General features: G+C 40.2%; 6 protein-coding genes and 1 long non-coding RNA gene across 11 annotated transcripts; 3 read left to right on the top strand and 4 right to left on the bottom strand.

Moving 5' to 3' along the window:
- The first annotated feature begins 11,684 nt into the window (after nt 1-11,684).
- LOC113744223 (uncharacterized) lies at nt 11,685-13,096 on the top strand. The gene is made up of 3 exons (XR_003461370.1): nt 11,685-11,923; nt 12,324-12,476; nt 13,006-13,096. It is a non-coding gene; the product is annotated as an uncharacterized LOC113744223 (long non-coding RNA).
- A 38,320-nt stretch (nt 13,097-51,416) lies between these two features.
- LOC104918681 (lutropin-choriogonadotropic hormone receptor) lies at nt 51,417-63,030 on the top strand. The gene is made up of 12 exons (XM_010730512.3): nt 51,417-51,515; nt 51,606-51,795; nt 52,028-52,099; nt 54,620-54,694; nt 54,952-55,026; nt 56,075-56,149; nt 56,440-56,517; nt 56,709-56,777; nt 57,196-57,270; nt 59,252-59,440; nt 59,614-59,667; nt 60,439-63,030. The coding sequence occupies exons 2-12, from the start codon at nt 51,626-51,628 to the stop codon at nt 61,592-61,594; spliced, it is 2,088 nt and encodes a 695-aa protein (XP_010728814.3). The 5' UTR covers nt 51,417-51,515; nt 51,606-51,625; the 3' UTR covers nt 61,595-63,030.
- On the bottom strand, nt 62,730-77,350 carry ston1 (stonin 1). The gene is made up of 11 exons (XM_019270232.2): nt 77,066-77,350; nt 70,930-72,868; nt 70,579-70,781; nt 66,520-66,621; nt 66,237-66,360; nt 66,017-66,069; nt 65,154-65,247; nt 64,479-65,032; nt 63,655-63,882; nt 63,385-63,474; nt 62,730-63,294 (listed from the first exon to the last, which is right to left on the bottom strand). Exons 2-11 carry the CDS (start codon nt 72,782-72,784, stop codon nt 63,187-63,189), a joined length of 3,411 nt encoding a protein of 1,136 aa, XP_019125777.2. The 5' UTR covers nt 72,785-72,868; nt 77,066-77,350; the 3' UTR covers nt 62,730-63,186.
- Nucleotides 77,351-78,503: 1,153 nt separating this feature from the next.
- Nucleotides 78,504-91,023, bottom strand: ppp1r21 (protein phosphatase 1, regulatory subunit 21). 2 transcript variants are annotated; one of them, XM_027277914.1, is made up of 22 exons: nt 90,342-91,023; nt 89,238-89,306; nt 88,623-88,739; nt 88,279-88,380; nt 88,023-88,187; nt 87,869-87,927; nt 87,118-87,212; nt 86,811-86,863; nt 86,207-86,356; nt 85,992-86,093; nt 85,803-85,891; nt 85,579-85,715; nt 85,315-85,407; nt 84,674-84,801; nt 83,970-84,119; nt 83,467-83,559; nt 82,266-82,520; nt 81,851-81,886; nt 81,625-81,741; nt 80,867-80,965; nt 80,654-80,782; nt 78,504-80,037 (listed from the first exon to the last, which is right to left on the bottom strand). In XM_027277914.1, exons 1-22 carry the CDS (start codon nt 90,399-90,401, stop codon nt 80,008-80,010), a joined length of 2,328 nt encoding a protein of 775 aa, XP_027133715.1. In that variant the 5' UTR covers nt 90,402-91,023; the 3' UTR covers nt 78,504-80,007. The 2 variants fall into 2 exon arrangements, with proteins under 2 accessions (XP_027133715.1, XP_010728794.2); XM_010730492.3 differs by having other exon boundaries at nt 88,593-88,739; nt 90,342-91,022.
- A 3,002-nt stretch (nt 91,024-94,025) lies between these two features.
- On the bottom strand, nt 94,026-104,332 carry foxn2a (forkhead box N2a). The gene is given in 8 exon segments (XM_027277502.1): nt 94,026-97,611; nt 97,614-97,675; nt 97,755-97,838; nt 99,148-99,216; nt 99,884-99,933; nt 100,187-100,311; nt 102,588-103,165; nt 104,182-104,332. Coding segments are annotated over 7 exon segments (1,152 nt in total). The 5' UTR covers nt 103,152-103,165; nt 104,182-104,332; the 3' UTR covers nt 94,026-97,413.
- A 20,397-nt stretch (nt 104,333-124,729) lies between these two features.
- On the top strand, nt 124,730-135,430 carry fbxo11a (F-box protein 11a). Of its 3 annotated transcripts, none has more exons than XR_002042655.2 (22): nt 124,730-125,109; nt 127,012-127,136; nt 127,231-127,312; nt 128,317-128,461; nt 129,229-129,358; nt 129,970-130,053; nt 130,143-130,275; nt 130,365-130,471; nt 130,615-130,726; nt 130,977-131,083; nt 131,337-131,474; nt 131,706-131,923; nt 132,006-132,186; nt 132,324-132,446; nt 132,695-132,780; nt 132,934-133,010; nt 133,214-133,357; nt 133,482-133,592; nt 133,743-133,850; nt 133,957-134,007; nt 134,156-134,254; nt 134,408-135,430. XR_002042655.2 is itself a non-coding variant. In XM_010730470.3 (22 exons), exons 1-22 carry the CDS (start codon nt 125,016-125,018, stop codon nt 134,535-134,537), a joined length of 2,640 nt encoding a protein of 879 aa, XP_010728772.1. In that variant the 5' UTR covers nt 124,734-125,015; the 3' UTR covers nt 134,538-135,430. The 3 variants fall into 3 exon arrangements, 2 of the variants coding, with proteins under 2 accessions (XP_010728772.1, XP_010728763.1); XM_010730470.3 differs by having other exon boundaries at nt 124,734-125,109; nt 128,320-128,461; nt 133,957-134,065; XM_010730461.3 differs by having other exon boundaries at nt 124,734-125,109; nt 133,957-134,065.
- A 786-nt stretch (nt 135,431-136,216) lies between these two features.
- msh6 (mutS homolog 6 (E. coli)) lies at nt 136,217-143,348 on the bottom strand. 2 transcript variants are annotated; one of them, XM_019270212.2, is made up of 10 exons: nt 142,892-143,348; nt 141,885-142,087; nt 141,594-141,772; nt 138,875-141,449; nt 138,142-138,425; nt 137,850-137,967; nt 137,670-137,759; nt 137,419-137,573; nt 136,509-136,708; nt 136,217-136,394 (listed from the first exon to the last, which is right to left on the bottom strand). In XM_019270212.2, the coding sequence occupies exons 1-10, from the start codon at nt 143,164-143,166 to the stop codon at nt 136,313-136,315; spliced, it is 4,161 nt and encodes a 1,386-aa protein (XP_019125757.2). In that variant the 5' UTR covers nt 143,167-143,348; the 3' UTR covers nt 136,217-136,312. The 2 variants fall into 2 exon arrangements, with proteins under 2 accessions (XP_019125757.2, XP_010728752.3); XM_010730450.3 differs by having other exon boundaries at nt 141,885-142,090; nt 142,892-143,347.
- Between the last annotated feature and the right edge of the window lie 831 nt (nt 143,349-144,179).

Genomic DNA, 144,179 nt, shown 5'->3' with positions numbered 1-144,179 from the left:
ATATTTAGTCAAGAAATACTTGGATAAATCCTAAATCACTGACCATGACCTTATGACCTAAAAATAAGGCAGTATCTACTTGTGATGGTGATCATTACTGATCTTAATGTATTTATAAGATGTGAGCTGTTCATCCAAAAAGTCAGATTGTTTCATTTTAAGTAAGTAAGTATTATTTAAGAAACAAGACAACATCCATGTTAACTGATAAATCAAAACCGAAATGTCAAACACTAGAGTAGTACACTTGTAGTTTTATCTTCTGGGGACAACGAAGATCTGGACAAAGTTCTGTGGTAATGAATTCAGCAGCTGTTGAGACATTTTAATCTGGACCAAAGTGATGGACTGACTAACTACCTGACTGACACCACCATAAAGTCAGTGGCAAAGTGAGATTAATAATTTTGCGTCATTTTGTTAAACAGATGTTTTTGTCTTATGATCCCCTCAAATTTGTCTTGACCCACAAGTTTCGTCAACTAGACACAATCTCACAGTTTAACATGTACACTATTAGGCTTTGACTCTGAAAGAAACCAAGCATGTGAGTAATGCAGATTTAAAATGTATGCGTCTATGTGACACCTCTTGTAGCCAACAACTACTGTATCAGTTTTAAGAAAGTGTTGAGCTTAAGTAATGAATTCCTATCCCATAGACAGCTAAATCTATCCATCACAGAAACAAAGTTGCTGCAGAGGCCCAGAGGAGATATTATCCAGTGAAAGCAGGAACATCTGCATCTCCTCTATACATCTTATGTGCTGATGCAAACATTTTGCTAATCTGCTTACATTATAGAAAAACAACTCTGATTGTGGAGACTCACTAGATATTTACAAGAGAGCATCTCTTTGTAGCTTGTAGGTTGACACAATATTAGACAGTTAAGTCTGCACTCTGTCTTCAGAGGACAGCATTCATTTAACACCAATCCTCATGAGTTACTAGTCATGAAAAAGTTTGATTATCACAAACGTTTGGCCCTGGGTGGCACCATGAATGCATTCACCTGATACTGAACTAGTAGAGAAAGGAGAGCAGAATAGCTGGATGTCGCTTTGCCTTGGATGGATAGTGGGTTTTAATCTGAAAGGACTTCAGCAGCTTCTCAATCTTTTCAGGCAAACTGAAATCCTGTACCACATGCACATATGTGATGAGTCAGCTGCTGTCTGTCTGAAACCTCAGCTTGTATCTGCAACTACATTTAGGATCTCATGCGAAGTCCTTTGGGGCCTCACTCAGTACACTGTGAATTTTGTGTCTTGGTCCAGCATGACATCTTGTCCTTTTTCTTTCTGTAAAATGGCTTCAGTCCTCCATTGTCCTGTCGACTGTGTTTTGCTGTCTATCTGTCAAGGAGACAACTTCCTCCCTGAGACTCTGTCATTGGTAATTATGGCCTGAGATAAACTCTGCTGGAACAGCTGGAGCCAGCCTCCAACATACAGCACCAAGGTCAACCTCTGAAGGGCGTGCAACAGAAATGGGCCACTTGAGGAAAACAGCCATAACAATAAAGTTGAGTGTTCATGTGCCAGGTTTTTTTTTTTTTTTTGTCCGCCAAATTAGGCTTTTAATTTCACTTCTTTAAAATACGTCTTTGTCTTTATAAGGTAACCTTTGACAAACATTACTTTTTATTGTCAAATTTCCTGCTCAGTTGTCCCTCAACATCTCTGTTAGCTGTGTTGTAACAGTTTTATGAAGCTTCAGGTGAAAAACTGTAATCAGTTTTATGCCGGCGTCTGTGATGGAAGATATTTGGCTCAGAACTGAATCAAAGACTGTGCTTCACACTGCAGGGCTGGGTAGCACTTAGAGTTGGGAGCTGTAACTCTGCCTCCGGTTGACAGATAAAGTGGGCAGGTAGTAAATAATAAGAAGCAGTAGAAGACCTTGGAGGTGGCCCCTGAACTAATTTAATGTCCCTTCTTCTGAATTTGAATTAGACTGTAATCCAGAGCTGCTTTTTCAAATCACAAAAATATGTTCTCAGTGCTCCAGGGATGAAACACAATGTGTAGGCCGGTGGTCACTGCTTTGCTGCCCACTTTGCACAATAGGAAACAAAGCGAGAAATAAGATCCTCCATCACAGATTTTGATTCATCGGAAGGACACTCGGTAGTATTAAATATTTATGGGATGAGGCTTTCTTTCAATAACTACAAAAACGACTCTGTCATCAATCTTTGTCATTTATCAGACGAGTGCTCACTTTCACTTTGGAGAAATGAGGAACTTGGGCATATAGATTTCTATCTGAAATCAGTAGGAGAGAAGTAGAAATCAATAACAGGGTTTGTTTCCGGCAACATTTAGAATAAAGAGTGAGTGGCACCAGCCAGACGTTCAGCTGGAAGAGAGACAGAGATAAAGCACGGAAATAATCTGTCGCCTTCCACTTATGTGCTTTTGTCCCTTTCACTTCAACATGCTTACCAAACAAAACATTTTATTCTGTTTCTCCTGGAAAGGAAAGAGCAGTAGCTATTCATTTCATTTTCTGGACATATGATACAACCTGCACACCAGCAGAAACTGTGTCCTCTTTTACATGCAGGTGTGTTTCTTACAAACTATTAATCAAATCCACATGTAATATTTAACATATTTTTATGAGCACGCATTTATCTTTTCTTAATCAGCTAATTATTAGAATGCCCAAAAGTTAATTGTAACATTTGTGATAACAAACAAAAATGGAAAACACAACTGAGTGTACTCCATCCACTGAGAAACACCATGCACTGCAGTCGAAAGCAACAGAAAAATTAAGTGAGTGGCCCTTTAGTTGGTAATATTATTGAGTGTGCCTGACAGAGCATACTATATACTATTCACTGTGCTTATTATTATTATTATTATTATTATTATATTATTATTATTATTATATTATTATTATTATTATTTTATTATTATTATTATTATGCCCTTTTTTTGGCTCACTACTCCTCCCGCAGTTTTTGTCGCACATACACAAAAAAGGTATCAAAACGGGAATTGGCTGCTATGACTTTTCTAAGCATTTCGCCAAACGGTTTCCCGATAAATCACCAAAAACCACACCAAAACAATGAATGGGTGTGTATTGGAAGAATGTTCGAGATCTAGAGTGCGTGTCTTGTGACATCATCGCTAACGTGGAGAGGGAGAGAAAAATTTGTTGAAAAATACATTTGTAAACTGTGATAAGGCCACAAAAGTCACTTTACAGACTCTACAGACACTGGGTCCTACATTTCACACAGTGGACCAAGGGTCAAAGTTTCATGATATTTTGACCTCCGTTGCTTCAATGTTGACCTTTTTTTTTTTTTTTATCTGTCTCTTGTGTGTCCCCTAATATTAAATTGTTGTAGTTGTTATATGATTTGAAACATCTTCTTTATTGCTGCACACCATTTTGCCCAGTGACAGTGTCTGTAATATGTACATCCCCTGCTTTGTACCTAATAATGAAAATATGTAAGCTTTAATGGCTTTAACTGGATTCATCTTGTATCTGGACAGCATGAAGAGATTTTGCATTCATCTTTGGTCTGAATTCAGGAATATTATACCCTCATTGTAGAAATATAAAGGAAATTAGGCAATGTATTGTCACCATAACATGTATCCTAAACAAAATAACTAGTAGACACCAAATATTTGCAGGATTTGTTCTTGTACTTCATTTTGTTTCTTAAAGGCTGTGATCATGGAAAAACTGGAAAAAAGACTGATGTTTTTTTTTTTTCTTTAGCCTTGAGATGTATGAGTTGGAAACGCGGGCTGCTGTCATGAGAAGCACTGGCCTTTGATGCCTGATGATACAAAAGACATTGGCTTGTAATGGGGTTGCAGCAGTGCTATTATGCAAAACAGGTAGGTCAAAGTAGGGTGAGAGTAGCAGAGAAAGCGTTTTTGAGCGTTCAGATGGCCCATGGGGGGACAGCGAAAGGACAGTTGATGTTAGTATCCCAAGCCACCTGCTGCCCGCTGTGCACCGAGGAGTCCAGCGAATCCCTCCACTAATGAAATCTGACATAGTGGAGATGACAGGTGCCATGACAGCACTCTGCCGGGATACAGTGGAAGGAGGGGGGTGGGGGACGTGAATTCTTATAAGTTACCACACCTGTGCACCCCTGCTCCGCTGTTCCAAGGTGAGTGTGTGATGGAAGTGCTGGTGATTTCTAAGTCGACAGGTGATACATCATTCAGCAGCAGGCCCGCAGAGGTATACTCTCAGCAGAATAATGACAGGTGTGATGACAGTCGCACATCTGAATAATTGTGTGGCATTAATGTATGAACGTTGAATGGACCTTGACCTGATGTAGTTTATACCTTGTAGATTGAAGTTAAAATTGTCCTCTGTACAGAGTGGGAGTGGATTGACTAGCTGAGCTTGTGCACCGGTGTGTGTGCTCACAGTGAAGTGAAGTGTATGAAGTGTGTGTCTAATTTGAAGGATGTTTCTGTTTTTACGTGTTTTCAGTTGTGTTGTCAAGTCTCCCCTAATTAATTCGCAGTTGGAGTCTGTCTCAGTGAATCATTTATCGCTGTTCTCATTTCACTCCCAGATGCGTACCTCAGTCGCTGTTTTGAAATTGTCACTGTGTGCAACTCGTGGGCATGACAGGTTTGACATTTCATTTGATTTTGTTGTCTGTCTTTCTAATATTGTTGCAGTTGGCCTGTTAATTATCATCAGCTCTATATAAATAATTTCCAAAGCAAAAGTTATTTTAGCAACTGATTCAGGCTTCACGCTTTAAAATGTCTATAATGTATATAAGCTTAACTGTGCAAGTTGCTTTCTGTGTATGCCTCACAAATGTATAGACTTATTAATAATTTGCTAGACTCCATGGATTAGTGTAACTAGTTTATTCATTCAATTAGGGGTTTGTGGTCAGGGCTCATAACTGGTGTGAAAGATGGCTGTTTAGCCACCTAAACAGGCCACCAGCTGTTGAAGAAACATATTGTGACCGCACTTGTGTGTTGCTGGACATAGCTAGGACTGCAGCTCACATGACAACCTCTGAAAAATGTTTTCATATTACTAACGAAAAATATCACATTGAAAAAGAGAATTATCATAATTAAAGCCATGGGGTTAAAGCCTGCAATCATAATGCCCTGATATTATTATATATTATACCAGATATACCCAGTAAGGCTAGAGAGCAGAGACACTGATGTACATGTCCTGTGGGCCAACAAAACAGAGGCAGGAAAAACTTTTTCATCATTTGCAGTGAGCAACCTTAATTGTAATGAATGGGAAAGTGTCTCAGTATACTATATCTGGTTCTCATATTATATCCATGAGCTGTGCAGCTGCTCAGTATTCACTGTAGCAGCAGCGTATGAGCTCTGGGATCTCAACAATGGAAATTACAGTTTCCACATGCCTTTATTAAAACTGTACTCAAGCTATAATTCATGCATTCGCAGTATAGGCCGAGTACAAGTGACAGCACTAAATGACGTGCAGACAACTGAGAAGTGAGACCATGCATCTGGGTCAACACTGCCATATAATCTAGTTGTAATATGTCAGATCACATAACAGCCGGATGCCAGTTTTCACCCGCTTTAAAGACTTATGGGGGACAGTATCTGAAGCCAGAAATACAAAAGACAAGCTTTTCTTTTTTCATTCAACAAGGAACAGTATGTTTCAAAACAACATTGCTGGTGAAAAGCCTATTTTGTTAGCTTTTGTAAGCAAAACTATAGAAATTCAAGGAAACATTTTCTTTTTCTTCACCCATGCAAGCTCAAGAAACATGCTGTTGTATTTTTGTATCCTGCTTATTTGATTCTACTTGAAAGACCTGCTGCAGGCTGCTATGTGCTTGTAGGGCGGACAACTGCTGTACTGTGGTGTGTTCATGTGCCAGGATAATGCCTTGAGAGTCACATGATGGAAATCAGCCATTACTGGAAGAAGAACATTCACACCATGTCTCTGTTTGAAAGATGTTCAGCAGCTGACTCTCAACTTTCCTGCTGTAGGAGCACTGTAACAACACAAAACAACACACAGACACAGAGCAGTTCAAGCTAGTTTTGTGATTTATCAAAAGTGTGGAGGGGTGACTTTGTGCACAGAAACATTTTTCACATGTCTTACTCTCAATTGGTGGAAAGCAACACCCTCGCTGTACTGCATATCAGCTTTTTTACTGATGCCAGCCTGTATAGCTGGTTTGTCTCTATAGGTAATATGAATTATTATCCCATTAAATAAACCCATAGAGAGCCGAACCATCACTGAATGACGCTGGTTATATATATATATATATATATATCTTCAGGACAAGGTGTTGATGACTAGAACTGTGCATTTAATGCATTGTGTGCATGCCTTGAGAATATATCATGTACAGTATTTCCATGCAAAGTCTGCTATGAACATAATAAAGTGAACCACAGTTCCCTCTGTGTAGAATATTACATTAATTATGTTTAATAATACAAAAAATAGCTCAATAATCATCAATTACACTAACATTCTAATGAATTTATCACAATTAACAACAAGCTCATAGCAAATACCCAAGTTATTCTCCCATGATGTGATTAGTGACATACAATATTGGGCAGTTCATTTGTGAATCTGGCAGCCGCAGAAGATCAATTGCACCTATCTCAATGACTGTCCCTTGTTTCGTATTCCACCGCAGAGACGTTGAAAAATAAAACCATTCTTTCCCATTTTAAAACTGTTTTCACTCCAGCTGCAGAAATTGCTTCATACATAATACATCAACTTTTAGTTATTTATTCATTACAACTGTTAGCATCGTTACAGATACACACTTTTTATGCAGTCTTCAGTCCCTGCTTCCTTTTTCTGTGCCAATGCTCTATGTCACCGGCTCACTTGAACTTTCCTTTTTAGTTGGTGATCTATTTCAATTTAGACATCAAGCTTTCCTTTCTGATGAATGATGCATAGCGCTTTTTTCTCACTGTCTTAAGAACTTCTCAAATATGGGGACCAAATGAGGAAACAATAGGAGGCATTCAGTCCAACAGTGCATACAAAATAATAGATTTTAGATCCAGCCGATTACTAAAAGGGTTAGTGATGTCAATCTGTCAGTTGGTCAGTCCACCAGTTTGAGATATCTCTACAACTTCTGAATGGACATTAATGACATTAAATTTGGTACAAACCCAGGATGAATTGTAATCACTTTGATGATACCTTCAGTTTTATTTCATCAGCTCAGAAGTAGCAACTCTGGTGTATGACCAAATAACGGCAACTAATGACATTCCCATCAGCCTCAGCTGTACTTAGCAAATGTTAGTATGCTAACACGCTAAACAAAGATGGTGAACTTGCCAAACATCGCCATGTTAGCATTATAAATATAAGCAAATAAATGTAAGCATTTAGCAGCCTTACAGAGCCATAAGCATGGCTGCACACTAGTTGTTTTTTAGGGGGCACCAAGAGTAGATGTTACACATTTAGACCAATTTTAGAAGTCTCATTTGTTCAAATATTATAATCACATAGGGCAGAAACTCATATTGGGCCCTTGCATGTATTTGTATTTGCTTTGTGCTTGCATCTCAACTCCAAGTTTAATGTTAACTGACCAGAAACCTAAAAAATGATCAATATCATGTTTAAAAATGTATTTAATTTAGTTTGTTACTTGTTTGGCTTTCCACGTTTAACTTTAAATATATATCTGTTAGACAAAAAGAATTCAGTCTACGTTAAAAACAAGAAGAACAGCAGAAGGCCAAATGTGTTCGCTTGATGTTAGTGCTAAAGATAGATTTGATACTAACACTGAATAAGCCTTTCTCTATACGCTCCTCATTTAGACATATTTCACCTCATTTCTGGCATGGAACTTGTTGAGAGCACCAATGCGTCACTTCTGCACACACTTTCTGAAAATTTTACAAATGTGACCTCTCAAGGAGCTGCCAACAAAGTCACACTTTTAATGAGTAAACAAATTTCAGTGATGAAACCGAAATAATCCAAACATCCTTAAGTTTTGCACCTTATAAAATGTGTCGGATCACACTGCTCTCCTGCGATGACTCTGCCCTCCTCCTTGTTCTTTAATCATCTCCTACCTGGATATATTCTACTGGCTCCTAACCAGCTTCCTCCTGCAGCCCTTATGTCTTCAACCTTTCCATATTGTTCATCTCAACCCACCTGCACTTCCTCCACAAATTCAAAACAATGCTGTCACACAAATCTGCTAATGGTCTCCTTTGCAGGTATGGTCAAGTATCTGTTTTCTTTCCACCATCATGACTATTTCCTCTGTTCAGACAGATCTCTCCCTGCTGGCTCCTCCAGCAGAGGAGGGGATGGTCTGACTCTGCCTTGTGCTGCAGAGTCACTCCACATCATCAGTCACAGACTGCACTAAATCATACCCCCCTCCCTCACAAATCTCCTTTACTGCTCTAATATGCATCTATCAAAACAACAACAAAAGATATATACACCCTCCTTTTGACTGTTTTTCTTTTTTAAGACCTTTCCTCACCAGGATATTGTCAGGGCACAAGGCATGCGTGTAATGTTGTTTATCAAATTGAGGCTGATTCAAAAAAGGTGATAATGTGAATGTCATGCACACATTTCAAGCGTTATTTTGCAGTTTTCTAGCGAGTCAGAAGTAAAAATCCCTGACGTTATTGATCATTATTGGTGCAGCTCATATTTGAAGGTGACTCCTCATGGAGCTAAAACTCGGGTATGCCTCTTTCAAGACTGTCAGCTCTCTTCCAAAGAGGAAACACTGCTCTGAGTGCAAAGCTATGTGTTCATATTTACCCCTTCAACTGCCAGGCAGAGTAGATATTTTATTTTGACAATTTTCTAATTCTCCTCTCCACAATAGCAAGCTGTTATTGCAGCGAAATTTTGCTGCTACAAGCAATTATGGCTAAAGGGTTCCACAAGCTGGGCTTAGTGAACTATTGTTAGCATCAATTCCTTCAAGAATATGAGATTTAATGCATGAGAGGTGAGACTTTTCATTCCACTCTACAGCAATGAAGCTTTGTCCAGTGTATTTGTTTGGGGCTAAGTTATTGTGTTTGCTGCCATGACAATTTATTCATGGCCAACCTCATTTAAATTGTCCCGAAGATAACATGCTTAACCACACAATGTCGTATTGCATTTTGCCATACATTTGCAGCGATATTTTTTTCCAGAAATATGTGCATTTCACAGAAACAATGGCTGAATTGCAGTCTATATTTATTTTATATTTAGATATTGTTGTGTTGGCAAAAGTTCTGAATTTCTGGAAACAAGGAAAGTGCCAAAAAAAAAAAAAAAACATCCAGAAAGGTTTGGAAGGTCTTCTGTGTTTCCTCTGCAGGATAAAAACTGCTATGTGTACTGCAGATCCGACTTTGTTAATGTCATTACTTTGACCATTTAATATATTTTAGCACTCCAATCTATTAAGAAATTCTTTAGGCATTTATGACTATATATAATACCATATTTAAAATGATTGTGTTATAGGCAGAGGAAATTCCTAACATCTCCTGGGAACCCACTGAAACACATCAGCACTGAGTCTTGGTGGGCCCTTTTAGTTTTAGTTGAAAAATGCCCTCTTCAAGTGGCAATTCAACACTTTTCTTTAACATGTTGCCTGTATCTATCATCTGACCAAGGTGGCCCTGAATGATAGTAATTTACCCCAAAAGAGCACACAGAAGACACTCGTGACTAATATGCTGTTTGTGACCCTCGGGCCCTGTACTGGCCATAAGTATACAGAATATCTATGGCTATGGCCCTTGCTGTCTGGCACTGTATGCCATGGGTATGTTTGGGTTAAGTGTGCATTTTCTGTTTTCAACCCTGCTGCTGAGAAACTGCCTACAGGTACAGTATGAAGGCCACTGCTTCCTTTAGTTGAGGTACAGTAGGGGCATGTCAAATATTCTGGTGTTTTCCAGTATAACTTATTTTGAGTTGACAAGTGTTGATTGGAAGCACGGTGGTATGATGGAGCGACTGTACATAATTAGAGTGTTACATTAATTGTGTATAAACACCAGCACAGTGTTGATCTTAACACTCAGAATTAATTAATACTGATGTTGTGTAGAAGGACTAAAAGGCAAGGTATAGTTCTTTTTTTATTGCTTTTACTGTGAAGTTTACCTTGACAGTACCAGTGCATGGTGGATACTGTATACCTATATATATTTAATGGTATTCCATTAATTTATTTATACATTCACATATTATTTTAGTTATTTATTTTCACACTCACAGAGTTTGGAAGTTTATATCCCAGCATGCTCTGAGAGACCACAAAGCACCCTGAAGCTGTTCCTTGTCCAGCTTTTTTTTATTTTATTATAATATGTGTATGCACTGGGACTTGTAGTATGCAAGTAAAACTAGCTAGAGTGACATGAAGCTGATAAAAGGTTTGTTAAAATGTATGATATAAGTAAGAAAAGAAAAAAATAAGCACTTGGATCAAATGTTTTAGAAGGTCTCAATAACATATATGCAAATATATTCCATGTACCAATGCTTTCTGCACGAACAAGGTAACTACAATGGCCTTTTGATTGAAACCGTTATATTTTTCTGCTGCAAGAGGTATCACAACCTTTTAGAACGTCTTCCTTGATGTGACAGTTGATGAGTTTTTCTATTTATAAATTTTACTTTGGTGTATTTCTTACTGGGAATAGCTCTGTGTCCTCCCACAAGACCCAAGATCCAGAGGTACGATCTGTCAAGGATGTTGACATTTCAATACAAACAACAGTCGCTTAATGACTTGCGTTTTGCAGATTATTTGTATTCATGTGACTCTGTTTGTTCCAGCGTGAGTAGATAAATTAGTTTCTGTCTCTTTATATGTACATTATGAATGCATGTATGTGCATGCACATGCATATTTCAAAGGCACTCATTATAAAAATATATGAACTCTATACTGTAATTGACTGTTTTGACACAGAGTAATAAAGTCCCATTCAACAATGAGTCCTTTGTAGTAAGCTGTTCATTGAGGAGCTTCTTGCATGTGAACAAATCTCTTATACCGATATAAGAAAATATAATATTTTCTCACAACATTCTCATATATATTCCAATCAGAGCAACTTTCATAGTCAAATTAAACCCAACAAAGCTACAGAGAGCATGAAAGGATGATTTCCATTCCTTAATCTGCAGTGTTTGCGACAATTTAAGGTCATGCATATTTATAAAAATGAAAGCCCCCAAAGTAATGAGAATGCCTTACATTTATCTTGTTACTGCCATTTTACAATGAATGCCAATCTGCTCATAAAGAAGCAATTGCACAACCTTCCATGTTCAATTTACTTACGTGCATTTCAATTGCTTTTCTACAATAATGGAGAATAGATATACAAGGAAATTCTGATACAACAAACAACATTTTAGGCAGAGTCAGAAATGTAATTTAATGCTAGAGTATCCATAATTTCAATAGATTAGATTGAGAAAAACCTAGATTTTTAATAGGAAAATATAGAAGATGTGAGCAACCAATAAAAAGAAAAGAAAGAAAATTTCAAATTCAAGTTTGTTCCATTTTTGAATATAGTTCTAAATTCTAACAAAATTTAAAGCATATTAAACGATAGAGCACGTAGATTTTAAACGAGGTGCTGTTCTCATATCATTGTTTACCTTCTAGATTGTCAAGGGGCCAGTTTTCTCCTCCTCTTCAAGTGATTGATCAAGAATCGTCTTTGACAGTTTGATGGGTGCTTGAGTGATGGGCATCCCTGACTGTATCCCACCTGTCAGATTGGAATGAATTGTCCATCCCATCAAAGATCACCTTTGATCTTGCCAGTGGAGATAGTGGAAAGGCACAAGGCAGAGGACGCAGGTGAAAAAGCATCAAGTAAGACTGTGACTCTTACACCTTGTTTCCAGTCAATATCATTCTGTAGAATTGCCCACTCTTCCGAGTCATTTCACATGTGGAGTTTATGTGATACAGTTTAAAGGTCTTTTATTAGAACCTCGCATGATATGTTGAACACCTTGACAAGATGCCCACGTGACTGACTCAAGCTATAATCAAACCGCTTTGCTATCACAAGTAAACAAGGTTTCATGCAGACATGTCAAATTTTAAGTCAAGCAAGAGCGAGCATGACCTCTTTAACCTTCAGGTGCTTGTGCATAAATATGGAAGCAAACAGATTTACTGTAATCTGTCATGGGGTTTTGTAGTGTTTAAGTTGCCGGGCAGACTTAAACATGATTATCCTAAAAACAAATGTTTCTTCTCATTGCAGAACCCCTATAACCCTCACTGCTTGCCAACAACAAACATAGGGATGCGTGCCTGAATTACCACGTACACAGACTGGTGTTTGGAAGGCTTGATAGATAAGAGATTCATGGCGCTGCTTGAAAGAGCAACAGTGAAGCATCTAGGTGGTACAGAGGTAAAACACTCAACCACCTCTGCAGGGACCTGGGTTCAATTCCTGGCAGCTGTGCCTTCGCTCTAAAACAATAGGCATAGTGAGAGGCCAGCTAGGGATCTGATCCTGGTTGCTGCTAGCATCTCAAACTGGCTGGACTCTCAGTCCCACTGGGTAGTTACATTCTCCCAGTGAGAATTTCTGTCATGGCAGTGAAGGCCAGTGAACATTGTGAATGCATTGAGAACATACTGAGCCAAAGTGGTGTCTTGGAGGAAAAGGAGAGCACTATTACAACCTCATAGCTGACTGCCGACTCCTTGTTGTCAATGCTGCAATAATCTGTTAGAGTAAATCCACACTGCAAGAATCAGTGAATCAGTGAAGCTTTGAATAACTTTGTTGAGCTTGTTGGACTGAGACAGCCTATATCTGTTTGATAATGTCCAGTGATGAACAGCTGGTCTTTCTCGTACATTGAAGAAGCCACAGACCTGGTGACCACAGTTGTTTTTTGTGTTGTTTTAGTAGTTTTTCCTTGTCTTCACAGAGAGCTTGGGCAGGCTGGCTGTAAAGCCTTTTGAGACTGAATATGATTCATGGGCAATACAAATAAACTTGACTTACTTTGCTATTATCAGGGAATAAAGCTGTGCATCCCTCTGCTCCTTGGCTTGCTCTCAGCCTTCACAGCCATCTTAATATCATATGAGAATACACTTATGCGTGTTACACAGTTATGCAGAGACCAAATGTGACATATGCCTTGAAAACCATTTGTCACTGTCATTACATATCACAATCAAAATATGACCTACCAAGACCGTTTTGTGCCAAATTCAAGTATTGTGATCATTTCTGACTGTTTTTTCATTATAGGTAATCTATAGTCATTATGGTTAACCACAGCTATCATTTGTCATAATCTTCTCATCGCCATTCCTGGATCCATTTCATGGTTAGAGATCAGGCAGTAACAGGCGTATATATAACATTAGATGCGACTTGATCTTACACGGTGTCTCCTAGCTTATATTTGATCTATTTGGCGGTTAAAATGCTCATAACTGGTGTAACAAATAACCCTGATATCCTGCAGACATGATATTACAGTAAAATGCTTTGACGCAATTAAAATCTAATATTAATATCACCTTTGCATTCAGACTGCAGTGTTCAGCAAATTTACCTTTGCTTTGTACATTAGTGGGTTTTATGTGTTTCCCAGAATACCTTTCAGACTTAACAGTACACTCAATTCACCTGGACCTGCTGCATCCAGCTGTGTTTTATATGTACGTGGGAGGAGAGAGCAATATTTATGATTGATGACTTCAGGCAAGAAAAAAGCTAAAGCTGAAAAACCATACATGTCTTGTGGGTACACTGCATTATAGACTGCTGCTGATGAAAAACACCAGAACAGTATCTCGTTTTCCTCTTCAATGGATTGTTTTATATATGACTGCAGGATTGCCGAGCGTCAGTGGAAAATGGTGATTGTAAATATAAGCTTTTGCTGATTGAGATTTGAGCTCATTTTTTTTCTTATTTTTTCTTCAAACATGTAGTTTCCGTTTTCATATATCCATGTGATGAAATACCATCTAATGTTGGAAACCTTATAAGAGAAACATTATGACACATCGAACTCAGAGATACGTGGATAATTAGAAAAAGTTGCACTTTAGAGTAATTTACCTTTTTTTTTTCTACAGTCTTTTATATTTGCAACCATCTAGAGCTACATATTGCAATTATCCATGCAACGGCTGGTTGCTCATAGACCTATGTCTGGAACATCTGTCACAGTCAGCCAATGTGTTTACCAAGAACACAGCTCTGTCTCTACCAACTCCCCAGTGCAATGAGGCCACAGAGAGGGCTCGACCTCCATCATCCCTTCTCAGCTTCCAGCCTGTCCTTTCTTTAGTCTGCTGGTTCTGACCAGCAAGAAGGTGACTTGTGCTAATGAATTAACTGTCCAATTATAGATACGGCAGTTTCTCAGACATCCCCTTTCACTTACGCTCACTGGACTACCTGGATTCCTCTGGTTACCTCATTCAGTGTCTACAGATAACATAAGAGCACATTGCAGCAATCTGGCTGTTATTAAGGAAAACAACGCAGAAATAAAGGTACTTTCAGATGTAAATGACTGATTTTCTCAGGTGTACACAATGTGAATAGATACTGTCCCACGTATAGTCAAATTCTTTATTGAAAGACAATAAAATGTTGATGCCTTTTTATTTTTACCTACAGCTGTTGTGTCTGTATCTATGGAAGCTGCTGAATTTTCTTTTCTTTTTTTATTCTCTGCTCTGACAGTTAAAAAGGCATCTTGGCTTTTTTTTCATACCATAGCAGTACGTGCCTCATATTTGTCTCAATAACTCCTTTTAAGTACCTGCTGCTATGTGTTGTTTTCCCCTCATTATAGGAAAATTACTATTCTCCCTTTGTTTAGTAAGATATGGTGAACCTAATGTAGAGTAAAGAGTAAAGAGCCCCTTCCCTCGTGAGCCCTGTCTTTCTGTCAATCACATATAATTGGATCAACAACAGAAAGATATGGACAATTTATGAATCATTTCAGGGGAAAATGCTAAATAAAATGGACACAGACGCACGCACGCAGAGAGGAATGCAGGCATACACACACACAAATAACCATGTGCACAACAAAAGATGAGGAATGTGTACTGCTTTTTGAATATAATATACAGTATGTGAGAAGGGAAATACATAACTGTACTTCAAACCTGTAAAGAAATGACATCCTTATTCATGGTACTCCAAGCATAATAAAAGTTAAAATGTAGAACCTTCCACTCCGAGAGCATATAAACTTCTCAAGCTGCTCGTCAAACCCAGGCAAAATATATTTAATAACCGCACAGGTATTTTATGCACCAACACTTTTAGTGACTTTAAATTTGGTCCACTTGTAATGCTTCTTTATTAAAGGCTGCATTATTTTTGCCAAACATATGGAGTAAATGCTGAGTAGAGACTTGTGCATAATCTTGATGTGTAAACACAACCAGGGCAGCTTTTGTGTGCGGCTGGTGGTGAATCAGCACACTGAAACAAATGCAAAGCTATAAAGTGAAAACGACTCTGGCAATTTCAAAACACATTACAGGGCCACTTAGAAGATATGTATACATTTACTGCAAGATACACTGACAGGGGAAAGTGACAATTGTAAAGGAATATGTCACATGAAACACCTTTTTTTTAATTTCATTTTTCTAGTTAATTAAAGGTGGGAAGTTATATGACTGCACAACACAAACCAGATGTTAAGTCTTTCCAGTAGTGGCACCTAAACAAAGGAGAATTACACCCTGCTGGTACCTCGTCAGGCATCTTCACAGTATGTAAAAGCTGGAAGTGAAGCAGTGTCTGTAATAGGTGTCAAAACGCTATTCTGTAGAAACTTCATTCAGCGCAGAATATGATAAACACACCTTGTTCTGGCACTTTGTTACTGTCATCTACTGTAAAAACACCAAAATGTGTCAAATGGAATATGCACTTATTCATCATGCAGCTGTAACGAGTCCATCAGCTGCATCCTACAAAATAAATTCAGTTTTATAACAGAATGTTGCATCAGCAAATACAGGCTGTGTTGCTTTTCTAGCTTTCAAAACACAATTGTGGCATTGCAAGACATTATAATGCTTTAAGGATGCTGTAAAACAGAGCCAGATGCTAACCTGTTTTTAGGCAGACCCGGAACCATATATCTTTCTGAACCACATCAAGGAGGCATATTCTACCCGTAGCTTTCATTCCTCTAGGTCTATTTTTAAGTGAAGAGTTTCCATGGTAACCCGAGGTGCAGGTATTGCTTGTTGAAAGTGGTTTTTGAGGTCTAGCCACAGAGTTGGAATAGAATAAAGTCAGTAAGAACCAGAAACAACAACCCTACCTTCATTTTTTCTTTTTAGCTGCATAGGCGATGAGGACATGAAAGAGAAATGTTTGAACTAGTGATCTGTAGGAGACAGGTGGTAAGGGGGGGTGAGGAGACCTGTTGCTGGATAGATGCAAGCTAAGATCTGGCAGCCTTTGTGAGTTGGAAAGTTAGTCTCAGTTCCACTGTTTACCTTCAGGGCATTTGTCAGAGCTGGTCCAAATGTTCATTATGGTGTACACAGACGAAATCCACAATCTTAATTTGAAGTGCATCACAAACTGCTCCAGACATGTGGCAAAAAAATCACCTTCATGTTTTGTTTAAGGCAAAAGCAGAAAAAAAGAGATTGGTATTCAACCACTGAAGTGAAGGGGTGCATTGCAATGTCGTTCTCCTCCAAAGCCTCCATTTAAAAAAATGATGATTTTTCTGTCAGACAGCATTTCTTTACTGCTGTGATCGTGCTAAAAACTGGTCAAGGGAACAGGCTGCATTGATTATATTGACTGCCAGCAGCAACAATAGCAGAACCAAATTAATAGTTTTGGGAGTTATTCAATAATCAAAAGAAAGACCACTTCATCTTAACTCTATCACATAAATAGACTGCAAGTATCCCTCACAGATAGTTTGCATAATACACCTTCACACCACAGACAGAAACATTTTTTGTTCATGCTCTGGCCACTGAGATTTTGCCTTGTTGTATTCTTCTTGTATTCATGTATTCTTTGTCAACTGAAAATGCCCACAATACTCATTTAGGTGTTTAATTTACTGGCACGTTTGACATCTGTAGATTTCTCCTAAACTAATCAAAAGTAGGTGTTAGTAGATAATACCTCATTTGCATATTTACACATTGCAGAAAACTCCATGGGCAAAAAATAATGTCTTAATGTAACTTATCATCTGCGGAAGGTTCATGGTGGTTACAATTTTTACCCTATTCAGTGAAAGGATGTTTTCTCAAAATGAGTTTTTTGTCATGCTCAAGAATTTCCACATTTCCATTTACACTTACACACAGCAAACATTCCAGTTTTATTGTGTTCTGAAGGTTTTTTTTACAGCTGGGTTTGTTCATATATCACTCATAACCTATTCATAGAACATTGTATCCATAACATATATCACTCATAACCTATTCATAGAACATTGTATCCATAAAAACATGTTGACCGATAAAAGTAGATATCTATGGCATTATATTTGTGTCAAAAGTCGCACAAACGATCATTTCTGTACGCGCATTTTGTGTCACGCGGCACAAACGATCATTTCTGTACGCGCATTTTGTGTCACGCGTGCAGATTTCAACTGCCGTGCGCACTTATTTGATCGCGCGCACATATTCAGCAACAGAGTGAAGCCAGAGGCATGTGACAGCGAATAAAAGACAGCTGTGCAACTCATGAAACTGATTATACAATTTTTAAAGAGAAATTTCTCTGCGCACGTATAGATGACACAAATATAACGCCATAGATATCCAGAATAAAAATTCCCTCTGTAAAAACATCCAGTTACCATATCTCAACAAAATGTGAACTACAGATTTCTTTGTGGAAATGTATGCAAATTAGTACATAATAAATTAGATAACAAATAATTAGTGTATTTAAACAAAAAAGTTTTACCCTATTTACCTGTATTATTGAATGGAAATAGTCCACCTACATACAGTATGTTCACACTGCTTTATATCAAACGTATATACATTTTACAGTATGCAGGTTACATTGTAAAACAACTCAAATGGTGTAACCCTAATACACTGACATTTGCCAGTCAGCATTTTCCCTTTTTTAATGGCACTTGCTGTTAACCTCAAGTGTGACCTGAGAAATTGATCACTTATTGCCCAAATTTCCACATGTGCTTGACTGTAAGGGTCTGCAGGTATCCTTCTTAAGGCTTCTACTTAAATTTGAAATGTCAAACTTCTGTTGAAATGATGTTGAAATACTCAGTGTGTCATATTATTTATTTTGTATATTATTATGATATGGGTATCTATGGGAAAAGGAAAATCACACCAAACACCAGTATGAACAGCAGAGTTGTTTTAGGGCATCTGAAATGAGATGGAACACTGAAATGGCTTTTACACAAACGCTGTATCGAGGTGATATATAGTTGTGGGATTGGAAGTGACCTGTTAACATTGTTTGTAGAGCATCAACACAACCGGGAAGAAAAAGCTTCGCTCAGCTAAACAACAAGGAGAAGAAAGGCTGGATGTGACACCGACAATGGCATTTACAAATCATGAATAGCTTTTTATAACCTAGAGTCAGACTGTCAAGGAAAAGCAGTTACTTTTTGTAGTGCAAAGCCTGTCTGGCTTCAATATGTCTGATTACTCAAAGGAAATGTATCTCTGCCTGTCTGCCTTATTATTACTAATATTATTTGTAATTCCAGAAATGTCAGGGATTTATATAAAATGGGACATGACATAATAAACGATTCATTGTGTAAATTAAAAATGGCAGCTCAAAATAGCAGCACCAAACAATTGAACCTGTTACATAATCACTTTGTACTCTGGCTACAGCACTTAATGTAAAAGTTAAGGTAAGTTAAGTTAGCTGCTGCTTCGTTAGCCGGGCTGTTAATGTTTATACCGCCTGCATTTTGGAAGAGGAAGTTTTCAGGCACGGGACACAGGTGAATGCTGACGGGCAAGTGGGCAATGTAACCAGGATCAGCAGCCTTTATGGACATAATGGCATAGGCGATGAGACAGATGATGACGGAGGAAGTTAATAAGAGGAAAGGAGAGAGTGACCGAGCAAGAGGCTGCCAGACAAGAATAAATCTGGAGAGAACTTATTGAAATAAAAGGCTGCAAGACAGATGCCGAGCTGGGCTTCTTGCTGTTGGATTAGTACGTAATATTAGCTGGCTGCTTTGTCTTATGTTATTGCACTTAATTGATGTTTGGCTGTTAGCAAAGTTGTCGACTTACTAGCTTTTTTATCATAAATTATAAAGTCATAACAAATACACATAAACACAACTGTCCATATTTACAACAGCGGTGTTGCACTCTCAACCTGGGGGCACTAAATCACAAAACGGTCTACGCAGTGTTCCTTTATCAATATGGTCAATAATGAGGATTGATTCAAGACAGATCATGTATATTTGTTTCTGTTATATTTCATATGTTCATCTCAGCTATAGTTGTAGACACTAATATGAGGAAATACAGAGAAAAATCCAATTAAAAAAGGGTATGTTAAAAAAGCACCAGTGTTCTGTGTAGTTACTTGACAGTAATACAAGCAGACACAGAGTAGACATAAGCAGTTCCTCTCTTCAACAGTGCATTCATGTTGGAGGCTGTAATGGTCCAGAAATAGAAAAAAAAAATCAGTGTAGTTGTAGCTTTTACCATATAAAAGCCTGTCAGCATCTGGTCAGGATAATGCGTACAGTAAGTCACCTTACATGGCTGTCGCACAGACATTTAGGTTGGTTTCTTTACATACTTGCATTATTCAACATGAGAAATATTCATTTCATGTCAGCTGCACACATTGCAGCTTTAAAATGCTGTTTTTCTATGTAGAGCATCTTCACCCAGGCTGCAGATGCTTTGTGAAAGGATACTGTATATACTGTAGATCAGTTTCTCCAGAAATCTAGTGTACCTTGGCTTTTCCCTACGTTATATTTAGTCAAAGAGTATTATGAGTCATGCCCATTGTTTCGCTTTGCTGTACCTCTTGTGTTGCTAATCTGGCCAGTTGCTAAATCTCCGTTATTGTCCTGCTGCAGTGAGTCAGTCAGTTTCCAGGTATAGATTCATAATGTTTTGTTCGCCTCATGGTAATCTTATCTGTTCTTCTTTTCTTTTTTCTTTTTTTTGCCTTCCCCGCTTGTCTCCTCCACTCCCCACCAACCCCACAAAGGAAGGGAGTATTAATCAAAAGAACTGTGTCTCCCCATTCCCTCCTAATAAGTAGAGAGTGAATGCATGGCTGCTTCCATCACAAATAGCAATGAGACCTTAGACTCCATTACCACGGGTTTGTTAATTCATGAAGTGGGTTTCTTCATGCCCCCTCCTCTCAGAGGTCTCTGCTTTCACAAGCCCTCTTTTCTTACTCTGCTTGATTCCTGATATATTTCATACCCTCACACTTTCACTCCCCCAGTCTCATTGTCATATTTAAGGCAGAAGAACATTGTTTCATTTGGGAGTGCACCCAGTCCAAACCATGCCACACTTCATAATTCAGCAGTGTACACGGTACAAGTTATTTCTGGAAAGGCAGGAATAATGGAGAAGCAATTATGACACTTTGAGAGCCTTCTACCTGTTAATGGACTTAACTGACAGAAGGAGCAAGACATTCAACAACATTTAGCCTTAAAAACATATTTTCCATACACTTTTATCTGAAGACACTTGGCTTGCCTAAAAGGTTAGGGTTGCATTCGTGTTCTGTAGTTGGCACACTGTTCCTGAACTCTATCTAAGTAGTTAATCTGTTTCCAAAAAAGAAAATATTTCCTGGTATTGAATTTCTGTTTGTAACTGTGCAGGTTTTGTTCTCTGAAAGGTGTATACTGATAAGTAAAGTTAAGCAAATGTTCTGGCTCTGTTGATGTTTTATGCATGATTATATCATTTGTAATGCAGTAGCATTTCTTGAACTCCCTTTTATAATTGTAAACAATTAAAAGAGTAGTTTGACTTTCTGGCAAATATGCTTATTTAGTTTCTTGGCAAGCATTAGATGAAAAAATGATACTACTCTCCTGTCTGGGTGTTAAGCCAGTTAGCTTAGTACAAAGACTGGAAACACGAAAATTGTTAGTCTGGTTGGGTCCAAATGTAACAAAATCCCTTTTACCAGCACATTAATTAACACAGTCTAACTATTTTGTTTAATTTGTACTGGGACATATGCGCAACATTATTGCCTGGCGAGGTGTAATGACATCCTAGACTTTGTTTTAGATGTACTAGTGCTACTGGTTTTTGTTACTAGGTTTACCGCTATCTGTTGTTAAGTTAAAACATCAGACCATAGACATGTTTGTTCTGTCAAAATGTCTCTACTCTGCGTCCTCTGTCCTTGTGCTGCTCGGACGTGGTAGTCCCCTCTTCACTGTTGCTTCAGGTTTAAAAGTCCACCATAGGTGTCAGAAAATATTCTGTTAATACTCATTCCCACAGACTGGACTGATCCACCAGTGGTCCGGCTGCCATTCAGATCTGTATTTTGGCAGCCTCTTCCTTTTTACAGTTGGCCTTGAGCTGGAGGCTATTGGCCGACATTTTAATCCATAACCAGGGCAACAATGACGTTGAGTGACAGACAACTTGCCTGTCATTCTAGGTCATTCTGATTTACTTCTCCACTATGTTTCATGAAACTCTTTTGGCTCTATTACTTCTCCTGTCAAGCACATGAAAACGTAGTATATGTAATGTGTGCATGAAAATACAGGACAAATCATGTCCCATATTGATTCAGTAAGGGACAGTATATTTTGTTGTCCAATTCAGGATGATGCAGTCAGGTTAGCTATTTCCCCCCTGTTTTCATTCTTTGTGCTAAGCTATGCCCACTGGCTGTTGGGAGCTTCATATAGAGAGTAGTATCAATCTTCTTATCTCACTTTTAAGTCATTTAATTGCCAAAATGTCACGCTGCACCATTAAAAGACAGAAAAGAATCAAAAGTTTGAACCCATCCTGGACCCTGAAGTACCTTTGTAGGCTATATTGGAGGACTTTATTCAAACAATAAAAGTATTTGTTTCATAATATTATTTTTATAATTAAACTAAACCATATTAATTTAGCTATGTCAGTGATCCAGCAGTAGACAGTGCAGGTAAAAGGCTGTTAAATTTTTTTCTTGGATTGTTCAACTGGCTGCTCTTAACACAATAATATCTGCTACCTGCATGGCCTGTGGCTATTGCGCCTCAGCCTTCCTGCTGTCACTGACACAGATTGAGGGCCCCAGTAATATTTGCAGAGCTCATTTGCACTCTGTATGGCACATGAAATTGCCATTGACTGCAATCTTGCAAGCTCTCAATGGCCTCACATCGACAGTGCTTGTTAAAACCACACCATGAATAAGTCCTAGGATAGGGACACATGCCTCAGGGGAGTCGGAGATGGCTAACAAGCACATTAGGTATGGCAACTATGTTGTGCACATTGTTTACACCCACACTCAAGGCACACATGCACATGGACACACACGTACACGCAGGCACACTGGCTTTAAACCGAAATGTTGATGGGAAGCAGAGAGAGGGAGCATGCCCAAGTGAGTAAAATTAGCTTATTAAATGAAACACTTAACACGAGATCACACACAGGACAAGTGCCAACAAAAGATCAGGTAGTCAGGATATTGACTGTAAAGTAGTTTTGAGGTAGCAATTAGCTGTCATCCATCACTATAAGAGATGTTTGCCTTGTCTGATAGTCTATAACAAAGGAAACTCTTGTTCATCCTCTCTCCACCTCTATTCCTCTGCGCTCCTCCTCTGCACTCTGGTGCATTGCCAGAAAATCAGATTTTTCACATGGGCAACTTTTCTCCTACTGAGAGATTATTTCAATAAGAAATAAACAGTCTTCCCCCGCAAGGCATGATCCACTCAGAGAACGTGGCTTTAAGAATGAATAATGCATATGTTCACTGTTAAATTGTATCTAGCTTACAAGAAAAGGAAAAGAATATCTGTCTTGGTGCCAATCTGAAATGTGTTAAACCATCAAGAAATTTAATAATGCATGTTATATCTACTGCGCTGGGAAAAATAAAAAAGAAGAAAAGAAAAAAAATGGTACAGCGCAGAACATAAAAGCAACATGACACAATATTTTTTAAAAACGTATTTTCTAAACTAAGACCTGCTGGTTTTGTGGTTCAGGCCCACTGCGCTTGCCCTCTGTGTAGGCTCTTTAGTTTTATTTTAAAAAATCATTAAATACAGTGAATGTCTAACTGCAGCGAAAATGAGCATATGCTTTCATAATTCTCTTTTTCTATGCAGTATCACCAACACCAGCCTTCTGCCAGTAAAGGACAATAGATGTATTAAATATAATAAACATAATCCAAAACATATCTCAAAGCGTGCCCTCTAAGAAGCTTTTAATGGACACAGATGAACTACAAAGCAGCTAGAAATACATGAGAAGATCGTTCTTTATCCCTGATGTTTTTAATTGGTGTGCATGTGCTCTAAGATATTGTACTTGGAACAGGAGTCCTCCCTGTAGGTATTTTATTCATCAACATCTGCCCTGACTCCAGCATTAATTAAACAAACTCTTAAATTATCAACAAGCCAATTATAGTATCTTAAAATCAAACCCCAGGTGATGGTTTAGTTTTGTTCTCAAATTCCTTGCAGACTTAAAGGATTCTTTTAAACATGAAGCTTTTTCTAATAAGCCCAGAAAGTGAATGTAGGTTAAACCACATTAACTGTTAATATTTTTTATTAACCACATTCTTGTCCTCTTGTAACATTTGCAGGTTGCTTTTAAAAATATTGCCTCGGGTAATGAAACTCTTTGGGTACCAGCCCAGTGAGTCTATTTGGCTGGCACCCTGCACTATTTCCATTAATCCCGATTGAAATTTTGGCAGGTGAGGATAATTTGGCATAGTCACAGTCTGAATGGTAACAAGAAGGAGAAAGCATGAGAGGAAATTATTGTCACAAGCCATCACGAGGACACGAGACTGGCATCACAACACTTGAGTGACGTGTGATAAGTCGAATATTTTGCTGTGAATTCAGTCTAGTTATTATTCTTGTCATCTAATCTGGTTCAACTTCATCTCTTCAGAAGTGTTTCACCCATAGACTCCAAGTATAAAGAGACTAACAGGGCAGTAACAAATGAAAGCAATGTGACTACTGTTGTTTAGTGAAATATGGTAATATTCTACAGTTTAAGAGAGTATTTTTATATTTATTAATTTATATATATAATTTTTTCCTATTTTTGGACATAAATAAACTACATGATTAAATGATTAATCAAGGAAATAAGCAGCTGATTAATCAGTGCTAAAAATAATTGTTAGTTGCAGCTCTAATACAGTTACTAAACTCTTATTAAATATTTTAAGGGTTGTTGTATCTTAACAGGAGTTGAAATAGTTGATATTATGTTTCAACTTTAACTATTTATTAGTATTAGTATTAGTATTAGTATTAGTATTAGTATTAGTATTAGTATTATCATCATCCTGTTGGAAATTGGTTTGCATGGACACATTAACACACAGATCACATGCATACACTGATGATATTGAACATCAACAATCAATAGTCAAGGGCCACTGGTAAAGTTATTAAAAATAGACAGATAACATACAGATACGAAAGCACCTGCTGCTGGGTCACCATAAGAGCAGCATCCCCACCAAAGAGCCTGTGCTTTTAGTGGAGAGACTGGTCTGGGATATGTTGTCCAACACTGACTATTGCGCTTTTTCGCAATTGTCGTCATTTGCAAAAAATATGCACTTGTATTAAAATGTAGCTGTTTCCTTTTTTTCCATTTTCTTTTAGTACAATAATAGACAGTGCCATTTTTTTTCTAGAGTTGTATTTCAGAGTCAAACTATTTCTGCCACCGTTGGTAGACAGCAGTGTGGACTGCCTGCCAAAACATACCATTAGCAACTCATCCACTGATCAAACCCAAATCCCCATTATCTCAACCACTCTTCATTTCTCATGCAGAGCCATGTGAATTGTCCCTCATATCTCACATCTTTAAACCACTCATCTTTATTCAGCTGATCTGATTACAGTGTGCATTTTCAATTAATGCCACAACTTAGAGAGAGAGAGGGGGGTGAGATGAAATGGATGAGAAGCTGATTTTCAGATTGAGTTTGAAATGTGGACTGATTGTAAATGAAGTGAAAAAAAGTCGGACGCATGGAAAAATCACCAGAGATGGTGCGGTCCACGGCTCTGGAGGAACACATCTGTAGCTCCTCCAAGTACCCTGCGGCGTCACTATGAGGAGGAGGCTCCACTCCCCAGCCCTGTTAGAAGCAGGGAGGGAAGAGAGAGCATTTAAGAAAACAAGAAGAGAAGAAAGAGAGAGAGAGAGAGAGAGAGTTGGCTGGCAGAGACTGATTTGTAGTGTTGAGCAGCTGTTCCTTGCAGAGCTTCCTGTTTTATCAGCCCTCAAAGACGTACTTTGTCATACATCCACAATCGCTCACAGAGATTCAGAGTCACTTTCCTCCAAAATACAAAACAATGATGGAAAAATGAAAATTCTGCTACAATATAAGGAGGCAGAAATAGGCTAAATTACCAAGAGGTCAAAAGTGTTGTTTGGACCTCTTTGAAAAATGTTCAAAGGGAGGGATTTGAGCACCTTGTGAGGACGGTGAGCGTGAGGTTAGAAGCAGGGTGCAGGCAGAAATAGCACCGAGTTCAGGGCACGCAGAACATCCTGTGTGTGCACGAGGTGATGTGGAAAAGGGGTCTTTTTGCAGGCAGAGAAGACGATGCCGTATTTGGATGCAGTTAATTAGAAAGGTTGATTGATTTGATGGCACTAGCGGGGCGGGACAGCAGAGTGCAGTGGTCTGTGAAGGAGTCCACACTCAGGTCGATAGTTATGCCTTCCAGGGAAGCTTTAATAACAACATTAAAGGCTCTATGAAGAAGCCCTGTTTTTTTGTGTGTGTGTGTTTGTCTTCCAGGACACAGTCTACACAATAATTACACAAAAACCTTTTAAAATAAATTTCTGTTTGCTTTCAGCATGACTCTGCTCTAAATATGTGGTAAAATGCAGCAGTCACTTTAGTTATCAGTATCCACACGTATCAAACAGTGTGTGATTTTTTTATTTGAAGGACAGAAATAAGCATTTTAATGAAATGCTGTTTATGATGCCCAGTTGCTCAAGAGAATATGAAGCTCTTCTGATGACGATACACTTCATGCCACATCTATTTATCACTCTGGGACTAGCTTGTGTATTAAAGCCAGACACCTGCTGAGCTGTTCTGCTCTGAGTCTATACATTATTTTCTTTACTCTTCTTCAGTTTAACTCCTCTTGTCTTTTACATATTCAGCCTACAGCCATCTGTGAATCTAATATTTTCTAATCAGGAATCTTTTTCTTATCTGTGATGTGCTGACCACTGATAAGCAAATAAATACAGTAAATATTCTCCACATCAGGGCTGTTGAGTGAAAAACTTTTTAGATTTGTTTATTTCTTAGAGTTCAGCTAAGGTTGGATATTTGATTTTTGCTTCTAGACTAGTTGAGAAAATCCTGCAGCCCTTGGGCTTATCAACTTTTCTAAACCAAACATTGCTGCAAGCAACAATACATAAGTTGTAAAACTTAATGCAGACTTTAGAAGGACATGGATAAAATAATGGACACAGATATAGGCCTCAGGAATACACATGTCGATAATAGAGAGATATATAATATAAGATATAGATATAGGTATAGATATATATATATATATATACTGGATCAACTTGCTGCATAGTATTTGCTGTTAAAAGGAAAAGTGAAGTCTGTTTTAGACAGAGAGACAAACTTAAGGTTACCTTGATGTTCTGTTTGGGCTCTTTATCATCTCAGAAAACATGCTTTACTTGAGAATTAACAGGAGACATGAGAATTGCTATAAACGCAACAAATTTGATTGTGGTCTATGAGTTGCTTTTTGGCGCAAAAAAAATAATATCTAACACATGAAATATTTCCTTGTTTTGGTGTGATAACAATATTTCTTCAACAAATGACATGCCCAGTTTTTGGCACCAATTTAATACTTAAAATAATTTTCTACATATTAGGCTTTAATAAGGTCAGAGAAAAAATGTGTAAATTTTGCAACTGTGGTTGTTATTGAAAAACAAGACAGCAAAACCAATCTCAGTTAAACACAAGGGTTAATGGTGGTGCTCTAAGTGTTTTTCATGTCCTTTCACTGCCTTTTAAGAAGAAGAAAAAACAGAGGAAAGAAAAAATAAACTGTGGAAGAAGACATTCGGGTGTTTGAATTGAAATGTGATTAATTTAAAAAGCAAGAATGTTTTTTTGAATTTTAAGTGTTTTTGACTGTTTTCACACAAGCAAAATAAATATTCATGTGCACCTGAATATATAGACAGATAGACAGAGACTGGTAGAGATGTATGCAAGCTCTCGCTCTCGCTCTCTCTCTCACACACACACACACACACTCAAACAAACAATAAAAGTCAATCATTTTCTTCTGACATCCAAATTAAAACTAAACGTCCTCCAGAGGATTGTATTACCGGAGTGGTGTGTGCTCATGACAGCTTCATCACAGTAGTATGAAATGCAGACCAGGCCAGAGGGACACTATTGTTTACCCCCAAACCATTACCAACTATTCTCTCTTATAAATCATTCCATGCATTCTCTCACTCTTTGTTTTTTCAGTCTGTTTCTGGTGGTTTATTATTACTTGCACCCTTCACGCTCAGCTGAACAAGATGAGCCCTAGACTTCTGGCATCATCCATGCACCTTGTCATGCGGAATTGATCTTGCTTTGTTGCTTTTGGGTATCTACTGTCTGACAATGTCCAAAGATATAATTGGCAGACATATGTATGTACAGTATAGTTTGTAACAGTGTCGCTACAGCTAAGTAACAGAGCCAAAAGTCTGGATGATAATGCTATTCACGTTTATATATTTATAAAGAAGAGTTTATGTTGTATCCCTATCTTTCCTTAAGGACAAACTATATGAAACAGCCCCCAACTAGAGCCAGCGTTTAGTTTGTCTGTTCTGGGCTTCTTTAGAAACATGGTGTTTCAACATGGTGGCTTAATTGTAAGGTAAAAAAAAACATGACAATTTATATTTTCAGGTAATTATATACCAATGAAAACATAGCTATGCATATTATTTATTTGAATTAGATTTTTTCTTTTTTTACCATAATCAGTGAATACAGGCCCTAAATATAACACAATGGACCTTTAAAATAAAACCTTGAATAAAGATTTTTGAAGACACATTTAAGTTTGCAATAATGTGATGTTTTAAGCTGACCATTAAAATCTAAACATAATGTACTTACTTTAATTTTGAATGCAGCATGCAATTTTTGTTTACTCTTGTTTTTTATTACTTCCCAATGATATGCTGCACTTTGATAAAGGAATGTAACTAGTACACAAATTTCCACTGTTTACATTGAAATAATCAAAATATCAATATCAGCAATCAGTACTGACCTCTGGGTTCAAGTTCCAGTTTAAGGGTTCTGAACTGAACCAGAGCAAAAACAAAATCGCTTAAACAGAATTCACATTTTATTTCTATGATTGAAGATTATTCATTGGTCTCCAGCAGATACTGCTGCTGCTCCTGAAAGCACACACCTCATACCTCTCATAATTTATTAATTCTTAATGCATCAGAGAAGGCATTCTCAAACTCAATGTTTTGACGACTTCACAATACTGCACTGTTCATGTCTGCTGAGACAAAAATAGTGGGTTGGCACGGTGCTCGCTTTTTAACCTATAGTTTATTTATAGAGAGCTGTATTATATTCTAGTGCTTGACACGTATACATAGCTCTAAAATCTTTTAGGTGATTAGATAGATTAGTTTTATTAGTAAAGAAGTTTTATTTTGGTTATTCAAGCAGGCTAATGTCAGCATGATGACCATTTAAAGGAGTTGATGAGATATTGGCATTTTGTAAAGGCATGCATGTTGATTGGCTGCTTATTCTTAATGCTGCTTGTGACCTTTCCAGTCAATCATAGAAGAATATAGGGAGGCCCTACATGATGCTTTGGGATGTATTGACTGGTTTCAGCAGATGGTAAGAGCCATTTCAAATCCCGGTGGAGGCTGAGAGGGCCTAAACCACCCTTTGTTCCCTCACACACTCACACAAACACACTTCAGGGCTGACGCGATAAAATCAATCTTGCAGTGACAGTGCTTCCCCCAGCAGCCAGGGGCCTAAATTTATTGGTCTAAATTAGGATCTGACCCAACACCTTTCTCTCAGAGGAGGCAGGAAGTAGTACAATTTGGAAAAGCAAACATCGGACACTAATGTCAGCAAAATGAAAGTTTCCCAGTGGATCCCCACAATATATTGTGGACTGATGTGGGAACTAGCCTCTTTAATCCTCGGATACTACATTAGCTTTTTGCCCTATGAACTACTTATCGGAAGAAACTGGAAGAGCTAACTGGTAACTGGCAAGATAACAGTCTGTAAATCAGTCAGTAATCAGTAACAATTAACATCCACCCATCCCACAGGGAGGTGTAAACCTACACGGTGAAGCTTGTTGATCTAAAATAAAATAGAAATTATGAATGAATTGAAAAAATCCATGTCCATATTCACATTGAAGAGGAAAATAAAGCCAAACAGGGTTACACATTAGTGTGATACTTATCCTTTTCAGTATGCAGTAAGCTGTCTTCAGTCATCAGACTTCTCAATGTAACAGGACTGCACTTCCAACCATGACTGCTGCCACTCTTCTAGGACTGCTTCTTTTGTGCAATACCCCTGCACACACCTGTCACTTCACTCTCACCCTCAATCCTCAATTGTCATATCTTTTAAATAATGTAATACATTCTGTTGATATAGTATTCAGAACACAGCCTTTTCACATTTATACAGTGCAGAGTAGACTTATAAATACTTTAGACGGTACACTAATACATATTTTCTTTTATTCTATTTGGTTATTTTATGTATATCACTCCAGGTTTTTACTTATTTTTTCATTTTATTGTATTTTATTTCTTTAGCTTATTTTTATTTATTAGCACAGTTACCACAGCTAGTGCTCTATAGGCTGAGCTGACCTGTTTCTCTCATCCAACACATTTCATTGTGCTGCTGACCCTGTGCAAAAATCATGAATAAATAACTATAGTAAACTCTGGCTAAGTCTTGGATAGTTAGAAGTTACAGTTGTAAAAAATTTAACTAGCTGCTATAAACAGTTGAACTAGTCAGCTTACAGTATCCTAACCGAGAAACTGTTAAAATATATTAAGTAATGAATAATGGTTAAAGTTGAAACACGGTAGTTAACATAAAAAGTAATGGATAAACAGTTCAAATCATAAAACATTTGAAATGTTAGATAAGGTTAAAATTGATGATGATTTAAGGTATGATGAGGTAATGAGGGATACTTCAGCTTCAGCTCATCTGATTAGGCAATGTAAGTCAGACAAAAAAGGAACAGTCATAATGTGTCTGATTAAAAGGATACCTAACTATGGATCAAAGATTAGTGTAATTTATCTCTCTTTACTTTGCCCATAATTATACAGTGTCAGTTTTCTTGATGCACACAAGCCATACCAGAAAACTGAACTGAAAGTGCTTATAGAGGTGTGATTCTGTGCCTCTTTAAATTCTACCATTTGTTTACTGTTATCAATATGCTTAATGAGCTGGAAAATAACCTGCATTCAAATTGCAGCAGTTGGTGTCCAGTTAATCCATTGCGGTGGTGAAAAGTGATTCATGATTGCTCAGTTCAAAAGAAGTGCTATCAGAGAAAAACTAACCTCCTTATTAAGAACTCCAAGCTATCATCCCCAAAGAACCTTCAAAAACTATTTGCCGTCTCTCAGAAAGCGTCTGGTTCGTCCTGGATTTAACATTTATGGGGGTCAGAATAAAACATTTAGTTCTTTCACAAGAGCAAGATAAGGTCAATAATTCTATTTATGCATTATCCACACTATTATGGATCGTTCTGCTGCTCATGTAGCATGGTCTTACCTTACTATCATGTCAAATGAAAACAGAAATCTGTTGGACAACTTAAGAATTATACAAAATTACTTATCTGTGGAGCACTGGCCTCTTCTGCTGAATGTTTGTTCTTGAGTTTGTTTTTATACACTGTATGTGTTGCAAAATGGTTTTATTATTATAATTTTATTTCATTTAAAGTTACAGGCATGGTAAGTAAGAGATAATGTACAGTGAGCCAGGTCATTGGGTTATTGTGATATAAACCCTGACAGAGTGACGAGGTTATTGCACAACTACTTACAAGATAATTTTTTTTATTTAGTGTCAAATTATTGATTTAAAAATCATTTTACTGATTTAAAATAATTGTGGTTCCCCAGAGTTTTTGATCAGAACTGTGTCCATTTCAGTGGTCTGTTATACAGAAATAACAGAATGTGGAATAACCGACCAATCAGAATCGAGTATTCAACAAAGCTGTGTAATAAGCAGTGGTAATGAATGTCCATTAAAAGCTGGCTTTTTAACTAAAGGAAATAAGGAAAGCAAAGTAATGGCAAATATAATAGACAAATAAAATGTTCAAATCAGTTACATAAAACGTTTATACTGACTGTGTGCTATTATACAGATTTACCACGATTTAATCTCATGTTGATGCTGCACTTAGTCTCACATCATTTGTTTGATTGTTGCTGCTACATCCATTTAATTTTGTCTTTCACCGTGCTGACTTCTTTTACACAAGAGTTTATTTGTCCACTACAGGTTGATATACCTGCAGTGAAAACTGGCAACATTCCATTTCATTAATAATGTGATACTTAATTGATGTCTGTGGGGAACTATGTCTATTTGCTTTCCTCCTCAACATGGGGTCAGATTTAAGCTTTGAACAGCATCCCTGAAGCTGCAAAACTTTAATGCCTTGTTCAAAGAAGCGGAGGCACAACAGAGACATCTTAAATCTGTATTTTTAGAGAAAAGGTCCTCTGTAAATTTACCTTGTCACTGGAGGTGTCGTTATCTGTAGCACCTCGCCTTTTATCTTATCTGAACAGGATCCAGAGTTTTTTTAGTCATATCAAATTACACAGTATTAGTTTAGGCAGGGTTGGTGGTGCAGCTGTTTTGGCTTTCAGCAACACTCTCATACATGTATTAATACCTATTGTACCTTGTACAAACTGCACTGTTATAATTACAAATATTCAACCACAAAAACATTTTGTAGTTTACATTTTTTGCATGCAAATACTTTATTTTTATAAATGGATAAGGACGGACTTTTAGGGGGAGCATTTCATTTTAAAAAGTTGCCCGACAGCTCGTTGGACAAAAACAAGGCAATTTGCACAGTTTGCAAAGCCGAATTTAAATTCCACAGAAGTAACATGACTTTAACATATCACCTCAAAGCAAAACACCCTGCTGAAATTACCTCCACGGGACCTCGCCAGTCTACACTACAGGAGTGTGACACTCGTCAGTATATTTCCTCAATCCGGCTTTTTTCTATTAGCACTGTGCATATGTGCACCTTAAGCCAATAAAATGAATGAATTTAAATATACTTTCTGTGTTTATTTTACATGAATTTGATCATTTTACATAAATAAATATTCATTATAAGCTTCAGTCTCAGAAAAATGCAATTAATTTATTGATAAATTTATTGATAAATTAATTACAGAAATTTTTGCGATTAATTACCGGTAGTTAATTTTTTTTAATCGATTGACAGCCCTAATAGATAGATAAAGATAGATTTTTTTTAATTAAATGCATGCAGTCAAGATGCCACCAATGATATATTTAAATTTCCCATTTATCATCTGACATTTTACATGCATTACTTTCATGACAAAAGAAAGGTAAAGAAAAGAAAAGAAAAGAAAAGAAAAGAAAAGAAAAGAAAAGAAGACTCCTATACTTTTCAGTAGGTTGCTTATTCATAATGCTGTTAACTTCAGTCCAACATGGGTCAGCATTCAAATGCTCCATTTACTTTCCCATTGAGAAACTGATGCCCCATTAACTCTACAAAAAGAATAACAATATTCTCTTGTGCCCTCCTTACAAGGAAGGCAGGAGCTCTGTGAACCTAAGCAGCACACGTCCATATAAAACAGTGGTTTTCAGGTGTATATATGCTTCACTGGCTTCCTCACACCTGTGCTTTAGTACCATTACTCTGGCAAATCATTCAATCTGAACTCCCTGTGGGTCTAATTAGGCCAATAATTCAAACCTTTGCTGTCTGGCTATGCAGCTCCAGCTCGTAGAATAGTGGAAAGGGTAAAAATGCATGAGAGAAATGACAAACCAGGGTAAACCCCGAGAGCCAGGTAATAGACAGCCTCAGACACTTGTTATGATACACGTCAGTGATACCAGACACCTGGCTCCACCCATGCAGCGGTGTTTCCACAGCGACAGCTTGGCAGGGTGCTGGAGGAGGTGAACCCTGCCTGTCTGCTGGATACTCCTCCTCTGCTCCACAGATGACCAGCGCAGCGTAAGGAAAAGCCCAAAAGGAGTTCCGATGGTATGAGTAGCATTAGATGCTCCCCTCCACTTTATAGCATGACTGCTGCTGCCCTTGACGTCTGAAACATGTATTGGATTAAAATATGTATCAGCACTTATTGGTAAGACAATAACTCTGCCTCTCCCTGTTTCGATTTCTTAGTTTTCCTTTTCAGGAAACATCGACGAGATCTCAGATCACTTCGCATTGACATTTCAAGGGGAGGAGACGTATCAAGGCATTGGTATGAGCATGATAGTATGAATGGTATCCACTGCCAACAGCATCTCAGTCCATCAGGCCATGAAATATTCATCCATAATTCCAAAATGTCTGTCATGAATACTGTACAACCCTTTCCCCTCCTGAATCTTGGAACACACTAACAGCAGTATGGAGCCACATCGTTGTAGGATATATAGCGTTTTCTTGCTCAAACTGTATTTTTTTAGACATGTTTAGGATGCAGTGTAGTAATAACACAGCAGTGTGTAAGAATAGAGCCTGCAGAAAGTCTCATTGCTTCAGTATCTTGTTTCCTGATAAGGCAGAGCTGTCACAGTCACATACTGTGTGCAGCAACATGTTTCTGTTGCACACGGCTCTGAATTCAAGCCAAATCCCTCAACTACCTGCCATCGGACATGGTACAGTTACCACAGGCCGTAGATATCCGCTTCCTTAGCACCCATTAGCAAGCAGCCAAGGATTTATCACTAATGTCAGGGAGGCATTAGTAGACCTAATGAAATTTCACGTTGTTCTTCAAGCAATATTATCCCTGTGACCCTACTCTTTTCACTACAGCAAGGTTTAGCTGCTGAATGTCAAACAACTGGCTAAGCCTGTGGCATCAAGCTTAGTTACATTTTTTTTTTATTTTTTATCTGTGCTCATTTGGATTTGTGTTCCTCTCAGAATAATAGAAAATAATGACAACCCCCCAGCCCCTTTCAGTCTGAGGTGGGCTGCAAGTTAATGACATCGGGCCATGTTGCGCTTGGCTGCGTCCCCACACATAATTATGGTCTGATTGTCACAAAAATCGCCTGCACTTGCCACTATAGCTGCCGTAAATCCCCCAGCCCCCCTCCCCTCAAGATTAACGAAAAGGCAAATTATCTTTAGTGCACTGGGGCTCCAACCATAACTGCCCTAAAATGAGTAATTAAAATTTAGCTTCATAACGATAGGTGCAGTCTGGAAATTAATTGCCATGCCTAAAATACAAATTTGCATTTTGCATGAGATCCTCTGACAGAGAGAAGATGTACAGTAGTAACATGTAGCGATAGTGTACTCACTGTATATATTTGTGCAATATTAGTGTTTTTAAATGTGTGGCTGTATGAACATGTGTTAATCATGGCCATTAACTTTATAAGCTATAAACTTAATAGCATATGAAAGATATAAATCTAAAAGCCTGTAATGTCCCCTTTGTTTCTCGTACATATTGTATAATTTGTTAGATCTTCCAATGAAACACAATAATTTGTTTGATAATCTTCACTGAAGAATGTTTAAAAGACACATTTTCCATGTCTGTGTTGGCGATGCACACAGTTTTTGCTTTGTCTGAAAATAGACTTCCTCTGTGGTCATCAACACATTGTCCTATCTGGCTCTGTTTTCCCTCCTATAGAGGCTGTTCTCCTGGTGCAACACTGAGTGTGTGAGCTTTCCATTTTTTTAAAAATCACTCGTTGTAAACCACTTTTCTGGAAGTGAGAAAATTCTGCTGGATTTGCCGCCACCCACGACATTAGACAGCCTTCAAATTCAGGCTGTGTGAAATGTGGGTGAGTGGATCCCTGACCACATTCTGGGTTGGGGCAACTGGAGTTCAAAGAGAATCCTCTACATGTGTGGCACATGGAGAGGTGGGGCAGCTCATTGACGGAGGATTGAGAGGCTTTTAAGAAATACTTTTTTTTGCAGCGGGGGGGAGACAAGCAATTAAAACTCTGAGCAGGTTTGATATTGAATTTTTTCTGTTAGTGGTTTCCTTCTTCTCAGCTGTCTCTCAAATTGAGCTTCGAAGTGGAGCCACTGTTGCACAACACTGGGACAACTTGTCTGTGGTGAGGAGATACATGGCATGGACTTGGCAAACTGTAAAACCAGGACGCACGCACACACACGCACACACACACACACACACACACACACCTCCCTTGTCCCATCTCTCCCTCCTGCAGACCTCTCCTGGGACTTACCTCCAAGTTCAGGTGGTTGGTCGTCATGGTAACTGCAGAGAGTGAGGGCTATTTGCATTGTTACAGCTTTCATCTCTAAAACCATGTCATTATCCATACAGTACAGGTACTCGTGTTTATTTGTATGCTCAAGCCTGCCTGATTGTCAGTCTATTTGTCTGTCCGCCTGCTTGTCTGCCTCTGTCAGAGTCCGCCTTCCCTCTCAACTGCTCTCTTCTTTTTCGAAGTCGATCTGTGCATCACCCATTCATTTACAACATCTGCCTCTTTATCTCATGCACAGATGGAATACAACATGTATCTGCACCCACTTTGTTCTGCAGCCATTCTCCATTAACTACTAAATTACCACAACACACGCACGCGCATGCAGAGAGAGAGGTATGATGAGAAATTCATTTAAATTAGTTACTTACATACCTGACAACCCCCCAACACACACACACACACACACACACAAAAATGCAATTTCTTGTGTTGTGCCTGTATCATGTGACTGAACATTAATATTATATGTAAATGTGCTGGGAAACAAACTTGATGACAATAATGTGATGTCGGTGCATGGAGGAACACACAGGTTTTGAGGAACACTTCTGACATCTGCTGGTCATAATGTGAACACCACTTCAATTAAAACTTAAAACCACACCTAAATGGCTTGACGGTGGCAGGTAGAAGCAGATACAGTAAATGTGATAGGCTAACTCAGTAATTAATGCATTGCAGGAACAGACATTCAATTTATCATCGTAAAACTTGCAAATATTGAAATAAACGTGACATTTTCACATATTGTGTTATTTACAATAGCAATTTTAAAACCAACAGTGCATTATGCTTACGTCAAATTAAGCCGTACACTACATTGTAGCACTACACATGCAAAATGCATAAATTATAATCCAAACTATGTATGCAGAATCTGCCACCCACTGACCATTTCTGTTCAAGGAAAGCACATGGTGATTATGCTTTGAATCTCAATGCTAAGACTGCTGCCTGTGAGATATTTCAGCTAAAAATTTAAATAATAAAAGTAAAAACTCCCTCATCAGGCTTGCTGCTGCAGTAATTAGGGGAATTCATAAGCAATTAAAATGAAAATGAAAGCTTTTTTTTTTTTACGTGTCTCATGTCACTGTAAATGTAAAGATGTTCAGTATTAAAGTGCATATATTGGATGTGCAATCATCTGTCAGGAAAAACTCTACCTGGAGAGCAAATATATCTCTCTAGACTTTATGTGTTATCTTATAAAAAGGACATATTAAGGCTTAAGAGACTTGTGTTTTAATCTATCCATATCCTCTATATGTTTGAGCAAGATGAAAGAATACACAGAGGACTGTGAAAATGCCCTGGAGCCTACAGTGTTTTATTATGAGTCTGGATGTATGCCAGTATTTCATGAGAGAGAGAGAGCGAGCAGCTGTTTGCTGAATTCACATATACATATCCAACTGCTCTGTGTTTTGTCTACACCAATTCCCACCTTTCCACAGCATGGTTCATTTTAGAATAGCGGTACTCTATAAAGTCAACCCTGGTGGAAAAGCCAATTTAACCTGCAAATGTTTTGTTTCTCTCGAAACATCGGCCCAAAACAACAGTCAGCAAGACAGACTTTAAAATAGAAATAATAAGGCATTCATGTGGTGGCAGTTCAGGATGGAGAAGTGAATTTTGAAAAGTTATAACAGTCGGCTATTTGGCAGCGCCATGCATTTTTTTTTTATTTCCTGACTCAGTACATTTTCACAAACTAGCATGACTTGAGTATATAAACTCTTAGATATATTATGTTCATTCACATACATTTGAGGATAGCAGAACAATACTGACATCACCAACGTGTTTAGCCATCAGTTTGCATATCCAGCAGACATGGAGCAACATTAACATTCATTTAAAGTTGTGAGAAAGTCCAGTATTCGTTTTATTTATCGTTTTAGTTTGATGGAAATATCAAACTATTTAGCTTCTAAATGCTCTAGGCAGATAGCTCACTTACTATTTCCATCTGCTGTTTGGCACTGGGCAGGTATCATGTGAGTTTCTTCAAAGCTTTTGTACTGAAAACAGCTGCATGCTGCAAAAACAAGACTGTTGAGAGCATCGAAATAGTAGCTAGTTGTGGGCTGTGAAAACCAAAACAATACGCTTAAAAAAGCTACAACGCACTGTAGCACTGAGGATACTTATCTGTGAATTTATCACTACGAACAACCCCTATCACATCTATTAACAACTAATTTTAACAATTTATTTGACATAGCGTTTACCGGGGATTGAAGGTAGAATATAATACAACAATTTATTATGTTTGATAAATGGCAACAGGCAACAGAAAAGCATGTGGGCATGTGTTCATATGCTGCTGCTAGAAAGAACAGCGTGGAACATTCGAGACTATATATGGGCTCCTCACAGGCGCACATTAGTTTAAAACAAGAAAATTATTCTCAGTCAAGATTTAGTTACAAGTCTGGACTAATGCAAGATGGAAAGCAGTAGATTAACACTGACTGGTGATCAAATATTGAATTTAATATGTTGAAAATGTATTCTGTTGCAAGACCTGGACTAATTACCCAGAAGCAGAGAGAGCCAAAGCTTCACAGAAACGTGCACTCACACAAAGCTTTGATTGTCATCAGTTGTAGTTTTGCGCACAGCCATCAGTATCTAGGATGTGTTTGAATAGTTTTTTTGTGTTCAGAGCAGAGAACTGTCCCACTTTGTTACAGTTTTTAAAATGATATAAATCAGACTTTATAGTCTATGTGCACACTTACATGCACTTAACCCTCCACCTCCCCACCCCCAACCCAAAGTAACAAATCTCAATTTAGCATTCACGAAGAGTCCTTTAAGAGTTTTGATATAAGGGGAGACATCTCTCAAGTATGAATGACTATTTTGGAGAGGAAAATCTATATTTAAGGACAATGGAGTTTATAGGCTAAAGGAACAAGCAACAACTAACTTATTTTCTATATATACACACGTGTAAATACATTCTGTCCTCCCACTGATACATATGCATATGCTTCATTCAGTGAGCAGATCATGCCACAGGACCAGTGGACCCACAAAGAAAGAAAACTCATGGGACAGTGAGTCACAGAGTGGACGCTGCAGACAAGATGTGAGGATATGATGGGCAGTGGAGAAACATGTGCTGGCACTGGGAGCTTAATCCGTCTTATCGATGACAGGTCAGTGTCTCTGTGGAAGCCTACGATCGATGGCACTTGACCCCCTTAAATAGCAGAAGTGCCGACATCCCTCTCGTCTCCACGTCTAGCCCAATCAGGATTGATTGCAGCAGCACTGCACTTCTCCATGGACAAGTGACTGCCGTTAGTTCCTCATCTTTAATAATGATGATGCTTCACATTGATCCCATTACAGCTGTCTGTTTTGCTGAGGAGTGGCTGGAAAATTACTGTTTACCATTGTACCTGACTGTACAGTGATCTCTCAGTCAACACACCAAGTCTCACACTATATGCAATGACAGATAACTGTGACTGTTCTGTCATTCGTACCATTCATACTATTTAAAACTTTTACTACGTTCAAATTTTACATTCAAATGAATGGCACAAACATCAAATCTTTCTACAAACCTTCAACACTTTCAGATTTTACTACTTCTATATACTTTCAGCTACAGATTTCGTTCAAAGTTTAAACTTTATTACAATGTTCTACTTTTTCACACTTTTTTACACTATTCTACTGTTTTCAAGCTCATTTCACATTTTGGATCAGGCATTTCAATGCCGCATTTTCCACAGGAAATGCAGTTTTCTAGTTGTATATGTTCTTTGTCGTTTTCTCATGGTTAGCCAGTGGACAATGACAAACTCATCTCCTTTAGCCTTTGAATTCATTTGTTTAGTACCAAAAAACCTCTAACATATGCACTACAGAAACAACCAGAATCCTCACCAACCTGGACCACACTGAATATGGGAACTGTTGGCACACATGATAATTACAATAATTTACCATCCAAGTGGATGGATGGATGAATGAATCAACTTCACTCAAATAAATTAGTTTCTTGATTACTATAATATTGCCTTAAAGACAGTTGCCTTAAATGGAAATGTCATAATCTCCAAGTCAAAAGTCAACTTGACCAGGATTATCTTAAACATTGTAAATAAACAAATCAATTAAGTATACAATAATAGCTTTCTACAACTTACAGTAAATTTCATAATTTGTGACCTGGTTTGTGTGAATGTTCTGACCTGAAGGACTTGCTGATCGTTTTCCAAATAGAGTGTAGAGGAGGATGGTGTCTTATAGTTTATATTTGTCAAATAAAGAGCACCTGTTCAGTGTCCTCACAGGGCCTCCTAACAATGCCATTGACCTTTTCTCTGACACCGACTGTATTTCAGGTCGCACAAAGCTCAAACAGCCAAAGCTGGAGCCCTGGAGATGCGGAGTGTGTGCCATGATTAACGCTCCTCTCTCCCAATCTCTGACAAGCACAAGGGCCACTCTACCCGTTTGATACACTTCTTCCCAAATTGAATCCTCTTGTCTTTTTTCTTGTGATGCAATCGCACTTTCTACCACTCCTCACACACCTATGCTCTTTTCATTTCTAGCAATAAAGTATTACTGTATGTGTGAGCTGACTTCAGCAGCAGCTTCCAAAATGCATTTGCCAGTTTTGAGGTCAACAAGGGTATTCATCAGCGCTGTTCCCCTGCTGAGAACGTAATGATCAAAGTTTGTGTGCCACAGGCATAGCACAATTTACAGCACCCCAAGTGCCCTTGCCCATCACTCTACGTGGTGCTAAGCTTATCACTGTTCAGACCAATTATATGACCCGGTGAGAAGAATACGATTGCCGTTCTGTACCAGTGGTTTGCCAAATAAATAAGTGCTTAATGACCCACTCACTCCCCCTTTTCAACTTAATTAGGAGGGGAACAGATTTCCTGGATGGATGACTCTAAGTGACTGTGAATCTGAAGCAGGGGACTCAGTCCTTTATTCATTGTGTGTATTGGTTTGTTCTGCAGCTGCTTGATTGCTGCCGAGGCTGCTTAACTATAACTGACCACCAGCAGACCCAGCTGTATGTCTGCAGCCGTTTGAGCATCCTGCTGCAGCGTGTCCGAGAGAAACAGACAGCACGATCATATCACCAATTCTGCGAGTCGCTCAACTGCATCACAGTAAATGACACTTATATCTTTGTGTGAGTGTCTTACCGATGGATTGAAATCAAATATATTGGACGATATTTCTTAGAGTAACTGTCAGCGACAGAAAATGAAGAGTAACAGTAGGCCAAAAATTCGGCATTTTGCAAAAAAACACCGCTCATAATTTGTTTGTTGCCAAATATGACTATTCATAACATGTATCATCGGTGTTAGACAAGACAAAAATAAATAAAGACAAAAGAATGACAACAAGTGAATAAATTGTCAACAAAAGTGTCTGATGGAAGACAGACAGTAAATTGGTGGCATTTGTTGTTGACTTACTTGGTTCTGTTTTAAAAACCCTCCCAGAAAATGGTGCGCACAATAAACATCACAGCCGTTCACTTTCATTACTTGAAATCCTTAAAAAATCAGCCTCTGTTCCTCATTTATCTGCACAACCCACGAGGAAATGGTGTTCAACACGGCAGAGGACCAAATTTAACAGCATCTGAGAATAAATAGAACAAGATTAGGGTGCTTAACGTAAAAGGTGATTTTCTTTCGTCCTTTGTGCCAGGCAATTACATGTTTGTTCAGTGACAGCTGGCTGGATGGACTTCTTCGTGTTAAAGGCTTCTGTATGACTCAGAGCGTTGTGTGGCTCCCATTGAAGCGCTGGCTGTTTATGTCTTGACATCATTACCTTTCTTCATCGTGTTTTGATGCAAAGTCAGGCTTTGCAGTGGTTGCATTTGCAAGTTTTTTAGCCTTATCGTCTATTCTGTTGCTTTACAATACGGTCCTAAGTAAAAACCAAGGAAGATATAATGATCAATGAATGATGAAAGTGTGTCAGCATTTTAAAGTATCGAGAGCATATAGGCCTTTGTCATGGGAGACATTTTGACTTGTCATAGAAAGTAGAGCACAGGTGTTTCTCATAAAGCGTTGGCTTCGTTATCTTCAAGTGTTCCAGTCAGCTGAACCTGAAACTGAAGCAGCTAAATATAATTTAGCCATTTCTGACCTGTGCTTTTCCTGCTGTGACATGTCAAAATGTCCTTAGTGAAAAAGGCCTATTAGATAAATGTCGAAGTTCAAATTCTCAAACAGTTAGGCATGTGATACACAAGCCTAATCGATGGATCTGCACAATCAGCTGGCACACCTGTTTTTTTATGGCTGAAAAACTGTGACTGATTCACATTTTCTCACTCCTCTAGTAGTTTTGTTGCATCTCTTAGAGATCTTACTTTTTATTTGATGTATTTTTTGGTCATTTTGACTTTATTTCAAGTTCACAGTAGACATATGCCAGCAAATGTGCGGAGAGAGAGAAATGTTTAGAGACAAAGGCAAACAAGGAACATTGTGGTTCATGGTCAAGGCCTCAATGCATTCAATTCTTTTTAATAGACCTTTTGCACAGCTGCAATATTGACATGAAATAGTATATTTACCTTACTATTTCATGTCAAAATGGCTGCCATTACATGAAGTCTGGTGACATAGAGTTTGATGTAGCTCCACCCAACTTGAACCTGCAGGTCTAATCAGCTCCATTCATTGGAAACACCCGTGTAGGTCTGCAAGCCTTAATGCTATTAATCAAAGTTCATCTATTCAACCTCTAGCTTCTGCAACATTGTGCAATGTTTAAAATACATTAAATGTACATTTTCACAGAAACAGAATCAAATGCCTTTTGTTCCCTAGAACAATACAAAACTTATTTTCTAACAATGAATACACAAATGAAAATTGGAGATTGAAGACTGGTCAGTTTACAGAATGGAGGTCATGGCCTCTTTAGCAAACGCTTCAGTCATATCACCACAGTGTGGCTGATTAGAGAATAATGTCTTATTATTGCACCAAATGTCAGGTCTCTATCATGGACCATCTCACATGAATGCTGAAGAGGAATAATCCTCCCTATTGAATAATCATAATCAAGTAATTAAAAATGTTGTAGTTTAACTAGATTACAGTCCTATGGAGATGAGATTCATTTATTGTTCAAATATGACTGAGTGTGAAAAAAACAAATGATGGAAACAGCATAGAGTTGTGAGATATTGGTAAAACATATATTTCCCCTATACTTATACTTTAACCAGAGATACTTTCTATAGTATTATATAATACATACGTTACTAATTGTATAGTTAACATGTATAACGTATGACAAGTACATAATACTATACATAGTCTGTGTTTTCATGCAGCAGAACAAATAAATCATTTAAATACAACAACTGTTCTTGAGATGAACAAACTGTAATTAACCTTTAGTCCAAACCAACTGGAAGCTGATCACTATACTGCTTTATCCAAATTGTGAATTGGTTGCTTAATGTTTTCCTGGGGATTATTAAATGTTGCATTATGATTCACATCTCATTAAACTTGTCGCCTTCCAAATTCTCAATTTTTAATTAGCATATTTGGTTGCCACCAGGAGTCCCAGCTGCTTCCTTGTCTTTATGGGTGACAGCAGCTGTCCTCTGAAAGCTGCACATGGTCTGGTCTTATGTACAGAAGAGACAGAAGACGCTGTAGATTTCTGCTTTATGGGCTCTTCAGGTTTCAATAGCATCTAAATTATTTACATGATGGACAAAGATAGCACTGAATCTAACAGTATCTGAGAGCTGATGAATGGAGCAGATCTATCCTTGTTAAACCACAAGTCTCTCTCATCATCTTTTGGCTGATGTAAAGTGAGAAATCCTTGCTTCTTTGACAAATAAAAATACACAGCAGACGGAAATGCAATGCATTGCTTCTCATTTAACAAATCCAAGCTGCTAAGCATCCAGGGCCAGACCAGCCCAACAGGGCTCAGATCCTCAGATATGCTGTAGAAAGAGTATTCAGGAGCGTTTTAGAGATTCAAGTGGATTGGCCTGTAGAATCACCCAGCAGCAGAAATATCTCTTCTCAGTGGACTACAAGACCATCTTCTTCTTCTTCTATAAACGTCACAGCATCCAGAGGAAAAGGTGTGTGAAGATTAAGTTTATGAACACAAATATGCCAAAGGCTGGGCCTTGGTCCAAGTCTCCCACTCTCTAACACTCACACACACACACACACACACACACACACACACACACACACACACACACACACACACACTCACACACACTCACACACACACGCACTCTCAGCCAACATTACTGCTGTTGCAGTCCAGCTGGCGCTGAAAGGGCCGCTTTGAAGTTGGTAGAGGCTAAAAAATCTACTGGAATTGCATGAAGAGTGGACGTTGTGAGCAATTCTGCCTGTTGTGAACATATTTTAGCAACTGAGCTGGAGATAATGTTGAAATATTTAGAACAAAAACATTTAAATGGTGGCAAAGTCTCTTAAGATCTTTTTATTGTTTCTTTGTAGCAGGACCACCACTCAGAGCTGCCTGGACACTTGTATGTCAGATAACAATGAAATATTGGGAACATTTGTATTCAAGTCTTAATGTATTTAGAAATTTAGCAACATTTAGACAAACATAACATTTCCACATTCATACTTTACATTTTTAAATGAGTATTAAGGCATCTTCCATGTGCTCAACAATGTTAAACAAGCACTGTAATGATCGCAGACTGCTAGTTGGTGGTAATTATCTCATTAGAAAGACTTGAAAAAAAACATAAAATGGTGTCTGCTTTCATTCTGGAAATGCATTTTCATCAAGTGGCCAGGTAATTAACTTTATTTTTCTTCCATTTGCACAAAAAGATGTTTAATAAAATGTTCATGTGGACCGCATGAACCAAATCATTACCACTAAAAAGTGTTTATTTTTTTTCTTCTCTATTCTCAAATTCTGGGCTCATATGCCTCGACAGGGTCTGTAACCAGGCCTGACTCCCATTTTTTTACAGCACAGGTTATTCTTTAACTCTGGATCTGAATGAATCACTGATCAAAGACTACCTGACTTTACACAGTTGGAGACCCGAGCTCAATCCCTGATATGAAAGAGGAGTGATCTCTGACACCTGTTGATCGAACTGAAGAACTACAGCCACTTCTAAAACGAGCTATTGATACTGTAACTCCATCCAACGCAGCAGATAAAGATGATAGCACATTAGTATGAGAGCTTTCTAGGAAGCTTTCTTTGCAGAGGGTCATGCAGTGATCACGTTGTTCTCTAAATACTCAAATTCCTGAAATAGACAAGATTCACGTTCAGTCCGGTTGATAAACGGTTAACTCTCTTAATGTGACAACTCTGTGGTTTCAGATATCCAAGGACCAGTGAATTCCTGCCCTGATAAACTGTCAGGGGTCCTTCTCTGTTTACAAATCGTGTGCATGTATATGTATATCTGTGTGTAACTGGGGATTGAGAGAGAGAGAGCAGACAGCCTCAAGGTTATATGCCATTAAAAACAAGACTGCATAAATTCATCCTAATAATTCATAATAATGACTCCCCTGTTTGTTTGTTGCTTGTTTATCCCACATTCATTAACATGCCATCCTCATGGTGCTCATTTTACAAAATGTCTTATGAGTGGGAGTGAGGGAGAATGATGATTAGAGGGCATATGGAAATGATTATAACCTGCTAAAGTGAAAGTATCCAAGATCCACAACACTCACATTAAAACCCCTCATGAACAGTGTGGATTAAGTAAGTGAATTAGTAAGTATAAGTGCACAGCGTGTGTGTGTGTGTGTGTGTGTGTGTGTGTGTGTGTGTGTGTGTGTGTGTTCACTATCTCTGCTTCGTCATGTGGAGCTCTCTTGACTCTCTTTCAGTCTCCTTGGCCGTCACTTCCTTCATTCGTGATATGAGACTCCTGTGTTGCCCTTGAAAGTCGAGCCTTGATTTTTTTTTTCAGTTTTTAAGGCACTCTGCCCTTCCTCAACATCGTGTTTTTCTTATATGTGATTAAAAATGGATTAAGTTATGAATCAAAGCACTAATACGTTTAGAATTTTGAATGCCGACTGTGAAGTTACAAACTACAGGAGGAGATAATAAGAAATGACAGTATTATCAGGAAGCAATGTTCTCAAGGTAGAAGGGCAAAATACCAACTGAGGCGGTCCAGCACAGTCCAAAAATAATTTGTCCACTTCAATCTATCATAATGCTCTTTTAACAAAACTTTTCAGTCCGGCTTGACACAGGGGATTAAACAGACATTTCATCTTTTTCCTTTCAGTGTGCAATAGTCAGCATGGAATTGTTGGACATTTTTGGCTAACCTTTTAAAAAGTGTGAAGGTGACAGGAAATGTGGGGAAAGAAAAGAGCATGTTTGATCTGAGGACTGCCTCAATCAAACACACACAGCCAGAAACGTATATATAAATTATGTAACCTTGTATCTCTATCAAATGTTGACTCAGTCCTGAAGTGAAATGACCAACAGAAAATAAGCAGCCTTGTGGTTTCAACCAGACATCAACACATTTTTTTTTTCTGATTGCAAAACCTTCAGGAGTGTAGAGATGTCAGCATGGCGCATACAGATTTAGTTCAGTTACAATTATCTCATTCCTTTGACTTCTGAGTGCTTTTTTAAAAAATTAATCAGTGTCTTTTGACTAAATCTGACAAAATAATCAATCAGAAATATCAGGGAATTGACCATAAATAGCAAAATGTTAAGAATCTAAGAAACATAAAGGATTATTCTGAGTGAACTAATCCTCCACTAATAAACACGCATGAAAATAAATCTTAATAAATTTGACAATTGAATCAGCACATGAGAAGGAGGTTGGGAAGGTGGAGTGTTGGTATGAGCAACAGTGACGTAATGATTGGATGTTACGAGCCACACAGCTGCAAATCAGCCAGTGTGGCTTCAGTGAGCTAATGATGTGCTTGATTTTGTTTAATTAAAATTGGCAGTATTTACATGAATAATTAAAAGACTTTGCGTGAGGAACTGAAATGCGTTGCTATGTAACATTGGTGTAATTTGACCAGTTTTAAAGAGGTAACCGTTCATGTTAGACAGTGATGGAAAGAAGTCGTTCTATGCTGCTGAGCTGCAGCTACAGTGAATAATAAAACAAAGAGGCTCTCAGAACACACTTGTTGCCCCTGTTTCCAATTACCTCAAATGCCATACTGGTGTGTTCGTTCTTGAACTCACTCCCTGAAAATGTTACTTTATGTGAAAATGGCAAGTAAACAACGTTTGACTCCGATCGCTGCTTCCACCACTTTCAGTAATGACTGCAGGCTTAGTCTGACTCAGCCCTGATGTGTTTTACTGATGTTTGTGTGCTTCCATGTTATGATTTGTTGTTTCATGTTGGCTGTTTTTCTCGGTTTGGGTTGTTGTATATGGTTTCCTATTGTTTCATGTTAGACTGTGCTATTCCGTGTTAAACTGCGAGGTGTCACACTGTGTCATGTCATTCTGTGTTGTGTTGTGTTGTGTTCATCGCACTTTCCTGGCGTGCTCTGATAACCGGCAGGATGCTGACAGGTCAACAGCCTCCCACCCAGATTTAAGAAGCACCATGTGCCTAAAAAAGGAGCCTCTAACAACGTACAGTGACAAAGTAGGTGAAGGTGACAGCATGGGGTGCGATCACACCTACAGTCCTACAGTCTGTTATGCCACGTCCATAGGTCTGAGTGACACTGTGGTACTCTAAAAAAAGAAGAACCAGCCCATCTCCTATAATAACTGTTTGCATGTCAAAAGGCATCCTCTCCGGTATTTTCATGTGTTTTCTCTGTATGCTGTCCATGAAAGCACAAGCATTATATCAAGGATAAAAAGGGTTTTAAAGTTTATCTCAGAAGTGTGGAAATGACTTTAGAGTAAAACTCTCTGATCCTGCTCAGTGTAAACATGACCTCAGTTGTCTTCAGGTGAACTGTTATATAGTTTGTTATGACTGAGAATGTAATCTAAGCCAACTAAAGGGAACTGCTTCAAAATGAACAGCAGCTCTCGAAGACAATCTTGTACTTTGTACTCATATCTGAGTTACATAACAGGGACGGGGGGGGGGCATGAAACATAAAGAGACACAAAATGACCACCAAGAGAAGCAAAACAACTACAAAGAGACACAAAATGAAGCATCAAGAGATGTAAAACAACCACAAAGAGACATTTAGCAACCACATAGACGCAAAACGACCACCAAGAGATGTAAAACAACTAAAAGGAGACACAAAACAATCAGGAGGAGACCATTAAGGACAGCAAAACAACTACAAAGAGACACAAAATGACCACCAAGAGAATTTTCTCTTTTCTACATTGCAGTTTAAAACTGAAGACATCAAAAACATGAAATAACACACAAAATTATGTGGCAACAAAAAAGTGTAAACAAAGCAGAATATGTTATGTACCTAGAGGTGTGTTTTGGGTCATTGTCCTGTTGAAAAACAAATAAACCAGATGGGATGGCATGTCGCTGCAGAATGTTATTATAACCGTGTTGCCAACAGTGCTTTGCAGTGGGAACCACATATGCAGATACCATCAGTTCTCTTTCTCTACTTCTCACAAAGACATGAGGGTTTGAACCAAAAACCTCTAATTTGGATTTGTCAGACAGATTTCCACTGGTCACTTGTGTCTTCTTGTTGGTCTACCTCAGTAGTGGTTTATCTGCAACAGTTTGACCATGAAGGACTGAATCACACAGTATACTCTGAACAGTTGGTGTTTTTTAATGCTGCAAAGTTTTTATGTGGGCTCTAATCTGAGGTGCCATTAATTAGCTATTTCTGAGGCTGTAATTATGACGAACTTATCCTTTGCAACAAAGATAACTCACCATCTTTCTTTCCTGGAGCGGTCCTCATTAGAGCCAGTTTCATCATAGCGTTTGATGGTTTTTCCAACTGCCCTTAAAGACAGATTCAAAGTTTTTGACATTTTCTGGATTGACTGACCTTCACGTCTTAAAACAATGATGAACTTTACTTTTCTCTTTATTTGTTTGAGAGTTTTTGTCTTACTGCAGTAGTTGAGCTATTTACTGTATTTCAGCATTACAAACCACTTAGTTTTTATGCTTTCATTGTTAAACTACAGTTTAGAAAGTTAAAAAATAAAATAAAATAAAGGAAAAACACTGAATTGAATGAGAATGCGTGTCCAAAGTGATTGGTACTATTACAGTATTCAAAGTTGTTAATTTGACACTTGTGACACAATGTAACCAGTAATACTGTACATGTACTTATTATTGTGGAGAACCAGGCTTTAAATGTGTTTTAACATATTGACCCCTTTCTTTAAACAGAATAAATAATAATAATAATAATAGAAGTAATCAATAATTATAATAATTAAACAGAGTATTATATAAAGAGTAGTTTCAGCACTGGCTGTTCCAGCCATGCTAACAATTTCGATAAAGCAGGCAAAGGGCTGACTGCCAAATTCACAGCTAATGCTTGAAAAACAACATTAATCTAACAATCAACTAAGCACAGCTATTAGAATAGGTGTATCCACTTATTTTTTACATTCTGTCAAGCAATTATGAAATTTTTATATGATGTCACCCTCTGTATGCTTTTTTCCTGGGAAACGTCTCCCTGCTGTGCCTGACCTTCTAGGCATGATTTGATGCACAGCGTGGTGGTTCGCATGAAGACGTGGGCTTATTCACAGAGGTCCGCTTGCATGAATTAGTTTCTTTCTCTCCTCCTGTCAGTGTTTTTTGTTTTTTTTGTTTTACAGGGTTAAACATAGTAGAACTTGACACTGTGGTTGGATGAGAGGCTGGCAGAGACTTGGTAAACAGTTCTGAGCAGTAACATCTCCAGGGAGCTGAGCGTGTGTGTGTGTGTGTGTGTGTGGTGGTGATGGTGGTGGTGCTGTTGGGGCGGGGGGGTGTTACAAAGCAGCAGCAGTGAGAAGGAGGTGCTGCTGCTGGGTTGACATGGGTCACAGTGGCAGGGTGGAAGAGTGGGATGAGAAAGTAGTAAATGGGGTCAGGGTCACTGACAGCAGAGGAGATTCAGCTAAGGATGGTGGTGACACAAGGCTTTGACAGATTGGTGTAAATGGGACCTTGGCTTGTTGTTGTGTCATCTCTTGTGATGAGTTTGTAAAAGCAAATGTGGTTTTACAACAAAGAGCCTATGTTGAATTTGTATTAAATCGTTTTTCCTCCGCTCTGACATGCTACCCAATGAAGAGGGCTTTCCAGTGAAACAACAAACACAAGCATCCAGCCCTAGCTTCATCTTCTTCCATGGATACAGGCTGTGGTGCTTGTTACCCAATGCAAAAAGACTTAGTTGTACCATTATTTGATACAGATTCACTGCTGCTCGATGAAGCCTATAGATATGAAACTAACTGGACTCATGTTCATGTGTCTTTTTGTCACATCTGGCTGTTACAGACATGAGCTACAACGAACAGCTTTTGCACTTCTGCCAACCTTTGCAGGTTGGGTTGCAATTTACAACATTAACAAACTGCACCATACCAATGGAAAGCCACATTTTTTTGTACTGGAAAAGCAAATTATGTCCTTTAAGAGCTATCTACAGTCTCATTAAAAGTGAGATATGCTGCCTTCAAATGCACATGTTCATATCTGATCCTATCCTGTTTGTTTTTGGATTGTAATTGTTGGTGCATTTGGTCAACATGAACATGATTAATGTAATAACTTTAAACCTTAATATAATTTGAATGGGTGAGTTACATGGAAATTCACCCTTAGTACGGTTGTCATGAACAGGGAAATTAGCAATAGAGAACAAAACTAACTTTTTTTTGTGCCAGGCTGTAATTGTTTATAATATATAATGTTTATTTCTGCTGTGAAGTTGGACATTTTAATATGGCTTATGGGGATTGTCTCCCTTGGGAGCCAGCCTCAAGTGGCCGTTTGAGGAACTGCATTTTTTGGGATCTTCTGCACTGGCTTCCCTCCCTTGATAAGAACACGTGCTTAAATCTAGATCTATAAATAAATAAATATAATAAAGATCTATAGTCTACATGATAGAACAAATGCTTGCAAACCCACTGTTCTTTATCTTAATTTAAAATTATTAAATGCAAGCTAATGTTGGCAAAAAAAAAAACAACAATAACAAAAACTTTAATTTGCAAACTAAGAGTGAAAAGTTACTCTTCACCTTTCGAAATTGATTTACTATGAACACAAATATGAGTGGCAGCATGGCTTCACCACATCACCAGCATCTGACAGAGCATTTATGGTCTCCACCCACCAAACGTCACATCTTTGCAGCTCAGCTGTCAAAGAAAATTCCGCGTGTGCTTCACTTGGTGGGATCTCTCAGGCGGGAAGGATACTCGCAATTACGACGGCACGTGAAGGCAGCAGTGGATCCTGAAAGCGCAGCTGGACTAAAGATCACGACATTATACAGCTTTGGCCTGGTATGTCAGATTTCCAGAGAAGTTTTATATCATAAACTTTGAGGAGATGCAGCTGAGTTTTAGTCTTTTTTTTTTTCTTTAACCCCGTAGTGAGTGGCCCGGTGTCACACATGGCTCTCCGGGCGGTCTGGCTCCTGGTCTCTCTCTCCGCTGTCCTGGATGTGCGCTCCTGCTGGGCTTTTACCTGTCCGACCATCTGCCGCTGCAGCGCCGACACTTTTCAATGCAGCAGAGACACTCAGCTGGCCTCCCGGGCAGGAGCGACATCCGTGCCTCGACTGTAAGTGACCCAACTTTGTGGCTTCATTGTGATTTGTAGTCCAATAAAAAGATTTTGTATATACATTGATCAGTCCCCTTGTGGTGCTTTATGGACTTCTCTCTACCTTACTTTTAGTCGTTCTATTGTTACTAACATTCCTATAAGGAGTTTTGGTTAAACTTATATGACTTACTATAATTGTAATTCTGAAGGACAACCATTTCTGTGTCTGTACTTATGAATCTTACAGAAGGCTCACTCATCTGCCCTTGAAAGAAGTTCCCACTCATGCCTTCAAGGAGCTCATCAACATTACAATAATGTAAGTCTGTTACAATAATATGTTTTTGTTGGGTGAGGAAATATACTCCAAATGAATTAATGTCTGTTAAAGCTGTTTATCTGATAGACACATAAGCCCTGAATGCTGACTATTTAGACTTGTGCAAAAAGTTTAAAAATGAGTCAGATAAATTCTGCATTTATCTAACCGATGCAGCTAAATGTATGTTGTTTGTTGCCAGTCTTAAACTTTGCCAGAATTTGGACATAAAGCTTCACCTAAATTGACATTTACAGTCATGTTATCAATAATGTGTCATGTGTTCAGGTGCTGCAAACAGATTCACTGTAAGGAAATGTAATGTATGGGACAGAATAAAATTTTATTCTATGCTCCTTGGGAAATTTACTGCCAAATAGTTAAAATATGGTTTCCCTGTAGTGCCGCCTATTGGTCTGTGTGTGCAGAGCATTCACAGAGTAAGTAAACTTTGTTAGTAAATTACAGCATATAAAGTTGAATTGGACATGTCGTAGAAAAATCTATTGCATTACCAAAGACCACAGAGAAATTACAGAAATAAAGAGTTGACATGAGATTTATTTCTGCGCAGAGGAGCTGTTAGGAACAGTCCGTCAGTGAGGCTCTCCAAATAAAGTGTGTGTACGTGATATTTCTAATAAAATACAAGCTGGCTATGAAAGAGGAAGTCTCTGTGCTTAGAGGACGCTTACAGACAGTCCCTTGAGGTGCAGAAATTCTTGAAGGGAAAGTTATTTCTCTGTTTTGACATACTTTGTACGTTCCTCGCTGCTGTCTAGATGGGCAAGAGGTCAAAGCATCAAAAAGTCATACATTGGAAAATTCCATCACAGACAGTTTATTTAAACATATATTTACATATATGTTTATGTAAATATATGTTGTAGCACCAGTAAGAAATATAGAAAGTATCAAATAGTTTACAGCTCTTGGAGTGTCTATTAACAGATGCCTTTAAGGCTAAGTAATAGCATCAGTGAAAGATGAGTCATTGCTCCTTAACATGACTTCACTTTGATATCTTTAGAATTTCTCACTCACCCACATGCATAAATCATCATTGTTGAAACAGGTAGAATTACACACAAATGACTTTTTCTACTTTTAGCAGTATACTTTTTTCTGTGGTAGCAGCCTTCGATGTGATTGTTTATGTATGTTTGTTATTTTGCCATGTTTGCCATGAATAATCTGCAAAGAGGTGAATGTATCCATGAATCAGGAAGAAGTTATGAACATTCTTCATTAGACCTGATCTAATTAAGAGAAGAAAGCTGTGAAAATGTAGATCAAAACCTCAAAGTAATCAGCTACTCCTTGGCTCAAATGGCCATCTGGATAAAAAATCCAATTGGAGTGATATATCTCACTCAAACACATGTTTTCATCTTAATTGCTGATTAATTGTCTCATCTTTATTTATCTTTATGTCTCATCTTTATGTTTTTTTTTCCAGCCATTAAATCCTCCTGAAGTCTTAAATCTACATTACCCTAAATTGTTTCACTGAATGGGTTTCACCATTTAATTAATATTTCACGAACAGTTTGATGAGCAGATTACATTTGTTAGCCTGACATGAACTCAATCTCAATTTTGTGTTTTGCGTGTTTGACTTTGCTCTCTCCGCTCCTCGGGGACAAGTCTTATCAGACTCAGATACAGTACTTACATGCGATAGCTTCATTATGTTTCAATTTTCTCTCTATCGCAAAACAGTACCAAGTGATAAAATACATTCAAGTTTAAATGAGGTTAGAGCCCTGAAGCTGCAATCCTTCGTCTTCTCATCTCGTAGCAAGTTAGCCAATAAAACCTGTGTCAAGGTAGAATGACATGAGGAGCTCTGTGTGTCACTGATGACGCAAACTGGAAATGACAGCACAGCCTCATTATAGGCGATCATGTGAAAACACTTTTCATGAGCTGTGAGTGGTAATTACGACACTATATAATGCAGTTAAAAAAAAAATGTTAGCAGTACAGATAGGAGATTTAATTGTTCCCTTGTTTGAAATGGAAGAGTGGTGTTATCTTCAGGGAAGTGTCGACTGATTACAGCAGAGTGGGAGTCTTTCAAACCATGATTGCAAAACAGAAGATGGAGAGCCGCTCAGAAAAGGAAGTCAGCTCGGCCTCCATCAGAAAACAAAAGTGTTCAAGGACAAATCAAAAAGTCTTTTTGACTTTGTTTGTCTATGAAGGTCTTTGTTTAGTCCTCCTTTTTAAACGTCTTCACTTTGTCTTCTTGGCCCAGATGCATCAGTGATGTATGTTTGGAGATTTTCCAAACATGAGGTGAAGCATGTGTGTGTTGTGCCCTAGAAGTATGAATTGTTGGTGGTGGTATTTTAATATTTCCCTGATGGATTGTATCCCAATATCAATCAACTATGTCCTATTTCTAAGAAAAGTGCATTGAAATCTAAGGAAGGAAAGAAATTCTTTGTTTTGCTAAAATTCTATAGTCACTACTACCCTGATGTGACATTTTTTTTGTTAATCTTTGTGCCACAGTGAGATTTCCCAGAGTGACTGCATCACACAGATACGGAGACATGCCTTCCTTTCCCTCCTCAGCCTGACTCAAATGTAAGTGACACTTCACTTTTCACCACACGTCAACTTCACACTGCATGATGAAAGCAATTATTCATTTGAACAGCTGGTGTGCGTTTCGTTTTCTCATTTAAGTTTCACAGGATTAGCCTCTCAGTTACAAAGCAGCGTGTTTAATCCTTGACTTTCAGAACAGCTGATGTGTGAACGGCATTTGCTGTGATTGTTTGTCGACAACAACTGATAGCAATTATTGATACCTTTTTCCTATTATGTTGTTATCCCTGCAGTTCGGTGCAGAATATCAACAGTCTGAGGGTTATTGGAAAAGGAGCTTTCACCGACCTGCCTAAACTGGAATATTTGTAAGTTGTCCTGTTTTACTTTATTATTATTATTCACCTATTTAAACACTGACCAGCAGGTGGGTCATTACAATCTCATTTTCTGCAGCCAAGCAATGGTCACATGACTTCATAAACATAAAGCTTTCAATTAGGGCAAATACTCATCCAAGTTTGGTAGACATGTTCACAAGGGGCGATGACATTTGTGATCCACTGACTTTTATTTCAGGATTAAGTAGACAAGGACTGACAAGGATTAAGCTGGTTTTGAGTAAAATGTTATTATATTTTATTATTATTGAGTAGATTGTCATTAAATGTAATGCATGGGCTTATGTTCCCCTTAAGATCAATTGTAATGACTTTAGTAATCATTCTCTGTCTGTTTTCTTGTTGAGTTGTGTGTATTTGTATAAAGGTTCATATAGTGTGTACACTAGCTTGGTGTGGCCCATGCTATGTATTTGTTATGAAGACAAACATCAGACAAATAGAAATTGAGAGTTACTGTTCGCACCGTTGAATAGGATACTGTATGAACAGGGAAATGTAAGAAGGAAACTTGTTACTAAAGGGTTAAAGGGGCATTCGAGCTAATGATTTCATCACAGTTATTTTGAGTTAGGTTTGGCAAAAAAAAAAAAAAAAAAAAAAAGAAAACTGGGATATAAACCTGGAGCATGAATTTTAAAAGATGGAAATATTAAATAGGCATGGAGGGTCTGTCTGGACTAGTTTGCAGTAATTTTATTGTAGCAACCACCTGCAGTCACCTACGAACCACGGTTAGCCCTGTGAACCAGAATCTGAGCTGCAGATCTAATCTTATGACCTCTAAGTTGACATAATATTTGGACTTATTTTGCATTCATCGCTTCGAGTTAAATGTGAAGAAACATGTGTTAAGCCATGATATGATAGAGCATATTTAACCTGGAAAGTTTTCCCAAAAATAGTTCCTGAAATTTCTCCGAGACAATCTGCAACTCTGTGACATTCAGTGCACACTTTGAAGATTTGTTCTTATCTCCTTATTATGATCTGTCTTTGATGCTCATCTTCACAGGAGCATCTCCAATACGGGACTGATAAACTTCCCAGACTTCACAACTATCTCTTCCTTGGTGCCAATTATTATCCTGTAAGTAACCACTTTTTAAAAATAGAGCATTTCTAAACTGGATTAGTGTCTTTCGGCATGTTGCTGCATGTTCGTCACGGTCTAACTCTAAGTGGAGCCCAAGTTGTTTATTTTGAGCCCAGTTCTACTTTTATCTATCAATGTCATGATGCCATCGACCCTGCAGCAAATCCTCTGACTGGGTCACAGTTCATCAAAACTGCTCTTTTTTTTGTATGAATATACATAATTTTGTCTAAGTGATAATTTTGCCAAACAGCCTGAGTGAATGTTATCTCCTCTGTGTACAGAGAAATGGCAGATAACATGAGGATCGACATCATTCCTGCCAATTCTTTTCAGGGTATCGCAAAGGAGTATGTCGACATGTGAGTGCATGAGCCTTTTTTTTTTGTTTTTTTTGTTACCACATTATCGAAGAAACAATTTGTCACCATTTGTTAAGAATGTATTTTAATGTTTCTTAATATGCTTATGTAATTGGATGTTCAGTTCTTTGACCTTGGTGATAAGTACTTTTGACAGCAAACCAAAATTTATAACATTTTGTCCTTGGCAGGAACCTGGTTAGGAACGGCTTCAGAAGTATCAAATCTCATGCATTCAACGGGACCATGCTCAACACGCTGTAAGCATTTTGATAATCCAGATTTCTCCCCCATACCAAGCTAAAAAACAACAACACAACAGGTCCGTACAGCACATAGTTCAGGTTTAATGCTTTTGTTTTTCTAATCATAAAAACTGAATGTACCAGTAAACAAACGTTATGTAAGACTAAACAAAGATTGAATGCCCCGTTGTTTTCTTGCTCTGCCCCATACTGCTGAATGTTGATTGGGACGAGATATACGCAGACACCCTGCAGTCCAAAAATAATGCTCATCTTCCTCAGTGTCAAGTCGGGAAAACAAAAAGTTGATGAAACATGGTTTGGGGCATTGTTGGCCATTTGCGTGTCATCTTAAATATTCTTTCACATTGCATGCAAAACTACAGTTTGAACTGGAAGTCACTTGTGTTTGAGTTTTCTTTGCCTTTTGCAGAATTTTGAGGGATAACAGGTATCTCAGTGACATCCAAGAAGATGCTTTTGAAGGAGCCACAGGTCCGAGTTTTCTGTAAGTGGCAGTCAGCTTAAAGGTCAGCGATCAAGTATTCAAGAACCACAACAGGTTTCAGCACAAAAACATGACTGAAATGCAAAGTTAAATGTTTAAATTAAGTACCAGTACATTTACTAAGCAGCCTACAAACACTAATGTTCTGTAAAAAGGTAATAAATGCTTGCATAACATGCCATATCAACTAAAGAGGTGATCATATGACAATGTTTTTGTCCACACTTAAAAAAATAAAAAATATAGTCCATTACAGAATCAGAAACAGGTTCATTTTACGTTAAACAGTACAAAACATTAGGTAAAATTAATAGAAATATGAGGAAGATAAAAAAAATGTAATGTTTTCAAATGAAAACATTTAAACTTAAAATGTTAACAACAAAATAGACGTAAGTATCAAAAGTTATGCAAAAATTATGCAGAATAGCCCCTTTCAGGTATTTTTTAGACATTGTTTTCCTTTTTTAAACGTGTAGTCATGCGTAATTTAGATGTTATAATTCATGCAGCACTATTTTAAAATACTTTGTATACTGTTGGGTAGTTAATCTATAAACATACAGTTCATATATATTTTATAATAGATGGTTGAATGTATGATGTAGTCTATAATTATATATAATTAGTGTAGTCCACAGTAGCTTTGTAAAGGTGATGGAAGCAGGTGACAGAACGTTGGCTAAAGACTACTAAATTTGATAGGAGCACTGCTCTGTGAAGTCAGGAATTTTTGTTCTAGATGACGTTTCAGGCTTGAAGGACAAAGGTTCCTGACTGCAGAGGTTGCACAGAGCGGTGCTCCTACCCAAATGTAATCTAATGCAAAGCACTTGGCAGCAAGCTCAGAAGTCAGATATATACAATTCATTTACATTAATTAATCACAAAGCATGTATTAATTGGATACATTTTTGATTGCTAGGCAGCCTATATATAATATGCATGATAAACATACATCTGCAAACTATTTGTTTGAAAAATGAAATGTAAATGGAAAATGTAAATGAATGTAAAACGAGTAAACCTTATGAAAGTCGCAACTAATACTCTTGTACCTGAACACCTCCGTCCAAAAGAAGCAAATGTGTAATTATAGCTAAATAAACCATGAGGGAGGAAAATCATACATTATCTTTTGTTTCAATCAGCATTAGGCGGCCATATTTGAAATGGGTCAGCGAAGCAAGATTAATATTCATAACAATGTTTATCATTTTATTGTATAAACATTAGGGCGGTGACAGCCTGTCTATGTAAACAACCAACAAGGCAGGCAGGACTGCAGAATACTGATTAGTGAGCAAACAGCCCAGTCTGGGAGCATGCAGCACACAAGGTCTCTGATTGCAAGCAACCCTGTATCGCAGATATGAAATTTCCTCTTATTTTGGTTATGAATTAGTCTCAGTGGTATTCACTGACAGATAGGAAATGCCAAAGGGCTTCCTTTTGCTTGTGTGGGGTCCAATGAGGTACTTCTGGGTATTTTTAGATTTGATGAATGTCAGGTTCCATGTAATCCAATCAAATGAGGGAGCAAAGTAGATCCAGAATGTTATTTTGCTTTGGATGAAATGTATTCAGCCTTTGGTAAATGTCAGTAATTACAACCTAAATTCTGTGATGAAGCATTTTTGTTGTAATGAGCATCTCTTTAGAAAAAAACAGCGTGATTTACTCATTGGCTTGATGAATATGAAAACACTGTAAATTAGGGCTTGGCTGCCTCGAACACCCGTGGGAGATTGAGCAGTTTAGCCTGAAACAGCATTTCCACCATCAACAAAACCAAATGATGGCTCTTCTAGAGGGAAATACTTTGTAACCATCCAACTAAACTTAAATTACATTCAATCCTAGACAGGATATATCAAAGCTGTTCTAGAGGCAATGCCTTATGAAAACACTTCTATTTATTGGTCTTTATTCCACTAATCTTGACTAAAATATATCTGTATTCTCTGCATGTGTGATTCAGGGATGTTTCCTCGACTGTTCTGAGTTCCCTCCCGCCTAAAGGGTTGAGGCAGGTGAGGTCTCTGAAAGCCAGCTCTGCATTTGCTCTGAAGACCCTCCCTCCACTGGAGAGCCTGGCTGAGCTGCTTGAGGCCGAGCTCACGTACCCGAGCCACTGCTGTGCTTTCCACACATGGCGACGCAAACAAAGGTAAGCGACAACCGCTGCCAGCAATTTAACAAATCCATTTACATCTGCATAACAAAAGCGCTGTCCATTGAATACAGATCACCAGTAGTTTGGTAATTAGCTGCTGAGTTTATTGACATTTTGTGTTGTGGTCTAACCTTTTCTACTATTTTGTTTTTGTTGTTTATTTAAAGGGAAAGTGCCTTAAAGAACTTCACAAAGTTGTGTGATCTCAGCGAAACTGAAATGTAAGTTACTTCACTGCCCATTCAGGTACTGTACTAAAATTAGTCGGGTGGGGAGGATGGAAAAAAAATGCAACAATATCTCAAGATAATATGACACTAGTGAATTTATGCAACTCATCTAGCCGTTAATAACTAAACTCTAGTTTCTAAATTTCACCGGGCACAGATGCAACGCGTTCCAGGTACGCCACGGCTGCCAGAGCTGATCGTGGCTGTTCTAGTCAATGTTTGAAACTCCACCAGAAGCTGGCTAGAAGTCAGACACACAAACTGCATAATGAACCTGGTCGATTTTCAAAATAAAACATCCTGTGCAAACCGACCATAAAACAGCCAAAAGGGAAACTATTTAAGTACACTGCCTATTTACTCATGGTAGAAGCACATAAACAAAGAAAAATTGAAAGTCAAAGTCTGGCTGCGCTTCTGAACTGCTCCTGCTGGGGTATGAAGCCGCATGGAGAACGGACAAAACAGCGTTGCATGTGCCCGATTTGATAAATATCGCGTTCTTTATTCTTGAACCAATTGTTGTCACTGTAAATGTATATGCCATGTTTAATCATTTGTGACACATTTTCCTTTACTCATGCAAATATTTTGATCTTTTTAAACATAATTAAACACAACGCACAAACTTTGGGATGAGAAAATTTTGCAAGAAGACTTCCCTCCTCCCTATGATTTGCATACTGTCCCTTACACAGATAGTCTTCTTTGATCATTGCTCTGGGATTTGAATGGTAATTTTATCATCTGTGTTTTCTTCAGAGAGCCCACTGCAGATGGCGTGAATATTATTGATGATATCAGCTTTCAATATCCAGACCTGGTATTTGATTGCTTCAACAGTCCCTTTGTCAAGTGCACGCCAAAGCCAGATGCTTTTAACCCTTGTGAGGACCTGCTAGGCTTTTCTTTCCTGCGCTGTCTCACCTGGATCATCACGGTTTTCGCTGTGACTGGGAACCTGGCTGTTCTGGTTATCCTGCTAATTAGCAAACACAAGCTGACCATCTCCAGATTTCTCATGTGTAACTTGGCTGTCGCTGACCTCTGCATGGGGCTCTACCTGATGCTCATTGCCTTCATGGACTACCACTCCCGTCACAAGTACTACAACCATGCCACGGACTGGCAGACAGGGCCTGGGTGTGGCATCGCAGGGTTTCTGACTGTGTTTTCCAGTGAGTTGTCAGTATATACACTGACTGTCATTAGCCTTGAACGCTGGCACACCATCACCAATGCCATGCATGTCAACAAGAGGCTGCGGAGGCATCATGTCATGGCCATCATGGGGGCAGGCTGGGGCTTCTCTCTGCTGGTTGCCCTACTCCCTCTTGTGGGGGTCAGCAGTTACAGCAAAGTGAGCATCTGTCTGCCCATGGACATCGACACACTGGGCTCTCAGGTTTATGTTGTGGCTGTGCTCATACTCAACGTTGTGGCTTTCGTGGTCGTCTGTTACTGTTACATATGCATATATCTGAGTGTTCACAACCCAGAGCACTCCACTCGTCATGGAGACACCAAGATTGCCAAGCGCATGGCTGTGCTCATTTTCACGGACTTTGTGTGCATGGCACCGATCTCCTTCTTTGCCATCTCCGCAGCCCTGTGTATGCCCCTCATAACCGTGTCTCACTCAAAGATCCTGCTCATCCTCTTTTATCCACTCAACTCCCTCTGCAACCCTTTCTTGTACACACTGTTCACACGGGCCTTCAGGAGGGACGTGTGCCTGCTGCTGAGTCGCTGTGGCTGCGGCTGCTGCATCGCCAACACTGACTTCTACAGGTCACAGACACTGGCGTCACACCTCAACTCTACCCAAAAAATGTCCACCAGAAAACCTCACTCGCTCAGCTTCTATGCCTATCACATTAAGATGAGGGGTTGCTTTCTAAACAAGGGCACCACATGACCATCAGCATGGACAATTTTATTATGAACTTAAACGCTGTGTCTGCTGTCTGGCTAAAAATGTAGCATTTCTTCAAACTTTAGGTCAGGGTGAAGAGCTTGTCAGTCCTTTGAAAGACAGATATGTACATAATGAGAACAGACCTCAAATTGAAGACTGCAAGTGCTGCAGCCTCTATTTCTGCACCGGTGAGCGTGGCAACGTAGCAGCAGATGGATGGAGCAGGAATGAAGAACAAAGAACAGTTTGTTTGCAAAGCTGTCTTAAAGCATTTATGTCATTAAGATCAATATGTGACAAGAGATGTTTAGTTCTATTACAGATCAATAGTACAAGTATTGATTATTTTTCTGTCTTTATAAAGGTCGAGATTGAGTTTGACTACAAAAGTAAATGTGATCTTTGCTTTAGTTCAGAAATAGATTTTAGTGTAGTCTGCTCTACACAGGAGACTTTAAGACTGCAGACATGCAAGAGCAGCATCAGAGACTTAAAGCTGATGCCTGTTCTACAAAAACTATTACTGCTGTTCAAAATGGCCTTGATTTTCACAATAAGACATTTTAATAAAAGAAAAATTGTGTGATTAATTATGGTAGCCATCTTTTTTTCCCCAATTTGCTTTCACATTTAGCAACAGCTTTCCTTTCAGAGAACATACTGCGTCTTTCTTTAGTGAAACCTGTCCCAAAGCACTGCTCTGCACAACCTTTATTTTTGTTACACTGCTGACTTGTCCTGTATAAACACCGTTTCCATCTAATCTGTTTGGCCTTATTAATCAAATCCACTTTGGAAACTGTACATATGACAAATATGTTGGATTTGGATCATTTCAATGTACGCTTTGCACAACTCTGAAAAGTAGTATTTTTTTTATATTGATATTTATATTATATTTTAATATTATACCCGCTTATGGGTTGCAAATTTCTACCAGCTTTCGTGATTGAATAATTTTCACAAATATCCAGCAAGAAAACAAACATTTGTGTAGTAGAAATGTTTTTTCAGATCTATATATATCTCAAGGGTGAAAAGGAAAAAAAAAACGTCTTAGTCTTGGTTCATTATAAAAATAACATAACAAGCTTTGAGGGTTGTATAGAAATAAAAGGGTTCACAGAATGCAGCACACAGTATAGTTCAGTGTATTTGAAGCATGATTAAAGGCAAGACATTACAATGTTTGAAAATCAAACAGCACATTAGGCATCTCCAGAGATCAGAACAGAAGAAAACACATTCCAGGTCAAAAAATGTTTTGATCCTCATAAAATAAATAAATTAAACTATTTTCAGCTAAATATTATACAACATAAATTCATGCTGTTTGTCGCAGTAGATTGGATTTAGAAGCACCGCTGTAAGTAATTGGCTGTAACATCGTAAATGACTTGCAGTATTGCTCTGATAATTACATACTGAAAAAAAAAGTATCAATGATTTTGCACAGTGGTGTTTTAACTGCATGCTCCGTGAGCCAAATTACACCACCAGGGGGTCTAAATTCACTGATTGTTTTTCCCTTTTAAATAAGTTTACCCTCTTTCAACATGATTATCTGATGTCTGCAGCAGAACTGAAGCTCATTACCACTCGGCTTCCCCAACAGCTTTAGAGAACACGTAGTCCCTGCCTCCGTAACACATCACTCCGTCTTTTAAATGAAACTTCCAGCGGTTCTTACTGCGGTGAATCTGCAATAGAAAGAAAATGTTACATTATTAAGAGTCGGTCTTCAGCACTGGGCTTTGTTGAGAGGTAAATAATGGCCAAAACGTTCTTACTTTGTCATACTGGCAAACAATTACATTGTCAGTGTCAAAGAGATCCGGGATGTCCTGCTCAATCACATCGTCACCTGAATTCAGAGGATCCTAATTGACAGAAAGTACATATTGGGAAAACAAACAAAGTGCAATCAAAGGAAAATATAACAGCAAAGCATGACTGATAAAAAGTGACAAATTAAACTAGCTGGAGTTTTCCTTGCAGAGATGTTTTAGTGGCAAATAATAAACGGTGACAAAATCCATATCAAACGCAGTCCCTCTCACCTCTTCCTCTACATTAGCGAGTTCATCCACCCCCTCGCTGTCACTGCTGGAGGAGATGCTGCTCTCATCTCCTTCCTGCAGGGCCTTTATGGCCTCTGCGTTGATTATACCCAGAAAGTCATTCTCTTCCAGGGGTACTCCCTCTTCCTCTTCGATGTCAGAGTTGTCTGCAGGACCGTCCAGCTGAACGATGTCTGACAGTTCACTGTAGTTGTAGTCCAGGTCCAGCTTGGCAGGGATTGAAAGAAGAAACATAACTGAATTGGCAACAGCATGAATTGCGTTTACACAATTTGAGACAGTTGGATAATTGAATGGTTAAGTTTGTCATAAATAGACACATTTATTTCAGATAAATCCAATTTAGGACTGAACTTCTATAAAGTTAACAACAGTAGGCCGACATATCTTACACTTCCCACAGTGCAACCAGTACCAGAAATATCCTTTAAAGCAATAGCTTCACATTTTGGCAAATGCACTTTTTTGCTTTCTTGCAGAGAGATGAGAAGATCAATGCTACTTTGTGACAATCTAGAAAATATGATGCTACAGCCAGCAGCTGCTTAGCTTAACAAAAAGGCTGGATACCACCAGTACATAACCTCTTTTCCCATGTTTGTATTCTTTATACTAAGCTAAGATGAACAGCTACTGGCTCCAACTACAGATTAAGTGTACAGATACAGGAGCTGTATTGATTTTTTTTTGCCAACTCTCAAGACTCAATTCATTCAAGATACACAGCTGCACCTCAGCATTTGGACTTTTCTTATTTCTGTTCCTGGTATTTGCTTAAAAGGGGAACATTCTTTTCTGATTACCCCGAGAACTCCCTCAGACTGGTTGTCAGTCTTTGCAGGCGCTAGACTCCTCGCCCTTTCGGCTTTTACTCTCTCCTCCTCAATCACTTCTTTCAGGATGTCGTCGATGTCTCTGGTCTTTAATTGTGCCGCCTGTGTAAAAGTCTCCTCGGTGCCGATTTGGAAGTCTAATAACTGACTACTGGATGAGGCGGTCATGCTGAGGTTCACAGGTTCAGGATGTGGACTCGGCTCATTTTCTTCTAGTGTCTCTGGAGAGTGGGCCCCCTGCAGCTGCGAGGTCTCAACAGCAGGAACATGTGGTTTCTGGGGGGGGTTGTTCTCCTGACCAGGTGGTAAGTTGGCCTTTGGATGTGCTGGCTGTGTGACAGAAGCAGCTGAAACAGGAGATGGCTCCACCTCCTGTTGATGAGTGGTATTTTGCGGGACTGCAATTGACTGAGGGGCAGGAGTCTCTTTCCACTCAGGGACTCTCTGTGTGGGTTGGGACACAGGTTGCTGACCTGCAGCGGCCTGTGTAACCACAACAGGAACATTAACCTTGTAAAGTTGACCTTAGGGAGACAAAAGGGAAGAGAGAATGTTATTTCAGCCCATTAGCACATGCTAAAACCTACAACAGATTTAGATAAAGGATATTTCTGGTTTACTACAACAGGTAAAGTCATTGTGTACCAGAAGCTGTTTGCAGAGTGACTCCAGCTGGTATCTGCACAGGGTAAGCTAACCCAGCAGGGAGAGAAAAAGTAGCAAGTGTCTCTGAGTTGTTCTGCGATGAAACAGTGAAACATAGTCAGCATATTAAAAACAGCAACGATTCACAATAATCTTCTGCAAAACTCCGGGCTCATCAATCAAACTGTGCGGATTCTTGTCAGATAGTATTTGACTGCATGGCCTCTGTAATAAACTCATAACCCTGAGATCAACATAATAACTTGAATCTTATAAGAAAAGAAACACTCCTGACATTTAACAACTGGTGAATACTAATGAAGTTTAAATGCTACTTTATATAAAGCAATTAAATATATATTAATACTATGACAATCATCTAACTAGCTTTATGTGATCTTTGTTTCCCATTGGTAAATTGTTGTCCAAATAGATCAAATTCTGATCTTAAAAACAAAATAAATGTAATCCATCAGACAGGTCTGGAATATGGTCCAAGGGATCAAATAAGAGGAGGAACAAGTATCCTTGATGGCCCTGATGTTCATATTTGAATTCTTTTGCCTGAAATTTAGTGTCTGAAATTTACAAATTCAATTTTGTTGACTTGATTGTATTTTTAAAGCTGAATTTAAAAAGTATTGGGGGGCTTTTTCAAGCTTTATTGGATAGAGACAGCTGAAGAGTGACAAGAATGCGGGGAGAGAGAGAGAGAGAGATGGGGAATGACATGCGGGAAAGAGCCACAGGTCGGATTCGAACCCTGGGCTTCCGCAGCAAGAACTGAGCCTTCGCACATGGGGCGGCTGCTCTACCAACAGAGGTCGGAGAGGTGATGCACAGTATATCTTGATAACACTTACCTTGAGTCTTTGAAAACTGTGGATATTCTGACCTGCAGGCATCACAACTGAAGCTGAGAGCAAAAATCAGAGCAGAGCAAGTGATACAAAAACCAAACGAATGAGCCGTCTTCCCTCCGAATCACTTCAGTTACATCAGTCTGTTCGCTGTATGTACACTCATGCCGAACATATGTATTTACTGAGATCATCTGATGTAACTTTACACATACTGGGTTACCTGTGACCTCTTGATCTGTCTGGCTGTAATTGGCGGGGAGCTGCAGCACAAAGTTGGATGAGTTGATGTTGTTTTTCCTGAAGTCTTCCATTGCTTTTGACTGCATCATCTTGGACTCCCAAAGCTGCACAACAGAAGACACAGTGTAGGACTTTCTTGATGGTATGACGGATACTTCCCCACTAGATGATCTAACTTTCTGTAACTGACAACTTGAGTCAAAGATGTGCATTATATATATCTTTAAAAAAAATGAAGCAGTGTTTTGTAGAATATAACTCACATGTCTTAAATCGTCCAGGACGCGGTCTTCAAGCCCTTCATCCAAGAAAAGCTCCCTCATACTATCAATCACATCATCGATTATGGACAGGTAGAGTTTGGCCTGCAGTTGTAGTACAGCCAGTTAGTAACCTATATGTTTGATTTTATGTTTTAAGTCCTGATGCAAAATGTAGACTCATGCACTTCATATGTAGGTCATTAATATCTCACTCTTCATTTTGAGTTACATTAAATATACAAAACAGCCTCTGTTTTTCTAGCTAAAATTCTTCACTGCACATTTAAAAGTGAATTCAAAACAAAAAGTTAAAAATGTGAGTTATGTGAGAATAAATAAATCATTGAGGAGAGGCGACAGAAAGATCCATGTGTGACCTAACTGATTTTAGACAACATGCTGTATTAAACTGCACTGAGATATTTACAAAGAAATATCTTGAAGCTCAGAATAAATATCCCATATTTAAATAGAAATGGTGCGTTCAGGGCCGCGTTTATTCGGCTACGTCCTCTATATGTACAGACTATCACACGGCGGGTTTGCTATTATTAGCCTTTAGCAAAACTAGATTTAAAAACAACAACAAAAAACAGCTTTACTTACCACTGGGCCTGTATTGCTCAGCATGATTTAAGGCAAAAAAATAAATAAATAGCTGTAGTCCGGTAACAACGTTCATTTGAATCACAATGCATGGAGTTAACGGGGATAAAGTCAGAGAGTTTTGATGGACCGACTTGATGAAAAGTGCACACACACACACACACACACACACACACACACACACACAGGTGAAAGTGATCAAGCTGCACAGAGAGACGTGATTAGAGCTGAGAGCTTCATGTTTGTTTAGTTAGAAAGCATGAAAATATTTCCAGACCTTTTTTTTTTCTTTATAATATAACCTTAAAATGTGTTTGAAATATATACACACACGCCTACAATTCAAATATAATTTGATTTCATATAATCCAAGTTTGTGCTTCTCATTCATTCTCCATCTACCTACTAAAGCAAACATGTGAAGCTCATCTGGTCACATTTGAATAAGGTTACAGTGAGAATCTCTGCTGCAGCTACATACACCCACCCTGCTGGACCTGACTTTATTACAGATGATATTAAAACCTACACAAAAACATCCTTCCATGTGGTTTTAGAGAACGTGGTTCATTTCCTCAAACATTTATGTCTAACACAACCTTTCCAGCTCTTGTTTTTTTTGGTTTCTTTCAATAGAAAGGTTACTCAATTGCACTTTTTCCATATAGTGCTGGGAGCTTAGTGCAGCCTCTGATCCCATGAGTGAACAATGTCAGGAGTCAACCTTTACAAAATACTTCATTCTGAACGTGGTGTTCAATAGATTTGTAGCGGCAGCAGCAGCAGGGGCTGTGACCTCTTGCTTCGCCCCCCAAGCATCTGCTTGGCAATCCTGGCCCTCCTTCAACACTGTGGGTTGACTCCACTGATGGAGGATGAGAGTGCTGCCAGTGAAAAGCAGAGACATGAGACACCCTGGTGGATACCGCAGTCGCAGAGACTGACAGGCACTTAGCTGTCACTTCATGGCAGAGCTAGTCTGGACTCAGAAACTCTGCCTGAATTATAAAATGATGTTCTCTTTATTCCCATATAAGACCAATTTTACATTATGATTGATTGTATGTCTATGAGGAATATTTCACTCATATAAAACCCTGAAACCTATTCTAATTACAATGTAGAGTTTAGAAACACAAAAATATGCATTGATTTTGAGAAACATATATTTGTGTTTGTTTAAAGGCCGAATGGACTTTCAGATCATACAACATAAGTTAAAAATCTCAAAATGTAAATACAAAGGCCCCAAAGATACAAAATATACATAAAACTAATAAGAAGAAACAAGCTAGCAAAGAGTCCAAAGTTGTTGGAAATTATGGACCTCAAAGGGTCCCAGGATGAGGCTCTGCCGAGAAGTGACTCATCAACACAGGGGATTGTTTGAAACTATGATTGTCAGCAGTGAGCTCCCAAAGAAGCAAATTAATTTAATTCAGGCTGAGATACTTCACTCCTCTGAACCTGTGCACTCTCACAGCTAATCAAATAAAACTCAGCATGCAGCAGCACTTTAAAAAGATCATTTCCTACAAATCATGTCATTTATTGAGCAGCAGTCTATCATTACTCACTGCTGGATGTCTCAGTCTGTGATGATGATGATGCAGAAAACTGAGTTTAAGGCTGTGTGCTCTTGACACCCAGTGAGGTGTTTGTTCCAAACTTTTGTTTTACTGTGGGGAATCTTTGAACACAAGCGTCACATTGTGTTTAACAGGCAGGCTAGACTTTAACAGAACTTAATTTAACAAGGTATAAACTCACATTGTGTTTCTATTCTACCCGGAGAGTGTAGTAAAAACCAACACACCATGAGTCATTCAGGTTTAATTCAATTTTTACTCTTGATGTACATAATATCCAGCTTAAGCCAGGTACCTCATACACAAAAGTCATAATTGAAAGCCTTGTTGGTCACTATGAAGCTTCACCATTCTTTATATTTTTTTATCCAACCTATTCACAACCCAGAGGCAGAAAGATCATATAATAAAAGATTTGATTTGTTTAAATAAAATAACAGTCCTCCAGAATCCACCTTAGTATAAAATCAAAAAATCAGCTTGAGGTAAGCAACAAAAGTAATGAGTTGAAAATGAATGAATGAAATAAAGGAAAATTAATATTATTAATATTATCACCCTATGTTGCATGGTAAATTTAAGACTTCGTGTCTGTATTTGGCAAAAGCAGGACAGTTAGATAAATATGTAATTATTCTGTAGATATTTGGGCCGATGCACTTGTAATGTGGGTTAAAATCATTAGGTCAGTTGGTAAAGCAGCCGCCCCATGTGTGAAGGTTCAGTCTTTGCTGTGGAAGCCCAGGGTTTGAATCCGACCTGTGGCTCTTTCCCGCGTTGTCATTCCCCGTCTCTCTCTCTCTCCAAATTTCCTGTCACTCTTCAGCTGTCTCTATCAAAATAAAGCTTGAAAAGGCCCCAAAAATATCTTTAAAATCATTTAATCTTTTTGTCTGATGTTGCTGTGAACATTTGAGTTTCATTGGCTCGTAAATTGCCATGACCTGAGTCAGTTCAAGCAAATTGTCCTAAATAATTGTCACTTCAGACTAATTGCCGCTCTGTGGGACTCAACATGATGTGACCCACATTTAAACCAATGTTCTTGTGCAACTATAACTATTACTATAGTCCTTTTCACCAGTTTTTTTTTTACATAATTTTTTCTGCCACTGCCACTTCATAGCTAAATGAATCAGTTTGGCTGCATGTGAACTTTAAAAAAAAAAAAAAAAAAAAAAAATCACTGGGCAACAAATGGGCCTGACCTTAAACATCTGCTCATAATTAGCTTTCCTCAAACACAGCAAATATTGCTCATTACTTAAGCTGTTTCTCTCATACAGCCTGTTTGGCATACATTTATTAAGGCATTTATTAAGGATGCCAATCATTCTGGAGAGCAGTGCAGATGATGCAAATGCAAGCTTATATACAGTACTCATATAAACTGTAATCTTACAGTTAATAAATCTATTAAATGTAAAGTGCTAGGCAAAAGGACCATGTTAAATTGTTTATTAGGTCTAGACTAATTCAGTCATAGTTAAAGGATCAGTTAACCTCCATGAGAAATACTACCATGCTATGTGTAATTAGATGAATTTGACACCGGATATAAGCAGAAAGTCCCTCATCACCCTCATTTTTGTTCATTTGTTTGTCATCCCTTTTCGCCATTAGGTAGCTTTTGGCAAATATCTTTAACCAAAGGAATAACTTCCTCGTCAGAGCGTCTTTAATTATCACTGTGTCATACAGCCAGATTGCCTCTGTGACTCTGTTTCAATCCATTTCTTCTCCACCTCCACCTAAAAAAAGAAAAAACAGGTTAGTTGCAATAATAATAATTAAAAAAAAAAAGCTTCATCTATCTTAATTATGTCCTGAGCAATATGTTACCCAAATGATGAAAACAGCTGACCTGACAATGATAGCGTGTCCAACTGGTCACATGTTTCTGTGGCTGAATGTCATTCGTAGTGCCCAGTGACTTCACCTTGGTCTGCGATACAACTGCGCCCATAATTTCACATTCCATCGTGACAAAGGGGTACCAGTCACTTGGGATCTCCTGATCAGATCCCAGCTCTAGCTTGCAGGAAAATGAATGGGGATGATCCACTGCTGCAAAAGGAGAAAACAAAAGGTCGCTTGTAGTTAGAGTGTTACACCACTGAGTGGCAAACATTCTGTACACATGCACAAGAGGCCAAGGAGCTAATGAGGAAAGTACATGTTGGGGTTAAATCGTAATATCTCAGAAATGTGTTACCTGTGTTCTTTGCCGGCAATCTGTCGATCCTCCACACGATCGCTGAATATACATTCTCATACTTGACAGTGCCAACTGTCACCTGCATGACCGGCTGCGAGTCTGCAGTGCTGACATAACCCAAACAGGCATTCCTGTTCATACGAGCCTTCAGTGACCTCTGTCGCAGTAAGGCCACCGTCTGTGTCACTTTGACCCAGTCACCCGGCACCGGCACACGGATCACTACGTTCTCACACAGCGGATACGTGTCCGACACCCTCATGGAAGAGAGGAAGGTGGCCGACATGTTAAGGAAGGCCTGGAGCTCCACATAGGCACCCTGAACTGTGACCACAGCTTTGATGGAGAAGGGAATTTCTGTGCAACCTAAAGTCATCGTCTTGTACCGCATCAGTTCCACCCTGCAGGCTTCAGGAGGTGAGAACTTAATCAGCCGGGACCTCTGAAACTCCGTCTCATTCACACATTTGTGAAAATGGCAGTCGGTGATCTCCATCCAGAGTTCAGTGCCCTCTTCAGACCCGTAGCTGGAATCAAAACGCAGCAGCCCGAGATCATTAAGGGCGAGAAAACAATCGCCTAGTCCGTTCAGAAAAGACAGACAGTGTATCTGGGTGAAAGCTGTCCGCTCCATGACTTTTCCACACTTATCCAGTTGTACCCAGATGTGATCAGTGATCTGCAATGACAGCTCCTGCTCCTCGTAGTGCTTCCTCTGCTGGTGGGGCATACTCAGTTTGAAGATTTCCTCTTCCATGGAGACTACCAGGTCCTCCATGTCGTCATGCACTGTGGAGCCGAACTTGAGCAGCTGCTCTACCTCCGGCTCATGACTAACCTCCGGTTTCGGGTGGAAGCGTTTCTTTTCCGTGTATGAGAAATGTTCTATCTTGAGCGTGAGGACTTTGCGGTGCTCCCCGTAGCTTTCTAGTTTAAGATCTGAGATCCTACACTGAGGGAGAAGCTGGAACTCTTTGTATGGCTTCTCTAGACCTTTCTCATAATACATCTGCAGCACACCTCCCGGCAACAGGCGGAGATAGATTGGCCCCCACTGTCGAGAGGACATGCGGTTCTTTTTTTCAGGAATCCTGATCATGACAGACCAGCCGTCCCTCTTCTGGCTACGAAACAGACCCCGAGGAACAAACTGAGACGAACCCTCGTTGAACACCTCATTTTTGCAACTTAGCCGCCTCTCCGTATCTTTTTCTGTCTTTGTTTCGTGGTCCGTCACTGCTCGTAGGCCTTCTAGTTTGTGGCAAACGTAGGAGAAGGAGTTCTGGAGTTGGTCGCGGGGAGGCTCATTGCCATCTTTGGTCCGAATAAAGAAACGTGGTAGGCTGTTGTCAGTTTCTGAGTCTGAGGAGGAGCTATCCACATCTGCACTGTGTGTAGATCCATCCCAGAAGGGGTTATAGTGTCCTGAGTTCCCCTGGAAAGAGGGGAAAGGGCTTGGTCCATCTGAGGTTTGATTCAGTGCCTCTGGTGCAGGAGAAGGAACAGAGGTGCTCGATGTGCTGGAGTAACTCCTGAAGAAGTTGTTCTTTTCCCACGTGTTGGTGTGAAATGGGGACGCATTGCTAGGAACCCCGCTCACAGGAGTGCAAAAGGGCGTGTTACATGGTAAACAGGAACTTCCACTAAGACTAGAGTGGCTTTGAGGGGATTCCAGGGAACTATTAAAACTCCAGGAAGTATCTCTGATAGGAGGAAGCACTAATTTCAGACCATTGGGACGCGGTACTGATGCTTTGACATGCCCAGATGACTGTAGGGGCTTCTGAGGTGATGAGAGTGGTGTGTTGTCATCTTCAAATGTGACCCAGTTTGAGTGATTTGTGGAGCACATGGCTGAAATGGACTGATGACCGGTTCAAGGCAAGAACTCCTCTTTTGTTGGGTTAACTGTCCCCCACTTCAGAGGCCTTCTTCTCTGCAAGAAAACAGACAAGAAGATGTACATCAGTCAAGGTAAAAGGAAACAGCTATTGCTATTAATTATGACAAATTGGAAAGGACTGTCGTATGTTGTGATATCGAGTTCATTTTTGGAAGACTATGTCTGTCGGTCGTCTGAAACTCAACAATTGGATTGATTGTCATGATGTTTTATATTCACGGCCCCCCAGATAAGTAGACTATTAATCCCACATGGGGGGGAATTCACTCGTTGCAGTAATTCACAGTACACAAGGTGAATAAGAAAATACTCTTAAATAAGAAATATAAGAGGAAATCTAAGCTATACTAGAAATAAAAAGTTATATACACCTTTCAAATAATCATATATGCATGTTGGATCATTTCACAGAAACAACTGCACTGTACACACGTCACGTGTAGCACTGAAGTCCAGCACTTTAGTTCATGGCCAAAACAAAACTAACGACATCCCCATCAGCATCAGCTGAACTTTGGGTTGAGTTTCAATTACCAAATATCACTATGCTAAGATGCTACACTCAAATATTAAGCACAGTAAACACGCCTGCTAATTATCCGCATGTTAGCATTATCACCAAACATATTAGCTGATGTTAGCATTTAGCTCAAAGCTGCACTGTGCAGCACAGACTCAGAGGTATTAGCATGGCTGTAGGCTCCCAGTCTTGTTTTCCTTTTCTTGATTCAGTTCATTTAATAAAAAAAAGCGCAGAACAGGACATAGTACTGTGACCTTCATCCTAAACTGCGTTTGTAATGTAGGCTTGAAGCTCTTTGTATCATGATACATGGGCGAGGACAATATTACAGTGCAGTTCTTATTGTAATGGGATACACTGCGATGTGCAGTACAAATGTCATTTAGACTTTGGAAAACAAAGATTAGACTTAAGGACACTCTGGATCTCTGTAAGCCAAACCAAATCTGCACAGGAGGTGAAAAGACTTTTGTATCAAATTCTTACACACTCGATCTGAGATTTGTAAAGATGATGACTTTTTAGGAGCTCCTACTGCAGACGGAGGATAAAGAAAAGGGTTCCGAGAAAAACAAACATTTCTTTGTCTGTTTTCAAAAGCTGGGTCATCGGTGTGAAACTTTTGGAAGTTCAGCGGTTTTATGATGGAAATTGATGAGGTAAAGCTCTGTACTTTAGACACGCTGCGCTTCGATATGAGTTTTAGTCTAAATATTTAATAGCAAACCTGCTCTAAAATGCGTGTGAGAAAAGTAGCCATGGCGGCAAAGAGCCTGCCTCGTTAACCAGCATGAAGTCAACTGTGGGAACCAGGTATAATGTGGCACAGCAGCTCGTAAGAGAAACCAACTCTGGTATGTGTAAGGTCCTTCTGTAAGAGGAGTGTTTCATCCTCTCTGATAATAGATCTGCAGAACATACTGCATGTCAGTATAAATATTAAATGTTGAAACCGCATGGGAATATTGCTAAACAATAATTATATTCAGGCTAATTGGCCGATGGGCTTTGAGAAAACATGTTGTAATCTTTATACAATCATCATGGCCTGCTAGTCAATCAATCTGTCTTTTGATGTGCTGGCAGCTCTGCTCTGAGGAACATCCAGCTCAGAGGCCACAGAGAAGCCGCTTTCAATATGTTGTAGCCTCATCTGCCCATAAAAATCTTGAAAACAATAATTGAAAGCAGAAAGCCTTAATTACAGCCTTCATCCTCCCTTCAAGATCACAGCCATGAGTTGCATGAAGGAGACATCCAGTGGCAGTTCCTCTCGCTATAAATAAACGGGGAAGTGAGGGGCTCTGATTCAGGGTAGAGGATTGACACGTCTTCAGTCAAACGCTGTGAACATCTTTCTAACAGGAGGATGTTTGCAACGGCATGCAGACCTTTCTGTGAGTTCATCCCTCCTCTCAGACTTACACAATCCCCCCAGCTTTTGTTCAGAGAGACATGGAGCACGGACAAGGATGAGCTCTCCACAGGGGGGTTACAGGGAGTTTTTCAGACTCATTTCCAGTCTGCTGTCTCTTCCTGGGCTATCTAGCAGGGAGTAGAGAAATGAGAGTGCTAAATCTACAGAGGACAAAAGAATACATTCCACACATTCCTCTGGGACAAGCAGCTTTTGCACACAGGAAATACCAGCCAACTCTATTCGTGTGAACTGACAACAAATATTATCTTAATGTCAATTTATCAAATATTTAAAATACACTAGATTTACAGGTCATAAACTCCGGTCTGTCTGGTTATTTATCAGTGACAAACCTGACAAAACAATGACAAAGAAGGAACCTGGAGGATTAAGATTATCACAATAATTATAAACTTTGGAAACATATAGAAACGTCTGAGGGATTACTTTTACAAGCTTATTTTTCATTGTTATTATCGTCCCGAGACAAGGTCACACATCTATAAAAAGAACTGCACAGTGTTCAAGTCTCTCTTACAAGTACTGTAAAAGTTGGATCCCAGTTAAATGACAGCACTGCAGTTAAGACAAAGAGCAGACTAATCCCAGCAGCATCTCAGTAATTGCTGATTATTACTATACTTACATAAATTACCAGTCTTGCAAAAACCCGGGGGTTGGCAAAAATAACGTACACACCTCGTGGACATTAACTCCTGAAGTCACTGAGTCATGACATGTTGCTGAATAGATGCTTTATAAAAAAAGAAAAAAGAGGCAAGTCAGCTCTCCAATTACAGATGCAAAAACTTCTAAATTAATTACCACGTGAATATCATGCGTCCAGAATATCGTGACAGCTTATTACAAGCACGGAGAAATTTAGATCCATAAAGAGGAACAGCAATCAGAATGGGGTTATGAGAGAACTCCTCCTTGACATTCGACCGCATATGACCTGTGTTTGTAATCTCAACATTAGTCCAGTTTGGTGGAGAGTTCTTGTTATTCGGCCTATCTACTGTAATTGCTGTACATGCATGATAGAGAGGGCAGATCGCTTGACGACAGGATGTCCTTTTCAACAATCTCCTGACACACGATGACTGGTCGCAGAATTAAAACTGCCGAAAACACTTTTGAACTCTTAACTCAGCAAACAGATGCTTCCTGATTAAACGAGACGTGTTCCCGTCAGATTCTCCAGATATTTCCTGTATACTCGCACTACAGAGCGGAGCCCTCAGAGGAGTGTATAAACACATTTGGACGCTGGCCCCCGTTTAATCTGACAAGAGAGTACTACTGTTGTGACCACAGTGACTGTGTGATCTAGCGCAGAGCTGAAAATGTGATGACCCATTTCCAGTGTCAGCGCTGTCTGCAGAGCCAGCTCCTCGCACCTTAAAACACAAAGTGTTATGTTAGCTGTATTAACCCCAGAGCCCATTGTTCCTGTTTAAAAAAGCATGACTGGAAAAAAAACACAAAAAAAACAGAAATGAATGGGACAGTTTCCACTACTGCTTTCCATGTAGTTCACTTAAATAGCTGTGATTCATTTTGATCTCAGACATCAGGGGGATGAGCTAAAAATAAAAGCAATGGAAAAAACACACATGATATATATATTTTAGTGCACCCGTCTTCATTTTGCAAAGAAAAAGTTGAACTCATAAGCAATAAAACTGCACAGTTTAGGAGTTTTACAGCCGTAGCTTTTGCTTGTTAAATGTTAGCTGTGACAACAGGCTAGTCTGCTAACTTCATGAATGTTGCTATTGTTACACTGAGTGTTAGCATTTGCCATTATCCTGCAACTGTAACTTAGTTATTTTTATTTATTTAAAAAAAAATCTAGCACATAAAAAGCTGCTATATATTTGCAATAAATAGAAATTAAATATATCTTCATATGGGTTGCTAAATGCCGGATTACCGGTAAACAACAACTTCTTCTTTTTTTTCGCCCATAGCAACTCAGACTGGAGAAAGAAAACAGTACCAGCATGGTGTCACCCACAACAGAGCCAGGCCCACGTCCCGGACCCGGAGGCCCGCTTCTGGGTCCGGTTCTGCTCCTTTGTTTTGATAGTCCTGAGTTAAGTTGTCACTACTTTTGTCGTACTTTGCACACGTTTCACTGAGCACCAGCTCTTTACTCACAACAACAACAGCAGCAGACTGAGCCAACACGTTAAATAAAGAAGTTTTTTAAAAAGTCGTTTGACGACGCAGCTCTCTCGAAAACAACAACAACAACAACAAAAAAGAGAGAAATACTCACAAATGCACAGAGGTAGTTCACCACTTTGGAGTCATGACTTGTGTGTTTTAATGGACGCGTCTGAACGCTGATGTCGGCCGGTTTTTTTTTGCTCAAAATGGCAGAGTATAAATCCTGGGAGTTTTAACAGCGCGGCGCCTCCTCCGAGCTCAGCCCGCCGACAGACCGTCCGACAGCGGGACACTGCAGGAATGAGCCCCGTGCTGCGTTCACTGCTGTGGGACAGGAGAGGGGCGCGCAACGTCACAACCACACACACCTTCAGGGGAAAACAATTAAGCTCACACACACACACACACCCAATGGTTTTTATACCCATGTGAATAAACAATGTGCGTATGCTTACATTTTTATAGGCTTTTAACACATGAATCACTTTCAGAGTTGAGGTTTTTGTATCAAAAACAATGAAATTAAAACTATAGACATGATTTGAAACTCACCCATAAAGTTAGGAATAAAATATTTTTACCTCTTCTCATGAACATGATTGTGACGTTGTGATTTATTCTTGATAGATAAAGTTTATCTTCTAAAAACTTTATTGATCAATCTCTTCCAAACATTTCACAGGGTTAACAATTAACCTGATGGCCTAACAGATTTAGCAAATGATTGACTCTATATATACTTTTTATCTGTACATATTTTTACCTGTCAAGCTCCTTGTTTTCAGCTGCATTTATGTCTATGTATATGTGCATTGAGAGCAATGTGAAACCAAAGTGAAATTCCTTGTGTGTGCACACCTACCTGGTCAATAAAAGTGATTCTGATTCAAAATAAAAGGGTAAAGAACAGTATTTAGTATAGAGGGGTGAATAAAACATTAGGCAGGCTATATGCTCCTGAAGTTTTTGCACAGGAACCTCCAGTTTGTCTCCTCATTATGATGACTGACATTACTTGTTAGAAACCACTTCAAATTTTGTCCTATCATTGCACCAGACATAAGAGTACAAAACAATACACCACTCACATCTCTCATATGTTATATATTATTATTAATATGTTAATTCTGCAGACAGTCTGTCCATGCATACTGAATTAAAAAAGGATAATCACCAAAAACTTGTTTTGAAACATGGTATATATATATATTTCTTTAGAATTTCTAGTCAACAGCTCTTGAATGCACAAACAAGTCGTGGTTATTAAGTAGTGTACCAAGAGTACATGTAAGCATCATGGATTCAACTAAAATGACAAGCACATTTTTTCCTTCCAAAACAAAGTGACATCATCAAACAGCAATCTTTCATTTCTCATATGTCCAGTAAATGGTGCTGCCTCATTTCCCAGCGGTTAGGGTGTGTTACAGGCTGTTTGCTTTTTTTCAAATCATAGGCAATTTATAACCCCAGTCTCCTCCAACTCCCAGAACAATAAGTCCAGTTTAAGCATCATTAATAAGCAGGTGAGTCTGAAAAACATGAAGTAAATGTTGAACAAGCTTTTTATTTTTGTTTCACATATCTATATGTGCTTTTTTAAACAGGTTACATTGTGAGAATACAAGTTTTTTTGAAAATTATTATTAGTCTAGGGGGCGTTGGCAAATCTTTGCGGTCAAAGGTTTGCTGGCAGGTGTAGACCGGCAAACAGGATATTTGAATGAACTACTCATAACCACTGCTGGCCTTTTATTTACCACATGTCACTACAAGCCAGTTTCTATTTAACTGTAAACTTTAACTCCTCTCTGCCATGACTCATGAATCAGCTTTCAGGTATTATGTACCAGTTACAGTATCGGCCAGCCCCTCTTTTCTCAGTAATCTAACATTATCAGAGACACACGAAAAACTAGCTGCAGATTCAGTTTTCCAAATTTTGTGGAAAATAAAGATTTGTAACTTCTGAATAAATGCATTTTTGGGTGTATATACATATATATGTATATATATATATTTTAGAAATTATACGGTACAATTATATCATGATTTCAAATGAGTGTATATTCACATTAACCCTTTTTGTCCATACATATTACAACATGAATTAAGAGGCTTTTGTGCCACATCAGGCTTCTGAGTGCACATCCACACTTACTTTGGTGATAAAAACAACTATTGTTACAGAGTAACTTCACAGACAGACTGACACCATTTTACGAGCTTGGACTTGTCCATCCTGCCCTTTTCGTCTAGGTAAACACAGTTAATCAGTGCTTCAAGGCAGACATTTTCTTTTCTTTTCTCCACTCCAAGAGGACTGAAAATTTTCCAAAATGAGGAATGAATTCAAGTGTGTTGTTCATTCAGGTTTTTAAAAGCCCTTCTTTACAGAAGCTTGTGATGTATGCACGCGTTACGTTGCAGGCCCTTGGAACCACTGGCACACAAAAAAAAATCTCAAACTCGATCTAAAAAAAGTGTAAAACAATGTTCACGTGTCGTAAAGCCTGATGCCACAGTCACACAATGAGACAACACATACAGCCACACCAACATTTTCTCTGTTGGCCTGCTCCCACAGATAAGCAGCGAGAATGCACAGTTTCATTTACTGCCAGATGTATGTTAAGCATGAGAAACACACACTGATCAACAGGGTTTGGTCTTCAAGTCTTCACTTCAGTGAGCATTACCAACTGTTTATCTTCCTCTGTTCCTTTTGGGGAATAACAGTTTCTTTCCCAACCTGCCTTGGCCAAAAGGTCAAGGAGCAGCTTCCGGTGCTGTTTCAGAAAGCATTTTTAGCGAATCATGTTGTGTTATAACTGGTGCTGTGACAAGGAAAAAGGAAAAAGCTTCTTCAGTAAACATGTCCAAGCCTCAGTTCAGTTCATTTGTATTTCCACTGCCTGGCAGTCAAAGAATCTGAGGCTCGTGTAGCCGGCCCCATGGTTTGGTGACAGTGGTGATGTTGCTCCACAGAACAGATCTTCTCTCAAGGTGTCCTTTGTGATGCCAAATGGAGCCAGAGTTTTGAGGGCAGCTCTAGCGTCCTTTGTTCTTTTTGGCATTTCCCTACAGGAAACAGAAAACGTACAAGCTCAATTCTGCAAAGAAAGTTCAGGTTTGGTAGAAAAACAAAAGTGCTGTGTTGAGTTCAAGTGCAGTAAGTTGAGATGGCTCAGATTTGCATTCTGTTTTAAAACCTAAAAACATGCTCAGGCTGGTCTGTGGCCTTTCAGAGAAAATCACCACCTCTGGCTCTCAAACGTGTTTCGTCCTGCAACTTCCCAACATGCAGCCAGCTGTGTGCATACACGCAGGAACATGCACACTGGAATCAGGCCTCTCCACTTCGACGGCTTTAACCTAACGACTTTGTCAGATGGTTCCAGCAGGTGCTTTTCCCATCAGGCCCAGCAGCAACCGCAACACCACCAACGACCTCCTAGTTCACCTCATAACTGACAGAAACTTTACAATGTCCCATTTTAACCGGCAAACCTGAAATGATCCTTCACCCTCCCTGAAGCCACCGGATTTCTTACCACTCCTCTGTAGTGATAGATATTTTAGATTTATTTATACGACTGACAGAATGTGACAGCTAAACAGGGAAGCAGGAATATCAAAAGACTACATTTCTGACGAGCTTGAATAAAAAAAAGGATAAGCAGAAACAGTTTTGTACCTTGCTGCCTAGTTTGAGTGTGTCAATCTCCTCTTTCTGCTTGCTCAAAGTCTCATTCATACTGCACAGGTGGTCGCTCATCATGCTGAGCTGATCTTCGTAGCTCCTCTTAGTTGTAGTCAGCTCATCCTGTGTAAAAAAAACAACACAGTTACAATGGGAAAGTCTACACTATACATCTATACTTAGACAGGAAGCTCTTTGGCATTTTACCTGCAAGCGTGTGATGTTCTGATTAGCCACTTTGACCTCCTCACTCAGAGCCTCCCGCGATTTTTCTGCAATGGCTAATCTCTTGGCCAAAGCTCGACACTAAAAAGGGGAAAAGGAAAGTGAACAACTGCTATCCTGATAGGTTTAGTGACGTCTAGCGCACTTAATACGCCTTTTTCAAAACATGCAATAAAGCAAGATATTTCTGATGGCTAATGGGTATATTTGAGGACAGCGCCAAAAGTAAATGCGCAGTTTAAAAAAGTGACAGTTTAATATCTGAGACAATGACTCGAGATCAGGTGCATCCCCTGTTGCTACGATACCAAATGAGGATGACTGACACACCAGTTAGTCACAGTGTGACAGGATGTCACTTGGCAAAATATCTCCATTCACATCAAGCCTCACCGTATTGCTAAAAATATAAGGTGTCACTTTGTCAAAAAAAAAAAAAAAAAAAAGGAAACACAAATAATGCGACTCAAGAACCATTTTCAAGTACGAAGAGGAAGAGAAACAAGGTTAACTTCTGGCTCAAGATTCGACACTCTCTTTTCAAACAAATTAAAGAAGCATACAAAAATAGATGTGGAATGAACATAGGAAAGAACAGGACAAGTGACTGATCTGCAAGATCAAGAGTTTCCATATCTCAATCTGAATGACGTGCAATGTTAGAAAAGCTGCGTGCTTTGAAAAGGTTAGTACTTCGCCATAAGATACGCAGTGATATAAACATTTAGTCAGGGCTTCACCTCAGAGTGAAAGTGCACGGCTTTGCTGTCTGAAATCTGGAGCTGGGTGGTGAGCTCTCCTACTCTGGCCATGTAGTGAGTCTTTATCAGCTGCTCCCTAGACTCCTCGTCTCCCACCTTTAGACACAGACACAACATCGAGCGAGATAAGATTTTATTTTCCTTCTGGGATATTTTTTTTTTCTTCATTTAAATATGGTAGTTAGTTAAGTGTATGACAACTTACGTGCTCAACTGTAGGGGTTGTGCACAACATGCCAACCTGAAGAGAGAAACATGTTAGGAAACTTCCATTATACATCAGACGTTACAAATCCACTTCAAGCTCAGACAAGCCTCTGACACAGTCGGACAAACTAGCCATGCAAGAGATAAAAGCTAATACACAAATAGTACGGAGACAAACTGCCCTGGACTGTGGCTGCACTGTGAACTCTGCACCGACTTGCATAAACAACAGTATTCTTCTTTTCTGCCGCATCAGCACATTGGAAGTCTGAGTTTTATTAAGCTAAAACTTGCTTAGCGGGGGAGCTACAAGAAAAGAATGATAATACTCCCTTTGTTGAAGCAAATCAGACACCAGTGCCATGGGCAGAAAATTTCCTCTGCAAGCGAAAACCAACAAGCAGGGACTGTACCAGGCTGGTGCACAGCGTTGTCTCTTTCCCTGCAGCTTTCTGCTCTTTCTCTGCCTCCTCATGGCTCTGTGCAAGTGTGCTGGCTGCAGATGCTTGCAAGTTTGGACTTCCCCCTAGAGCTGCCGCGAGCTGCGCTTCCAGGTCCGCAATGCGCTGGTTCTCCTTTTCCAACCGCACCTTCCCCAGCTGGGCCTCCAGCAGCCAGTGCTCTTTCTCCTGCTCTAGCCGAGCGATTTTCTCCTGGCTCTGCTGCACCTGCAGGAGGCCAACGGGGAGAGGAGAGGAGCGGACAGTGAGCTTGTGGGAGGAGGGCTGAGCAAAGGTTGGGGGAAGTGAAAGAAAGGGCAGCGGTATTTAGGAAGAAATGGGGAAACTACATAACAAGGCAGTTTGTAATAATACAATCTCTGGGTAGAACATGTAAGAAAGAAATAAAAATAGAAAGAAATATAAAGAAAAAATAATTAATTTAATAAATAATTTATAGGCCAATTTAAAAGATGAAACTGATTTTGTTATCCTGAAATCTTCAAACTCTTCCCTCCAAAACCTGGAGGCACAAATGGCAAAAACCCAGTGAGCTTTAGGTTTATACATGAATTTTTATGACTTTGTACCTGTAGTAACTTGGTGCTGAAGTGAATTTAAGCAGACTTATATGGAGCAAAGAACATTTACAAAAGAAAAATAGAGGCAACACTTTAAACTTTCTCAGAATACAGAATATGCATCGACTCACTCGGGCCAAGCTTCTCAATCCTTCACACCCTGTCCCTAAAGACCAACTGTCGTAACTCCACTAAAATATCATGACTGTGCTGTGAGAGTTCTGCACAAATTTCTTCTACTTTTATGACCAACTTTCTCACATCCTTCTGTTTCTTCAGAAACTATTGACGCTGTTGTTCTGCTTTTTCCAGTTTGACTAAATGTTCAGTGTGTTTTTTAATCTTCACATGAGCCAAAGAACAGAAAACCACAATAAACATGTGGAACCATTTTTACTTTATCTCTGTTATTATATAAACCTGACTGACACACTGACTCATTCGTGGTTGTACTGTCCAGAGTGCCTGGTTGTAGCTCTTGGCCAGATGTGACCTCTTTAAAAAAGGATTAGTAATCATGAAAAAAAAAAAAAAAGGTAATTGAGTCTAGAAACAGAAATAGTTTATGGGACAAGTTGTTTTGAGTGTCATACCTGCTGAGTGAGACCTTCTCTGCTCTCAGTGGAGCTGTTGAGTATGCGACGGTTAGACAGGGCTTCTCTGTAAGGAACAGACTGTGGCCTCGGCTGGATGAAGAAACGAAACAAGAAGTTTAGTGGGACAAGTCATTTATCGATTATAAAAAAATAAACAAGCATATAATATTTATAATGAACATAATCTTTATAGCACTATTCTAGATGAAGTGCTTTCCATGGGGGAAAAGAAACAAAGAACAAAAGTAAAATAAAAACAAGAAAGGAGAAAGAGGAAAATTATGATGATTATGATAAAAACAAAATAACAGAGATAAAACTAGATAAGACATATCAAATATACACAACAAAATAATGTTTTAAGTGATAAAAGTCCAGGTCACAGATGTAGTCTTTGTCATCTTGATGTGAAGAATGTTCAGGGGCCTTTAACTGCATTGGCTCTGTCATAATTTGTCATGAGTCCTGAAAACAACCAGCTGATTTAAGCATATACCAACCTTTTTGATAGCATGGATATAGGCAGCAGCTTTCTTTTTGTTGGCCAGCATACTCTCTGCTTGTAAAGGGTTGAGAGCTACTGTGCTGCCTCTTGGACTGTAGCCTGACGATGTGAAGAAGTCCAAGTTGTTGCTGAAGAAAGTGGCAATCTGCAACAAAGTATGTCATGTCTTATCTCATTTACACAAAACAGATGTTTGCAGCCTCCTTGGCTAAAGAAACACTAGTTAACACCTGCATCTCTGAATGGAGATACTCAGTGTTCTGTTTAGCCTTCAAATGAAGCTGTGTATTTACAGCACAGAGATGATTACGCCACCAAGCATCCAGGGTGATAAATGCCTGAGCCACTGAGCTTCTCCGTGTGTTATTCAACACTGCAACCCACTGGACTGTGCCTCCCATCAGTACACACATCTCAGCCAACGGTTCGCTTGATTCACAAAGAGAAATCATTTATCCCTTTGCGCTGACTGGGGAGCAGCTGTACAAACTGTGATTTGGACAGTATCTTTGAACATTTAACCGCAACCCACCTGAGCCCTGCCGTTCTGTGTCATCACATTAGTGGCAAATTACCAACGTGATCCAGTTGCAGTTGAAAACTACTCACAATGAAGCTTTTATGCATTACAGATAACAAATAACACATGCGATATAAGAGATATAAACCTGGCTGCTGCCTGCCCCCTGTTGTCCGTACCTTGCCAGTGCTGCTGGTCAAAGAGCCCAAAGATCCCAGCAGGCATTCAGACGTGGTAGAGAGCTTCTGGGTGACAGTCGGTAGCTCCTGCTCTAAGCTGGCCTTCTGGTTGTAGTGCTTTGACATCTCTGGACACATAGACATGGTCGACATGGAAGAGGACAGCATATATCATTGATTGGCTTTGAATTATCCGTTTCATCTGCTAGATATAACTTTTTTATGACCTTCTGAGACCAAAACACAGCAGTTTGGTGAGGTTTCCATAGTGATTGTTTTTGTAAATAATGTGCAACATATTTTCACAATATGTTGCAGTTCTTTCAGTGTTTATCTGATCACAGTCACTGCCTTCACAAGAACCAAAACAAACAGAGAAAGGTGCTCATTACATAAACACATCATCACTCAGTGAGACAGCACTAAGTTATATTTCCATTTGACACCACAGTGTGACAGGCGCTACACTGTCACCTCTGGATATTTATGTTTCAAAAGCTGAGCTGGTGGGTATTGTTGTGAGAACAGTCAGAGTCTGACTTTTATGAATGGCAAAAGCAGCTAGGTGGGCACACGAGGGAATCGTCATGCTGTGGTTGTGAATGGCTCCAGGTAGAAAAATGGCTCACGGTGCTGCTCACCTTTAATGGCATCATTAAGACTGTGTAGGCAGGCAGCCAGCTGGGTGAAGACAGCCGACGTGCTGCTCTGTGGCACGGCATCCTGACGAACACCTGAGACACATTTGTTAAACAAGTATATCGCGTCACTTCACAGTACCTTATCTTTCTAGAAAACTACAAAATATTGAAGTGCTGCTTTAATCAGACATTTTAGGCCTGAAACAATTCAACTGTGTGAACTAATCTGTGACATATTTTAAGTGTTTCTGCCTGTTAACTTACTCGGTAAGGCCAAAATGTTAATGTAGTTCTGCAGCTTCTCGAACACAGAAGTTACTCTCTTCATGTCACTCTGCAACTCTTGGTTTTTCGCAGTAAGGGCAGCAGTACAAAGAGGTGCCTCGCACTCTTCTTCCAAGCTGAAAGGAGAAGAGAAGATTGCCATCAATACAGCCTCCACCACTTCATCTCTTTATCTGTCTCTCCCAGACACACACAGCGCTGACCTTTTCAGCTGGTAGGGAAGAATCTTTTGCAGGAAGTGGGTGTATGAAGAGAAATGATCAGCAAAAGTCTTCAGCTTCACCACAGTCTCCTTCAATTCGAGAGAAAAAAAACAAACAAAAAAACAATATTAGTCGGCATCATGAACACGCCCACACAATGACCCTGTCCAAGAGGAAAAAAACACTCACCAGTACTGTGACGGTGTCCTCTGTGATGCTTTGGTGTAACTGCAGAAAGCTGTCCTCCAGAGGGCGCACATAGGCTGCGTTTTCATGTAGATACTGAGAAAACTAGGTAGAGAAACAAAGTATACTTTAAATACACTGAACAGCACACATTTTATATGTATAGCCACTCCTAGTATCTAACAGCAGTCTGTATTTCTTGTGTATGGCTGCCTGACCTTCTGGTTCAGGGGGGAGATGGTCTCGATGGAGGAGTCCAAGGGATAGATATGCACTCTCTGTTCTGTGTAGGAGTGGAAGTTCAACAGAGCAGCCACAAGGTCCTGGATAAAGCCCAGGGCCTGACCTGCTACATCCCGGGCTTTAAGCTACAACCACAGAAAGAACACACAAGCCACACACTCCATGTTTTAATCCAAAACTGTATGAACAAATCTGTGACATATGGTTATACATTTCTGCCAAAAGATTCATTAGTCAGTCAAAAGAACACCTGACTGATTTTTGAATAAATGATAGGCAAAAAATAACCTTTCCTGATATTTTACTAGCCACTTGATTAATCCAGACAGTAACTAGCAGATTAATCATTAAGATATTAAGATTAAGATAGCCATTGTGTGATATTATCCAGAGTTATTAGTTAATAAACAAAAACTGTTAATCGTTGCAAAATGTTAAAAACTATCAAATGGGGGAATGAGAAACTGCAAATCAAATTCTGTATTACAAAAACAAAGAACAGATGTTATAATTGTTGGAAAAGTAAATAACTATAAATGATCTAAATTAAAAATGTGTTGTCGTTTTTTCCTCACTCACCTGGTGCCTTCGATTGTGTGGTGGCACATTTAGACTGTTGTAGTCGCTGAATTCTGCAGGGCAGGAGAGAAGAGCAGTTTAAACTCAGTGCCTGCACCGGACTGTATTGACCTGACAAACATAGCTTAAATGCTTTAGCCTCCCGCCTCCTTCTGTGCAATATTACAGTTTGGTGTAGCATTACACTATTTACTCCTGGGCAGAAGGTTGTTATGGTATCTGTGACAAAGACATAAATGTTCTCAAAATAGATGTCTGCCCTGTAGCAGATCGTCTTTGTCCATGTGGCTCAGCACCAGATACTCACTGGTGTCATTGAAGGGCACTTTCTCCTGGATAACACTGCTGCTCTGTTTCACCTGTCTGTTCAGCTCTGACTGGCACCGCCTTAACTGCTGCTGACTGCAGAGAGAGCAAAACTTAATGGGTTCAATCATGCATTTTACTTGGTCAATTAATTTTAATACAGCTTGAGAATCATAAATAGAGTAGGCAAAAAGCTCCATGTCCAAAAGTATTTCAGATACATATTGTCTGTGTACGTGAAGTCACAGTGATGAAAATAAATGAAAATCCAGAGCAGAATCCTGAGCTCTCCTCTGTGTACATTGTGTATATATGTACTACAGTCGTCCCTAGCTATATCGCGGTTCACTTTTCGCGGACTCGCTGTTTCGCGGATTTTTATCAGTGTAATTTTGCATGCTTTTTTTTTTACAGTGTACTGTACAGTATGAACGCGCATTGTGTTCTGCGTCCTGATTGGCTAAGGGAGAACCGCACTGCGTCCTGATTAAGGAAGTACTGTACATATGCGTGTAAAAAGGTGTATAAAAGTGTGTGGTTAGGGGTTTTACGGCCTTAAAACATGTATAATAATTGTAAAACTTACTTCGCGGATTTCGTTTATTGCGGGCTATTTTTAGAACGTATCCCCCGCGATAAACGAGGGACCACTGTACCTACTAAAGCAGTCAGCTGTATATACAAATCAGCCCTTTGGTTTTCTGACACCACATTAGTGTATTCTCAAACTGTGAATATAAAGGAAGACGTACCACTCTTCTGTTCGCATTCTGCACTCTTTTGCTTCCCTCTCCAGAGTCTGTGCTTTAACCTATCAAAAAAACATTATTAACTCATGTTAATAAACTGTATTAACAATGACATCATGTAATTCACCGCACTCCTCCTGTTGCTGCTTATACTCACCTCTAAACGTGCTTTGTCGCCCTGCAGCCGCTCGATTGATTCCATGTACTTAGTGGTGAGTCCGTCGACGACAGCCTGGTGCTGCTCAGAGTCTTTCTCCAGCTCCTGCAGTCGTGTCTTCAGCTCGGCCTCCTGCCTCCTGTGCTTCTCATCAGCTTCGTAGAACTAATGAAACATTCAGCAGAAAACAGAGCCTTCACATGATTATCTGTATATACAGAAAAATGACAGATAGAAACACGACATGGCTGCTTACCTGGATATGAAGTCGCTCGTTTTCTTCAATCTTTTTCTGCAGGTCCTCATCAAAAACATTCTGGGTCTCCAGGCCATGCTGTGGGGGGGAGTCTCCTTTACTCTGCAGGAGGTCGAGATAAAATACGGGGTGTTAATCATGATCTATTAACTCTACGAACATAAGTGTTCATTAATCATGAATTAATCAGAATCACCATCGAATTAGAAATTTTACAAACTCTTTATGACCACTGTCACTGTCATTGACTATTTATGACCCTGTTCCAAGTATCCAACTGTGTAGACACTCCCTTGATCAGCCCTCATGATCACCTTCCCCTTTTTGCCCTTGGCTTCACTAACAGCTAGCTCCTCTTGCAACAGCTCCACCCTCTTGGCCAACTGTTGGTTCCTGAAGCTGAGACTGTCCATCTCCTGCTCCTGCTTCCTCAGGCTCTGGTCCCTCTGCTTCAGCTGCTCCTGATGAGGAGAATGACAAACGTGTGTTAGACGTAACAATGCAATTTTGGAGGTTGTCAATCAAGGTTTAAAGCAACAAGTGCCAGTAAGACAAGGTGGCCATGTAGATTTGACTGGCAAATATGAAAACCCTTCTCCATTGGCCTTTAAGATTAGTGATAATGGGGGTGTCGTTTAGCTCAGTTGGTCCTTGCTGCGGCGGCCCAGGGTTCGAATCTGACCTGTGGCCCTTTGCTGCATGTTATTCCCCCGTCTTTCTCTCCCCACATTCTTGTCACTGTTCAGCTGTCTCTATCAAATAAAGCTTAAAAAGGCCAAAAGGCCAATATCTTTATAAAAAGATTAGTGATGATGTACATTCACAGACTGTTTATGATACAATCTGGAATCCCCATAATATTATTGTTGTGGCTTGATTGTGTAGCCTGTAACAGGTGTGAAACCGTGTATTAAAGTTGTGTCTCTGTGTTATTTTAACGGGTTTATCTGTCACTTTACCTTTAGGGAGAGAGAATTGGCCTGTTCATCCACTACTGCCTTCTTCAGCACTTGGTTCTGAGCACGGAGCTGTAAAAACATACAGAGCAAACCAAACATAAATACGAGATAAAACATTAGTTATCAGGAGGCGGTTTACAGTCAAAAAACAAAGCGATACGTATGCGGCATCTTATAGTGACCTCACACCTGCCGTTATACAGAAAATATCAATGAAGAGTCACCAAAACATGTAAACTCTGCTTTTTACTGTATGACTCGTGGCCTTTAGACACATAGATAATTAAGCACATGGCTGTCAGTTACATAGTCAGCACTTCCTCAGCAGGACATGTTGCTTGGCTAACGGGGATGTCAGAGTTGAACAGGAAACAGCACACACTCCCCGTGCTGTCAGCTGACAGAGAAACAAAGGGCGACATGCAGCTCACAAGAGAAAACACTGACGCTCTACTTGTTGACTAATTAACCTTTAAAAATGCTGATAGCACTTGAAAACGGTGTGATTTTTTTGCCAATGAAACGTACAGCAGATGCTCATTACTCTCAGCTACGACAGTCCCATTATTATACAGACTATAACGGACAGCTTTCAAACTAAAACACTCTAATATCCATATGAATATCTGGTCTTGTGCAGTATTATAATGTCAATATCATGGCTTTATTCATCATCTGAAATCAAATGAAACCCCAACTTTATCACGGTTATAATGTAAACTTACAGGTGTTGCTGATAAATCACTATTTAAATATCATCTACCTTCAATTAGGGCCAAAGCACATGCCTACATAATATAAATCATCTGCACCACACCCCCAAAAATGAGCATGAAGTCCATAAAGTTGAATCTTTCTTGATTTTTATGGTTTAATGCAGGACTAGAGCAACAGTTTCAGGCACTGACAAGAGATCTGCATGTTCAGCCTCGACTGCGGACAGAAATGTCACCATCATACATGTGTAAATATGAATCAGCTATCACTGATGTTGATGAGGGACAGCTACCGCTAATAACACATGAGGTGTTTCTTGTGTTGCAGCCTGGTCAATGACCGTACTGACGATGACAGCTAACTTTATCGACACAGGCGGTGTGTTACCTTGGAGTACTCCTGTGCCAGCTTGCTGTATTTTGTTTGCAGGTCTGTAACGTTAGCCATGGTCGCTGGAAACGTTATCCCGTCGCTAATAGTTGATGTTAAAACAAACACACACAAAAAAAACACGGTATCCTTAGCTGGACCCCGGCTCGTCCTGTTAGCTCGGCTGTCGTTCACACAATGTTGACACGGTGAGCTGTAACCTGGCTAACTCAGGTTAGCTGGTTCACTGTCGTTACTGACTACTCCCAGGCGGGTTGTTCCGTTACTTGCTAAAACTGGATACATTGTGACAGAGCCCCGGAGAAAAAGAAGAAAAAAAAACTGTGTGCTGCTCATCGGATTTACGCTAATTTCCAAAGCCGGATGTTATTCAGACTTGACAGCAGCGCTTTTTTTTTAAGTTAGCACCATTAGCAGTCAGAGCTAGCTGGCTAGTCACCTAGCTCTGTAGCAAAACAAACCCAGACACAGACTAACACGCGCAGCTCAGGGTGCGTGACAGCAGCCGAGCGACCCGCGCTGTCCGCAAACCGGATTAAAGGGCGTGCGTGGCTTATGCTAAGCTACCGAGATAGACTTGACAACCCATTCATCCGGAGGAATACTTTCATTTTCTAAAGCCGCAGAAGCCTCCTCGAATGAGAGCCGAGCTCAGACACAAGCACCGAGGTCAAAGTTCACACCACAGGAAAGTGCCGAGCCGGTGCACGCGTGGCGCCGCCTAGTGTCCGAGAGTGACACATGAACAGATAACATAATATAAAATAATATGACACCGTGAAAGAGACATATTTCGCTGAGAACTTATGTACTATGACTTATGTAACAATTTCACAGGACCGTTACTTGTAATGGAGTATTTGTACTATTTGATAGATAGATAGATAGATAGATAGATAGATAGATAGATAGATAGATAGATAGATAGATAGATAGATAGATAGATAGATAGATAGATAGATGTCATGTCTATTACATAGTCAACAAATAAAATATGATCAGTTTTTATAGATTAAACTACACAGTAGTAATAGATTAAAGTTAATGAATCAGTAATAACATCCCAAAAACATAATAAAAAATAATATGACACCGTGAAAGAGACAACTAACAACAAGAGAACTTATGTACTATGACTTATGTAACAATTTCACAGGACCGTTACTTGTAATGGAGTATTTGTACTATTTGATAGATAGATAGATAGATAGATAGATAGATAGATAGATAGATAGATAGATAGATAGATAGATAGATAGATAGATAGATAGATAGATAGATAGATATTTCAGCCATATTCACATGAAATAGTAGAATAAACACAGGTGTAAGCAATGACACTAATTAAGGTTCAGTACCATTCAGGTCAAACAGAGTCATGCTGGCTCACTGGAAAGTCCCTGCTGCAATAAATGGAACTGAGCCTTAATTAGTATCATTGGAAACACCTGTGTTGACCATACTAGTTCATGTCATAATGGCCACCGTGAAAATGTCATGTACATAGTCAACAAATAGAATATGATCAGTTTTTATAGATTTAACTACATAGTAGTAATAGATTAAAGTCAATGAATCAGTAATAACATCCCAAAAACATAATATAAAATAATATGACACCGTGAAAGAGAAAACTAACAACAATATAACTTATGTACTATGACTTGTAACAATTTAACAGAACTGTTACTTGTAATGGAGTATTTGTACTACTTTTTTATTTTATTTTTTCTATTTTATTTCACTTATACCCTGCTGTTATTATTTATACCATGGTCACTTACTTTTGTAATATTATTTATATTATGGTCACTTTCCGTTGCAATATTTCTTATACTATGGTCACTTTACATTACGATACTTTTATATATTATGCCACTTCCATCCTCAGTACTTGTCTGTTTTGAAGCTTGATTGTTTTTCGTGTTTATTGTGTAGGATATAGATATTTCTGTCTGTTTAATTTCTCTGGGGTTTTGGCTCTTTTATTTTGATTCTACTTCGGTAGTGTATATTACACTTTCTGTTGCTGTAACGAGTGAATTTCCTCGTTGTGGGATAAATAAAGTATAATCTAATCTAATCTAATCTAATCTACTATTTGATAGATAGATAGATAGATAGATAGATAGATAGATAGATAGATATTTCTATTTAATCCTATTTATCTGACAGTATTAGTTGCAAATAGACCTTTACCATAAATGTATAGATTAAACTCCACAGTAGTAATGAATTAAAGTCAGTGAACCAGCAATAACATTCAAATGGCATAATATAAAATAATATGACACCGGTGATATACTGCACCATATATTATACTATTATTTTGTATCTATTTGTACATTTGTTTGTCCGTTTGTACATATGATATTACAGAAAAGGGAGATACTAGCATCAGATGCTTTCCTCTCCATTCAGCTAGACCTAATGCCATCTACAATTAAGTGCTGTGATGTCACAGATAAATAATTTACTGCTGAGTTTGAGTGTGGTATGGGTTGCATTAACAAAAACAAGGTCAGAAATCACAAGCAGGATGCAGCAGTGTTAGGGACAGCCTCTGTGATTTCCCTTTAAAACGCACATGACCTGGTTTAGACTAGAAGTGAAATGACATGTTGCTAATGCAGCCATCACTGCTCAAATCCTACACGATTAGTTTCACCTAATCCATAATAATCTCTTCATATTTTCACCACATTGTACTAGTAGTCCTTTAAAGAAACTGTGGAGTTCTTGTTCTATCAGCTGTTACATTTATGACTGTGCAAAATAATCGCAAAAAGAGGTTTGTCTGAACGTTTTGCACCAAAGAAAGGCATTTCCTCTGCTGCTGTTTCACTACTCCTGATCTTAAATGCATACAGGCAAAACACAAACTCTCTAACACGCACACCACAGCCAGTGGCTCCAGCATTGTCTGGTTGCCTGGCAACTGTCGGCGTGGCGTGGTTGCTAGGGCCGTGTGGGAGGGGGGGAGGTGATGCTGCTCTGATTTCCAGCTGAATTGAGGCAGTCAGTAGGGAGAAGCCCCCCTCTTCCAGTCGACACACAGGACTCTATTGAACAATAGAGCTGTGCCAATGGGCCTGAGGCTAGTCAGACAAGCCCTTGTTCAGGGTCACACTGTGTTCATCCCACAGTCCTCCATGACTAATTAACTTACAGCGAAGAGTGTCGTTAGGACATCTGATGATGCATCCATCACTGGCACAGCCCTGGAATTTACATTAATGTGAGGTGCATATTTGGCAGCCTGCCATGTTGGTGCATTTAAAAAAAGACACAGAAGAAGAAAGGGAAAGTGTGTTGGAGCCGCCACACGTAGTGCTGAGCACAGCTTGTGCAGTCAAAACAGCCCTGAACTGCTGGACTCGGTGGGAAATATTTGCCAGCTGTAACATGGTTATGTGAAAACTGAGAAAGCAGCCACATGGAGAGGTAGCTATTCCAAAAAATGGATTATTATTAGCTGTTATTTTCATCATGTGGCCGTCACAGCAGGTGGCAATGTTGATCAAAAATGTAGCTAGCGTAGGCTACTGATGCAAAGTGATGGCATTCTTGTGTTGTGGAGGAGAGTTTGGAGTGCAACAAATGTGTCAAGTCTTATTTGCAGTGAGAAAAAGTTGAAGCAGAGCGGCGGCTCAGATGAGAATAAAAACATTTTCACAGGCGTAACAAGAACAGGTTTTTATTAATATTTTTGTAATACCATATATAATGCAATTGCATATCTTTGGCGAAAATAAATCTTATAAACATTTTATCAACAGAGGTTAGCATACAAAAACCAAAAGGTGTGTCGGTCCAAGAGACATGGCAGACAACTGACACAAACTGATACTGGGTTGGCAGCTTTGTCAAATGCAACAAAATGTTCATCATACCCATAGAAACTGCAACAGAATTTTTGAGAATCACATAATTAATATTTATTAACAGCTGTTGAGCAATGGAGCAACTGATTTTGGAGTTTGGTAAAGCCGGACCCCAAAACATTTAGGTAGCTCATCCTCAGATCAACTCACTGACTCAGTGTCACTTTGAGACCAATGTAACATTTTGTTTTGCAAGTGCTACAGGAAGTATGAGTGAGCATCTCTATAATTTTTCTGCATTTATCTGTAAATGTACACAGCAGCAGCCTGGAGGGGACTGATCCGATTTTCCGGAGATATTCAAAACATTTCAATATCAATAACAATACCTGGAAGCATGAGTTATGAGTGGCAGTAATTGTGTGTTGTTGTTTTTTTTGTTTTTTTTTTAAGTTTCTAATCTGTGATGAGACAGAGAGCTAATCTTCAATTTGTGACTACTTAGTCATAATATCTAAACATAAACATGAGACGAATGTAAAAAATGATTCGATCATCTTCGAAGAACTCCTACAGTACATGGGAAATGTGTCCATCTTTACATTTTACACCCCAGCTGTACATCAATTTTGGCAACAAAAAGGTTTCAGGATCAATGTTAATTAACTGTCTTCTATCCAGTCTAATACAAAGCAAAACAAAACATCAAGAAAACCTGGCAGTCATGATTAAATTAAAAAAAAACAAAAAAACACCCGCTCTAAAGACAACAGACATTGGCAAAATACTTAATCACTATAACATAGTGAAAGAAAAAAAGTTGTATTGCTGTAAAATAAAACGAGGAGACAAACAAAATACTTATTAAGAGGAGTTCACAGAGGGAGAAAATAAATGTGCCTAGTCATTTGTATCAAACGACCAGTGTCTGATAGCATTCAATAATTCTCTAATAATCCCATAAATTAATGTCATAAATAAGGTGATGATTAATGAACAATTATTTGTTCTTTTTTTTCACAGCTAAACAAGACCAGTGTATGCAATTATTACTTCTGAGAACCGCAGCTTACTCTGCTGAAAACAGTTCCCATTCTAAAGCGACAAAAATAAACCAAAGGATTGGTTAAGTCACTGCACCGACTAGAGTCCTCTCCCATTTCCTGTTCAGATGATTCAGAAAAGTAGGGCATTGTTTGCTCTAAATCACAACTACGCTGTGGCAGTGGGGGAATATAGTGACCATGGCCCTTTGCAGTTTTACATCAGTGGCACAAGAAAACGTTTGGCACTGACCATGCATGTTATACTAACAGTCACTGTGACACGATGTGATCCAGTACTGTGGGTATAATTTTCAGTTTGTTAGCCTTGTGCGCTTCCATGCTACTTTGTATTGTACATTGCGAGTGTAGAGCCTTTTTAAAAAAGCTCAAATGAGAATTGTGGCCTTTTACACAAGTGGCTCGCAACTTCCCCTCAGTGAACTGCATGCAATCAACTGACAATAAACACTCCATTTCACAGCGTGAGAAGAGAGCGTGCACTTCCTTATTTTGTTCTAGGAGGAAGAGCAAGGACACAACATTAGTGGCCAGTCAGAGCTGTGGGCACAATATGAGAGCAGCACAGGTCTTCAGTATCTCGCCTGTGAGCTGCGAGTCCAGTTCTCTTTGGCCAAGGGGTTTTACACACTTGAATACGCTGCGCACCTTTCTAGATTTGAACCAAAACAGACAAACTTTCCCTTAAGTCGTGAATTAACTTGGCCACAGGATCAGCCGACAGAGAATTAGCTGTGTAATTTTCTAAAGTACAAGGTTCAAAACACAAGGAGAACACCTCGAGGTATAATCAAACTGCAAACTCAAACAATGGAGCAAGAAGCTGTTGTAATTTACTGCCCACTCCTGTTTCTGACTATAAACCAGCTCTGCATTCAAAAAAAAAAAAGACCAGAAGAAAGCAGAGTACCAGGCAGCCCTACGATACAACTGTAGCAAGGGGATCTGTCATTACACCAGTCACATTCATTTGGAGCAGTATGACTACTTTTTCAGTAGAAGAAAAGTGTTTGATCATTTCAAACTCTTTCCCATCAAGACTGTCATCTCAGGTTCAGGCTGAAGTTAACATGCACTATGATACACACACGCGCACACACACACACAAATAAAAAATAAAATCTATGGAGGATAACCTATGAACACGCAGTGGACATCTGGCAGTGCGTGACAGATGTTCACTTTGCATAGGCTGTCACCGAAACATGTGGATATATGTTCTGTGTCTGCACAGTAAATGTCAAAAACACACTGATGAATGAAAGGGGTCGACAGGATGGGCAGTGGATTTGCAGGAGAAAAAAAATTAACGAAATTTTTTTTTTAAAGATTGCACAGCACGTTAATGGCCGCACAAAACTGAGCGAAGTAGTATAGCTAACTTTGCAACTAAATTTGGCAGTGGCAGAGTAATACTATTTCCACGTCTTGCTAATCCTGAAATAGAGCCAGTGCTCGTGTGTAATAAAGTTTATCGCGTAACAAGATCATAGTACTACTCCATTCATTCTCTTAATTGTAAAGTTTAACTAGCGTACTCGACTCTGAAAAACGCCACCTCGAAATAATGTCAAAAAGTTAAGGTTGTGGATTAATTATTGCATCTCTCTTACAAGAGGATTTCGTAGAGCAAGAATTCCTTTCAAAACAGTGGCTTTTTTTTCTTTTCTTTAGCACAAAAAGGAGAAACTGATAACACCAGGAGGTTAGATTTTGTCTGTTACAAACATGCACTCATTCGCTTCATAAATAGATTCACTTGGAAGAGGATACAGGTTTGAGGAGGAAGCATGCAACGCTTTGAGTTATAAAACCTTCAGCTTTTTTCCCCATTTTGTCTTTCAGAGGAAAATTCTTGAATCACAATCTTCTAATCCAACAGAAGCAGGCAGGTCATTTTGGATAGGTTTCTTGATGGTTCTCCATAAGCCCAAACACCCATCCCCAGCAGTCACCCCCGAAGTTACAAAAGTCTCTATATGGCTTTGTTCTCCTGTGTGAACGATACTATTGCCATTTGTTTTGTTGGACAGGGATATTCCCAAACAAAAAAAAAGGCTCGAAATGGCCAATGAACGATCAGATAAGGAGAAGGAGGCACACTGGGACAACACGATCAGGGGTCAGAGGTTAGGGTTCACAGGGTCCGGAGTCTGATGGGGTCAAAAAAAAAAAAAATCTTTATTTCCTGTTAAGTTTTGTGCTCTTGACAGTGCGTTTGGAGCCCTCCATGCAGCTGCGTATACCAGCGAGGTGCAACAAGGAGCCAGCAGCTTCCTTCAATTCATCATCCAGCTCGGGCTTGACCTCGCGTCGTGGCCTCTTACCGACGGGCCACTTGATGGCGGGCGGACGACGTGAAGTCTGGTGGACGCCCCTCTCGTCCCAAAGGTCGGAGTCCTCGTCGCTGTGGAAGCCCTCGCTGCCGGCGCGGCAGGACTGCCTGCCTTCACAGCCTCCTTCATCCAGGGAGGAGAGAGACGAGGAGGAGGAACGGGAGGAGCAGCGCTGCAGGGCTACACTGCTGTAGTTGTGGTCCTGCTTTGGATCGCTGCTCACCAGGACAGAGTCGGGTCGGGAGAGGTCTAGTGGGCTGTCAGAATTGCCTGAGGAGAGCAGATGTTGGAAAAAGTGAATATAATCAAATGCAAAAGCAGATTTTACTGACTTGTTACAGCACGACAAATGCCTAACAGAGTAAACAAGCTAACCGGAACCAACTTATTGAAGACTGTTTTGTGAAAAAGAAAAAGCAGAAATCAGATACAGGCAAACCACACGCTGTAACTTTAACTTGCTTTGTTTACAAGTATAAAGCAGAACTAAGAGTTGTCTCAGCCCAAGAGAGAAAACCAGATTTAAATAGATCTTGTTATATGCGTGTTAAACTGAACACCACTGATAAGGAGAGAACAACAAACGGCAAAACCCAGTCACAATAAAATGATCCTTAGAGGCCTGTTGCAGTTACTGAATCAAATTAGGTACACGCTAAGTTAATAAAAGCAATTAGTAAGTTTGAGTTTTTAAACACCTAACATATTTAGAAACACATGAACTGAAGTTGAAGGTGCTGCACTAATAACTTTAACTGGTAAATGTCTTCGAATCAGTCGGACACTCACTAGCCGCTTCATTCGGAACGCCTGTACAATGTGATCCAATACAACAGCTCTGCAATAAACTCTACTTTTACAATGCTTATAAAGTTGTCACCGTCAGAAAGACAATAATTTTACTTTATGTTGATTTTTGAGGTCATAGTGGGTGGTATTTTATTGAAAGGGGTTTCTAATATTATGTCCCCCATAAATATTCAGTTAAATTAATATGTCTGGCAGTGGCAGTCAAAACTGAACGTTATCTTTGTAAAGGCAGAATGTATGGCAGAGCTGTTGCACTGGATCACATTAGAGTGTACAACTGGCCAGTGAGTGTGTGTGTGTGTTAAAGGTATAGTGCAACATTATGGGAAATACATTTACTCACTTTCTGGTAGAGAGTTAAATGAAAAGAACCAGTAACTTTGTGGAGTCTTCAATGGTTTCCTGGGAACTTCTCCCAGATAAAAAAAATAATAATAATCACAAAAATTGTCACCGTTCATGGCATAACTATTTCCCGAATGTTAAACTATTCCTTTAACATGTCTTTAAAATAATGTCCACAGGAATTATTTGTACCCAAAGAGGTAATGCTCTTGAAGCCTTTCTTGTGCAAGAACCAACATTTTGCTCACAGCTACAGAAGTAACACACACACACACACACACACACATACACATACACATACACACAAACATATATCACATTTGAAGCACACAAAATAAAAGCAATGACAGGGTGGTATGTCGGGGGTAGGAGACAAAGAGTTGGAAGAGTAGGTGAAAGTATGGCTGCTTGTGGATTCTCTTACATGGGTCAACGTGGTGCCCGGGGGCAGAGTTTAAGAGCATCATGGCAGTGGCAGCATCAATGTCAGACTCTGGAAGAGGAGAGAACATGCATGATGGTCAGTCCTAAGGTGTGAAAGCATGGTAGCATGGTATCTCTACTAGGACTGGGAGGACTGGGTTCTTCCAGTGATTTTAAAACTAGAGACAGTGACCCAATGAATTCTTAGTGAATGGACTGGATATGCAGAAGGTTCGGCGAAACAAACCAGAGGATAGATTCCAGCCACTGATACTGAGAGTGCATCTGATCTTTTCAGACCTGACAAAGTGTCTAAAAGCCTCATAGCTCACTTCTGGGGCTCTAAATTATTAATGATTACAGTGAGACTGAGTGCTCGACACTCTGCACCAGCAGAACTGCTGCCTGTCGTCAAGGTTACAAATCCAAGAGGCAGAGGGGGGAAAAGAGGAGGTTGAAACATCGACTGGGAACTCTCCACATTATGGTCTACATGAGGCATCGATGACTTGAAAGCAACAAATTAAAACCAAGAGTTGAGGATAAAAGCACAGTGATGCTGAATGTTCTGGGACTGAAATGTGCAAAGACAACATAATCAAAATACTGCACGAACACAAACTTAAAAAAAACTGCACAGACTGGAATTATACACATCTGCAGATTCTTGCTGGGCAGGCAGCTTTTATTGTACATATACAAACTTAATCAGTGAGGTAAGCTTGCTTCAGTCTCACCTTTAAATGAGCAGCCTTGTAGAAAGAGATGGCGGGGAGGTGAGGAGGCACTGCAGAAGGTAACAAAAGACATGAAGGGTCAGGTTTTGCTTTTGAGTGTGCAACAGAGACGTAAAGAAAAGTCAAATGGGACCCTTCAAAGCTTTCAGCCATTTACAGTATGTATGAAAAAGGTGCTTAACACAGATTTGACAGACAGAGCGGATCTGCCAATTCTGGTTCGTAAAGTGATTTCCTGCAACATCAAAAATCGACACAACCTCATGATTCACAACATCCAGAGAGCAGCTGATAAAAGTTTACCTGGGTGGGGAGGCGGGTGGTGTGTTGAAGGCATGTGCGGCAGGGAAGTGCTGCTTCTTAAGGGCTTGGATCAGGTTGGGGCGGTACTCTGGGTCAACACACCAGAGAGAACCTTTTCCATTGGCCTGTAGGAGAGAACGGGGACAGTGAAACTTCTACACCAAGGTTACAAAGTCAGAAACTTGAACTTACGGAAACAAACAGAGAGTTTTGAGAAGTACTTCTATAGGAAAAGTCCTGATCCCTGACCATTGAGTTTTAAAGTATGCTGGTAAACAAACAAAATTGACATTTAAATTCAGTTTTTCTCACCAGAAGCTTATGTGTGTAGCCTAACAAATGTGTTGTTCATTCCAACATTTGCGATAAAACCACTGACTTCATGAGTGCATTGAGTGCCTCTTTGCACATCGGATGTTGAATGGATGATTGTTATTTATCAGAAAAAAAGGTAAAATGGAACCATAACCTTTAGGAGATTAGTCACTGTGGCAAAGCAATGACGTTTTCAACTAAACGCATCATAATACCTTATATAAGGCATGTTCACACTGCTTCAAAATATGTTTAAAAAATTAAAAAAAACAGACAAAATCCTCTTCTTAATCTATCAAAATGATGTGCATAGTTATTTGTCAAAAGTCTTAGCAGACAAAATTTGAGTACCACAAACAGTAGACTGCACTAACAGCGGGATAGTGATGTGTCAGAAGTCTTATTTTGCACAAATGGCACAAAGTTTAAAGCAATATTTCTTCAAGGAGCACTCATCATGAATAAAACAGCAAAAGCGGAACTAAGAATTCCTTAACAGCCTGAACAAAAGGAGGAAATAACTGCTCCACAGTGCTGCGCGAGGAGTGAATTTGTCTGTTGGTGATGTGTGCGGGAGTGTGTTAACTGTCACTTTATCTGATGGCGGCCTACTGCCCAGTCTGGGAGGAGAATAGACTGAGGGAGGGAGGGAGGGAGGGAGGGAGGGAAAGAGTGAGTGAGGGAGGAGAATAACCTTGACTCAGATTACCAACTAGCCCTGATGCAGGAAGAAGGAAATGTCTCCATGGCAACGGAAACCACCAGCCAGTGTCATGTGAAACTGGTGCTGGTCTCTCAGCAGACGAAGGGCTCACGCTGTGCACCTGCATGCTGAGCGGCCTGCGCCTCACCATGTTGCTACTCACCGAGTGCTAACCGCCATCCCCTCCCCGTGGTGGGAAAATACGAGGTCTTAGCCAGGCACAGCCTTGGCACCACGGGCTCTACCGGTCACAAGTCTGAACTCATACTGCAGCTCAATATGGCTACCATGGTGTCACTCCCTGGATCAGTATAATACGTCTGACACAGGCTTGACTGTGCTCTGAGGACGCCTCCCTGCCTTCCTCTACAACTTGAGCAACAAATGTAAAATGCACTGAAGGTAAATGTATTACAGTTAACATGTTCAGCTCTTCAACTGTATTCATTTCTTAATTAGCCACTTGCCTGGTTGGCTTAAATATTGCCAAACCACTGTCAAACACGTCTGATGAACGCAGCCTTAATGAAGCAGATAACAGAATAAGTATCCTAATTAACAAAAAAAAACATTCAACATGTTATGAGCTTTAGCTTTGAGTGCTCATTTAGTCATCAATATTTAATTATTAGTTATTAAACACATGGTTAAAGTCTGTCATGTTTTGAAACGAGCCCTCAACACCCTCTCGAGTTCAGCACACATTTCTCAACACAAAGGATGATAAGCTAAATGGTCATCCCCGAACATTAGGAAGTAAACTCACAGTTTCCCAGCAAACAGTTTACTCATTTCCTACTCTGTTCACAAGAATGATTGTTCAAGATATGCAGGGGTGTGGTTATCCTTTTGTCACAAGCATATACTGTATGAGAAGTCAACTTCTCATTCGACCACAAACACAAATGAGCAAGAGTGACTGGTGAAGATTCTTCCGACAAACTTATCTCTGACCTCTACTTGAGGTCATGTTTGCCTCATTTTAGCAGTGTGATGTTGAGATTTCTAGCAGTAATGTGCCTCTCTCTGGTTAAACAGTTGCACTACCTTGCCGTGCTCTGGGAGATGAAGTCCTATCTTAGTGTGCTGTGTTTGCATTTGCTCTGAAGGAGTCTCTGTGACCTTGACTGGATTCCACCCTTATCGCAGCAGAGTCAGAGGTCCCTGCAGCTTTGTTACAGCATTGGACACTGTCACATGAGCCAAACTGCAGCTTCACGCTGCACCACGCTGTTTACCAACTGCGTTTCGCTAAATAAAGCAGACACATTTTGGCCCATGAATACAACCGTTTGGGGAAGCACAATTTCAACAGCGGCGTTTTCCAAGTTTAAATCTGTACGTGTGAGTGTGTGAAAGTTAGGAGACAGTTTGCCAGCCTACCTTTCCCAAACTCCTTTCGACCTTGCGGAAGCATTTGTTCAGGGACAAGTTGTGACGAACTGAGTTCTTCCAGCCAGTGGGAGCATTGGAGAAATAAGGAAAGTGCTCGAGAATCCAGCCATAGATTTCTTTAACGGGCAAAGATTTGCTTGGAGACTGCTCGATGGCCATGTAGATGAGGAGAGAAAACGAGAAAGGGGGCTTCGACTTCAACGAGTCCCGCTCCCTGCCTCTGCCGTGTGACGAAGATGAGGAGGAGGACGACGGGCCCTGATTGGACCCGTAGTCTCCCTCTATGTCAAAGAGGGGACTGCCGCTGGGTTGAGCTTCCGGACCTCCCAGAGTGAATTTCTGCAACAGGTTCTCGTGCAGCCAGTTGAGGTTGGTGAGCTCCTCATCCTCTGTGCCTCCAGTACGATCCACGCTGGTCGCCAGCGGACTGGACGCACACTCCGCCTCGGGCAGTGTTCCCACACCACAAACACCTCTGAGCCCCGTCCGCTCCTCTTGCATACCCGGAATTTCCGTTTTCTTATCTGGTGACATCCCAATGATTGGACCCATTAAATCAAAGAGGTCTGAGGAGAGAGAGGAGAGGAAGGGTGTTAATGTTCACACATGTAGACAAACATCACATTTTGATGGTGAGCAGTATGAAATGACCGGATGCGACATAATGGAATGATGTGCTCATCCAAGCGTTGACCTTGTTTTCTTAAGTTTCCCTGGGGGCACATCCCCTGGAGCTCTCTCTGTCTGTCTCTATCGCACTCCCTGGCCCTCTCACTGCCCCTCTCTCCGCCACGCCTGGCAAGGACGGAGAGGCTCTCAGCAACCCCCCCCCCCCCCCCCTTGACTCCAGCCAAGGACCATCGAGGAGATCCTCTCAAGAAACTGAACCGACTTAAGGCTCCACTCCTCGACGCCCACCTTGTTTCAGACAAGAACCAGCTGCTCATTTTGTGTAAATGAGCATGAGACCATCCAACGAGTGGTAAGATGGAGGCCTTCCACTTATTCCTGCAGAGTGGATAGCTCTTACAGACTGATCTGCATTCAGCCAGGATCAAGTCTCAATTTTTCACATGCCAGATTAAGTAGTGTAAAGAAGCTACAGCCCCTGGAGTTGTCAGGCATTTAACAGCACTAGGAAATTCAATATTGCCAGCAGCCCTGTATCATTAGCCAATTCCATCCAAGTACCCTTAATTAATAAGACAATGATACTTTATTTTACATGGGTTCAGAGGAAGAATTGTTGGCATGCAACAGCAATGATCCGGTCAAAGTTTATAGTTGAACCTAAGGATTTTAATTAAACAGAAGACATATCAAAGTCTCAGCACATTAAATTAAGTAAATAAGTGTTGACATGTTTTGTCTAATAACTCAATCACTCTGTTAAACCATGGTAAGGCCAAGAGCACAAAGAGATCACTCTTTGGCTCAGCTCACAACAAGCTTTAAGTCCTGGCTGTCACCATGACAACCTTGCCATCCTTTCAATTAGGAGCAGAAATCTCACAAACAAGATATATAGGTACAATAAGAAAATAAGTAATCCGTGCTGGTTAACTCTGCCACAGATGACTACCGAAAATGTTCCCGCTGCACCTGGGTGGACACCAGATAACCCTGTCCGGGGTGGTCTGGGATGTTCTGGAGCCAGACTGAGACGGCAGCGGTGTTGGGAGTCTGGAGAGGTAAAGGCGCGCAGAGAGTGGCGGACAGGGATATCGTTTCGTTTCTGTGATAAGATAAGAATTGGGTCAGACTCGAGTGTGTTTGCACAGTGGGTGAGACAGGAGAGGGAGTGTACACACACACACACACACACACACACACACACACACACACACACACACACACACACACACAAATTGGTTGTCAAAGCTAGTCAGCGAGGACAGGAGGGGGAAGGAGGCATTAGTGCATTTACAAAATGACCACTCATCTCTGAATGAAGGGATAAACATATAGCAGACAGATCCTATTTTGGTTTAGAGTGACGTCTGTATCTATTTTTTCAGCCTAGTATGTGTTAAAGTTTCTTCCGTAACACGATGATGATGATGTCACGTTAGCTACATGTTATCCTCCATTGTCTGTGTTTTCATGTCTCCGCACCATTGTCGTTTATTTGTGTATATGTATACTTCTGTGATTTTTAAAGACTAAAAACAAAAAAAAGGAAGTAAGTAAAATAACTTTCCAGGCCAATGGCAAAGGGACGTGCAGAGCGAACATAGGAAGAGACATAACAATAGGACAGTCATTTTAAGGAAGGACACAGCAAGAGAGAATGAGCAAAAGAGAGGAATAGACAGAGAGAAAGAGAGAGAGAGCCAGCTGAGACTCAGTGGTAGTGGGGTAGACTATTTAAGTTATGCTCAGTCTAGGATGAATCACAGCTCTCAGCAAAGTAGAGCAATCAGATATGTCAGGCAGCGAGAGAACTGCCCATTTGTGTTCAAAGAAAATCTCTGCACGGGAGACCAAAACACAAAAAGACATCCCTTGACATGACAGATTCCTGCTATGAATGAATTTACAAATAGATTCAGGACTGTGCAGACAGACGAGCCTGCAGTTTTGGAAGACAATATTATCCTTCCAAAAATCACTTCAAAAATCAAGCTAGCTGTGCGCACGGGCCTATTATCAAATGCTTTTAAAATGAAATATTTCAGCAATTAAGTGAAAGATTTTTGCAGCATCTACATACAGTACACACGTACTTGTGTTCATGACAGAGAGAAAGAAAAGATGAGTAAGGATGCCATTTGACAAGACCCCCAGGTTACTACTAGCCCTTCTTTAGGCTGGTCTTTGTGAGTTTAAGTCAGGTCTAGATCCATGACTGTGCCACCCGAAAAAAGCCAACACAGGTGTGGCAAAAAAAAAGGCCTTAACTGCATCTTGCAGGTCTTTGTTTGACTGAATGCCGTGGTTTCGAGAGGTCGGGTCAACAGTAAACACTCCACATGATTGTCCTTCCTTCTTCAACAGGCCATGAATGCCTGGAAACTTGATTCAGTTTTGTGGCAGGGAGATGAGAAGAAGTCGCAGCCCAGGTAGAGTGTCAGACCACTCATTAACCTGAAGCACAAGAGAGCTTCGTCTCATCTTCACAGCCCTGACCTCTCAGCTGGGCCCTTGGGTGCCAGGGAGTGCTTATTCCCTTTTGAGTAGCTCCTCCAGAAGACCGTCATTTGAATATCAACAGAGGCAGGGGTGGACGACGGAGAGAGCTGCCTCGCATCCAGCCAAAACACAGGAAGTGTTTTACCATGACTGCAGCTGGTCAATTGCCACTGCTGTTGCAATGATCGCGGTTATCATTGCTCTTATGAAAAGGCATCAAAGAGAGGCGGCTGGGAATGCGATGAATAATGGGACACTAGTGTGTAAAGAGTGGAGAGGGGAGAGGGAGCTAATAAGCCGCACTGGCCTGTTGACTGCAGCTCATCCTTGAAAATACACCAAAGCTGCAATGGTGCTGACCTGATGGCTCATCTGCAAGTTAAAGTAGCCCCGCGCACCGCCAGCCTCATCATATTCATGTGCAAACAGGCAGGCACTAACAGCAGGTGCCAAGGCACATTTTTCCCCCCTTTCAAACTGCTCTTTTATCCTGTTAAGCACTTAGCCTATTCAAAAATACACAAAGACATATGGAGATAGCTTAAAGTGGCAAATCAAGCCGTTGACGTGTCAAATATGTACAGGGGAATGTAAAGGAGATGATGGCGGCATCGAAATGAAGAGGCACCACTTTGAGATGTTTTCTGGGAGCGAATCTCACGATCAGGACTCAGTTGCCACGGCAGCCAATGTTGTAAGGGAAGCAATTGTGCTCATGTCTGTGCATGAAGAGAGAGCTAATGTGGGGAGATCAATACAGGCGGAAAATGCTGAGGCCAGCAGTCTGCTGCTGTTCTCCACAAACCTGTCTGACAAAGAGCAGTGGGAAAGGCCACACCGACCTGGACGTCATGCCACTACTGACTAAGTGCCATTAAGGGATACTTCATAATACCCTATTTTGTTCAGAAAAAACAAATAACCTAAAACAAATAATATTTTGTAAAAAAAAAAAAAAAACTCCTGAGATTATGTATGTAACCGCCTTCGGTTCACACACACACATATTCATGCCACACCCTCTTCACTTGGAATAAAAACAGTTGACACAAACCAGTTACACCTCTGTAATAGACACACAAAGGTGTGTCACAAAGCCCCATGGCGAGAGCTGTTATTTGAAACCCTAACTGATATTTAGGTGACTACCCGGGCTGGCTGGAGCTCTAAAAATGTGAATGAGACAAAGGGGGGGGCTGAGTTAGAGTGGGAAAGACTAGGAGAGAGAGCGAGAGAGAGAGAAAAAGAGAAAGAGAAAGAGAGAGAGAGAGAGAGAGAGAGAGGCTGTTCCAGAGCGAGGTAGCCAAGTGGCAGTCTTTTATTTTATGGGAGGGTCAAATTATCTCATAACAAATAAAGCATCCGTTAATGTGAAGGCTAATCAGGCTTCTATTAAAGCACATCTAAATGATACTTTTTCAAAGCAAACTGCTCAATGGATTAAAATGATCTGCTCAGTGCGCGAGGTTGAAAGCAAACGAAAAAGCTTGCACAAAGCATTACTACTGGCCCCACACTCAGCTCATACAAAGGAGCAGTTGTTTTTGCTCTAGTCATGTTTCAGAAGTGTTCAGTATTCACCTCACAGTTTCAAACACAGGACCGGGAGGGAAGGAAACACCTCCTGCCTGTTGAGGAAGTTCATTTTCAGAAAACAAATGCAGACTTCACACAGAGTCAGCTAGGCCCGCTCTACACCAAAACAGTGGAGTCGAGCAGCGAGAGGCCGAGAGGTAGCGTTTATTGAAGCAGCGGTATTTACTTTGGCAATCTATGAATTCCACCAGCATGGAGCGTATAGACTGCTGACAAATACCCGAGCTGAACCTAATGAATTGACTGACGCAATCACTTAGCAGTCGGGGGAGAGAGAAAAAACAAGCAAACAAAACAATGGATAATGATTGTGATGTTCATCAGAGACATTAACCAGTGATTTCAAACTCAAACACACAGGACTGCACTTCGACTGTCAACAGAGGGGAGGCCTGTAAAAGTACATACCAGCACACAGCCAACACTGAAACCTTATCTCTTGGGTCATGTGGCCCTAAGTTCAGTGTACACACACTTAGTGCAAACAACCTATGCAACAAACTCGTACACCATTAAATACAAAAAAGACAGCTCTGCGGCCGTACGCTACGGTCCAATCCTTGTACTAAAACATAATAAGGAAGTGTTTCTATATATTGGGAGGCACGATGAATGTTCTGTTGACTGTTTCAACATAAGCCTTTCCAGGAATGTGCTCTGTATGTCCATAAAAATAACACAAGCATTTGCAAATGAAAATGTTGTGTGCAATAAAAAAAACAACAACAGATAAACCATGGTACAGTAAGGCCCTTCAATCCACAACTGTAGAAAACTCTAATGAAATCCTTCTTTAGGTGTCCATGTCAAACACAGTGGGAACACACAGGGGAACAACCCAAAGAAAACAGCATGAAGACAGCTGGAAGTAGCTTGAAAATATTTACTGAAGCTTCTGAAGATAGTGAATCCACAGAAGTACATGCACAGCAAAAGCATGTAGTAAGCAGTAGTAGTAATATAGTAATATAACATGAACATTACAGCCTCACATATTTGTTTTCCATTAACTTCTGTTTATTTCCTATGGGCCCAGTACCAACTCTCAGTGTGAGAAAAGTTTTAGACAGAATTTGACAGATTTGACTGTACAACATTTCAGAGGCTAGAGCAAATGAGTTGTAATATTTGTTTTACTTATCATAAAAAAAATACTTCCACTTATTCTTTAGTGCCACACAAGTGTGTTGCCTGTTACAGCTTGTCATATGAAGTTTACTTTAGTTTCAACAATCTTCTTTTTTTTTTTTTTTTGCAATAAATCACCATGGTGATCTGATGACAATGCCAGACTTTTAAAAATAGCAAAGCTCCAGACATGCTCTAGTAAACTGAGCTTCGTTCATATTCATGGATTCAGCTGTTTCAAGTACAGAGCCCAGCATAAAACTCTCATTCAAATAACTGTATGACGCATCAGTTTTATGTATTTGACTTTCCTAACCGGTCCTTTACGAGTGCTGTTCTAATGGCGACATTGTTTTAGGAATGCTAAATTGTTTAAGTTCTGTGCTACCTCGGGTTGGTTCCGAACTTTTGGTGAATGACATACAATCTCCATTTGTCCCACACATCTTAGAAAATCGATCATCTGCAGACGAGCTGGTCGGCCTGTGTCCATGTTGTCATACTGCCATCAATTAAATAAATCCTGTTAATTCAGCCAGGGGTGACGAAACAAAGACCCATTGTGGCACAGGACACAGCCGTGCTTCCCTCTTCCTTTCTCTCTATCAAGGAAACGGTCACATCAGTGTTGCTTTCAAGGAGGCGGGCCCTAAAGGCCTGCGTCTTGAGTCCACCCCATCAGGAATGAGACAGACACAGAGACAGTTAAAGGGGTTAGAGGGGACAGGGAAGAAAAAGGAGGGGGGGTCAGCTCAATATAGAGTCAGTGCATAAGCACTTTGACCAATCAAGCGAGGTAAAACAATAACTGGAGTAGACGGAGGGGCGCCACAACAGGAATATACACATAACGTATGAAATTTTGGTAAATAAATGCAGGCAGAGGCAGGCATAAGGAGGAGAAACTGAGGTAGAAACTCAAAACATCACATTCAAACTGTGTATTTTTAGATTTGCAGAACCAAATCTCGATTTCCTCTCTTTTTCGTTGATGTCACGACATTAACAGTTTAACCCAGTTTGTAAAATAGTGACAGCTGTAAGGCAGAAATCTCAGAGAATAAAAATAGCTGGCGTTTAGCTGTAGTCTGATCTCTCAGGAGATGCTAAATGAAATGAATGAACACAAAGAGATAACTTGATCATCTGAACGGGACGAGAAAACAAAATCATGACCAGAGGAAACAAAGAATGGGTGTAAACATGCATCTGCAGGCGATTACATTTGCATCTCAAATTCGGAGCTACCTCCTATGTTTGACTAGCAGAATGTCACAGGCTCAAGAAGGAGATCTCTCCTACAAAAAAAAACAAAAAACATACACACACAGGGGCTGTGAGCAGGTGATAAAAACAACTTCAATCTTTCAAGCCAAACCACCACAAACTCCACAAGTCAGCAGTTAGAGCTGGAGCTCACTGATTAGTGACTGATCTCAACTGGATACATTACTTCAATTTAACCACCAATGTCCTCATAATAACTTCAAAACTATGACTACCTCATCTGGTAAGTAACAAAAGAAAAACACACTACTTAGACTGTTTCCATTTTCCACTATGAACGTGTAAAAACACTGCAATATGTGCACAACAACATAATTACGGGAGTACAGTCACTCCAAGTGAACAGAGGGCATCAACTTCCTTATTTTGCCAATCATCGAATTATTCAACCGCTTCCATTACAACGATAATGACTACCTCAATGCTGCTATTTAAAACAGTCAGTAAAATCAAAGTCTCAAATGACTTAGTAATGAGGGCTTTCAGAGAACAGTAAGTTATAAAGGTTGGAGCTTTTCTGTTCAGCCAATCCAGAAGAAACCAGGTTCAGACTGTGTTAGGCAATTCCAAAAGTTTCTGCCACACGGGTCAGCTTTCAGAATGAACTTAAAACCACAGCGACTTGTATACCTACAAAGAACATGGTGTATTTCAGAGGACGCAAGCTTTCATTTACTCTGGGTCAGAGTACACAATTCTGTGATAAGGCTGATTACATGGCAATACCACCATTTTGAAGTGCAGATTCTGTGTCACTCCGGCTTAGATAGGGGGTAAGAGCTACAAGCTACAATCCAGTGCTGTGCCATTTCCTTATTAAGATGTATTATACATTATATTCAGGATGCTTCGATGACTGAACAAGTCAAGAGAGCACTGTTCACAAGACACTTGATTAAAATGTTCAGCACAGTACAACTGAGAAACATCTCAGTAAAGTGACACCAATGTGTTCGCCGAGTAGTAAAAATGAAGTGTGGCATTCTTGAGAGTTCAGGAGGAGCTTGAGATTTGATACCACTGTGTCTATTACTGTATTGGTGCAGTCAAAACATAAGACATGGGGCAGTACATTTAAGTGTGTGAGTATCAGGGCATATTACTCTTCTGTAAAATTTACATAAAAACATATAAACACTCTAGACTTGTTCTAGATCTTATTTAAATAAAATGAAGTTAATAGGAAGGCCAACACACCAGGCTTACTGTCAGAATTATATGACAAAAATATCAAGTAATTATATGACTCATGTCATGTAGATTCCAGTTTCAGGTTGAAATATATGACTCAGATCTGGCAGATTATTCACAAAGACTGGACAGTCTCTGGTTTCACCTGTATTTCACCTTCTTTCTGAGGAAGAAAAGACCCTCAAACCACTGAGTAATGCTACTGATGGCAACTGCAATGTCTTAGAGGCATATTCCAGCAATTCATATAACCTTACGGTGGTCCACAACTTAAGATAATTCAACTCCACCGGCAATATTTTAGATCCTTGAAGTTATTAAAGCAATTTCGCAGCAGCAATAACCGCATCACCGGGTTACAACAAGTCTTATTTATAGTAATGAATGTCAGTGAAGTTAGCAGACCCTCGTCTATTCTGGGAGTACTTACCCTTCAGAGGTAAGGGAGTACAGACAGACATGTACAGGAGTGGATATATGGTAGAAGCACAAACAACAGCAAAGACAACAGATGGTTTGACCTACAACATGTCCATGGTGATTCTGGCAAAATAATAATGGCAGTTGGCGACTAACAACATCTGCTCTTTTTTTTTCCTCTTTTCTCTTTTCTCTTTTTCAGTCCCTTAAGCTCCTCTTGCCTTTGTCTTCTGTTTATCACCGGGGCTTTAACAACTGTCAAACGAGGAAGAAAGGAACATCAGTCTACATTCATGTTCATAATGCCTCACAAAGAAAAAAGAAAATTTTCCCTATCACCTTTTTTTCCCCCCCACCTCCAAACATACACATAAACCTCAGAGCACACAATGAATTTTACATGAGGTCTGTCCAGTAAATACACCACTGTCAGGTAGCAGGTAGAGAGACAACAAGGGCACACACGTGGAATAACAAAAACTATATTAATACCTAGAAAATAACACATTAAGCAGACCCGGCTGGATTAAAACAAAGCTATTCTTCCTACTACTTTCCTCTTGACATTGTTTGTAGAGCACTCTATATCTGGGACAATCTTGTGATAATCCATTACATCATGTGCTTTAGCTAGCCAGTGTAGCCTCCCAACCTCTGTTTCCGTCGATATTTACCATTAAAACATTCAATATAGTTATAAACATGAGTGGAAGATATGAATTTTAAACCAACACGGACAAAAAAACCCGCTTTATAATTAACAATAATAATAATAATAATATAACACTAAAAATGACGCCATAAACAAAGACATTTAATGTAACACAGAGTCAAAGCCGAGTACACGAAAAGTGGTGAAACTAATTTCGTAGCTCATGCTAAAACACACGGAGGCATTTAATCACCGCGGACTCAAAAAGACTACACAGGCAACGACAACCGAGCGACATAATGAGCAAAGTTACACGGAATGACGTGGACCATTATTGCACAACACTTTCCCCACACAGCGGACTCGTTACAAAGTAACTTATCGCCGGTTACTTCATTACATTTTCGTTTAGCTTTTATCCGTACGAAGTTTACCAGCTTTAACAAGCGTTAGCTCGCCCAGCACAACCGACGGGCAAAGTAGCGTTAGCAGTCACGGTGGGTCAGTGAAGGTATATCTGCTGCTAGCGTTAGCATGACATTTTAACTATGTAGATTATTAGTAGTTATAGTTTCGCGTATCAAGCGATAGCTGTTCGTTGGTGCTGTAAACACAGCTCTTTATTCGTCAAGTTAAGAGCCCGCAGAGCAGGTATACATGTATAACATGAACATTAGCTAGCTGGCCACATGCTGTCGCTTGATCTGCCATGCTGGCTGCTCTAAGCAAAGTCACTTGACCACATTTACTTTTAGCTTGTTCGAAACACAAACCGTATCCTGGCGGAACACGACTCAAACACGGCGAAAAAAATCGAGAAAAAAAACGATTAAAATACTCACAATCATGCACGGCGTGCCTCGGCGCGTTATGTTTAAAAAAAGGACACGTCTGTGCGCAGTTTATTCAGATGTCTTGTCTCACACAATGTCAGAGATCAGATCAGCAGCTGCTTCCTCCATACACGCAGCGCGCAGATCACACAGCGCACGGCAACGCTACCAAACCCCTCGCCGTCGTCATGGCAACAGGCCCACTTCAGCCAATCAAAACCCCTCCCCTCCTATCTCCCCTGGCAACTGCCGCAGCGCAGGAGCGAGTCGCGAGCGCGCACGCCATCCTATTTTGCATCGTGCAATGTGCTTTCACTTTTATCGCCAGCTGCTCGCAACGTAACACACAGAGAGGAGGGAAAACGGGCGTTTTAAAACAGATTTATTGACTGGTGGATAAATATTAAAGGTGGTCAAGTAGCAACGGGATGAATTATAAATGTATAAAAGTGTTTGAGGGGGATCAAGCCGGACGGGTCCCGTCACAAAACACTCCCGCGTCATTTAGGCTACACAAACACCTCGGGGCGGAGAGAGGATGTGTCACCACACCCAGCCTCGTGACGGTGGTGGACCCTCAACAGGGCCCCTCCTAGAGTAAACGATCATACAAGGAGCTAACATGACCTGCATACACACAACAGACACATGCTGGGTGATGCTTGAGCACTTAGACAAAGAAATGGGGGAGAGAAAAAAAAGCACAATCATGCACTTTTTTTTTTTTGTTTCAGTTGCATTTCTCTGAGAATGTGTGAAAAGTCATAATTGCACATGCTGGTTGTTTATCCGACCGTGCCTTTATAGCCAAAAAGTGCTACAGGAAAAACAAGCCTGTTTTGTGTACTTTCCCGGCTAACCCATGAGCTTTACTGGCCAACTGACTTCACACCAAACTGTAACTTTCACATAATGGTGATACCTTACTCATCCCAGGCACTCCATTTCATAAGCGTACACGAGTAGCTCTCTGTGGACTGATCTAATAGCCTCTCTATTTGCTTTTACTGTGTATAAGCCCAAATACCTGCCATGTAGAAGTGCTCTAAGTACTTACTGTGCCGGTGCTGTTTATGCACACCCTTGTTTTTCTCATTCTTTCAACTGGACAAACAGGCTTTGCACCAGCGTGATGGCTGTTGTCTGTCAGCTCAGGGTGACTGATACACTGGAATGCATTTTAGTTGATCTGTGACGTGGAACTTTGCATTCACATTAGGCCGTTTTTAGTGAGTTCCTTGTTTATCTTGTGTGCATTTGGTTAGTCATAATTTTAGCCTTCACACCAGGTGAAAAATAGCATTAAAAGTGCTTATATTCATTTAACCGATAAACAAGCGTGTGAAGTGATGGCAGAGCACTCCAGAGACCATAATATTCATTGATTAATTTGTTCATTCATGTTTTTCAGGCTTTGCTCACGTTGCCGGTGCATGATTTTCTTGCACACTGAGCTATTCTTAGGGCCAGCAAGCAACATAGACTCTGCCCCATTTTTCCTACCACTATCACTCCTAGGGATGATATAGTTGCAATGCTAGCAAATGAGATAGAGAGAGAACAAGATGCATTAATCACAGGGAAACGGTTGATTGAGGATGCCTTGAAAAGACAGACCCATTAGTCCGTGTGCCTGCAATGGCGCTAATCTGATTGTAAAACTGTTAGGCTAAAACAACATGCCCCACTGACCACCATCAGAGATGTTCATAACAGTATTGGAGCATTTCCTGGACCAGGCTGTTGATGGGAGGGACTTTAGGAATGATCCTTTTTGTATGACATGAAAGAATGACGAAAGTCTTTGTGACTGCTGTGTTAACTTAACAATGTGTGACTATAATTACAGTAAACAGCTCACTTGTATCAAAGGCAGCGTGCTGAAGAATAGTCGACTACAGACTATGAGAGGAGTTCATGTTAGGCAGTAAAAGTGGTACTGATGAAGGGATGGACAATGAGGAAGCTAGGCTGTGATGGAGAGTAGTGACCGTGCATGAATGAGGGGTGCAGTGTGTCTTAGCAGCCAGCCTATGGTGGCATAGCGGTCAGGAGGCCTGCTGCTTTAATGGTCCATAAATCTGTGTGGACTGGCTGGTCTGATGCCGCCCCAGTGAGACCCTCTCATGCGGAAAATGAATCAGACCATTTTTACGGAGAGCAAGTGTGGAAGCTCTCACCCTCCCCTGCTGCCAGAGAGCCGATAAGAGCTGCTGCACGCGCACGGCACTCCATTTCAGCAGGTCTGGAGCTCATAAAACTCTCTATTAGTGACAACCCTTGTTTGTATGCTGCTCTTCATTCAATCTGTCCTCTTGCCTTTGTTGTTCTCTCTCTCCGTTTTTCTCATTACACCTAGCTTTGGTTTCTAGAGAGGGACCACAGATGCTGACGCTTTGGTAGACAAAACTGTAAAAGATAAATCACATTCCAGAAGAAACTCTTTGTTAAAGGTGTACTCTATATTCAAAATAATCTTTCTCTTTCTGCCTCACACACGTACACTGAATAGATAAAATTTGCATACTTAGAAACGTGCCAGGTACTGTATCTCTACCTCTTTCTTTCTCCTGCTTACCCTCACACACACATTTAGAATAATAGATGCTGTTTTGTGAATGCAAGAAAAATGCATTACCCAATGTTCACCAGGAAACACAATTTGGCAGATTATTATTATCTCTGGTTACTTTATGTACCTTGCACAGGTGAGGACATTATAGAGTGTGGTATATAAAGTCACTGTCCTCCTTTCAGAGGATTTATATGCTGGAACAATCACCTGCAGTTGTTAGGGGAGTGAGACCAGACAACCGGCACCCTGAGCTAATTAGTTTGAACCTCCTTTGAAATGCGAAGTGGAGGAGTCATCGAGAGAATTGTGACGTAGATTAAAGAGTGCTAACGCACATACACACATGCACAGATATGCATGTGGAAGCACGCACATGTGCATTGAGGTTCTAGGGCATTTCATTTTCCTAGATAAGTATGGTCAGATCAGTTACTGGTTAAACAGGTAGTATTTGCATTCTCCCCAGGATGAGAAGCCAATCTCGACTGTCTATGAAGCTGCCAGAGGCCACCCGCTGTGTACAGACATGCACTAGAAGTCCAGACTTAATTGCTCTAGAAGGAGCAAGCCACCATTGTTTAAAGGAGAGTACAAAACAAGCATGGCAGAGATCTCTTTTTTTATCTTTAAGTATCCGTCAATAAATACTCAAAGGATAAATGTATGCCTTTGCAGTTAAAATAGTGTAAATGTTTCATATACTCGCCCTCTAACTGTCAGCTGAGCAACCAGGCGTGGTCAACTTGTTTCAAATGCAACACTTTCTTTGTTCTCCAGGTTTTGTTTTCCCTGGAGGATCTCCCAGCTTTTGCCTGCAGTCGTCCTCAACTGAAGAGTGTGTTTGCCTACAGAAGCCTTTGTTTGACAATCCTTTCTGTTAACCGGGTCTTATGAATTGTGTCAGCAGTGTGCTGATTGTCTGTTATCTGTCAGCTGATAAGTACCTCCTTTAATGCGCAGGCAATAAAATTCACCATGTAGGGCAGAGGAATGATCTTTTCAACAGTCAAACAAATACCCTGTAATTCTGTATTGATTCAGTCTATTTATCCAGGTTAGGCTGGACAAACACTTGTATAAACAGGCCTGAGTGTCAGTTTGTTCCAGCGGAGGATTAAGCATGCTATCATGAACTAAAGACAGTCAGGTAAATTTTAACAGGGCTTAATTAAAAAGAACTATTTAACAAGACATCACCGTGTAACTAGCTGCTTAGTCAAATGATTTTTACCTGTGTTTCCTCGTCAATTTTAGTAATCACTGCTCAGTAAACAAAGGGGTAAACAAGTATGTACTAAAGACAAGACTCTCATTGACTGCTTTTAATCATTTCAAAGGGCTAAAAAAGGGGTGTAGCTACAAATGACTGCCCCCCACCCCCCTCCTGTAGCAGGACGTGACACTGTGCCCTCCCAATGTATGTGCATAATTAGTACAAAACCCACTCTACTTGTCTGAGTGCGTCACTGTTGCTTAAAGTCTCTACCACACCCACAAAACTTGATAAACATACATTATAAATGGGCAGGGGAGTGATTGATTACTTACAATGGAGCTGTAGTAATCTGGTTACAGTCTTTAAAAAGGTCCCACAGCAGTCAGATAAAGCCCAAAACACCTTGCAGTATATAAAAAAGTGATTATGACCTCGACTTGGCTAAGACAACTTTATTGTTAAAGATTCTGGAGAGTTGGTTGTGAAAAAATAGGACAGATCACAATAGAGAGGTAGCACACATTACCTTGTAGTAGGCTGGAGGATTCAGATCTGTTGAGCTATCACGATCATATTGAGTGTCATCCTAATTTGCTGCTTCTTGTCACAGTTGGTTTAGTGTGTGCCCACTCCATATGCGATGAGAAATAAGCATTTTTGCATAATTTTGAACTGCAGTCAGTGTCTGAATAATGCACATTAAATCACATTGTCAGTTAAGTCTCTAGTTTAGATAAATCAGTCTAAATAAACAAACTACATTCTTCTTATCCATCACGTTGCTTTACTAATTATAATTTTAAGCAGACATTGAGACAATTTGTGTGTCGGTGCGCAGTATTAAGTGACAGAACTTTCCCAAACTTGACTGTAACAAGAGAAAGAAAGATATCTGTGTTTACCTGACTGTTGAGTTGTCACCAAACACACAGCACTGAACTTTGGACTCTATTTCAATGCCTTCAGTGCTGTTCTCTCTTTATTGACCAACATCCAAGCTATCTCTTTGCACTTTTAAGTACACTAAAACTGCATGACTCCCATATAAAGGCCTTCAAATGGTCCCTGCTATACAATACACCACATGCAGAGGCAATTGAATTAACCCATTGATCCCTGGCTGTTCCATTGCCAAGCTAAATTTTGTTATTCAACCTTAATGACTGCTCCTTGCAGGCAAATGAACACTTGTAGTCAATTAACTGTGAGGCAGGAGGAGGATGAAGGAAAGACAACCCACTCTGACATGTACCTAGAGTTTAAAATGCTTCATCAGTGACATGAAGTCGTGATGACTGGAGAAACACTGGACTGATGACTTCACTGTAAACAACAACACAACACCAAAAGCTTTGTTCATTGACACTCCCTTATCTTTTCACAGCATCTGGTCCTCCCCGCTTTGCCTTGGTCACAAGCGCACTTTATCTTGTGGCACAATAGTGGTCTTGTGCCCAGCAGTGTTGTCTGGCACCACCAGCTCCGTAGTGGGCTATGACACATATGAGGGATTGCTAATGTTCTTCCAACAGTGTGAATAAGTGTGTGTTGTGTTTTTCCATGTACACGCTACAATAATTTGGTAATATGAATTATACACATGTAAACAAATATGTTCAGTTTAGAATTATCATACCCAGATAAATGTGTTCATTTAAATTCACAATTCATAATGTGACAGGTACAGCTGTATCACTGATTCATACATGTCCCCATGGGGGTATTGCTGCATTTGCCAGAGGGTACGTAGAAAGATTGTGTAGTAGCAGAATTGATTTTATCAAATAGAATTTATAATTTGATTAAAAAAACAAAAACGTATCCACTTTTTGAGTCAGTTGTAATAAGTGAATAAGGTTGCAATTAAGGGGTCTGAAAAGCATGTAGTGAAAATAGTTAGCAAGTGAGCAGTTGCCTAAAATTTAACAGCAACCAGCAATTAATTTAATTGTCTGAAATAACAAGATAAAATGAATGGTCAGTTCAAATGAACACATGTGGACAGGTGGTGTCAGTGTAGGGTTAGGGCTAGGCCTATTTGAGTTCATCTAACAGGAACCAGGGTCATACAAAAATGGGCAAACAAAAAAAGAAAAACATTGGGAGCCACTGCTTAATATGATAAAAGCGCAGACCTCCCAGTGTTGTCTTTGGACTATGCATATAAAGTGAGTGTGACCTGATGCCTAAGGGGCAGCATATACCCTGGCTGGGTATAAGGGGAGCCTGGCTGTGTGGCTGTGAGCGGGCGCACGGCTGTAGTGTGGAGAAAGTGGTGCAGTGCTTCTCTGTGCCTGGCTGAGCACTGGGTAATGAAGCGTGGCAGAGGAGAGAGAAAAGGAGTGTGTCTGCAGGGTAGGCATGGCCCTCGTGTTCCTATGCAACCAGGGCGGATGGCTAGGTGATGCAGGACCGCCCCTATTCTGCTTACTTGTCATGCTGCTGCCACGCTTTCTTTCCCTCACTCTGGTTAGTTGTCTTCTTCGCCCTCCTTTCTCATCCTTCTTTCCTCCCAGCATATACGTACACGTGATGCTTTCAAACATCCTCCTACACCAATACCCAGAGGACAATATGCAAAATGTCCCAAACAATCAACCAACATAAATTAATACAGAAAATGGCTAGAAATTAAACAAATTTTGGTGTGTGCTTTAAAGTCAAACTATGAAACTACTACTATAATAAAACAGCCATTCAGTGACATTCTTATTTATTTAAATTACATTTTCTCAATTGATTTCTACTGCTTCCTCTGCATGAGACAGTTGGCTGCTCCTGCCCTTTCAACCAGAGAGCAGCTGTGCTATTGTTTTAGAGGTGGTGTCTTGACTGATGTACTTTCCCAATGTTTCACCTCACCCCACACACCCCTGTTATGGTGCAGTTTTTATATTTGCATATGGACAGATAAATTAAACACCAGGTTATTAAAAGCAAGGGCAATGGCTCAAATGCTTATGCTCCCTAAAAATAACAGATGTGTGACTAATAAAACCAAAGACTCGATATACATCAGAGTCATGTAGGTATTGTGTGCATGCATGTGTGTGTTTCATTTTAAGGATTTACTAAACCATTTTGTTTAGAAAGTTAAAAGCAACAATGGAGAAGCAAGAAACAACCTGTGATTATCCTCAGTGAATGATTTTCAGCCTAGAGAGAACATTACGCTACTACAAAGACTAACTCTTAACATATTATCATCTTTTGTGCAGTCACACATTTCCTGTGGGCAACAAGTGTGGATCTATTCTTAGCCGATGGCCTGGGCTTCAGCACTTTCTGCTCCTGCTCCTCATAGGTTGGACAGGATAAGGTGTGATTCAGTCCTGCCAGGTCTGACTGTGTCAGTGTAGCCTATGTCCAGCTGTAGAGACGGTGGGGCCCATCGACCATCTGTCCCCGACCAGCAGATTCAAGCCTCGGTCCCCAGAGCAGGGAAGGAAGGGGCGGGAGCGAGATGAGGTCGGATTGGGGAGTCAGCTTTGTGTTGCCATAAAGCTGTCTTTCCTCTCTCCTAGCAACGGCCTCCCATTTCCTTGGTTTTGGGCGGCATGGTCCTGTTGGTCGGTGTGCACGGCCCCCTCACTCACTCTCTCTCTCTGTCCTATTTATGGTAATGAGCCATCTGCCCTCTCTGTAACAGCCGCCCAAATAGAGGAGAGGCTGGGCGGGTGGGGGGTGTCTCTGACAGACAGGAGTCTGAGACAAAGACGCTTATCCTGTTGTGTCTGCCTCTGCCCCAGTGGATGCCTTCAGATGTGGATAGAATTCGGTGATGGCCAACAATGGAAACATGTCCAGCGATTTTCATGAGAGATAAAATGTGTGTGTGTGTGTGTGTGTGTGTGTGTGTGTGTGTGTGTGTGTGTGTGTGTGTGTGTGTGCGTGGGGGTATTTAAAGTAAGGACTTACTTCAAATACCCCCCTATGTGTAGACCTTGTGTGTTTGCATCTGGTAGAGAGACAGAGAAAGTGACACAGACAGAATGCTACCACCTGCAGGTCAGTACATTAAGTTGTTCAACACAAAGAGCATTTGTAATATCAGTGCAAGGATGACCCCCTCCCCAATAACACACATGCATAATTTTGACTCCTGAACTGAATATTACACAACCCTACCATTATTCAGAGCTGCTATATGGATCTGCCTCTGTGACTTGGTGACACAGAAGAGTGGTGGGCACACCAGCCAATACAGAGCCACCCAGCATTCAATAGACCTCTGTTGCCACTGGATACTAGATTGGTTACCAAGCCAACACATGTGCCTCACTGTCATATCTCCAACAGATTAGTATCGAAAACAACAGATATCTTGAGAGTTAAGCTCTCCGTGTTCAAAGCTTATATGTTTCAGTATATTTTTCTAAGAGGAGTGGTGATTCAGCATGAAAAATGTAAAGTAAAAAGATGTACCTGAATGGAGATTATGTAAGAAAAATGTTCCTTCTGGCCATGGCAGTACTCAGTCCAACCATTTTATCGTCAGAGAACAGCTAGTGCATCATGAGCACAAAGGCAATTTACAACCTGCTGACAAAACAAGTCCATTCAGAAAAAGTGATCGGCTTGATTAAATCATTGATAACTACCCATGTAACTGCAGATCTAACAATATCAGACACCAGAGAAAAACTGCAATGAGAACTCTTTCGGTCACTCATGTTGGCAAACTGTTTTGTACAATACAATGTACGACACAAGAATCACAGTTGACTCCTTGCACGAGGTCAATCACGATTAACCCCATCAGACAGACATCTCACAGATGGGTCAATAACCACAGAGCAACAAATCACAGATGGTCCTGCTGATAGGCGTGGGGTTGATTGCAGGCATAGAACAAAACACTATGAAACCAAGCGGGTGCATAAAAAGACAATATAAATACTACAAATGTGTATGAAAAGTCAGGATTTTGCATCAGTTGTTAGGACGCTGCCATCTAAAGGCAGTTGTGGGGTAGTTTTGCAGCTCAGTGTGACTCATTTGCTGTAGGTAGTTAATTTGTCAGTGGAACAGTGTTCATTTAGGCCAGCCAAAAAATATGCTAATTAATTACCATGTTGTCACCACAAGCATTATATTGATATCCCACAAGCAAATAGTTCCCTGATCACGAGATGAGTGGTGTAAAAAGACGGAGGTTTGAGTCTATAAAGGAGGAAATCATTCTAAAATGCATTTGGCAATTTGACACTATTAGTATGACAAACAACATCGTTGTCATGGCAGCATCCTGGGGCAAGAGGTCTGGAAAGAAATGATAGTTTGCAGTGACGGCTGAGGATGTACTGAATGTGGAAAAAAAAGAGGATATTATAGCATCAGTGAGACAAAAAGCACAGCAAGGTGAAGCATCATTTAGACAATAGAGACAAAAAAGACAGACCACAGAGGTAAAGTATCCTGTGATGCTCATCTTACACACAGTGTGAAGCTTCTTTGTACTCAGAGGTAGAGATGAGGAGACATCTAGTGGACAACCAGGCCACTGTGCAAGTATCAGGTGTCTATTTATTTAGTGAACTGAGTAGGACAATAGAAAGAAGAAATATAAAAAGATTAAAAGTAAATTCCACATCATATTGTGGTGTAGTTCTCTTTCTTCCCTGTAAATAAAACCTTTATTGCAGATAAGTCAAAGTTGGAAAAGCACAGGGGTAAATAATAGAAAAATAAAGACCAAACTGATCATGTTCTATATGTGGTGTTAGGGTTGGACTCAGCTATACAGTACACTCTTCTTTTCTCTACTTTTCTACAAAAACTGGTTCTTGCGCTGGAGCACTTTGAGTTCTCTGGAGAACCTTTTTATCCCGAAAAACCATCTTTTGCCGTTTGCGGCTCTTTGGGGAACTTTTAAGTCATAATTGCAGCACTTTTGGTGCTTTTATGTAAAATAATAAGGTTATTTGTAATACTGATTACTGGTTGTTTTAAGTCGTTTCTTTGCAGCAACTGGTTCTTTGAAGAACCAATAGGTAAAACGTTCCTTGCAGAACTTAAAAATGTTATGGCATGACCATGAAGAACAACTTTAGGTTCTGACTTGAATCTTTATTTTTAAGGGTGCATGTGAGACTTTATTCAGTGTTCTCATTTGATTGTACTGAACAGCACCACCATCAGACAAGCTACCTATCTTTGAGCTGTACAACTTTTTTTTTAAAGTTCTGAAATAATTTGCTGCATAGGTTTCATTATTGTGGCTAGATTACTATAATCCTTATTTACCCTCTTTTACTTGAGCATTGTTCACTCAGCTCAACCTCTTACCTAAGAATGCATTCACGTTATGCTGTGTAAGCCAAAGTTGCACCAAATCACAAAAGCTGTCAACAATACTGAGAGATGTTTGAAAGATGAAACATGTTTATTAGATTTGACATGTGTCATACTGACTTGTGAGACTAGTGAGGATTATTCCTCCTGTCAAACTGAACAAAGACTCTGTAAAGATATTTTGTGATACTGTTTGATATTTATTTGAATGTATTTATTACTCTGCCATTGTGAGACAAACTTCTTAACATCCAGCAGTTAATTCCACTGAAAATAATCATCACTATGGTCTCTGATTAGTGTGGAAGACACTGTTTTACATAATTAACTTATGATGATTGATGACTGATTAATTGCATTGACTGTCCATGAGCTGGAGTCATCAGGACATAATAAGTGCAGTTATGTGAGGTGGTCTTCAGTCATTTACAGCACTTGCAGGTATAAAATAAATGAATGGATTCCACTCTGTCTTAAGGTTTGACTTTGACTTTGATTTGAGATTATGTGAGTGAGAGCTCTGCTTTGTAACTAAGCTCTGCATAGTAAAAATCATTGTTCCCTAAGAAATAATCTTCTTACCAAGCATTTTTAGTGGCTTAGTATGGTTTCCTGTCAAGGACAACTTTCTTAGATCTAGTGATGATCGACTCTGGCATCACAGATCAGCCCTTAATCACAATTTATTGTAGCGGATTATGCAAATTATAAATCAAACTTCAACCTATTTGGGCCCCTGACTAAACTACACATGCATTGTTTAGTGAAATGAACATGTCGTTAGATACACAATCTGTTTAAAACCATCAAAGCATTTAAGTGTCACAGACAATAATAATTTGATAGCAATCTAAAGGATTAAAGACAAACTAGTAGAATTAGGTTCTTCTGCATGCAGGACACACTATCTCCATCAATAAAGCTTCAAACTGTAAATGTAATGGTGGGCTGCAGATGAGTTAAACAGTAGCTCATGATGGACGCATGAATGGCTGAGCTGGTGTTTGTTCTTTCAAACTTTATTGAAAGAACAAAAAAACAAACAAATAAGGAATTCAGTCATACTAGTTCACATTGTACAGTAGTAACATCGGCATAGTTACATAATAGTATAATAAGATTTAAAAAGAAAAAGCATGAAAACAAAAAAGCAAAAATAAAACTTAGATGTGACAGACTTTGTAATCTTACATATAAATAAAGTTCTATAACTGTTGTGACAGGTTACTGGTTAAAAATATCTGCATGAATATTCATTATAGATATACATTTTCTATTAGTAATTAACTTAAGAGACTTAAAATAATAATCAACTTCAATCAAAAATAGCTTAAATGATGGTGATCAATCTTGAAATTTACATTTATGGATGTATAATTTAGAGGTTGACAATGATGCATCGTTTCTTTTGTTTGTATTCGAAATAAGTAATAATGTTTTTTTTCCCCTCAATGCTGATTTTATGTTTTGTTTTACACAGTATAAAGTTTTCAAGTTCTTTCCAAAATGTACTACTATATGGGCAACCATAAAATAAGCGAGTTACATTTTCAGGTTCGGTTTTACAAAAGGTACATTTGTTATCGATGTCAAGGAATTTTCATGGGTATATGTTATGTAGTATTTTTAAATGTAATTCTCTGATTTTATTTGTGACACGGCATTTAAAGGGAAGAAGCCAGGCTTCATGCCAATCAATATCCATAAATATAGCAATCCAGAACAATTTCCTTCTAGGTGTTATTTCCTTAACACTGTAGAAACATTCTCTGATATGCAAACATATCACCGTTGAGTAGACCGCCTGAAAGGGGGAAAGTGACGTGACGGCGAGAGGTCCTCCCATGTGATGTGACTGAGGCCTGACGGACTGTGCCCGTCTGTTATGGCTCCTCCTGCTTCATCAGAACGGGGCAAGACGTAACACCAGTGCAGGGGAACGGGAATAACACACGGCGAGACGTTTCTCAGGAGCCACGGCTGAAGATGGCAGATCGTGCAATGCTGAAGAAAAAGACATAGACGATGCACTTCGAGTCGCCTCTTCTGCTGTGAAGGCTTCGACATTTCTTCAAGATTAACAACACCCCAAATGAACTCCGTCAGAGCAAGTAACGTTAGCAGAAGACCCAGGCGAGTCTCGAGGCCGCGCCCGGTGCAGCCGGAGAGGAACCACCAGGAAAGAGGTGATGTTAGCTGGGCTAGCCTTAGCATCGCCGGACGGCTTGTCAAACAGCGAGCCGTGGGGTTGAATTGTGTTAACTATGGGATGTTGTGTGTTTACCTTGTGTTCATGTGCGGTGTGTATATTAGCGCAGCGTTGGTTGTTGTGTTAAAGCGGTGTGGGGAGACCGCCCAACAGCGGTCTCAAAGCGTCGCTGTGCAGTCAGGAAACACCGAGGCTTTTGTGTTTGTAACTAGCATTCAGGCCGCGCTTTGTTTTGCTTGATTTGTGCCCCGAGTCGGGCCTGACCTCACACCGCTGCCCAATTCAGGTTTTTTTTTGTCAGCTAACGTTACATTAGTGGTGAAAACGACAAGCAATGGCCAATTGTTTGCTTTATTCATGAGTGACAAACGCGGGCGAGGGTACACAAAGTGGTTTTGTCAGTTGTCGTAGCATGCTAACAGAACCTAGCCTGTGCTAGCTGTTATTATTAGCATGTTTGGCTATCTGGCGTTTTTTTTTTTTTTTTTTTTTTGAAAAGCTCCAACATTTATATTTATACAGTGTTAAAACGTGAAAAAAAGCTCGTAATTCACGTACAGACGGCGGTCAGTCACAATATGTTTGGGTTTTTCTGCAGTAGCTGTGTGTGACAACAGACCGTGTTAATGTAAGCGAATACTGGCTGCAATGTTTCAAAGTAAACATTAGCCCGGGATGCTCTGCAATCATAGTTGCTGTAGTTAAAAGCCAGTAATAGAGACACAGTCAATCTGGGGGGACACTGATCAACAACAGTTACAATTGGTTGTTGAATCTAATGCAACGTTATTATGTGGATTAGCTACATGCTGGAATGTTAGTATCAATTTTTACTTTTATTTCTCACAACAGTGATTGTAAACAAGACCTAACAACTTGATTATATTAACAAAACAATTATAATGCGGAACGACCTGTCATACTCATCCTACGAATTATCAGTTTTCTCTGCCATGATCTGCCATAGTACCTATTTCCCTCTGTCCATGTGTTCACAGTGCAGCTCATTTTAAGGTGACTTTAAATGAATAAATGATAGTGTGGGTCGTAGCAGGTCAACAGCCGTATCTTTGTCCGTTTCATGTCATGGTGTTTATATTTGCAGTTGAATTGATGTTTTAATCAAACAGAGTTTGGTGATCCAGCGTTTATTTTTTTCCTGTTTACAATTACAAGTTGCTTTAACTGGCCCAGTTTGTTACACAGACAGTGTTTGTAGTGGTTACTGGCCTAGTAGCCGAGGAGAGTCATCCTTGCTACCAGAGCAACAAGCAGGGAGTTTACATCTCCCATCTGGGGTAGCTATCAACTCATCATGCCATGGTGAATAGCCTTATATGGTTCAGCTCAGCGTTGATGCTATGGTTCTTTTGTTTTTCTCTTGATTGAATCCCCTTTTGATAGATCTGTAATCAATATGTAGCGCACAGAGCAGGAATTAAACAATTGGTGTGTGTGACCTTTGTGTTAAATACTCTTATGGTAATTTGTCGTTACAATATGTTTTTAATTACTGAATATAAAATATGTATGGCAAACAAATTGAAGGTTTAAATTTGAATCTGTTGTTCAGTCAAATATCTGAAACACACACACACAAGTTAACATCCATCATTGCAGATGAAGTTACACATGCTTTATGGCCGCAGAGAAGATAATAGAGGAAAACACTGTGTAATATGAAGTCACAGTGAGTGATAACTCAAGAATATTCAGTGGCAGACTCACTTTCTCGATAAGTGTATTTGAAATTCTACATCATGAATTACCATCGTCATCATGAATATGTTATCGACAGTACATCAGATACTTGTTTCCCTTGTGTTTCCTTCTGTTGCATATTTCAGTATTTTTGATTGGTTTATTGGTTGCATTACAGATGAGGACGTTCCTGCAGATATGGTTGCAGAAGAATCCGGTCCAGGAGCTCAGAATAGTCCGTACCAACTTAGAAGAAAGTCTCTACCCAAGAGAACAGTCTGTCCGACAAAGACAAACATGGAGGTGCGTTCGCCTGGAATCCTTCAAAGATCTCCTTTTAATGAAACACAATAATTAGTGTTTAAACATGTCTTGTGATCTTTATTCTGTCTGACAGGGTGCTTCCACTTCGACTACAGAAAACTTCGGACACCGACCTAAGCGTCCGAGAGTGTCAGGAAAATGTCAAGACTTACCAGGTAATTACGAACATATACATTACTGTACAGTACAACAAGAGCAGTGTTATTCATCAGAAGGTTAATCGGGGCAAAATACAGTTAGTCACTCGTGTTAGCTAGTAGTTGGTAGTTATGCAACATATCAGGTGTTAAGTTGTTGTTTACAATGTCTGTCATGAATACATGCAAATTGTAAAAATGTCAGTTTCAGTTTGACACTGAGGGGTCTTTTTCACTCAGGCAGCCGTAAAACAAGTTTTAGACAAACAAGAAGATGTATAATGGTACCAAGCTTTCGTCAAGAGTTCAGATGATCTCTGTAGAAACATCCTTGGTAAAGACATGAAGTAGTACCAAGAGTTTCACAAAGTGGAAATTATAGAGTCTGTTATTTGTGGCATTTGGCATCATTTTCATGCAGTTCAGTTTTAGCCAAAGCGCCCGAAATAGATGTTTGCCCCGTTAGATGGCATATGATTCTGGCCTTCTGGTGTTGAAGTACACTGTCACATTGCCCTGTGTTGTGATTATAGTAGCTACACAGGTTTCAACAAAAATCCCCTCTAAATAGCAAATATGACAGAAATAACAACAGCTATATATTTATATATGTTCAGTTAATAAGCTTATTAATCACCATGGAATACAGTATTCAGTCTAAATAACACACCCCCAAACGTAACTACAGTGCAAGAATTAAACATTGCTGATTGACTGGCTTTTAAGTAGCCAGGCTGTTAAATCAATACGCACTGAGGTCGGAGTAAATGTAAGAAGTTTCTAATTAGACTTTGACTGAGAGTGTTGACTTTAAGCTTTGAGGGGGCGGACAGTGATGGGACAATTCAGAATGTTAAGTGTTTTTAATATTTCTAAAGAGCCTTCGTTATTTCAGCAGAATTTTGAATTTATCATTCCTCAAGGGATCTTGCTATAAATATGCTCGTATGACTGCTGTTGTCCAACCCCACCCAAAGCCCTGTCTTTCTTTTATTCTAACTTCATGGTCTTCCTCCTACCAGCAGCTCCAGCAGAGCAGTATTTGCAGGAGAAGCTTCCAGACGAGGTGGTGCTAAAGATCTTCTCCTACCTGTTGGAGCAGGACTTGTGCCGTGCAGCGTGTGTGTGCAAGCGCTTCAGTGAGCTGGCCAATGACCCCATCCTCTGGTGAGACTTGATAGTGTTGGGGACATTTACTGATGACCAGCACACTGTGTTACTTGTTACACATGCTCTTTTTGTGTGTTTAATAACCAGTTTAACGGCCGCTTAGATGTTTGTATTTGATAAATATTTAGTCAATACTTAGTTTAAATGTTCTGAGGGAGGTGAACCACAACAGTCCTGTAGCTACTTGCTCATGTTATTCTTATTTCATATTACCTTTTATAAAGCAGTTTGTGTAAAGACGCAGGAGGGAAGTATGCTTTTCTTCTGCTGTGATTACAAACAATCTAGTCCTGGAAATTGACGGCACATTAGATCAAAAAGCTATTTTCCATTTGTCTGTAGGGAACCTCTCTTCCAATGGATGCTATTGTGTGTAATGACCAGGATACAAACAGCACTTTATGTTTTTATGTTGAATTTCAAATATCGATATAGAAGAGCAAACGAGTTTTACAACTGTAAAGAGAACAACATCTTGATGACTGTAAGAAGCAGAGTTTCAAAGAAAATAACCAGTCAGTAATGTGTTCACTGTGTAGACAGACAATCAAAAGAAAGTAGCCAACCATGGTCATATCACTATGAATATGTTTAAACAAAAAACTGTCTCAACTGTGGTGCAAAATCGTTTTAATAGTTTAAACATCACAAACAATGACGTTTTACTGAAGTCTGGTGTACCAGAGCTTCTGTATTGTAGACAAAGACTAGGACACAAATGAGATGTGGTGGGTGTTAATCGCTGTTGTTCTTTCCTATTTCAGGAAGAGGCTGTACATGGAAGTTTTTGAATACACGCGGCCCATGATGCACCCCGAGGCAGGGAAGTTCTACCAGATAAACCCAGAAGAGTATGAGCAGCCTAACCCGTGGAAGGAAAGTTTTCAGCAGCTGGTATGGAACCTCCTGTGGGCTTACTTACTGATTCATTTGAGTTTATATTTTATTATGAAGCAAATGAGACACGGGCACGGACATTGCATTTCTCCTATCATGGCTTTTATGTTTATGTGTCTTAGCTTTGACTTTATACTAGAAGAGGGAAATACTGTTTCCAAAAAATACATAAAACTAGAAAGTAATTTTTACTAAAACCTCCCTAAAGTGCTTTGAAACATATTTAGTTTCATGTATAAGTTGCCTCTATGTGCAGAAAAAATTATGATTCAGTATTTGCCCAACTTTAAAACGTAGTTTTAAGACCCCCTCTGACCTCTTTTAATCCTTACTTGAATATTTTTGCTGCCAAACGTTTGTTCTCTGCGACATTAAATCCTCCTGTGCATAGGCAGCTAATGTCATGTGAAAGGGCAACACCACAGGCCGTAATGGTGACATTCAGTATTCAGGAGAACTATGTGTTTAAATTATATTCCTTTGCGATACATTGACCTTTAGGATTGTTTTCCCACCATCCTGTTCAAAATGCAATGTCTTTGTTGTCTCGAAATTTTCAGCACGAATTATTCTGTTCTCATGTGTGTGAATAAATAATTCCTTTACAGTACAAAGGAGCACATGTGAAGCCAGGCTTTGCAGAACACTTCTACAGTAATCCTGCCAGATACAAAGGGAGAGATAACATGTTTGTAAGTAACATCTAGTTCTTTTTTTCCCACCACTTTAATACTCATTACGTCTCGTATGTCATTCACCTGACTCGTGATGTCTCCTCTAGTACTATGACACCATTGAGGATGCTCTCGGAGGGGGCCAGGAGCCTCACTTTGACGGCCTGATATTCGTCCACTCTGGTATTTACACAGATGAATGGATCTACATCGAGTCGCCTATCACAATGATTGGAGCTGGTATGTATGTCTGAACTGGTTACAGTTTCATTGTGTCATTCAGTTTAGCCTCGACTCTTATTAATTAAACCTTTGTGGTTATTTTGTAGCTCCTGGTAAAGTAGCAGAAAAAGTAATCATTGAGAATACCAGAGACTCTACATTTGTATTCATGGAAGGCTCCGAAGACGCTTATGTTGGATACATGACCATTAGGGTGAGAGGACATTTTCTCTTTTTTTTATGCGTCTATATAGGCCACATGTACAGTGCATCCATCTTTTTTTAAATGACCTAAATGGTTCATATGCACTCAGTGTGGTTAAAAGCAATTGTCAATTGTTTTGCTCTCCGCTGCAGTTCAATCCTGATGATAAATCCGCCCAGCACCACAATGCACACCACTGCTTGGAGATTACAGTCAACTGCAGCCCCATTATCGACCACTGCATCATACGCAGCACATGCACAGGTAACACTGCTGCACCTTTGTTCTACTTCTGTGGTTCCCAACCTTCAAAAAGGGCCACAAGATAAATCAGAGGGGTTGCAAGATGATTAATGGGATAGGAAAGACGAAAAACAAAGTTATGCTAAAGAATGTTGGGAATCGCTGCTCTACTTTATGTTTACTTAGAATCCATAAACCATCCACCACAGGGCACACATTTTTGTTTGACATATATTAATGTACCAATAAATCTCTGTCCTGTTTGTTTCAGTGGGGTCGGCTGTCTGTGTCAGCGGCCAGGGTGCTTGTCCCACAATCAAGCACTGCAACATTAGTGACTGTGAAAATGTTGGTCTTTACATCACAGACCATGCACAGGTAATGTACACCTTTTTACTTGTGTTGTTTAAGTGTTAGGAATACTGCAACACTGCACTGTAGCTAATTGAACAACAGCAGCAGAGTCCACCTTTCTCAGTTCTCAAACACTCTTGGCTTTTCTTATAAACAGCGTCTAGAAAACCAACCTTTTTACATGTAACATAATAATATAAAATAAAACAAATGGTTAAAAATAGACGTGAAAATGTCAAAGCCGTATACTTACCATATAACATTGTTTATGGTTCAGGGAATATACGAAGACAACGAGATCTCAAACAACGCTCTAGCTGGGATCTGGGTGAAAAACCATGGCAACCCAATCATCAGACGTAATCACATCCACCACGGCAGAGATGTGGGCGTTTTTACGTTTGACCACGGCATGGTAAGCTACACCGTTCACTGACCACTGCATTGTACTGTTATTGCAAGAAGTGATTGTGCCTCATTTTGCTGCAGTGAAATGCCACAGTTGTATGATGCTTTTCTGTATATGTGAAGTTTAAGGACCCTGATTTTAGTATGATTAAACAGCAGAATCATTATGGAAGTGTAAATTGTTGGTTTTACAAGTCCTTAATATAAAGTCATTTTGAATTCTTCTGTCCATTCCCAGGGTTACTTTGAGAGCTGTAACATCCATAGGAACCGTATAGCCGGCTTTGAGGTGAAAGCGTACGCCAACCCAACAGTGGTTCGCTGTGAGATCCATCACGGTCAGACGGGGGGGATCTACGTGCACGAAAAGGGCCGCGGCCAGTTCATTGAAAACAAGATCTATGCAAATAATTTTGCTGGGGTGTGGATCACCTCCAACAGTGACCCCACAATAAGGTCAGTGTTGCAAGTATTGAAAGTATCATGGAAACTGTACAGGTGTATCATGTCCTAAAAATTACGTTTTGTCATAATACAGAGGCAATGCCATTTTTAATGGCAACCAAGGTGGTGTGTATATTTTCGGTGATGGCCGAGGTCTCATCGAAGGAAACGACATCTATGGTAACGCCCTGGCAGGAATCCAGATCAGGACAAACAGCTGCCCTATTGTCAGACACAACAAGATCCATGACGGCCAGCACGGTGGCATCTATGTGGTAAATATCAGACACAGCCATTAAACCCATTACCTTACACCAGCAGCATTTTTACATCGCTGTTTTCACCTCCACAACTTTCTCGTGCTGTAAATCCTAAACACAGCAGTGATGTATGGTGGTTTTGTATCACGCAGCACGAAAAAGGACAAGGCGTCATAGAGGAGAACGAGGTGTACAGCAACACGCTGGCAGGAGTGTGGGTGACAACGGGCAGTACGCCAGTACTGAGGAGGAACAGGATACACAGCGGGAAGCAGGTAAGATTAGAGGCTGGTTACAAGTTTAATGACGATAAATAAATGTAAAGTGACAAACCAGAAGCAAATATGATACTTTTATCTGAGGTGATGTAGTTAGGCTGGCATATGTGATCACAGATTGCAGACCATCTTAGTATTCTCCGTTTTAAAAACATCTGTTGTGTAGCTCCATCACATAGAAACTAATTCATAAAAGGCATGTTAATACCAGGAATAAATGTGAAATTTCGCTGTCGTTTAAACAGGTTGGGGTCTACTTCTATGACAATGGTCATGGCGTGCTGGAAGACAATGATATCTACAATCACATGTACTCTGGAGTTCAAATTAGGTTTGTGGAAAATGACAGTAATATAGAAATATTCACCCAAACACCCAAAATTTGCATCACTTAATGACAGTGATGCAAATTTTGCCTTATTGTGTACAAGCATTTATCGTGAGTGAAGCTGTGGATAAACTCTTGTGTGTCCTTTTTTGACAGGACTGGCAGCAATCCCAAGATTAGGCGAAACAAGATCTGGGGAGGCCAGAATGGAGGCATTTTGGTCTACAACTCAGGTGAGAAGCAGAGCAGTCTTGTTTTATTTGACCTTTTTTTTTAGAGTGCCTTTTTTCCTCCCAAGAGGGAAATCAATATACTTGTTGACACCTGACAGGGAGTCAGTGGCCTCCTTGGACATTGCTAATATAGTGATATGGTGACAGTTGTGACAGTTCTCCATTGCTGCCCTAATAATGAAACATGTATTTGTGTTTTTCAGGCTTGGGCTTCATCGAGGACAATGAGATCTTTGACAATGCTATGGCAGGAGTGTGGATCAAGACGGACAGCAACCCCACCCTACGGAGGAATAAGATCCATGATGGGAGAGACGGTGGCATCTGTATATTCAACGGAGGAAGAGGTAACTAAAATGGGGGGGGGTGCTCATCGAAGATTGTCTTCCCTTTAGTTTGTGTTGGTGCATTGCAGTATATTTTAGTGTGCCAGTGGAACCGTGGCGCTGAAAGTCTGTTTTCTGTCTTCAGGTTTGTTAGAAGAAAACGACATCTTCAGAAATGCCCAAGCAGGAGTCCTCATTAGCACCAACAGTCACCCTGTACTGCGGAAAAACAGGATATTTGACGGCTTTGCTGCAGGTGGGTCACACCTGCACATAGACTGTAGTCCTGTTTATACATCCTTACAAATATGTCTGTGTGAAGTTATTATGAGGGGCAGTATGTGTTGCTAAAGGGACGCAGGGAGTTCTGTCATTTGAACTATGTGTTTTATTTTTTTATAACTAGGTATTGAGATCACCAATCATGCCACAGCAACCCTGGAGGGTAATCAGATCTTCAACAATCGCTTTGGGGGATTGTTTCTTGCATCTGGTGTCAATGTTACAATGAAAGGTACTCCCAAAGAATTTAATGTTTCTTGAAAAACCCTCAATTTCCTGCCAACACATGAAAATGTAAGTGGTTTGTAGTTAACCAGTCTCTTTTCTCTTTCCTCTAGATAATAAAATCATGAACAATCAAGATGCCATTGAAAAGGCTGTGAGCAGAGGTCAGTGCCTGTACAAGATTTCAAGTTACACCAGCTACCCAATGCACGATTTTTACAGGTAATTTATGTTTATACTTGCAGCGAAGGTGATTAGAATATCCTCAACTGTTCGCCTGTTTCATGACAAACACAATTTGCGTTCCCGCAGGTGTCACACCTGTAACACAACAGACCGCAACGCCATCTGTGTGAACTGCATCAAGAAGTGTCACCAAGGACACGATGTGGAGTTCATCAGACACGATAGGTCAGTCTTATTGATCACTAGAGACCATTTGATCAGGCAGGCTACCGAACACAGGGTTGTTTTAGCTGGAGTGTAAAGTATATAAAATGTTTTCATCTTTGCACCTTACTGGAGTTTCTCTAAACAACATTTTTTTTGTCCTCTCTCTTGCAGATTCTTCTGTGACTGTGGTGCAGGGACGCTGTCAAATCCTTGCACATTAGCCGGAGAGCCGACTCACGACACAGACACACTGTATGACTCGGCTCCTCCTATAGAGTCCAATACACTGCAGCACAACTGAGCTCGACACGACACGAGATCCTTTTACGCTTCAGCAGTAACGGGCATAAGACACTTTAAGTTGTGCAGCGGAGGAGGAGGTCCAAACTAAAATACAGATTCACTTTGACAGAGCATATACAGAGACTTAAAAAAAAAGAAGAAAAAAAAGACTTGGACATGAATATGCTAAAAGGAGAATTTAAAGAAAAAAAGTCTGGTTATGGATGCCTCGCCATTTCCTTTTTCTTCAATTATTTGACAACAAAGAAAAATCAGTGTGGGACAGAGTGAAGAGCAGCTGACTCAGGGTTTGTGAGTGTGTTGGCTTGGTCAAGTAAGTGAAACCGGTGAGATGGACAAAAATCCTCCAAGGTCCTTTTTAAGATGAACAACATACCGCAGTCATGTACAGACCCATCGCGGACAGACGCTCAGTCAGAAGAGGCACAACTTTTCTCATGAGGAGGCAAATGCCTCCAATTCAAATGCTTCCATCACTGGGCAACCGACGTGCTCGTATGATATGTACGGGAAAAATGACCTAGCACTTCAGCTTTTTTTTTTTTCCCTCTTCCTCAAGACAACTGTTGAGATTTTGATTTTAATGCTTTTTGTGTAGTTTTGTATTTTCATGCAAAAATCTTACTGTACTTGAATGTCTTTATTTTATTAAATGTGTTCAAATTTTTTTGGTTATTATACCCTAGAATTGCTGTAATTATACATGTCGCAGTATCTAACTTCTTTCTGTGAAAGAGATCAGAGAAAAGAGAGAGAAAAAAAAAACACTAAAACATTTTCTCCAGCAACGTTGACTCCTTTCCATTTGCAATACAGAAAAATCGATGCTGAAACGTGCTTTCACAGGACCTGCGTTGATGTTTGGGGTCTTTGTAAAAAAAAAAAAAAAAATTGTATAGGAGCTGAACAATTGTGATACTTCTGTTTTACATAATCTATGCATATTTTCTGTTTTTATTGGCCTGTCATGCATGTCGCAGTTTACAGGAAGGACTAATAAGAAAGATAAAGGGCAACAACAAGACTTTTTTTATTCGAGGCTGTGGTCGTGTAACAGTTCAGAGGTGGTGTTTGTTTAGCCTGATGAACCTGTGATATTCCAATGACGACAGTCTCTTCTTTACCAATTAAACACTTTGCTGATATTTTAATGTATCAGTTAGGAAGTTATCCAAGGATATTGGATGGTTGTACCGTCTGTTGTACACTCAACCTGTCATTGATTTCAGTTATGTAGATTATATAATCTATACACATCTCGCCCTGTATTAGATTCAACATGCTCGCCTTCGCTTCAATAATGGGCACAGATGAGGGGCAGAGGGAGTCATTTCACTTTTATTAGGTCTGAGAAAAACAAATGAAAAAGGCAAGTCTTGTGAAAGCACAGCAAATTCTGATTGTTTCTTTTCCTTGTTTGACAATGTTGCTGGAGAATTTAAAGGCTTTTACTCTACTGAAGCTGAGACAAGTATCTATATACAGCGCTATATGGTTTCATTGCCCTCTCCCCCCTTCCTCCCCATTCATGTGTACTGGTGATTGTGGGTTCTCATACAGACTGAAATGTATGCATGTATCATAACATCTAGACTTAATATATTGTGAAGTATTCAATAACCGTTATGTAGGCGCTAGCGTGAATTAAAAGGGTTTAATTTCCTAGATGAAACATTGTCATTTTTTAAAAATAAACTTTATTAGATCATTACAGTAGTGTTTTTTCCAAGTGCTCAGAACAAAACGTCAACAAAAACAATGCATGTCTACAAACTACAGGTTGTTGAGCATCTGAATGAGTGAAGCGAAGTGTGTGTTTCCCAGTGTAGCATCTTCAGCAAACTGGCAAAGCTTCCTGCGAGAGGAGAGAAGGAAAATATCAGAACAAAGCTTTGGCATCTTTTCTTTGGATGCAGTAACATGAGGTGGAGTAGCTACAGAATACATTAACCCCAAAACTAATACATACTTGAAGAGTCTGAGGCTGATGGTGCTCTTCTCAAACTCTCTGGCCTTCCTGTGACCTGACTGGATGACCTCTTCTGGCAGGCTGGCGAGTCGAGCAGCATTGAAGCCGTAACTCTTCGGACAAGCACCGGTGATGAACTTGTAGAGGAACGTGATGGTCTCCTGACTTGGATCCTCGCATTCATTCTCCACCATGCATGCCTGAGAGAGAGAGAAAACCAGGATATTACACACTACATGATTCAGAATACACAAATAAACACACTCAGACAAATGGTAGGTGTGTGCAACTACAGAACACACCAAGCACGAGCTTGAAATTATGCATTTATGCGTATAATAAATAAATCCACTTGCAATTAGCAAGCTGTTGTGTGAAAAAAAGTGTGCACAAAATGAATTCCCTTAAGTAATTTGCATCATATCACACAAGTAATAGAAACATCAGTTGCAGGTTGTGGTTAGAGGAGCAGCCGCTGATAGAAACAGGGAAGCAGCTGTGCCCACAAACAACTGAATTCATTCTCTCAAGCTAAAATCTAAAGTTATTGCTCTCAATGCACTTGTCCATGTCCTCTCTAGATGTTTTCATTCAGTTTATAGAGAACGATCTCTCAATTCGTATATTAATTAGTATTCAGAAGGAACAAATAACTCATTTGTGTGGTGAAAGAAAATTCATAAAACACCTCCAAGGGCTCTGCATGAAACCGAGAAAGTTCATTTCCTGTACCAAAAGAGCAATGAGGGGTGTAACGGATAAGAAACCAAATAAAACAAAATGCAATAAACAAACAGAATTCAGAAGATATTTCCCAAGCTCATCATTTCAGCCGCAGCTTTTTACATTTTCACACTCTCAAGCTGTCTGCTACTGCAGTATTTAGCATGTTTGCTGTTGCTGTACTCACCATGTGGCCCAACCGCACAGCATGGTTGTTGGCATAGTCCTCCACCAGGGAGTGGTAATGTGTGGAGAAGAGCGTGCGACAGCAGATCTTCTCAGCAAGCTCCTTCACAACAGCGCTGGCAATCGCTGTGCCATCATATGTGGCTGTGCCCCTTCCTGGAAACGGTTCACAGCAGAATGGTTACATCCCCAAAACACTTGCTGAGGCGACTGCCAGTGATGTTCAGTTACTATAAAGCAACAAAGACTTACCTAATTCATCCAGGAGCACAAGGGAATGTTTTGTAGCGTGATGCAGGATGCTGGCAGTCTCACTCAGCTCCACAAAGAAGGTACTCTCTCCTAGTTAGGATGTAGAGGACAATACAAGATCAGTCCATGTAGCAGAAATTTAAAGACATTGCTGCACACTGATGGGGCTTGTGATTTTACCAGCCATGATGCGATCTGAGGCGCCCAGCCGAGTGAAGACCCTGTCGACTGGTGTGAAGCGCAAGCTCTCGGCGGGAACGTAGCAGCCCAGCTGAGCTAGGATGATCACAAGTCCACACTGTAGAAAAAAGAGCAGCACAGTATGGTCAACATGACTTCAAACAGACCTGTGTCCATGCAGATTTGAAATTCTAGTTCCAGTTTATCATGATTCCTGTTTTGTGGTTTTATACACACACAGAGAAAATAATAAAATATTTGCTAGATCAATAGACATCTCTAAGTGACCCACCTGTCTCATCAGAGTAGACTTTCCACCCATGTTTGGCCCTGTGACGAGGACACAAGAGGCATCGTTTTTTTCCTCGTCGTCTTCACTGCTGCCAGGGCAGCCGATGTGTATGTCATTAGGGATGAAGTCGTCGCCGAAAAACGTCTTGGTGACGCAAGGGTGACGGGATCCAGTGAGGTCAAGGAATGGCGCCACCTGGTCATCACCCTCAGGGAGCACCACCTCTGGCCTGGTCATCGGTCCGTCTCCACCCTGACTGTAGCGCGACAAGGCCAGCAGTGCATCTGAAAAAAAAAACATCGACACGTCACTAGTAACGAAGTAAAGAGGCATCCGACGGCTTTCTCAGGATGACTTTGCAGCTCAGCTCTGTGAAAACTAAATAAATAAACCTATGGTTGATGGATGGCCTAGTGCTAGAAAAACACATTATAAGCACATTACGTTACTGCACCAGAGATCAGTGAAAAACTGCAATTATCTCTTCTGCTGTAAGGAACAGACACCAGCGCACACCTTGCATAAGAGTAAAAAGCAAACTAATTACTGTCTTAGCCAAGTCTTGAATAGAAATAGTTCCTCAGATTTTTAACAAGCAACTGTAACTGGTGCTACATCATCATCATCATCTCACACACATTATAGAGGCATATCAGTAACATCAACAGGAAACGTTTTCAGAGCAGACACCTGCATTGTCAAGGATCAAGAAGAACAAAAGGGATGCAATTACCCAGCACTGCCATGCACTCCACGCCCGTCTTCCAGTCTTTGTAGTTCTTGTCAAAGTTGTAGAAGAGCCTCCTCATGCAGTCTTTCACAGCAGCGTCTCTCTTCTCCTCGAATCCTTGCAGCTCTGAGAAAAGTCGCTCTGACTCTTTTGTCACATAACGCTTCCAGCCTTTTTTTGTGGATTTCACCTCGTACTCCTCAGGAATGTTCCTCTCTGAGACGCTGTCAGGCACCTCCATCTGGTAGCGGTTTCGCCCAGTTCCCCAGTAGGACATGTTTTTACAGCCAAGTCTCTTCTTCTGTCTGTCCAGGTACTCCTGCAGCTCGCGTTCGCAGTTCTTGACTCCAGCCAGGGCCTGGTCATACTCTGGGTCAAAGCCTGCTTTAGGGGATATCACACCAGTAGTGCGGGCTTTCTGGTGGTCAAAGGCCGTATCCCAGCGCTTGAGTTCAGCAGAGAGGTCGGGAAAGAGCCCGTCCTTTTCGCTTTTCAGGGTGACAATTTGACAGAGCAACTTGGAACGAGATTCATCTGAAACTGGAGCGAGGACGGAAATGATCTCCTGCATGGTTTTGAAACCTTCCAGTGCTGAGAGGAAGTCTGTGATCTTGCGCTTGCTGTAGGTGACCTCCTCATAGAGAACTGCTCTGCTGTCAGGGTGATCCTGGCCCTTTAGAGGAGTGCCAATGCTGTGGATTTTACTCAGAAGGCGTTCCAGATCTGGAAGCTTCTTCAGCAGGTCTGAAACCTCAGTAGCCTGGGCCTGAGCTCCCATCAGGTCTTCCACTGCATTCAGTCGGTCGTTGATGGATGTGGGGTTGCACAGAGGGGCACAGAGCCACTGCTTCAGCAGCCTCTTGCCAAATGGGGTTGAGCAGGTATCCAAACGCTCCAGCAGCGTCCCTTCTGTTCCTCCCGACCCGCTCTGAAAGATTTCCAAGTTTGCCAGAGTCACTCCATCAAGGACCATCCGCTGACGAGTCTGGGCAAAGAAACTGGCAGGTCCGGCAGCTTTTTCCATCTCAACATCAACAGGAATATATTCTTCAAAGTTGGCCATGGAGAGCAGCTCTTGGTCTACCAGACATTTCTTCAGGTAGAAAATGCATCCACCCAGCGCCGACAGTGCCAGCTCATAGCCCTCTTTAGGAGTCAGGCACAGTGAATCACTCTCAGAGGTCATGTTCTTGAGAAGAGCGGGAAGAAAATTTTTTCCTGCCCCCTGATCCTTGCCAGCAGTCTCGCTAAAGTAATCTTCTTCTGAAAGGGTCTTAAGAGTCTTCTGAGCATCCCAGAACTGGGTGCCTGCATTAAGCCCTTCCTGCAAGGCAGAGGACAGGGAGGCCTTGAGGATTTTGCGTGTTTCAACAGATGGGTTCCCCTTTTCAAAGAGCACCTCAGCGGGAGCAAAGTGTGCTATCAGAGTGCGCAGACGTGAGCAGTGACGGTCGTCTGGGAACTGGCCTACATGGAAATAACCCACAGAGGTATCAACAAAGGAGACTCCATATGTGCGGCAACGACCAGAGCTTTCCTCCTCAGCCTTTTCCTTTATACTCAGTAGGAACTTGCTCTGACTCTCAGAGGGAGCACCGTCCAACACGCTGTAGGTCTGGGTACCACGTGTGATAATCCGGCACACCTCTCTTTTCACCACGCGGTCAAACTTGGTGGGCTTAGCCATGGCCTTGCAACGCGTTTCCATCATCTCTGGGGTCTCTGTCTGCTCCACACGACCCACCTTGTAGCCTTTCTGGACAAGTACATCTGAGAAACGTCCAAAGCCGATCTCTGGAAAGCCTGAGTGCGCCCAGGTCCCCTTCATGAAAGTTAGTCCCAGCTCGTTGACTCCGACCACAGCATCCATGTGGTAGAGCTCATAAAACTTCCCCACCTTGTAGAAAATGACTGTATCAAACATCTTAGACTTTAGCTGCCACCAACGGCGCATGCCAGGAGTGTTTCTGTTCAAAAAGTCTTCTGGCACATACAGGGTGGTCGGATCGTAGTCATCCTCTGTCTGTCGCCGCCTTCCAGCATCTTTCCTCCTACCATCCTGCAACCACTCCAACTTCTCATGGTCCCAAATTGTGGCACCTCCACCGGTGCCTGATCCGTTTGCCTGGCTCTCAAAGTTGTCAGGGGCAGAGAAAGCCGACAAACGAGACTTCGTATCGGCTGCAACAGCTGCCGGAGCTCGTTTTGGTGCAGTGGACGGGGTAGGAGGTATCTTAGCTTTTGCAGCAGCAGGCTTTTCTGCAGGACGTTTGCGCTTCACAGGCTTGACAGGACTGTCTGCTTCGGACTCATGAGTGCTCTCCTTCTCCTCTTCACTGCTCACTGTCCCTTCTTCTTCCTCCTCATCCTCGCTGCTGGAAGCAGCCTGTTCTGGTTTGAATTCCTCATCCGATCCATCACTGTCTGAGGCTACAATTATGCGACGGCGCTTGGCCTTGTTTCCTTTTTCTGTTGAAGCGCGTGACGAACGTCGACTGACCTTGGGTGACTTCGCTTTCTCATTTTTCGGTTCATCTTCATCACTGACCTCTTCATCACTCATTGTTGACTTGTCAAGCTAAAAACAAAACAAAGGAGGACAGGTAAAAATAAAAGGTTTAAATCCTGCATTACTGACCTGATTTGATATAACATTGTTATTAATTATTGTAAAATGTAGACATGTGCATATTTCTTGAAACAGCAATTAAATACATGTCACCTCCATTTCCTCATCCTCATCATCCTCTTCCTCATCAGATGGATCCGTACAAAGAGGCATCTTTAATCTTTTTTCGGGGCTGTCAAACATCACTCCATCAGCGAGCTCCATTGCGCGACGGATTACAGGTTTGCCACTGAAGAAAACACCTCCCGATTTAGCATCACTGCTGTCAGAGCCTGCAAAACAAAAGCAAATACTGTCATGTAGCTTACAGGGAGGATAAAGCACATTATATTTACAGCTTTAAGATTATTAATATCATTAATCATGGAACTAATTGTAGCCAACCTTGGTACTCTCTGATATATTTGGTGCTGACCCATCCTCTAGTAGGGGGTTCATCAAAGAAATGGACGTGTATGCGTTGGTCCCGACCACGGCCCCTCATCTGCTGTCCACTCAGAGGTTGGGGTACCACCATGCAGGGCCACCAGGGGTGTCCCTCCAGTTTTGCCCAGACGAGGGCGCCGGCACTTAACGTGCATGTGGGGCTGCTGAAGGAAGGGGAAATGACAAAAACATACAAGATTTTAATTAACCCACAGGGAGGAAATTCACTCATCACATAAAGAGTCTGGCAGCTGTTGGAATGAAGGACCTGTGGTAGCGCTCCTTCTTACATGGTGGTAGTAGCAGTGTGATGCTGAAAGAGCTGTTTAAGGCCCCCACAGTCTCATGCAGGAGGCGAGAGGAGTTTTTCATGATGGATGCCAGCTTTGCCAACATCCTCCACTTCCTCTATGAAGTCTAGGGGGAAGTCCAGGACAGAGCTGGCCCTCTTAACCACTTTGTTGAGTCTCTCTCCATGCTTCTCCCTCCCCAGCAGACAACTACATAGAAGAGGCAGATGCTGCCAAAGTGTTGTAAAGGTCTTTTTAACAGTCCTGCATCATTCCTATATTGACACCAGGAAACACAATAAAAGCATGTCCTGGACTTCATTCTGTCATTCTTGACTTTATATGAAAAAAGGACACACGTGTTATAATTGATTTCACAAAGCCAAAACAACAGCCAGCAGCACACCAGCTCATGTGGCTTTAACTACAGACAGCCCACGTTGTCTTGACTATATCACATGACAGTCGTTACTGTATTTCACATTTAGTCTCCACGTTTTTAAGCACGGGCAGCATGCTCTGCGTGGACTCAAGCACTATTACAAGCATGGCCGACTTCAACTATTACATGAAAACCAGAGGAGCTGCAGCAGTAAACTGCGTTATTTCACACGAGAGGGGGAAAAACTGCACGACGTGTCTCCAGCACTCACAGCATTATAACCGCTAACTCACCTTTGTTTGGTTGTTGGGGCCTTGTCGCCAAAGAGTTTGTTGAATCCTCCATTCGCAGACTTGGAGTTACTTTTAGGTTTAACTTTGTTGCTCTTGGCTGGTTGTTGTTGTTGTTGCGGTGTTTGTTTAGCTTGCTCTTTCGGAGAGGAGTTGGACTTCTCCACGGAGGAAGGCAGGTCTGCCTCGGCCGGAGAGGGACTCGGCTTCGGCTTCGGCTTGGAGACCGGCGGCGGAGACTTGGTGAAAAAATTGAAAAGAGAGCTTTGCTTCGCCATGTGTGCGACTTTCACGTCTTTTTATAACAGTACTTTTGAAATAAACTTAACGGCAGCGTCCCGGGCCTTCTGACATCACCTAGCACCCTGCTACACAGCGTCACGGCGCGAGCGCGGCCAGTTCGCGGGAAACACAAGCACGGGGCGTCGTGGGCGTGGCACGAGCCTCTGCCAATGACAAGCGACTATACTGTGACACGGAAGTGACGTATGTCAACATAATTCCCCTTGGCGCTCAGCGGAAGCGGAACTATTTATTTATTTATTTATTTGGTTGTTTACTCAATTAGTTTAATATTAATTAACAACCATTGTGTCAAGTTTTCAGTTTAAACGAAGATCAAGATGAAATACAAAAAAACATAGGAAAAAGAACCACAAGAAAGAAAAAGTAAACTATATATCATTTTCAGATAATCAGCCATAACTAAATTGCATTTGTAATAATAATAATAAAAATCCTAATACATTTTATTTCATAGGTGTCTTTCTGCCACCCAAGGACACCTTACAATAAATTAGAGTAGACAGCAAAAAACAGAAACAAACAAACAAAAAAAACCCATAAAAGTATATCAAATTACAAGAATGCAACATTAAAAACAGGTTAAAATAGGACAATGCAATTGAATCGGATGGAAGAGACTATTATAAACAGGTGGGTTTTAAGTGCAGACTTGAATTGTGAGAGTGAGTTCATGTTCCTTATGACGGGGGTAAAGAGTTCCAGAGCTGTGGAGCAGAGCGGCTGAAAGCTCTGCTCTCCATGGTGGTGAGACAGGCGGAGTGGACAGTCAGGTGAATGGAGGAGGGTGTGTATGGTGCTGCAGGTAGATGTTGGGTTTGCAGAGGGAGGGATGTACAGGACAATGATGAGTTATGCTGTGTGTGTAGGAGCTTAAAACTGTTTACTAAAGAGTATAAGGCTTTTTTACTGGTGATTGCAAGTATAAGGGATAGCAGCAAACTGATGATGTGTCTTCTGTGTGTGTACAGATTCATTTGTTTGAGTA

This window comes from Larimichthys crocea, chromosome III (assembly GCF_000972845.2).
Source record: "Larimichthys crocea isolate SSNF chromosome III, L_crocea_2.0, whole genome shotgun sequence".
In the NCBI taxonomy this organism is placed as follows: domain Eukaryota; kingdom Metazoa; phylum Chordata; class Actinopteri; family Sciaenidae; genus Larimichthys; species Larimichthys crocea.
The sequence above is the reverse complement of the archived record's forward strand: the minus strand, read 5'-3'. Positions and strand labels throughout refer to the sequence as shown.

What these genes read in the sequence shown, in the direction of transcription:
- LOC104918681 (XM_010730512.3), top strand. Translation starts at nt 51,626, where the DNA reads ATGGCTCTCCGGGCGGTCTGGCTCCTGGTCTCTCTCTCCGCTGTCCTG. An exon ending in GCAAAGGAGTATGTCGACAT is followed by an intron (nt 56,518 to 56,708) that starts GTGAGTGCATGA and finishes TGTCCTTGGCAG; the next exon opens with GAACCTGGTTAGGAACGGCT. An exon ending in GGGACCATGCTCAACACGCT is followed by an intron (nt 56,778 to 57,195) that starts GTAAGCATTTTG and finishes TGCCTTTTGCAG; the next exon opens with AATTTTGAGGGATAACAGGT.
- ston1 (XM_019270232.2), bottom strand. Translation starts at nt 72,784, where the DNA reads ATGTGCTCCACAAATCACTCAAACTGGGTCACATTTGAAGATGACAAC. An exon ending in CACTCTGCAAACAGCTTCTG is followed by an intron (nt 65,033 to 65,153) that starts GTACACAATGAC and finishes TGTCTCCCTAAG; the next exon opens with GTCAACTTTACAAGGTTAAT. An exon ending in AGTCTGAGGGAGTTCTCGGG is followed by an intron (nt 63,883 to 64,478) that starts GTAATCAGAAAA and finishes ATCCCTGCCAAG; the next exon opens with CTGGACCTGGACTACAACTA.
- ppp1r21 (XM_010730492.3), bottom strand. Translation starts at nt 90,401, where the DNA reads ATGGCTAACGTTACAGACCTGCAAACAAAATACAGCAAGCTGGCACAG. An exon ending in ATATCCATGCTATCAAAAAG is followed by an intron (nt 83,560 to 83,969) that starts GTTGGTATATGC and finishes TTCTTCATCCAG; the next exon opens with CCGAGGCCACAGTCTGTTCC. An exon ending in CAACGCTGTGCACCAGCCTG is followed by an intron (nt 81,887 to 82,265) that starts GTACAGTCCCTG and finishes TTCTCTCTTCAG; the next exon opens with GTTGGCATGTTGTGCACAAC.
- fbxo11a (XM_010730461.3), top strand. Translation starts at nt 125,016, where the DNA reads ATGAACTCCGTCAGAGCAAGTAACGTTAGCAGAAGACCCAGGCGAGTC. An exon ending in AGCACGGTGGCATCTATGTG is followed by an intron (nt 132,187 to 132,323) that starts GTAAATATCAGA and finishes TGTATCACGCAG; the next exon opens with CACGAAAAAGGACAAGGCGT. An exon ending in ATTTGACGGCTTTGCTGCAG is followed by an intron (nt 133,593 to 133,742) that starts GTGGGTCACACC and finishes TTTTATAACTAG; the next exon opens with GTATTGAGATCACCAATCAT.
- msh6 (XM_010730450.3), bottom strand. Translation starts at nt 143,166, where the DNA reads ATGGCGAAGCAAAGCTCTCTTTTCAATTTTTTCACCAAGTCTCCGCCG. An exon ending in ATGAGGATGAGGAAATGGAG is followed by an intron (nt 141,450 to 141,593) that starts GTGACATGTATT and finishes TTTTGTTTTTAG; the next exon opens with CTTGACAAGTCAACAATGAG. An exon ending in AGTCTACTCTGATGAGACAG is followed by an intron (nt 137,968 to 138,141) that starts GTGGGTCACTTA and finishes TTTTTTCTACAG; the next exon opens with TGTGGACTTGTGATCATCCT.